The 140,693-nt window shown below is 39.1% G+C and overlaps 2 protein-coding genes across 4 annotated transcripts in view; one reads left to right on the forward strand and one right to left on the reverse strand.

Moving 5' to 3' along the window:
* LOC117373300 (uncharacterized) overlaps window positions 1-3,476 on the forward strand; it is a 10,582-nt gene extending 7,106 nt beyond the window's left edge. For 2 of the 3 annotated variants that reach the window (XM_033969254.2, XM_055223224.1), the window contains exon 6: window positions 768-3,475. In XM_033969254.2, the coding sequence (XP_033825145.1) occupies window positions 768-1,105 (338 nt within the window). In that variant the 3' untranslated portion in view covers window positions 1,106-3,475. Of the gene's footprint in view, window positions 1-767 lie in introns of all 3 variants that reach the window. The other variant, XM_055223225.1, reaches the window with a different exon arrangement.
* Window positions 3,477-11,230: 7,754 nt separating this feature from the next.
* Window positions 11,231-112,229, reverse strand: celsr3 (cadherin, EGF LAG seven-pass G-type receptor 3). Its single transcript, XM_055223352.1, has 41 exons — window positions 112,148-112,229; window positions 111,900-112,028; window positions 111,252-111,425; window positions 107,508-110,672; window positions 85,053-85,402; window positions 81,865-82,153; window positions 67,711-67,933; window positions 64,534-64,649; window positions 64,314-64,402; window positions 63,666-63,680; window positions 62,218-62,375; window positions 59,530-59,693; window positions 59,127-59,252; window positions 57,945-58,114; window positions 57,322-57,507; window positions 56,952-57,062; window positions 56,102-56,270; window positions 49,789-49,930; window positions 48,298-48,418; window positions 46,747-46,930; window positions 46,156-46,257; window positions 45,662-45,756; window positions 45,098-45,301; window positions 44,036-44,234; window positions 33,596-33,784; window positions 33,004-33,193; window positions 32,609-32,776; window positions 31,799-31,925; window positions 28,503-28,706; window positions 26,296-26,470; window positions 24,941-25,053; window positions 24,358-24,437; window positions 23,540-23,666; window positions 22,888-23,007; window positions 21,504-21,601; window positions 20,594-20,685; window positions 19,682-19,855; window positions 17,942-18,112; window positions 14,535-15,221; window positions 12,611-12,707; window positions 11,231-11,634 (listed from the first exon to the last, which is right to left on the reverse strand). The coding sequence occupies exons 1-41, from the start codon at window positions 112,227-112,229 to the stop codon at window positions 11,607-11,609; spliced, it is 9,603 nt and encodes a 3,200-aa protein (XP_055079327.1). The 3' UTR covers window positions 11,231-11,606.
* Window positions 112,230-140,693: the final 28,464 nt, after the last annotated feature.

The raw sequence follows: 140,693 nt of genomic DNA on the forward strand, positions 1-140,693 counted from the left end.
GCTGCTCATCCAACCCGCTTTTTCAGTTCTGGTCAGATTGCTAATGGACACTGCTTTATACCTGTCTGAAGGAATCTGTGGATTCAGTTCTGTTTTCTTTACATTTAGGCCGGCCTTGTTCACATACACCATGCATCATTCATTGTTAATTGCTGAAATTGGCCGTATGATTATAATTCAAATATGATTTTGATTTTATTTATTAAGAAAACCTTTGTAATGTTTGGGTGATGTTCATATCTCATGTAGTAGATCCTTGCTCCTGGACCCTGAGCCATGCTCAGGGCATGGAAACCCAACTCAGAGCAGGTCTGTTTGGTGCAACTCTCTCCAGCCAAAGCGGCCCCAAGCAAACTGTACCAGTGGAAACAAGGCTATATAAGGCCGTGTCCACCGGCAATCTGACCAGAACTGAAGTTAAGCACAAAACGTCTTCACTTAAAAAATGTTTTTGCCCAGTTGATAGAATTTAGTTTTTCTTCTACTATTCAAACAAATACTTCATGCTGGTCAGTCAAAAGCGAGAAATCATTTTTCCCATCCACAAATGCACAAAGCGCTTCTCCCTGCTTTTCAAACACAAAAGTAGCCCATATTTCTACAATAATAGAACATCTATGTGGTTTTGCCCAATCCACAATGCTGCCCTGTGTTTGGTCAGTCTATGCACCACTGGTCGTTTGGGCCCTGTCACTAGTGATCATTTCAGCATAAAAACAAAGTAAATATGGCATTTAACTTGAAATCCACTCCCTCCTCTTCATCAGGCTGTCCCACAAAGCGGCCCTGTCGGCGTGGACGTCCCCCCTCTAAGCCTGAGCCTTCAGACGTGGGCATGGCCGCTGGCCTGAGCCCTCTGGAGCAGCAGAGGAACATGGCTCTGCTGGAGTGGGAGGGCCGCATGAGGAGCCTGTCCCAGGAGCATGAGCTTTTGGCAGAGAAGCGACGAGCCACCCGACAGAAGGAGCGTGCCTACAGACTCAAGAAGAGGTACTACAGAGCCAAGCTGAGGAGGCTGGGAGAGGAGGTGCCCTCCTCCTCCGACAGTGAGGGGGATGAGGAGCAGAGGCTGGGCATCACCACGGCACATAGGGGTCTTTTATAGGAGAAAGACAATTTTAAAATGTAAATAATTTTTTTTTTTTTTTTATATTTGCACAAATGTTCATCCATCCATTTTCATCTGCTTTATCTGGAACCGGGTCATGGAGGCTGTAGTCTCAGCAGGGACTCCCAGATTTTACACACAATTCATCCAGCTCTTCTGAGGGAAATGTCATTAACGGAAAAACATTCCTCCACAACATTTTCAAATAGGTCATGTCAGTTCAGTATTTGTTTGTTCAATATATGGTGTAACCATACAATCAACAATTAAACTATGAAGCAGGATCTCCTTCTGTAAAGCTTAAAACAACTGATCAAACATCTCCTGAAAGAAAGATCGTTTTATGTGGACTCACAAGCCATTGTTTGGCCTAAAAGAAAAAATAGGAGGTTGTTTAGTACCAGAAAGTATCAGATTAATCTGGAAAAACTTGTTTACAAAGCAGTTTACTCAACGCTCACTTTTGCACACAAAATCATGTAATTATTAAAACCAACAAGAAGCACCATTCGTGGTGAATATGGTATAGGAAAAGTATTCTCTGTTGTCTTTTCTGCATAAATCACATTTGGAAAAAAATACCATCTTAACTCTTGTGCCTTGTTAAGGGAAATTTGTGTATGTGAATGTATATTTATTGTGGTAACTTTGGCTGTGGTTGTTCAATTGCCATGAAAGAAGTTTTGTAGACAGCATTCTGTGTCTATTCACATCAGCAGTGGTATATCAGTCTAAAACAGCATATTTGTAAACAAGGCAATACAAACAATTATTTTGGGTTCCTTGAGAAAGACAGAAAAAATAAAAAAAATCCTGAGGATAAGCATTAATTTTAAAGCTAAAGGTTCACATTGTATCTTTTAACCCACATTATGGTGAATTTCATAGTTGTAGATGTAGTGCAATAGAGGGAAGCAAATATGCCTTGTCAAAAGATAGGAAAAAAAAGAGAACTCTCATTATTCATAATTTAAAAAAAATAAAGATTTCAAGCCACAATGACAAGAAATATAAGAAACAAGGTGAAATGCAAAAACAAAAAATGCACCAAAGTCTTACCACTAATTTTCCAGACTGATTTGTCATTCACACTGATCATGATGGTAGTTAAAAAAAAATCCTATTATTTGTTTGGTATGTGACAAAAAACTTGCATCTAAGGGGTTACTAAATTATAATGATTTATGATCCCAGTATGTCATTTTAAAGAGAACCCCTTCATGAAAAAAAAAGTTGATGTTGAAAATTTGATGTTGAAATACACAATTTGTATGAAACACTCCCAGTGTATGCACTTTTTCAACAAGGCACAAGGGTTAAATAAAATAAGAAGTGCTTGAATGAGTATTGTTTATTGTGATTTGATTATATGTTCACTGTGTTAACAAAAAAGAAATAGTTGCAAAATGTATTTTATTTGTACAGTGCAGTTGCCTGGCAAATCCAGAATGATATATCTCTGTATTTTTCTCTCTGGTCCCCACACCCTCAGTTGCCTCTCAAGCCCCATCAAACAGGATCGTGTAATCAGATTTGTTTGTTTTTTTTCTGTGACACATGTGAAACAAAGGAGCTCATTGGTCATGTATGATTTATAAATCAAATTCACCTCAGATTAACAGAGTTCAGTGCTTCGACCATAGATTCTGCAGAAGTCTGAGATATTTTTTTCCTTTATTTTTCCGATACAGTGGAGCATGCACGTCCCTATTGGCTAATCCACTTGTCAATCACACCCATTTAAAAAGAGGAGATTCACTGTAGATCACACTATCATCTTCATAAAGTATTGAAGAAATGTGTATTCTGGATCCCAGGCAAGCTGTGCAGTATTCATTTCATTCATTTATTTGACACAACAATGTCACATAATGCTAGTACAGGCACATAATGGAAGAGGTATCAGATTGTAGTACCAGCATATTTATCCAACAAATATATACCAACATATTTTTAACTGCTAATTAACGTACGCAAGCAGAGTAGAGCAGAGACAACACTAAGTTAATTTCAAACTATTATGTATTGGAAACTCTTTGAAGTGATTCTGTCTAAGCAATTTTAAATGACCTTTATCACCTTTAATGACGTTTAATAGAAAATGAACTAAGGCAACAACTGACAGAAAGTGTAATAAAAGTTGCCTGAAGGACATGTGGGTGAAGGTGCATCCTAGAGGTCTGTGGGGTAAGGTCCTCTGGGTGGAGATCGGAGGTGGAGGCAGAATTATGCTTCAATTTGCATAATGGAAATGTTTTTGTTTTGTTTTTTTGTGCTCTTCTCATTTCTTAAGTGGTACTTCTCTGATGAAGTTTGAATGTATGAAAGTGGACCAGAAGATTAAATTTTAAAGTATTGGTGAATATGTAAATGATTTGAACATCATTATTGAGTCTTAAGAAATAAGCCTAGCATCTGTTTTATTAAGGGTGATTACATGATATGACCACAGCCAAGATAAGTGGGCACATGGATCAATACATTTGCACAGCACAGAAGGGCATCAGCAAGGATACTAACTCCTGGTAGATCGAACAGTTGCTTGTCACTGCAGAATTCGTCAGACCAACCTGTGCACTGCTTGGATTGATTACAAGAGAGCCTATGACTCAATGCCACACACGAATCACTGAATATCTGGAGCTGTACAGCATCAACTGGACTCTAAGAGCCTTCATTGCAAACTCGATGAGGTTGTGGAAAACCACCCTTGTGGCCAATGGCAATCCACTTACAAGTGACCATCAAATGTGGCATATACAAAGAAGACACTCCCCATTGCTGTTCTGCATAGGCCTGAACCTCCACAGCCAAATTAACAAGAACACTGATAGTTACTCGGAATGGGGCCAGCATTAGTCACCCCCTTTACATAAATTACATCAATGAAATACACTCCAAAGAAAAGCAAAACTGGATGCACTGGTGACACAATTGCAATTTAATAATCTCATAACAAGCTTTTATACACACACGCACCTGTACCTGTTTTCAATGTTTTTTATGGACTATGGCACCTATGAAAAATAGAGCCCAAGTGCTCTCATTGGGTTCTCTGTATAAATAAAGATAAATATCGACTCACTGATCCACACCACCGGGATCTACAGCACAGACACTGGAATGTCATTCAAGCTTCAAGTGTAGTCGGGTGGTGACAGAGAGGGAAAGTAGTCCGCACAGAAGGGGTCTCACTCCCAGACAGAACAATAGCAGTCATTGAGGATGGTTACAAGTACCTTGGTATCCCACAAGCAAATGTAAAGCGGCTACTGCCAAATACCTTTAACGGGTAATGCAAGTTCTAAAAAGGGAGACCACAAGATCAAGGTGGAAATACCTCCAAAGGAGAATGACGGAACCAAGATCCTGTGGGACTTCCAGAAACAGACTGACAGAATGGTAATGGGCCAACCGGACATTGTGGTGGACATTCCATTACCAAGTGACGGGAACATCAGGAAAAAGGAACACAAGAAACTAGAGAAATACCAGGGGCTCAAAGAAGAGATGCCTGTGGTCATCGGAGCACTCGAGGCTGTGACCCCCAAACTGGAAGAGTGGCAACAGCAGATCCCCGTTGATGTCCAGTCTGGCCCTACTGAGGAGTTTGTATTTATTATTTTTATAGTGTGTATCAGAGCGTGTGTGTGAAGGAGGACCTCCTGGTCAGCAGAGCATTAGCGTCACAAGCTCCCATGTACCACAGGGCCACAGTTTCTCACTACAAGAAACTATAAATGACACCGACCCTTTCTCCAAAATATCAGATTACTTTATCAATTGGTATAATTCCTTAATTCTCCCTCTACAAAGCAATATTGGAGATGTGACAGCCCATAAACTCCCTATCCCTGTTTGCACAAACCACATCACGTACTTGGGGGTTCACTTTTCCTCCAGGCTGTCAGAGTTAATTAACCTCAACCTCAACTTCACTCCTTTACTTAAAACAGTAATTTACAACCTTCTTTATTTGATCAATTTACCTGTCACACTCACTGCCAGAATAAACGCAGTCAAAAATGATGATTCTTCTGAAAAAAAACTCTCACTTTATGATTCCAGTTCACCCAACTACTTCTTGGTTCAACAAACTAGACTCAGTAGTTACCAAATTCTATTGGAAGAACAAAACACCAGGCATCAGACTCTGTACTAAATCATCAGACAACATTTGGCTGGACATAGAGCAGTTTTTATGTAACAACACCTCAGTCTCAGACCTGCCTTTTATCAGTGAATCATCAAAATTGCAACCCTGCTTCAAATGATTTAACAATGTCTTCTACTCTGACAGTCTGGTGGAAAATTTCTTAAATCACTAACTCTAATCTTGCACCATCTGGTTTCACCCCACTTTGGAATAACCTGGACTTCACTAGCAATAAAAAGACTGATTCCTTTTCTGTCCATGTGTTGAAACGTATACACATTTACAGCGTATTTTCTACAGTAACAAACTGATCTCATTTCCAACTCTAGTCCATGAGCAAGGCATTGGGAACAAACAATTTCTAGAGTACCTCCAAAATCAGCAATTGCACATTTCCGCCCACGAGAGTATTCCTGCCAGCCTGCAGCTAACTCTGGTGGTATTAGAATTAATCAATATAGTTTCAACAAAAAGACTTTTCTTAACAATCTACAGATTTATTTCACTGTCCGACAAATCAGTTTCAATCCCATAAAGCAAATGGTAGCAAGATCTATCATCTGCTCCCAATGCCAACGTCTGGACTTTTCTCATTTATCTTTATACGGGGCGAGCGCAATGAGAGTGTAAGAGTCTGTTTTTCATGAGTGCCTTGTTAAAATATGGTATAATACAAACAAAATCAAATAACATAAAACAAACAAAACAGAAAGGTTTATTATCAGGTTATTACAGTGCATTAGTGGGACCAGTGTATTCAGTTTTTCATGTCCTTGAAATATATTCCATTTTTCGGAACCAAAAATTAATAACCAAAAGCTTTTTTTAGACATAGACGATAAGGAGATCTTGTATTAAAAGTTCCCGTGTCAGTTTTTCACAAACAAGTGAGATATTCAGGCAGTCTGTCAAGTATTCCCTTACAAATACATTTTATACAGTGTTGTTCTCTTCTGACAGATAGAGATGGCCAGATTACTTTTTCTGTTCTTTAGTTCTGCCATCCTTGCCTCCAAAAGTAGACTTTATAGGTTGCATGAAAAAATGGGAGTCATAAAACATTTGCATTTGCTCACGCTGAAATCCCACACTCTTGTACGCATTGTACTGTGTTTATTATATTGTCCTGTCCTAATATCTGTATGCCTGTTGAATGTTGAAAACTAAATTAAAAAGAAAAAAAAAAGTCTAAATTCTACATACTCTTTCATACCCCAGGTCATTTCAAGCCATTTTTTTGTTTTGGTTGTTTGTGTGTCAATGGAGTGAACCACTTCTAAAACTGACGAGCCAAAGAGTGTCCTTTTGTTTCTAATCTGCAGACCAAAATATCAAGTCCTTCATCCATCTGTTCACAAATATGAATATGAGTCTTTCTACAGGATGAACCAAGCTCATTTCCTAAACAGGTCTGCTTTACAGGTGAAGGGACAGTGGAGGTATTCCTTCAAAGTCGCTTAACAAATTTAGACTTCTCTTGAAATCTTAGGCTGAAAACTAGGTCCATCTCCAGCTTAAGGCTCAGGTCATTCCATGAAAGAAATAAGCCTGTGTCTGACCAGCGCAGACAGAAGACACCTGCATGGGTGTGGTCCACAATTTTTTATTTCTTTTTTTCCCCATCAATTATCAAAGTGCAATGTGCAAATGGAGGTTAGAGGAGCAGCATCTCCTCCAGCAGCAGAACATGGTTTGATGGTTGCAGGCGCCTTTTATCCTGTTCCACTAACTGGATTCAACTACTGTTAATTACTAGGGGTGTTTAAAAAATAGCATTAGCTCGTTAAACTCCATAAAACCAAATAAACCCATAAACCAAACCAAACTTTATACATAATAAAACACATTAACCCTAAAACCAAACACCAAATATACTAAAAACCCATAAACCATTTAAAAATTCCCATCCTGCCTCCCCTACACATTCCCTGCCTTGGTCTGGCCCTGGAACCTTTTTAAGGGAGCTCGTTTCCTCGGGGACCTCTTTGACACCTGGACATAAGGACAAGGAGGTGGTAAGTTAAAACATTTTTAAAACACTTTCACTAAAAACACTACAAATTACAGAACACACACAAACACTTAAAATTTTGTCCTCTTTCCCCTCCAGGACACGCAGCTTCAATTAAAGTGTCACTGTGCCTCCAGATCTAAAACTGGGTAAAAGCAGACAAGTTAAACATTTTAAAATCCTTTTGTGCAATTCTTTTTTTAAAGTACAAATGTTTAAAGTGCTGTGTGCTATTAAAGTGTACGTGCAATTTAAAGTGCATATAGTGAAAGGTGCTGTAAATTTGGTAACAAACTTGGTTGTTTGTTACATGTCTTTTTCTGTATGTGCATTGTAAATACAAACACAAACTAAGACTTGACAAACATTAGTAACCATTACATTTGAACACAAAATGTAAAGTGATGTACACCTTACTTGGAATGTTTGATTTACCTTTTCCCGAAATGGTTTAGTAACCTTAAAGTGTACCACTTAGTTATTTACACTATCACTATCACTAGACACCATCTCATTCAATGTTTTTTAGGCCTGAGCCCCTACTGGGCATAAGGCCTATTGTTTTCACAACAACGAGTGCATGGGCATCTTCACCGTCGCCCCTCACCATTAAAAGCAGTATCCGTATTATCTGCAGTATTACTTGCTAACAAGTAATAGTCAACAATAGGTCAATGAGCGAAAAACATAATATGCAGTTTATATATAACAGATATATTGTTTTTAATATTTATTTGACTTATTCTTTTTTCTTTTGCTATTTGAGCGCTAATTTGACCCCCTAAACACCAAAACTCAGGCCTGCAAGAACAAAAAAAACCCCCGTGGGAACAAAAATAAAACGCCTGACAGTGCCACCTCGAAAAGTGAAGATACATCTTCCAGACGTAAAGTTTGTCACAGCAACAACAAAATTCGGTACATGCGTTCTTCATGTGAATAAATATTATGGCCACGCCACCTGACAAAACAGATGTTGGACATCTTGGATTGAAAATTCTGAAATGCTGAGTCAGCACTTTGTCGTATTTGAATCATCTCTTTTGAGAGTATTTCACCAACAGGGCTGAAAATCACTGTACATCTGTTCATCTAGATCAGGGGTCGGCAACCCAGTGTGGCTTCGCATGGCTTGGGAAAATATAAGTATTTAAAAAGTGTATTTTAGCTGTGCTAGTTCTTTTTTACCTTTTCTTTGTCATTATACAGTGATTTTAAAGTGGTGAAGACTGGAGGGCAACCTTTACTGAAGTTCATTCTCAGATATCTGTCCAAGCACTCCCTGAACCGATCCCCAGATAGAAAATTAAGAGGCAGCCTTCGTGGGACAAGCCCTTTAGGAAACTTCTTCCATGCATCCTTATAAATCTTAGGTCGTTCTTCTACACTGCTTGGTTGGAGGGACTTTTCTAAACCGTGGTAATAGGACCAATTCTCCGGGTTCCTCTCCTGCAGGCGCCGGTAAACAGTTGTTGCTTCTTCATAATGCTCCAATTTCAAAAGCAGCTCCCCTCTCGTCTCCTCCACTGCCAGCTTGTCACAGATCTGTTTTTCATAGGTGGACAGGTGCTTGAGGACCTCTCTGTACAGACCGGCTTCTCTCAGCACCTGGTTCTGGTACAGCAACAACTCACTGTATTCATAATCCACTTTGTCTGGCGACATCTGTTGTGTTTTTCTAAACTCTTCAATGATCTTGGTTGCCATCTTGTAGTCTTCGAGCAGATGATAGGCGATGGCATAACCAATCCAGGAGGCCCTCTGTGCTGGTCTCAACTGCAGGAGCTGGTACCTCGTCTCCCTGTAGCCCTCCAGGTCCCTCATCTGGATTTGCAGGAGCGACAGGTCCCGGATCTGCAAGTTGTCCTTGTCCCATTTCAGAGCGTTTCGATAACATTTGATGGCCTCATCATATTTCTTATCGGAGCACTGCAGGAGGCCATACACGTGCCAGCAGACATGGCTCCTGAGGTCATTACGAAGACCCCTCCTCACAAGATCGTAGGCTTCTTCCTTCTTCCCCAAACCATTTAAAGTGAGACGCTTCATAGCCAGAGTTTCGCCGTGCTCTGCAAACTTGGGTTTGGACAGGATTTGCTTGCAAAACTTGAGGCCATTTCTGTATTGTTTGTGTTCGTAACCCCCCAAACAATGTACTAACATAGGTTATGTTAATAAGTGCTAATGAAACAACTGCACATCACCTCTGGTTTGTGAAGTCGTAGTGTATTGTTTTGTATCATGCTTTGTATATTTAAGGATAATTGCTGTGCAGGAGCATGGATGGCACAGGCTTGTGGGCTGAGCATTGGATAGGATTATATTAACTGTAAGGAGGGTTTGAATAGGACCTGGGAGAGATCACTAGATTACTGAAACATGCATGGATAATGTATTATAAAGCCTCTTCAGGTATGTTTTTGTTGAGGGAAAATGTTATAACATTGATTTAAAAACATTTTTTAAATGTCAACTTTGACAAAATTGTATCTGTTTTCACTCTTTTATTCTTGTACTACCACTTTATTCTAACAAAATAACATTATTTTAATGTGAGCCTTATACTCCATCATAGTTCCAACTCTCAAGAATTACAGATTATAAAGAAGGGTGTATTATGATTAGACAAATTTTAGGGGTGAAGATAATACCTCTCTGAAAAAATGACAGTGGTTCTGATTTTGTTCTTTAACTGTGCAGACTCCTTTCAGCTCTCACCCTGAAGAACACTTTGACGAGCCGGCCCTGACGCACATAATACAGGAGTTTCAGGCTGAACTGTCTTATCTGGAGGAAGCCATCACAGAGAGGAACAAAGGGCTCCCAGTGCTGTGCACCTATCTGCTCCCCTCCAATGTAGAGAACAGCACTGCGATCTAGCGATGTCAACTATTTATGAATAAAACACACTTTAATCAACATTTCACTCCTGATTAAACAAACCTGTTTTGGCTAATCAATCAATGTAATAAAAAACTGACAAATGAGTAGCCTAAACCTTAGGGCTTTTCGTAGAAGCCATTTTCTGTAGTAGACTGAAAGGAAACAGGCCACTTGTTTACTTATATTTTATTTTGAGGCATAATTAGAATGTCATCTTTCATTCTCACTTAATTTGATAGCGCTTATTTTGACATTTTCCTTATACTGTTTTGAGTATATTATTCAAACTTTTTATACATGTTAGAAAAGCATTTCTGTTTTTTATCCCAAATCATAATTTCCATGACACAACACAGGATTCTGTGGGAACATTTTAATCTCTGTTTTTGAGGCATCAGGGAACAGCACCATCCCATAATCATTTCTCCCAAAGTCAAAGTACCATAACAAGTACAAAAAAAAACAAAAAAACTTCTACAAATAGGCAATAAATAAATAAATAAATAAATAAATAACAATCTAAATAATCTTTACTCTGTACATGATAGGAATATGAAAAAAATATGCACATGCACGCTGTAAGTAAATAAGTGTCCATTTATGAAAGTGAAAAGTATAACACTGGATCAGAACCTTTTTAATAACTTTTTAGAGTAGATTTTTAATGACATTATGGAAGTGTCTCTTATACTAATAAGTGTTAAAATTCTTCAGAAGTTGGTAGAATATGAGGTGCATTGTTCATAAAGGCCATAAATGTGGGTTGGTCGGTTGAATTAAATTAAGTGACATTTCGGGGTACATTAAATTTGAATAATTTTCATAACAATTCTGGAAAAAATAAATTCTATGTTTTTTGACATTTAGATGAGATAAAATTAAAATATGCAAAACGCAAAGCAAGAAAACTTTGCAAATGCAAAATTTGTCTTTGCACATTCAAGTTGATAATTATTGACTAGTGAAGTTGGTATTTACAATCACATCGTTGATGTTTCCGTTCTAAATCTCCGTTGGCTGTTCCCTTGCGCTGCAACAGATTTCTTAAAGGGCAGAGGACATTTTCAATCATCATTTTGAATTTTCTTTTTTTTTTTTTTGTATTTAAACAAGAGACAAAATGGTCTCTCCTGAAATTGACTAACACTTCACTCGCTGCCACCAAAATGTCTCAAATGAAAAATAAATCACAGGAGATTTTTGACGCAAATCTCCAATGAAAAAGTTAAAAAACGTATAAAAATGTTATTTACAACATTGTTGTAATCCGGGTCTGATCAAGTTTGTAGGTAGTAACAGGTTGGTTTGTCCCATATAGTTATTGTCTGTAGTCTTCTGGTTAAGGATTCGGTTTCCCAGAATGCACCAGTGTGTCAGGATAGTCAAGTGACATTCCTCTAAAGTCCAATCCATTTTTGTTCCAAAAGGTACAGGGAAAAGGCAAGAAATTAGGACTGTCCATCACTTCTGTGGGCTCTGAAAGAGAAAAAAGTAAATTATAACATATTTGGTTGCTACCTGGAAAGTACAAAATACTGGAAAATAGGATAATTTTAATCAAGCCTCATTAAGCTATGTTATAATCAGCTTGATTTTTACCAACTGTAGAACTGTGCATTGAAATTTTAAGCAAAAGTGGAGAAAAGTATTAACTAATGAAAGAAAACTGCTGTAAAGCCTATCTTACATTACAGAAAATTGACTTGTGAGCTTTAAGCCATGTTAGAATGTTCTTACCTCATCAAAAACAGACCTGGAGCTGTGTTTTGTTTCATTCAGACATGTTTGAATATTAGTCTGTCTACATCTCCAAAGCTCAAAATTCTCTGTTCCATCTTGTGATGTCATGCAGTAGTACTTAAGTTAACAGCTACCCTTTACTTTTCATTGAACAGAGATTGGCTAAAATCATCCAAATGATTCTAGTGAAGGTTTGTGAAATTTAAAAACACAGTGGAGCACTTCCTGTATTAACACATGACATCATAAGGTGGAACAGTATGTTTTCCGTTTGAGAGAAGAACTCAGCCTCAGTATGCGAGATTTGTGTGTTATGTATGTGGGAATGAAACAAAACTTGTATGTTTTTGATGGAGAAAACAACATAATAAAATGGATCATTAGAAAATAGCGTAATATTGGCCCTTAAAAAGGTACAGTATGTATGTTTCTGAAGGCAGCACGTCACCTGCAATGACTCCACGGAAATAGAAAGTTAAAACCATGAAACTTAAGAGACACTTTTTAGAATACATTTTTTATAGTACTGAATTCCAAGAAAAAGGCATGCAAGACTGGAGAAGTAACTATAAACTACTGCTATTTAGGAAACTAGCTAGAATAGCACTGAAAAGAGGTAAGTAGAAAAAGAAAGAAAACAGTGTCTAGAAAAGGACTACAGGACAGGACAGGAGGGACAGGAGCGGCTTAGTGCTGGGGACACTGGACTTACTCCGAGTGGGGACAGAGCTCAGAGATACTGTTGGTCTCAGGGAGGACATTGGAGCCAAATGAGGCCAAGATGGAGGAGAGGATATCCAGAGGGGGGCCTGGGAGGTAACAAGGTGGTTTATGGGTTACATGGCAATGACTTTCTACTAGTATCTTAAAGGGGTGGATGTGGAGGGAGCAAGCTATAAATCATGCAAATAAAAATATTAAACAATTAGTTTGGGTAAAATGCGAAATAATTATTTTGTATGTACTTAAAGGTCTTATATTATGCAAAATTGACTACTGTGAGTTTTAAGCCATGTGAGAATGTTGTTACCTCATCAAAAAACATACCTGGAATTGTGTCATTCACACGTTTCAATAACCCTTTTTTATTAGTCGGTCTAGATCTCCAAATCTTAAAATGTTTTGTCCCACCTTGTGATGTCATGTAGTAGTAGCTTTCAAGTTAACAGCTAACCTTTTACCTTTAGTTCTGTAGAGATTGGCAATTCCAGGGCTGAAATTATCCAAATGATTCTAGAGAAGAGGTATGGAGTTTAAAAATACACTGGAGCATTTCCTGCATCACCACATGACATCACAAGGTGGAGTCTTTTCTGTTTGAGAGAAGATTTGTGTCTTAAACATGTGTGAATGAAACAAAATATAACTCTGGGTATGCGTTTGATGAGGGAGCAACATGATAACATGAATCAGAAAATAGTGTAATATGGGCCCTTTAAGCTAAGATATGTGAAAAAAAAAAAATCCATTCATGTATACTTAGCATCTTTATTTTGTTTATAAGAGGAAATTAAGTTTATGTTCTTCTTCTGAGAGTTCACACTTCACTGTGATTGGTTAAATAACCCTGTCACTCTCACTTGTAACAGTCTGACCAATAGGAGGAAAGGGTAGGGTAGTTACAGCTGCATTAAACAGAAAAGCACTAACTTATGATATGACAATACTTCAAATTTGCATTTTTTTTTTTTTTATCATTTATGATTTTTTACAAAAAGAGAAGATTGTTAGCATTTGTACATACATTTAAAAGCAACACTAAGTTTTTCCCTTTTATGAAGTTTGTCTTTACAGTTTACCTTATTTTTAGTTTGAGGATACAGTCCAAACATTGCTTTATAATTTAAAGGTGCACTGCGTAACTTTTCTGATGGTAGGGTTTGCCTACTGCCAACTATGTATGGAGATGCTTTTGCTTTATTCAGTAAGTCAATTTATTAAACAGTGTTTTAATTGCTAAAAATACAATGAAAATCATGCATTCTCACTGTGAGTGGCTTGTCTCCATGAAGACAGAGGTTTAATGCCGTTTTGTGGAACATTTCAATCAAAGCAATAACATCTCCAGATGGCAAACCCCCCACCGGCAAAGTTACATAGAGCACCTTTAAGGAAGATGTAAATTAAAGAGTGTACCAAATTTTGTCCATGTATTTGAGCAAAATGTGCATTTCTGTAGTAGAGATATATTATTTTAAATTTGATGTAAAAATAAGACCACTGTGTTCTGTCTGCATCTAATTAAAAAGTGTTTTATTGTCAGAGAGCCAGGCAGTGCGCTGCGAGCATTGCTCTGATCTTTGAAAGTTGTGAAACATGCTTATAAACTCATTACAATTAATCAGGATGCTTGGAATGCTCAAGTTAAGCAAGGAATAATTTGCCACAGCAAACTGTTTAAAATGAACTACTTTTTCACGTTTTTAAGACAGTAAAAATCAGGTACAGCGCCTTTAATAGGGTTGTATCGAAAACGGATATTACAAGTAGTATCAAAACTAGATAATCGTTTGAGCAGGTGTCGATACTAAAAAAGTCACATTCACATGATAGAAATTTGAGTTTGAAATCTCAATATCATGACAACACTGGCCTTTAATACTTAATCATTTTTTTGTTATATCCCCTGTACTCACATGGTGGTGGAGGCTGGTCCTGCTCCTCTGTGATGGGAGGAGGGGGTGACGCAGAGAGGGGTGGCTCGGGGTGGGGCGTCTGTCTCGGGGGGAGTGTTCTCAGCCACTCCCTGCTCTGGTCCAGTCCTTCCCTGGACCTACTGCTCGTCACAGTACCCCCTAGATGCTCCCGGGATGCCGTGTGTCTCCTACTCAATCCGCCCAGGTACCCATCCACCCCCAAGTCCTCTCTGGAGGCGTGGTGGTTGTCCAGTCTCTCGCGGGATGCTGACAAATTCTCCCTGGAGGATCGCTCCAACCCTATACTTCCCAAAGTGTTGTGGCCCAAGTTGAGGTCACGTCTTCGGGGTAGCAGATCCAAATTGTCCCTGGATCCCCGGGAGTCCAGCCTGTCCCGGGATCCGCCCACAGTCTGACGTCCCAAAGGGTCCCGGGATAGCTGTCTCCGAGCCAGGGAGTCCAAGTGCTCCCTGGAAGAGTAGCGAGAGGCCGGTTGGGAGAGAGAGCCGGTGTTAGCAGAGTTAGCAGCATTAGCCGTAGCAGAGTACATGCGGCCATAGGAAGCTGCCGGGACGCCACGGTGGCCCAAAGTGGAGGTGCGGTACCAGTTCAGCTCGCTCGGAACGCGGCCCATCGACGACAGGCCCTGGAGAGTGGGAGGGCAGCCCAGGCGGTTCTTTAAGATCCCTGAAAAGAGTAAAAACTGCAGTAAAGGTACTGTATGCACTCCTAGTTTTTAAAAAGGTATTACAATCACAACCTGCATTCAGTATATGGACAGTATATACTGCAGGAAGCCTAGCATTGATTAATGATTGGCTGCAGGTGCTAAGATTTAGATAGTGAGGATTCAGCTCAGAGAGAGTCCTGGAGAGAACCAAGGATTTCAGCATTGAAACTGGCAACTCAAATGAAAGACTGAGTCGCATTGCAACTTATACCAATAAGAGCAATTTGAACACGGTTTGAACACATCTACCTTGTATCTGAGGACCATGTTTCATGTTTATGGAATTTAACATAAAAATCTTGCATAGGTTCCTTTAAGTAGGGCTGAAAAATATCTAAAATTGATTTTTCAGGTCGTTTTCACACTGGCAGCAGTTAAGTTGACGTAAAAGAGCATTCACTCCGAGAGTGCTGCACTAGGACCAGTGTGAAACCAACAGCTGCACTCTGGACCGTAAATGGCTGGTCCAAGGGCACTTGAAACAGGAAGTCTCAGAGTGGCTCGTGCACTCTAAAGCAAGGTACGTGCGGTGTGAACGCTGCTGACCTTGGACCGACCTACGCAGTACATTGTTATAGTAAAAGAGCATAGAATTGAGCAAAAAGTGTCTATGTCTTTGAATATGCCCTGCAGAGCTGCTGTTGGACATATTTAATCCAGTTTGGATCAACTTAATATCAGTCTCCAGAAGGAAAATAGTCTCCTCCTGCCTTTGTCTGTGCCACCATGCCTCCTCTGTGTACAGTTCTCACAGTGTATTTAGCCACAGGTAAAAGAAAAGTCCACCATGTATAGGGGAAGCGAGTATGTGCGAGAGTGTCCAGAGTGTGAGTGGAGCTGCTCCAAGACCTCCTGTTTGAAGCACGCTCGAGGCGGTTCTGCGGCCCAGAATGTGACTGTTGGGTTCACACTAGCCCAAACGCACCGCTCTTGCAACAAATGCTCTTTTACGTCAACCAAGTAGTGGCAGTGTGCCAAAAAACAACCTTAAAAAACGTCCAGTGTACTTTTAAAAAAAGGACTGAATCTGACAAACTGATACAAAAATTACATTTCAAAACACATAAACATCTAAACTACAGGACTGGTAGTTTTTATGCAGAAAAACACTGGATATACAAACACCGGATTTTGTTGTTTGTCATTTTTAGAGCCTACCATAATTTCCTCCACAGCCTTTGTGATTTGCCAATTCTATTCCAAAAAGTAAGCCTGTCACAATAAATACTACATGCATCGACTTATCAATGAATAAGTTATGGATGGTACAATAATTTTTGGGGGTCAGTATTTATCGTGGGTAATTTTTCTTTGTACTACTTTATTTTTCTATACTATGATAAGATTTAAGCTGTAGAGATATGAATAAATAACTTCATTCTGCTATTTATTTAAAGTAGCTTTTTTTTTTTTTTTTTTTTTTTTTTTTTTTACAATAATGTACATTTAGAATAGGGTTATTGTGGCAGTGGCATAATTTAGTTTCTGTATTATTATTTATATTTTCTTCAGTAATATATCGCATTTCAAATTTTGCTATCATGACAGGTTTACTTGGAAGATGCTATATACATAAGTCCAAGGCATTATCTATATGTACATAAAGCTTGTATAGTATAAGCTTTATGTACATTTTCAGAGAGTGAAATCAAACTGTGTAGATACAAGATCTGTTGATGATATTTTTCGTGAAGTAGAGGTATTGGAGCAGACGTATATTAGCTATGTCCCGCTTTATGTTTGTCCAGAGTATTGGGGTTTTCTAGTGAAACGTGGTGATTAAAAGCTGCCCTTCAGTCATGTCTTCAGGGAAATAAACCAGCTCTGTATCTGAGGTTATTGTTCAGACCAATGGGAGCAGCCTATGAAGAGACAAAGCAAATGGTATACACAGCAAGATACAAGAAAAAATGTAACTGAACCAAGAAAAGAAAAATAGCTGAAAGTAAAAACATTCCAAAACAAACTATAGTAAACCTAGTTTAGACTTGGGTTAAAAAAAAGGTTTAGTCCTGGTTTAGCCGGGTCATATATTGTATATATACAGTATATACAGTATGGGTGGTACTCCGATTCCTCTGCAATTGTATTCAGTTTGTGTCCTGGTTGTCAATGTAAATTAGGCCCATGATTTAGTCCTGGTTTAGACCAATTTTAGTCCTGTGTTGCCTTATAGTCTTATAGCACTGAAAGCCAAATATTTCAGGAATGTTTACTTCTGTAAAAACGTTTAACACGCCGGCCTAGTGGTTGCTCGTACTTGTTGTGGTTGCACCTCCTGGCCAAACACACCGTTGAATTTTCCCTATCCTCTCCCCCCATTTCATGCTACAGCTTTCCAGTCCAATAAAGCCTTTGAGCCAGAAAGTGTTACTATACTACACATTTTTGTATTGTTATTGGCCTTAAAAGATCCAGTGCTTCATTGACTTAAAAACAGTGCGGGATTCCCACCAATGACGTAATAATAAGGGGAAAATTTAACCAAAGTGATTTCTAAGGCTCAGAGCAAAACACACGTGAATCAACCAAACTACAACTCCAGATATGTTTCTGCAGATGGAAAATCATTTCAAAGCTAATTTTCAGTTGCTTCTGATGGTAAAGGATATAAAAATTGAAAAAAAAAAAAAAAAAAAGTTTCTCCCGTTTTTGGAAAGTCTTGACAGGTCCAGACCTTTTCGATGCCTGTGTCCCTGCGTTGCGCTCTCGTCTCCACTTGTTAAAGCTGCCTCCATGTTGTTGTTTGCCGCGTCGGACCCCAGGGGGCGCTCGGAGCCCCACTTCTGCACTGAGTCAGTCTGCTCCAGCGCTGGCCAATAGGAAAGCAGGTCGTTCCCATCCAGGTCTATAACAAAACCAGGACTTAGGACTTGGCTGGACCTCATGAGGATGATGATGACTGGATGATGTGAAAAGGCTGAGGACTAAACCAGGACCAGACCAAATGTGAACCAGGACAAAGGACAGACATGGACCACGTGAAACCAGTACTAAACCTGGTCAAAAAGAAGACTAAAGTCACTTTGCTGACCCCTTGTAGATGGAGTTCGAACATCAACCTTTAAGTTTTATTGCTAAATGACAAGAATGACACCATAAGTTAATAATACAAAATCATGACTTACACAAAGCATAGGATGGATAAATGTGGCCATACCCGTCTATGAATGCCTGATCTCATCAGATTTCAGAAGCTAAGCAGGGCCTGGTTAGATGGAAGCCTAGTATGAATGTGGTGTGTGTGTGTGTGTGGGGGTGTGTGTGTGTGAGCGGTGGTGGTGGTCAGAGGAATAATGCATTGTAAAGTGTGTGAGTGTCCAAAAACGTGTTATATAAATCAAATGTATTATTATTATTTATTATAAAAGCGGGTTATAAATTGGGAAATGCACAAATTAGAACCAGGATGACATCAGTATCAACCCAGAGCTCAATTAGGTTTAAACAAGGACTTGCCCAGAACTAGATGAGCATAATCAGGACTGAACCAAGACCAGACCAGATCAAACCAATACTAAATCAATAAGGCCATATTAGATTTCCCTGCATTGTCCTTTTAATGTAATCTGTCTCAGTCAGCTGTCAAATCAAAACAGATGCTCATTGACTTGAACTGACCATCTACCTTTAGTATAATCACCACAATATCAGGTCAATATCAGGTCTGTGAGGTCATGTGACACAGCTGCAGCGTGAACCCAGTGTTGATCATTATATGCATTTATGGATATCGACTGACATCTTTGTTTGTCAAAACAGGTCATATTCATCAAATTTTCTATTTTTAAACATTTTATCATTTAGACTTTTCCAAAATACGTGTCACAATGTCTAATATGTATAATCACATTATTTAATTAGTTCTACAATGTACTTGAAACACCACTAGGGGTCAGTACAGACATTGAGAATCTACATCCATTTGAACCACCTTGAAATTTGAAATTATGTTAAGAAATAAAATGTTTCTTAAAACAAATAATACAAATCTTGAGAAGGAATATTGAGGCAGTTTGTTTCTTCTCAGACATTTCACAATTTTAGTAACTTTTTAAAGAAATTATACTTTTCAGAGTACATTTCTTGCAACACATTTTTACTCCTCCTTGAGTAATATTTTTATTGAAATAAAAGTATTCTTGAGTAAAAGTGTCGGTTACTCTTCCCACTATGAGTAGTTTACAATCGACAAAAGCTTTATGTTGAAAGTATTAATGATGAAATTATGATTTGTACATGTGTTACATGTGTTTCTTGCACCACTGAATAATATTATTTTGAAGTAACGTTGCTTTTACTTGACTGCAATGGCTACTCTACCCACCTCTGTACAAGAGTTACTGATTGCACATACTCTGGATGGTTTAGCTGTGACGAATCCACGTAAAAACTCCATACTCCAACATTTATTTACCTTTGGTGCCATTGTGGGCGGGCTCAGTGAGCAGTCTCTCTCCCTGATTGGTCCGTTTGAATCGCCTCTGGATCCGCCCCCTCAGTCGCACGTTGTCGTCACTCTCTGAGGACGGGATCGACAGGCTGTGGTCTTCGTCCATCGAGAGGTCTGAGTCCGAGTCGGAATCCTCACCTAAAAACACACATTTGTGACATGTACCAAGACACAGCTCTCTTACTACTGATATAATAACTTCTAGGGTTATTGCTGCCACAGCTTCAAGTACCACTATTAGTACTAAGACAGTTTGCATTGTACTTATATTATGTATTCATGAACCGTTAATACTAAGGTTAAGGAAGGTACACTATCACTGTAGGGAAACGTCGTATGCATTTGACCCATTCTTCAGTGTCACAGGGGCAACTCGTCAGGAGCAGCCCAGGGACCCATCTCCAGATCCTTGAGTCAGGACTACCTTAGGTGGAGGATTTTACCTATGACAGGTGCTTTGGGTTGACGGGGAAAACCAGAGTGCCCAGAGGAAATGCACCCACACATGGGGAGTACAAGCAAATGGAAACAGAAAGCACCAGGCAACCTGGGAGTCAAATATGGACCCTTCTTGCTGGTAGGCATGAGTGCTAGTCACTCAGACACTGTGCCATCTACTTTTTTGCTACAGCTACTACTTGTTATTGTACTTATTTCTAGCAATAGTGCTGCTACTGCTTTTACAGCTACTGCTTAAACTATTTACACATAACAATGTCCAGAGAATCCACTATGTATTCTCTGCTCGTTCTCTTAGAAACCGATAACCTTCATATCCTCTTTCCCATATTTTCTTTATCCTTCCTCTGTACAAGTCCAAAACAATCAAACAAAAACACACTAACTAACCTCTGCTTTTAGTATTTTGAACATTACCTCCATCTCGGTGAAACATGGCCACATCCAGATCTGTGGCTCCAGTGTGGCCAATGGTTTGGTCCAAGGTTTGTCGTGCCAGAAGATTTTCTCTGCAGAACAGAATCAAATATATACATTTGATAACCTATGTTTTCGCAGGCAGTGGGCCATACATTTGTCTCTAGGGACATTAGTGTTGCTCTGAATACATCCAACAGTGTTACTTCAAACCATTTCTAGCTGCAGCTCCCTGTCCCTATGAACTTTGAGTGCATTCAAGAGTAAAAGAATAAGAACCGCTGCCTCAAGCATTTTTAGCTTTTTATTACATATTTTACTTATACAATATACATTAAAGTGACAGTATAGCTTTAGATATTAAATTTCATAAACTTGACCTATGTGTCTATCCAGATATGAGGTAAACATGTTCAAATTAAATACAGCTTTTAATGATAAGACCTGTAATATTCATTTATTCTTCATTACAAAAACATTGGAGATGATGGACATGTAGTTTATGTTATAATTTTATGGATGGAACAAGTTTTGGTTCTCACTGATAATCTAGTCAGAAAGTCAGTGAGTCTCACATGAGTCTCTCATTTGGGTTGCTGGTTCGTACAACTAAAACTATTAATCAGTGTTAGTGCAGCCTCTGAATTCTGGAGACTCTGGGCTTTCATGTGAAGCATGAGAGTGAGAAAAACTTGTAGGTGCATATATGCAACTTAGACACTGGCAATACAGGATCAGTTGTGAATGTAGTACCTTTTTTAAAACTGTAAGAGCGCAGGTTACATACTGAATCTTTGAAAACAAAGGTATTTTTTTCCTCCACACCACTAATTCATTATTGGTAAGTCAGAAATTTTGATAGCTCATATAATTTTAGTACAACTTGAAATAACTACGAATGAAGATTTACCTGGCCGAGCTGACAGAGGAGACAGTGGAGGTCCCCAGGGTAATTCTGTGGAGCCCACTCTGCTCCAGGAGAGAGGCGTTGTGATAGGGGTTCTGAGTCTATGACAAAAGACAAGAGAAGTGGTTGAAATTTTAACATTTGTTGAATAAAGTCAAATTTCAATGATTTTCATCTAAAGAAAAAATGGTTATTCTCAAAAACATTTTTCGATGGGGTGATAAATTGTAGCGTCCCACTTATTAATGCAGAAATACATTAGAAATTACATTAGATTACAAAAGTACCAATTTAATCCCAGCCAGGACTTCATTTGAGATGTAATAAAACTGCATATGTCCCTATAGACTATACAGTTATTTTAATGACTATGCTCCTTTACTGTCAACTACCTCCACATGCATGTAGTCTCTGCCTCTTCTGCTTGTCCTCTTGTCCATTGTGTATCTCCATTTAGCCTTGAGGGTCTTCTCCATGACCTACATTTTAAAGCATGCCCACCTCTTTGCTTTAAAACTCATTCAAACGCATCTATTGGACCACTTCTTACTACTGAAAACTGCTCAGTTTTCCCGCAGGGCCAACGTTAACCCTTCACTGTACGTCTAGAAACCTACACTTTTAACCCCGCTTTCTCCCCAGATAGGCCCCATCCAGTATGAAATAAAGTAAAGATATTAATAGAGATCTAGGTCAGAAAAAGGTGAGGTCCCAAGTGACTAACTGAGTAAATTCCACATTCTTATATAAGTGTATTTTGAATTTGGCAATGCATCTTCAAAATTTTACACTAGTTTAATCTTCCTTACTTAACTTTTTGTTAAAAGCCCTGTACCCCAGTTTTTCCTCATGTATTTGAGCAAAATTTGTTTACCCCAGCACAGATATATTGTTTAAGCAGCTCTTGAGGCCAACATGTTTGCTGCAGGCAGTCTACATCGAATTATAAAGTGTTTTATTGTCCGATAATAAGGAAATGTGTGTTAGCATACTGCTTATTGTAAGCTTTACCATCACAGCAAAATCCACTCTAGTCTCTTTTTAAGCTTACATCACGGTGGACCACCACAAACCATTCAAGATTAACTACCAGTAGTTGTGTATTTCATGTTTTTAACAATAAAACAGTAAAAATCAGGTACAGCGCCATTAACAGAAAATTGTATCACAAAATACAGTTAATGTGGCAATCATTTTAACATCGCACCACTAATACTGAGCTTGATATTCCAATATATACTATTAAATTGGGGAGGAAGTGGCTCGGTGTTAACAAGGGCTACAGAAGCCACCATCAAGTCTGTGGAGTGGATGAATAAAATAAAGCCCTATATAAATGATAATAAATAAAATATCAATTATATAAAAATATGAAGCTGATTCTCACTGTGTTTTGTTGTGGTCGGGCTGGCTCCTCTCCTGGAGCCTTCTTCCCCAGACACATGGCTCTCCAGGCCTCCTGCACCTCTGCATTGAACACTGTGAAGAGCAGGAGGACACACACGCCCTGGAACAACAACAGACAACATGGTTAAACCTACAAACAGAACTAAACCAGGACTAAACAAGGACTATATAAGGACTAAACAAGAACTAAACCGGGACTAAACAAGGACTAAACCACAGTCTTAAGAGGGAATAAATCAGGACTAAAACAGGACTAACAGAGGACTAAATCAGGACTAAACCAGGACTAAACCAAGTCTAACCAAGGCCGAAAGGCCGACTAAACAAAGACTAATAAGGACTTAACTGCAGGTAAACAAGTGGACTCTTGGAGTGACTGAAGTCTCTACTTTTAATGTTAATGTTGAATTATATTTTTGTTATATTTGCTACTTTTTGTAAAACTGTTGTATTTCCAAGTCATTTCCTTTCCTCTTGATCAGGTCAAACCCCGATCTAGACTATGGCTAAACGTCTGTAAACTTTAGGTCTATAAAGTGGTACATAATTGGTATGAATCTCAGAGTGAACTGGAGTAAAAAACAGGTCTAAATCAGAACCATACCAAGAGTTGAGTTGAAGAGTGCAGTTACCTGTAGAAGGCAGAGCACATTGAAGATGTAGTAGAAAGCCAGGATACTGTTGTTCACCGCCATCAGCCCACAGAACCAGGAGGAGGAGGCCACGAGCAGCAGTAGGAATGAACTGCGGATTGTAGCTCTGAAAGGAGAAAATGTCCATCTTTAGATTAAAATATCAACTGCAGAATGTACAAGTCCTCTCTCCTATGACACAATTTAGCCTTCTAATGGCACAGTATAAGTAAAAAAAAAAAAAAAAGGTGCATGTGATTTTTCATTCTTTAATAAGTGATAAATAAATGCACAACAAACCCTAACTCTAAGTCCTGTTTTTACACTATAATATAATTCAACTAAAAGTGAAAGTATTCCAAGTATTCAGAATGCATAGTACTTTTTTAATATAAATTTTTTATTTAATCTTTATTTATCCAGGTAGGTTGGTTGAGAACCAAAAGGAAAAGTCGATTGAGAACCAAAGGACCTTGTAATGGAATGTGGTATGAATACTATTTGAATGAAGGTATTCACTTTTCTGTAACTAAATATGTTTTGAGATTATTCTTCCCAACACTGCCAGTTGGTAATGCACAATAGGAGACAAAGATCTGAGGCAAAAACCAGTCAGGTCTTGGGTTTGGTCCAGTTCAAAATGTCATTGTTTCTACAGCATGGCATAAACATATGGCAATGGCAGCTGGACGGACATCTAACAGAATCGTAATACACCTGCTTTATTTGAAAACACAATTAAAGTGGGCTATATTTTGTATGTATTCCTGAATTGCAGCCACATTATTCCTTCACAATTGTACAATTCTTGTACTCACATGACTGGTAGTTTCTTGGTCTCCTTCTGACTGGAATTGCAGGACATCTTGGCTACGATCATGAAGATGGCTCCATTCATCTGGAGAAGACATCAACATACAAACAATAAGAGAATATCAGACCAGACATGTTCTAAAGCTACTACAGAGGAGGTATTGGTGAAGAAGCACTTAAACCAAAAGGACAAAGACATTTATAGTATTCCTAAAATATTAAAGAGGACTTAGGACATAACTTTAACATAGTTTATTACAATCTGTTCATTATAAACAGCAATACTGACTCCGCCTTTTTATATAGTAGCATTTCACTGTAGAAAGCACTCATTTACATTTTTATTTGAGACATTTTAGAACCCTACATATTCATGTACTCATATTTCATCACAGTTAGGGGGCAGTGGGTGAATTTCCTGAGCACTGAGCAAATGCAGGACCAAACAAGATTAGTCAAACATGCATGAATCAATGAAAATACGACTCTAAAGTACACTAATGATGAGTGAACACTGTTAGAATATGGTTTAAAACTCCTCTAAGACTATGGGTGGTATGGTTGTAAATCACTATTGATTGTGTTTACCAGGATGACGATAGCGATGGGTCCAGCAAAACTCCAGATGAGTTTGTCATAGATGGAGACCCAACAGAAGTCTGGGTTCCCATAGCCCTCAGGATCCAACCCCACGGACAGACCTGCGGACACACGCACAGACACGGACCATTAGAGACAGGTTCACACAGGTCCACACTCCGCCCGAGAGCAGACAGGAGAAATGTGACATGGATCAATAAGGAACCAAAACATTGCATCTTCTGTTCTGTCTGAAAATGTAAAACCAACAATTGAAAGCTTGAAGATACATGCACTGTGACTTCCAACTGACAAAGCCCAATTTCACCATAAACAAGTGGTTAAAATCTACTATTCATGACTATTATTGTTATATTTAAACCCCTGCAGCTCCCTTATGAGGATACACTGTCAGGGAGCAAACAGAATAGACTATATCTATCAACCGAAAATATTTGAACAATTTTATAGTTACAGGTTTGGACTAGAATCCCTTTACCTATCAATCCAACCGCTGCTCAGGAGCTCAGATACTATATATATTTAATAAAGGGTGCAGCCCCAGTGTATCTGCGCCTGGAGATAAGACTCTAGGTTTAACTGACATTTAATATCAACCACTCTCACACAGGCAATTTATACCACTGACAGCAAGAAGGCACTGTCAACACAGAGAGAAGGGAAAGACCATATTACTATAGTGTAAAGCATAAAGTTATATTGCCTGTATAGTATTTATACAGACAAAGGAATGAGCTGTGTTGCCAAACTCACATATTTGTCTTCTCTTAGGGTATGGGTTTCTATACTCTTTCTTCACTAATTTACAGAGTTATTTGAACAATTCAGTCTATCACACATGTAACACAACAACTCGTGTTAAATGAGCCTTGGCTAATGTTCCACAATATGCCTTTAAACATATCTATGTCCACAGAGACAAACAAGCAGCACCATTAGACCATGTTACAGATCAGATCTGTGGAAAGGCAGTTCATGTTTATTTGTTGTTGTTATTTGAATACTGATCAAACTCAATACTACTTAAAGGACCTATATTACACAAAATGGACTCTTGTAGGCCCGTATCGGCCCTATGGAAACGAGGCTTATAAGGTGGACCCTACAACAGAAATGTTACGCAGTGCACCTTTAAATATGGAGCTGAATTTTGGGAGCACAACAATTCCACTTTTAAATAATATCAAATAAGACAATTAAACATTAAAACTGACTTCAACAAGTAACCATTTTTTCTAAGGTAAAATTTCTGTCAAAAAATATAATTATATAAAAATAGTGAATAATTGTACTAGTGAAAACATCCCCTACTTCACTCAAACAAATTACAATTTGTTATTTACCTGTTATTATAGCAGGCACTCCCCAGCCAATGGCGTAGTAGAACCTCATGGCTCCGTAGTTGATGTTTCGTTGTTCAGTTTGCATTCTGTAGATGTGCAGGCCTTCCACAAACATCCAGGCAAATGTCGACATGAAGAAGTAATGCAGCAAGATGGCCACCACTGTGCACAAGAACTGGAGACAAGAAGAGACAGATAAATAATACTATCACATTCATTATTATATGACAGTGTAAAGTTCTGAGGTTGTGTACTATTCCCAATGAAACCTGACAAAACAAAAAAATCTCGGTCTTATATACAGTTGAACCCAGACGTTTACATACACTATGCTTTTTTCCTCACTCAATGTCTCAAAACATTGACTTTGTTATCCTTAAAGCAGAACTAAGTAACATTTTTTATTTATTTAATGTCTCAAAGTCTCTCTGATGGTTGTAAAGATGATTTGGAGGTGTTTGGGTCTGCTGTCTCCCCAAGTTGTCTCTGAGCAGAAAAAACAGACAACTTGGTTGCCCCCGTAGTGCGGTCTCTGACCCGCAGTCAACTCTCGGAGTCTGTTGTTATATGGCACATATACACACAGGTAATGGAGCTAGTGACTCAGCCCTTACCACCGCTATTCACAGTTCACTACAAGAATAAATGTCCAGTGTTCATTTGTGAGGTGTCAGCTAAAAAACAGACGAAGAGTTTGTCTGAGGACGCAAGGAAAAGAAAACATGAGACAGACAGGGCCAGAGCTCATATGCTCACAAGCTCAATCTGGGGAAGGCGTTGGAGGAATGGAGAGCTCCAGGACAGAGAGCAACGCAGATGTGGCGATGTCATTATGTAAATTTTATATGCATTACTTGTGGGATCATTATTCTAGTTAAGTAATTGGAATAATTGTTTGCTTTAGTAGTTATCTTGCTGGTAAATACTATTATGAGCATAGTATATTTTCCAGTGTATTGAGCTACCTATGAAGCACTACTGTTAGACTAACAAAGGCTTGTATATGTCCCGTGATTTGTGACATCTGCATGCAGGATATGTGCAGCGAGTATCCCCAGCATCAAATGGGGTAACGCATTTGTGTGTGATTAAACCACTTGTCACGTTGGGGTTATGTCTGTAAATGACAAAGTAATGTTTCATCTGTATGCAGTCGTTATACACTGCCTGGTCAAAAAAAAAGTTGCCACCAAAAAAAAAGTTCACACACTCTAATATTTGGTTGGACCGCCTTTAACTTTGATTACGGCACACATTTGCTGCGGCATTGTTTCAATTTCGCTTCTGCAATGTCATAAGATTTATTTCCATCCAGTGTTGCATTAATTTTTCACCAAGATCTTGCATTGATGTTGGTAGAGTCTGACCGCTGCACAAAGCCTTCTCCAGCACATCCCAAAGATTCTCAATGGGGTTAAGGTCTGGACTGTGTGGTGGACAATCCATGTGTGAAAATGATGTCTCATGCTCCCTGAATCACTCTTTCACAATTTGAGCTCGATGAATCCTGGCATTGTCATCTTGGAATATGCCCGTGCCATCAGGGAAGAAAAAATCCATTGATGGAATAACCTGGTCATTCAGTATATTCAGGGGTCAGCTGACCTCTTTCTTTGAGCACAGACTGTTGTTGAACCTAGACCTGACCAACTGGAGGAGGCTCGTATTTATTTGCTTAGTTAAATCCAGGTGACGACCTTTTTTTTGGCCAGGCAGTGTATGTTTTAGCAATTGAATGTGGTCTTTGTTGGCAATCAGCATCGTCAGTCAGTCTGTGAACGTAGTAATGAGCAACGAGCATGACACCTTATGTATAAGATAAAGTAAAATAACATTACCCACCTGGGTAATGTTGGGTAATGACATTTTGTTGTGTATAGTGTTCACCGGCTTTATGAAAACAAATATGAGTGCTCAACAGTGCAGGCAGTGAAGGCTTTATAATATGTACAATAAAAAATTATTAGGCGATTAATTTGACTTAACAGCCCTGTTATGTTAAATTAAGATCCTAAATTGAAGCTTGACGTGACTACATCTGAAACCTTTTCTACCAACTATAGTGTTTATAGGTATTTAAGCTCTATTATTTTTTTACATTAAACTTTATGCCAGTTTTGCTTCATATGGATTGACCCAGTAATTACAGAGACACTGACCATAAACCAAGACATATTACACTAATATCACACTAATAATAGGCTGACCTGCTGCTCTGTCTGGTTAACTCCCAGCAGAAACACCAGCTCGGAGAGGAACATGGCTGCTGCCGTGTTGCAGTGGATGCTCCTGGTGTTGGACTTGAGGCGCAGACAGCATAGAGCCAGGACGGTCATCAGCAGACACAGCATGGACAGGCAAAGGGACGAGTATGAGACCAGAGCCAGGATCTCCAAATCTCCCTCCAGCTGCTGCTCAAGATAAAGGAAAATATGCATCAGTGGCTATATTTACATACACACCAGAAATCTGATCATTATCTGATATCTGAAGTTATCACATTAGTGAAATCCAGTTCCTTTACGATTGTTCACACCTGTGAACACCTATTTCACAATTTAATGCACACTCCATGCTCAAACACAGACACTTTTTCCCACCTTTCCATTTGATCTTACCCATAACCAAATCAAAACTGCAATTGGAAATAACTGAATTAGCAAATAGTCAAGGCTGCAATTTTTTGAAGCACCATAATTTCCTCCACAATAAACAAAATACCCCGTCCTTTTCTGCATAAAAACTGCTGGACCTCTAGTTTAGTGGACCTCTGTTTTGACAATACATTCTTGTGTTAGGTCATAGGCCTATTTTGGTGTGTCTGTTCTCTTGGACACGTTAAAATGTGAAAGTTGAAAAGAATCACATTTTACGGACCACAAACATAAATTGAAAATCACAGTAAACATTTTAGTCATCACTGATTACTTTTTATTTTCTTTTGAGATCATACAGTAAGTCATAGTATGTCATGTGTTTTGTGTCTTAAATTAAACTTGACAAGAACAAGACAGGTGACGTGGGGGAATAAAAACAAGGCTGGAAATACAGTCTTTCAAATGGAATTCACTTTAATCCCTACTACTACACCTATGGTTTCCTATCACTATTAATTTTGAATTTGCCCATTTAAAATTTGTATTTTAGCTAAAAATCTGAAGGTTAATAGTAAGCACAAACTCCCACCACCTTCTAACCAAAAATATGGTTGAGGGCAAAATGCTCAGTGCAGTCACTAACCCTATTGATACAGAATCTAATCTAAAACCAATATAGATTTCTGTATTAACCCGTGTGACTGCAGAGTAAGGCAGAACGATTAATCCAAACTGAAATCACAATGCCCTTTTTGAAGTAACAAAATATCTTCTTATTCTGCATGAAACTGCAAACCCTGTAGTTCAGATTTGTACAAACAACGTTATAAAATGTGATTCTCGCATTAGTTCATTATTTTATTATTACAATAATTGCAATTGAAATGCTTGTCAAAAATCATAATTTGATATTTTCCCCAAATCGCTCAGTCCTACTGCAGACCTGTTGCAAATGCAATGCAAGTAAAACTTCTTCTCACATAGTTATTTTAGGAGGATAAATCTGAGGAAGCCAAGTCCCAGAAAATGTGTTATGATGGTTTGAGCAGGCACAAAGCAGCATGAGATGAGAAAAGCCTCTAGTGGATGTCAGTACTGCCTGAATGACACTCTCAAGGTGATGAAATGTGGGAATGAGAAAGTTGGAGTAAAAAAAGTTCAGGAGCTAGGTCAAGAAAATCTCTTTATATGACATGTTGGAATGCCAAGATTATTAGGTTGATCAATAATAGTGATTTTTCATGTCTTAATATAATCTTAAACAGGATTATGCAAAATCAACTTTTCACAGCTCTTAACCGTGTTACAGTTGTTTTCTCTTCTCATTTACTTGGAGTGATTTATGCATGCTTAAGTAATCTTTAATAGCTTATTTAGGGGCGACAGTGGCTCAGTGGTTAGAGCAGTTTTAATTTTCTTAATCAGTGATATGTGTAGGATTTGGTATCATCATGTAGTCATTTTGGTACAAATGAAAAAAACTCCGCAGCACCATGATGTGTAGGAGGTGCTGACAGCTGCACGGCTCTTTGTTGCGATTTAAAATGTGTTTTGCTGTTTATGTCACCTCAGTTTCACTTCATCATTAAGAAAGTTCGATTTCGTGAAACAGGTCACATACTGTAACTTGTAGATATCTAATAATACCAATAATTGAAACTGTGGAGACAAAATTTTATATCGTAACATCCCTAAAGACATGTAACCCAGTGTTTATGTTAAAACTAAGCAAAAGTAAGGGTGGTACAATTTCAATTTAGGAGACCATTCATTGTAGTCTGGCCAGCTAAGACTATAATTATTGCCAGACAAATCACACCAATCAGAGAAACACATGGTCCATATGTGGTCAAAGAAACATGGCGGCTTACAAATATTGGCTGTCACGTACTCTCATGTTTAGCCATCAGCCACACAGAGCCAGAGTATCTTTAATTGACTACTTACTTCCCACTATCAAGTTTAAAATAAGTTGAGTGGTATTTCTGAGTATTTTTTTATTCCTTGTTAGTCTTCTGATTGGTTAGTCTTCCTCATAGACATATAATTAGTAGACTTGGTGTTTGCTGCTAACGCTATTGTCCACTTAGAATTCAGCTAATCTATGAATGATTGTATTAGCGTTTCCATTACCTTATTTTTTATGCGCATCTTGAAGTATCGTATAAGTAAGAGCGAGGTGGAAATGCACAAATATTGCATTTAATTCACATAAAAGTGTATTTGCTTGATTCAGGTGGATTTTGATTTATGGCATAACACTTAAAACACATTTTGGAAGGTGGAAACGAATTTAACCGTATAAACTCATGAAGCGACTATAAAACCCGTGTGATGGTTGGACACACCTGCACTGGACTAGAGTAGACACAGGTGATGGACAAAGCCAAATTAATTCCATCATCCTGGTTGATGTTGGCAGACAGACAAACATGGCTGCACTAGCACAAAAGATGTTGGCCAACTCATAACTTGCCCAGAGACAATCCATAATATCAATGTTAATTTATCTAGTTTAGATTCATTCAAAATAATTTACAGCAAAATATTTTTCAATATCACTCTAAAAAAGTCATTAGATTATGCAGAACAGTGGGATTATGAAACAAATTCTGACTTTTCAAGGGCTGTTTTCAAAATAACAAATATTTAGAAAGGGCTCAGAATATGTGTGTGTGTGTGTTTTAATCAGCTTCAATGGACAGGAAATATTTTTTCATATTTCCTGAAATGCTTGAAATGCAGTTGAAGAGTGGTGAGAGACATTCAGCAAACTGCTAGCGGGAATCAAATTTATTCACTGAGGCCAACATAGAGCCTAGTTCTGCAATCAAACCCTGAGGATATAATAAAGCATGTGTTAAGATTTTTTTGATAGTAAAAGCACTATGTGGAGAGTATCTGACCTCTCGGTGTGAGCTATCCATGAGTACTCCGAAAGTGCCCAGTCTGTGGCACTGGCAGCGCACATGAGAAGTGTTTCTGTAGACCACCATACAGTCCCTCACTGTCCAGCAGCCCCCCGTGTCCGACCTGAAGAGAGGAGGAGAATTACTCTTATTTAGTGGACGTAAAGTTATGTATGTATATATAAGTCACCTTTCGTAAAAAAATTAAAATAATAGCGAAAAAGGACGTGGAATGTCTTGTTTTGTCTTTGACCAAATACTGTTGAAAACACATATGTAAGACACATTGATGTCTATATAATATCCCAAATCATATCAGTGACAGACTCTCTTACATATACTGGCCTAATGCCAATATCATTTGCACATGTTCGATACATGTTAGATTTTCCTGCCTATTCAGTTTACCTCTTGAGAGTGGAAAATGTTTGCGCATTGTGCTTAACAGCTCCCCTGACACAATATTTTAGTAACCAATCAGAAATATGCTACAACCTGCCTCTAAATGTGTTGTGAATCTTGTGAACAGTCAATGGACTATAAAATAAGCATTGTTCACTTGTTTGAAAGATTACACTGGAAGTTTGTACTTTGGGCAACACACAATGCATAAAAAGTAAAGATTGATCAGATTTTTATTTTTAGCATATTTATCATATTTCTTGTAGCTTTTTATTTTATTTTCAATATTCAAATTTTAAACATGCTTTCACACAAATGCTTTATTGTAAGCCATACAACATAAAGGGCGGAGATGATGAAAAGTAGTAATGGAGTAATAACATATAGTTGCAGTGCTTCACTCACGATGCACTGTGGTTCCACTGCACACACAGGGGCTTGCTGCGATTTGCCGTCTCCAGCAGTCTGAACTCCAGTACCACAGGCTGCTCCAGATGCCCATTCACAAACGACTGGTTATTGAAGACCGACACACTGACCACAGGGGAGTTCATGACTGGGTGACGGGGTAATCTGAGGAGCACACGGAAAAATGTGAAAAATCAGATTCTGGACTATAGTCTCAAAGTCATAAGTCAAGCTAGGACCGATGATCAAACCAGGATAGTGTGTGGGTGTGTGTGTGTGGGGTGTGTGTGTGTGTGTGTGTATGTATGTATATGTATGTGTGTATATATAAAAATATCAATTTTGAATATTGTCCAAACAAAAGCAAAACCTAATTCTTTGTCACATCTCACCTGACCCCCCTCCTGTCTGTGTGGTACTTTGGGGGAAGAGCTGCCCCCAAACTCTTGTAGATGAGCAGAATGACAATGGTGAACGGAGGCTCAGACAGAGACACAGAGCGATGGGCGGCACTGCTGTACTCTTGCGTCTGATTGGTTGAGACTCTAGCCGGGGTGAGGCCTGGGTTTGGAGCTGACAAGACTGAGAAGGAGAAGAGTTAATACCAATAAGTTTAACTTGTAGAAATGAATTAATAAATGTGAGATAAAAAGATAAACAACACATATTCAGTTCTGACTAAATGCGAATGAGAAAGTTTTGAATTAGTTCTGTTACGACTATTTCTGGAATTTGCTGGAAATTGGTTATTGTTGTTCAGTGTAGATCTAAAATCTCTTGAGAACTACAACAACTACTACTAATATTATTACTTTAGTTTCTATTCTATTACTACAATATAAAATATAAATACAAACTACTGGTAATTCAGTTATGCCAACTGCCCACATTTTAACTACTATACACTATTCCCTCCTACTACTATTACTACTGACACCACAACTATTGTAACAATATTACTACTTCTACACTACTAAATCTCACCTTCTTTTTCTGCACGCTCCCTCTCCCTCCAACTGTGAGTGTGGAGGCGCTGTGGCACCAGAGCAGCAGGGGGCAGCACCACATGAGTGTAGGGATCCCACAACGTTTTGGCCCTGAACAGAGAAGTGTGGTATCGGGGAAAGCGACGCCGCACGTGTGTGTGGTTCTCTACCCGGTCCAGGTTCATCACTGAGAGAGAGAATGTGCATATAAATAAACTGCATGTGTTAAAGGATAAAATGTTTTCTCCTTGTATTTAGCATTAAACAATAACATACATAAAACATTATTTTATTATTTAGTTCATTTTAAACTGCAGTATCTAAAAATGGGCATTTTCTATCTATGGGGTATTAAATACTAACTAATAACATATTTAGATTACCATTTTACTGTTTATTGTTTTGAAAATGCTATAATCGCCATAAACAATGCATCAACATGTTTATAAGTTTGACTTTCGTTTTTGACACTTTTAAGTCTCCCCTCCCTTTCCTCCCTTCAGAGCGCTATCACAACACAATCAGCATCCCGCTAATGAAACTACTCCACACTATTTATGGAGAATTGTTGTGTGGGTGCATGAGTGACATAGGCTTGTGGCCTGAGCATTGGACAGCACTCATTACAGCCCAATATGGCCAAGAGAGAGAATACTCAAAATACTCAAACATGCATGGATGATATATAATACCTCTTCAGGCATGTTTCTAATCATGGAACAAGGTTATAACATGATAGAAAGCTCAAAAATATCAATTTAGTATAATACCCCCTGTTTAATCTAAAACATATTAATAATAGTAACACGTCCACTGTCAAAACTGATCAGCTCTTCATTAGGGGTGTGCAAAAATATAAAAATAACGATATATCGTAACATTTAATTTAATGATAGTGTCAATATCGTGGGCTGCTGTATCAATTTAAAAAACATATTTTACCAAATTATTCTGTCACAGCACTACAATTGTGTGGCTTGTTTAGAGGAAAGAAACTTGTTTATGCAATACATAGATTCACTGTTTTTCATTATTAAAATTGAAGCTTTGCATGGGCAGAGGTTTAACAAAAACTTTTAGTATCACAGTTGTGATTTAGATGTTGTAATCCTTTAGAGCAGTTAAACTGCACATGTCTCTGTGTACATGTAAATGTAGACAGAGTATAAACTGTGGATGGATACTATTGACCAATGGAACAATCTGATGTGTTCTTCTAGTTAGTCACATGCATTAAACAAAATGCACTTTATGTTCCCGTATTGTCAGTGAACGAGATAAATGAACCATTAATGTTTATTTTTGGTGAAAATGGGACTGATCATTAAGTCATGAAAGCCTATATTTTTCACTGAATTGTATCAAATCGATTTGAAATATATCGCATTGTATTGTATCAAATTGAAAAAGTACTGTATCGAGATGTGCATTGTATCGTGCCCTATGTATTGAAGTATGTATCTGCAAAATCTTAATGATACCCAGCCTCACACGTCATAGTGGGATTTGACTGTAGCAAAAAGCAGATTACATAGGGAGTTCTCAAATTTTTTACACCAGATGTTCTTCTTGACACAACGAGCCACATTAATAAGTGCTGCAAGTAAAGTACCATGCTCAGAGGCACAACAACAGTATATGCCTTAAGCATGAAATGTGGACTGACTGTGGATATTGATATTTGAGGAGCAGATTCTATTACAATACTTCCTGTCTAAACCACATTTCCCATAATTCCACACTCCCTCTCCTTCGTCTCTGTGTGTTTACGTAGTCTATGGGTTTCATATCGACTTCATTGACTTGGTTTGGTCAAACTTCATTTAAATTGAGGCCAGAGTGCTGTTGACTCAGAGATTTGACGTTAATAGACCTTGCCAATGGCTTATTAGCAATTCCTAGCAGGACAGTGCTAGGGGTATCCAAAAGTCGGGTATGTTTTTTGTGCACTATGCAACTTTTCTGGAATGTTCCACAGTATGCCAAATTATTTACTGTGAGTTTATTCAATCACGTCTTTTTATTGCTGCAAAAGAGCCTTGAAAAATTCTAACAGTGAGTGAGATTGCCTCTTCACAGATTTGACCTGTAACTTCGCCTGGTGCTGTCTGCCTGATCCAATGTAGATAAATAAGCTTAATGTCATACTGTAGAACATTCCAGGCAAAGCATAACTTTTTAGCCATTTAAAAAGCACGATTTTCATGTTGGATGGTTTACTTCACTGAAAAACATGCTTCCTTCCTCTTACAGGGCTTGCATTTCCACAAACCTGACTCTTATTTGGCCTAGAAAAAATCCTCCTAAAATTCCTCAGACACATGTACAGGCGTCTCTAAATGTCCACATACACATACACTGTACATATCCATACATTTTCATTAGCAGACTAGATTTCTGTCTCATATTCTTCGCATTGGCTTAAAATTCAATAAATCCTTTGAAAGCGTGATAAAGCAATCGTCTTCACAGTCCTTTCCCCTCACAAAGCCCCGAGCTCTCCTGTGAAATCTCCCATAATGACTCATTGTGAGGCAGAGATGAAGAGGCCTAATGCAAACACGCGGATTTCACACTCCCACTCAGAACACGGGATCAGATCTACAGCAGTGCAAAATGTCCCCAGAGCAAAAGAACGACAGCAGCCAAGAGACGAGCGGGAGAGAGGAGAGAGAAAGTGGGAAAAAGAGAGAGAGGAGGAAAGAAAGAAAGATGAGAGGAGGGAGGAGACAGAGTGAGGAGGAGAGAGGAGGGAGGAGAAAGAGAAAGATAAAGAGAGGAGGGAGGACAAAAAGAGAGACATACAGAGAGAGGAGAAAGTGGCACAGAACAGGCTGAGCAGAGGAGATAGGAGAAAGCAAGCATTTAATTAACACAAATATTAATTAATTCAATAGGTTATGTGTTCTTGAATATGAGGATGGAAGAATTTCAGACTAAGCTGAAAATAAAAGCAAGAAACTTTTTCAGCAATGATGTAAACGGAAATGCTCTGATTTGTTTTGGACACAGGGAAGAAGATTTTGACAGGCCCAGTAGCAAAAATATATTTATATCCTAGTTTTAGTTGTAATTTAGTCTTGGTTGAGACCTGGTATATACCTGGTTATAATGTATCTTTCAGTGGCGGGCCGTCAGGGCCAGCAAGGCCTTCTCTACTGGCTTAAACATGCTCAGAAAAGTGAATTAATTTTATTTTATTTTCATAAATATGTAAACAAAAATATTATCTGTTCTCTTTAATATGACATATATTATATCCACTTTGTTGAGTGGCTTCCAATGTTGTTTGTTGTGGTGGAGTTTTTATCCACTTATATTTCAGCTAACTTGTGTTGTCAGGCAAATTTCATTTTCCTGGGGCCTTTAGAGTAAAAAGAGCAGGCCCCGTCCACTTTAAGCAGACACAGACACAGTCAGTTTTAATAGCCAATCAGATCTCAATTCTGCATTTCTGGGTTAGCTAGAAGGTCCTACACAAACTGGACATGTACATGTCCTGTGATTGGATACACATTTGCATGCACATTGATACAGTGTGAAAGGCGGCAGTTTGAGGAATGTCAAACTAAACCCGGAGATCCAACAGCTATTGCTATATTTTTAACCCATAATGGCTGAAGGAGGAGAAGCGGTTGATCTGGTTGCAGATATACTTTCCATGTCATTTTCAAGACGTTTCACGAACAGCTGGATATTATGAGAAGAGGTCGGCCAACCCCTGAGCTACCTAACCTGTCCCAGCAAGGAAAAGGGTTTGTCTGTCATTTCCAGATGAGCAACTATGAACGGTACCCGTGGCTCAGAGCTTCTGAGAAATGCTGCAAATTGTTCTGCTGTTGTATGGCTGGGCACTTATAAGTTACGTTGCATTTAAAAACATTTGAAGACACTCAAGTGGACCTGCAGCTCAGCGAACAGGCACACAGGGAGACGGAGCTCCACAATGAAAAGTGAGTTTATAATGTTAATAATAATGTGACACATTGAAGTCACCTCAGTTAAAACAGCACTAAAGTTCATACAATCTCAGCTGTGCCACATTTTCAGTTATTTGCTGTTGTATAACCTATTGTCAAAAAATGCTAATTATTATATTTACTTTATTTTCAAAGAATAGTTTGTTTTATTATTGTCTGGTTGGTGTCTTATATGAAACAGTGACATTGAGCAGTTTATTGGACAGACTTGTTACTTGTTACTCACATAGCATAATTTTGGTGGCATTTTGTTTGGCATCTTTAAATTGCATTTATATTTTTAATTCTTGACTGTCGTAACGGTGCAGATAGGACCAAAGGATGCAGACCAGAGCAGTTTTACAGTGTTTATTTACAGCGGTGAAAATGCAGTCTTTAAACAGGTCACAAGAGCAGGTACAGGAACCGGGGAGCGGGAGACGGGTCAGGCGGGTGCGGTGCAGGTAGAGGCGGGCAGGACAGGACCAGGACGGGGATAGAAGCAGGTGCGGTACCAGGGCGGGCGGAGCAGACGAAGACCAGAGCGGGGAGCGGGTGACAAACCAGAGACCAGGACCGGACAGGAGACGAGACGAGCAGGAGACGAGACGAGCAGGAGACGAGACGAGCAGGAGACGAGACGAGCAGGAGACGAGACGAGCCGGAGACGAGACGAGCAGGAGACGATACCGGGACTGGAACGTGACGGCAGGAGCTGGGCGAGTGGAGGCAGGAATGTTTTACACGCGGACGGTCTGGCACCGAGTGTAGACTGCCAAGCCTTCTTGTACTCAGCAGCAGGTGGTGGTGATTAGGCTGATGCACCCCAGGTGTGCACGGGAGGAGTCAGGCACTCCACCCAGCTCCAGACACACAGGTAGGGGAGGGGGAGAGAGCACGGGAGGACAGGGAAACTGACATCATGACAGTACCCCCCCCCTAAGGTCCACCTCCTGGTGGACCCCCAGGCTTGTCAGGATGAGCGCGGTGGAAGTCTCTCACCATGTCGGGGTCCAGAATGCGTGCCCTGGGCACCCAGGATCGCTCCTCCGGACCGTAACCCTCCCAATCGACGAGGTACTGGAGGCCCCTACCACGGCGACGAACGTCAATCAGGCGGCGGACGGTGAACGCCGGGTGGCCGTCAATGACTCGGGCGGGCGGTGGGGGATCGGCCGGAGGGCACAGGTCGCTGGTCCGGACTGGTTTAACCTGGGAGACGTGAAAGGTCGGATGAATCCGGAGAGACGGGGGTAACTGGAGGCGCACCGCCGATGGATTTATGATCCTCATGATCTTAAACGGTCCCAGGAATCGGGGGGACAGCTTACGGGAGTCCGTCTTCAGCGGGACCGTCTTGGCGGAGAGCCAAACCATCTGGCCAGGTTGGTATACGGGCGCCGGGACACGGTGGCGATCGGCCGTCGCCTTAGTGCGCGCTCCAGCCCGAAGAAGGGCCGCCCTGGCCTTCTTCCAGATCCGGCGACAGCGCTGGAAATGGCGCTGAACAGACGGGACGGCGAGGTCCCTCTCCTCCGTGGGAAAGAGAGGGGGTTGATATCCCAGCGATGCCTCGAAGGGGGACATACCAGTGGCGGAACTCACGAGGGAGTTGTGAGCATACTCTATCCAGGGCAGGTGAGTACTCCAGGTCGCGGGGTTGGCGGAGGCTGTGCACCGTAGGGCCGACTCCAGGTCTTGGTTGGCCCGCTCCGTCTGCCCATTAGATTGTGGATGGAACCCGGACGTGAGGCTAACCGTGGCCCCCAAACCGTCGCAGAAAGACCGCCATACCTGAGAGGTGAATTGGGTCCCTCTGTCGGACACGATGTCCACCGGGATGCCGTGGAGTCGGAAGACATGACTGGTCAGCTGGTCGGCAGTTTCTTTGGCTGTGGGGAGCTTAGGCAGGGCAACGAAATGGGCGGCCTTGGAGAAGCGGTCCACAATGGTGAGAACCACCGTGTTCCCCTGGGAAGGGGGAAGGCCCGTCACGAAGTCCAAGGCGATGTGGGACCAAGGGCGACGAGGAACTGGGAGAGGATGCAAGAGACCAGAAGGGGGTGAGTGGGAGGCCTTGGCCCGAGCACATACCTGGCAGGCGGCGACATAAGCCCGGGTGTCTGTGTCCATCGTGGGCCACCAGAAGCGTCTCCTGAGGAGGGAGAGAGAGCGACCGGCACCAGGATGGCAGGCGAAACGGGAGGCATGGACCCACTGGAGCACCTGAGACCGGACAGAATCGGGAACAAACAGTTTACCTGGAGGGCCGTTACCTGGGTCGGGGTCGTTGGTCTGGGCCTCTCGGACGGTGTCCTCGATATCCCAATGGACCGCGGCCACCACACACGAGGAGGGAATAATTGTTTCTGCGGTGACCGGGCTATCCTCCAGGGCGAACTGGCGGGAGAGGGCATCGGGTTTGACGTTCCGAGATCCGGGGCGGTAGGTGAGGAGAAAGTTGAAGCGGCTGAAGAAGAGGGACCAACGAGCTTGACGGGGATTGAGGCGCCTGGCGGACTGGATGTACTCCAAGTTTTTATGGTCGGTCCAGACGATGAATGGTTGCTCCGCCCCTTCGAGCCAGTGGCGCCACTCCTCCAAGGCCAGCTTTACGGCAAGGAGCTCCCGATCCCCCACGTCATAATTGACCTCGGCCGAGGACAATCGCCGGGAAAAGAAGGCGCAGGGACAGAGGCGGTTGTGGGGGTCGAACCTCTGCGAAAGCACGGCCCCCACTCCCGAGTCGGAGGCGTCGACCTCCACGATGAATTGCCGTGAAGGGTCGGGCTGGTGCAGGATGGGAGCGGAGGTAAATAGTCTCTTAAGCTTCTCGAAGGCTGTCTGCGCCTCAGGAGACCAGGCAAACGGCAAAGCAGGAGAGGTGAGTTTAGTTAAGGGCGAGATAACCCTACTAAAATCCCGGATGAAACGTCTATAAAAATTGGCAAAGCCGATAAATCTCTGGAGCTGTCTCCGGCTGGTAGGAACGGGCCACTCAGTGACAGCCTGGATCTTTTCAGGGTCAGCTCTTACTTGGCCCCGCCCCACAATGAAGCCCAAAAAGCTGACCTCCTCTGCGTGAAACTCGCATTTCTCAGCTTTCACGAACAGTTTATTCTCGAGGAGGCGCTGGAGAACCTGGCGAACGTGCTGATGATGCTCCTGGGGGGACCGCGAGAAAATCAAGATGTCATCCAAGTAAACAAAGACGAATCGGTTAAGGAAATCACGGAGCACATCGTTGATGAGGGCTTGGAATACGGCAGGGGCGTTGGTGAGACCGAAGGGCATAACCAAGTATTCGAAATGTCCCAGGGGTGTCTTGAAGGCCGTCTTCCATTCGTCTCCCTCCCTGATGCGCACCAGGTGGTACGCATTCCGCAAATCCAACTTTGAGAAGATGGTCGCACCGTGGAGGGGCGTAAATGCCGAGTCCAGTAAGGGAAGCGGGTATTTATTCTTTACAGTTATATTGTTCAGACCCCGGTAATCAATGCAAGGCCGCAGGGATTTGTCCTTCTTAGCCACAAAGAAGAACCCCGCTCCCACGGGTGAAGTGGACGGGCGGATGATTCCGGCAGCCAGGGACCCACGGATATAGTCCTCCATTGACTCGCGTTCAGGTTTAGACAGGTTATATAGCCTGCTAGATGGTAGTGGGGCACCCGGCAGGAGGTCAATGGCGCAGTCATATGGACGGTGGGGCGGTAAAGAGAGGGCCTTGCTCTTGCTAAAAACCTCCCCCAGGTCGTGATATTCAGCAGGCACCGAGGACAGATTGGGGGTGTCTGGGGACGGATCAGCGACAGGAACGGACCTCCCGGCCGGAGGGAGGGCGGACCGAAGGCACTTGGCGTGGCAATCGGGACTCCAGCCCGAAACTCCGCCCCTGGCCCAATCGAAAACAGGGTTGTGGGCGCGTAGCCAGGGGTAACCAAGGACCAGAGGAGAAGCGGAGGAGGACAGGACATGAAACTGACGGTTCTCTTGGTGGTTGCCGGACAGAATCACGGTGACAGGTTCTGTGATGTGAGTGATGTGCCCCAGAAAACGTCCATTGAGCCCCTGGGCATTTAAGGGGCGTTCGAGGGGCTCCAGGTAGACCCCGAGCTGCTCCGCGACTTGGGCATCAATAAAGTCCCTCTCAGCCCCGGAGTCGATAAGGGCGGAAACGCATAAGGTCTCTGTGCGAACGCACAGGGTGGCGCTGAGCCGCAGTCTATTAGAAGAGTCCAGGATGTGTTGCTCGCCCACCAGTACTCCCAGTGCTACTGGTGGGCCCCCCCTTTTGGCCGAACTGGGCAAGTGACCACATAATGTCCGCGCTCACCGCAGTAGAGGCAAGCCCCGGCCAGACGACGCCTCCGTTGACGCTCCTCGGCCGACACAAGGGTCCTGTCGAGTAGCATGGGCTCATCCGGCGGGGGCGGGGCAGCGCGTGGCTCCGGCGGGACCGGTGACCGGCGTCTCTCTCGGCGACGAGCCCGTAGGCGGTTGTCTATACGGTGAGTGAGGGAGATGAGGGTCCGCAGGTCGGGGGGTTCGTCCCGGGAAACCAATTCATCTTTCAAAGTCTCGTTCAGGCCCCGCACAAACACAGCCCGCAGCGCGCTGTCCGTCCAGTCCAGCTCCGCCGCATGTGTCCAGAATTCAATGGAATAATCCGCTACCGTCCTGGAGCCCTGGCTGAGAGTCAATAACCGGGAGGCAGCATTGTCCTGGTAGTGCGGGTGGTCAAACACCAGCTTAAACGTGGACACAAATTCATTAAAATCCAGGCTATCCACAGACGTCTTCATTAGGCGCGCCTCTGCCCACTGGAGAGCTCTGCCCCGGAGTAATCCACATATATATCGGATCTTGGTGGCCCCCGAGCTGAAACGAGAAGGGCATTGCTGGAACATGAACTCGCACTGGAACAGGAATCCGCGACAGAGGTGAGGTTGTCCAGCATACGGCTCCGGATCCGTGCCTCTCGGCTCCGGGAGGCGTGGCGGCGCTCCGGCTGCAGCAGGCGGGGTGACGAGGAGCGCGGCCACCTGGTGGTTAAGCTGTGCCACCTGCTGGGACAATGTCTGATTTAGCTCCAATAGAGTCCGAATGGATTGTTCATGCTGACCCAGCACCGCCTCGGGGTGAGAGTGCGTGAGGCGGCGCGTCTGGTCCGGATCTGAGCCTGCTTGGTCCATAGTGGCCAGACCGTTCTGTCGTAACGGTGCAGATAGGACCAAAGGATGCAGACCAGAGCAGTTTTACAGTGTTTATTTACAGCGGTGAAAATGCAGTCTTTAAACAGGTCACAAGAGCAGGTACAGGAACCGGGGAGCGGGAGACGGGTCAGGCGGGTGCGGTGCAGGTAGAGGCGGGCAGGACAGGACCAGGACGGGGATAGAAGCAGGTGCGGTACCAGGGCGGGCGGAGCAGACGAAGACCAGAGCGGGGAGCGGGTGACAAACCAGAGACCAGGACCGGACAGGAGACGAGACGAGCAGGAGACGAGACGAGCAGGAGACGAGACGAGCAGGAGACGAGACGAGCAGGAGACGAGACGAGCCGGAGACGAGACGAGCAGGAGACGATACCGGGACTGGAACGTGACGGCAGGAGCTGGGCGAGTGGAGGCAGGAATGTTTTACACGCGGACGGTCTGGCACCGAGTGTAGACTGCCAAGCCTTCTTGTACTCAGCAGCAGGTGGTGGTGATTAGGCTGATGCACCCCAGGTGTGCACGGGAGGAGTCAGGCACTCCACCCAGCTCCAGACACACAGGTAGGGGAGGGGGAGAGAGCACGGGAGGACAGGGAAACTGACATCATGACACTTGACAGTATTTGTGAACTTAGTTTCCTACTCTTAATTATGAATGCAATGCATGCTTAGTGGTTTTAAATGCTCCTGAAATTAAGTGTCGCTTGACTAGCCTGTTAAGGTGATGCTGTAATGTGTAAATGGGACGTCACTGAAGGCCCAACGGTGAAATACACAGCCCGCCACTGGTATCTTTCAATATTAACATAATAATTGGCATTTTCAATTTCAAACATATTCCTTCAAAGTCTGAATTCTGCTTCAAACCACAAGTTTTTACTGTCTGTAGACCTTACAAAGACCCAAGCTAATTATTGACAATTAGAAATTACTGAATCTCAATCTTGATTAAAATTTGACTAATTGCATAGCCCTTTGATCATTTTTTTTTTTTTTTTTTTATAGATTAGACCTACTTTTGTTCTGGTAAATCCTAGTATTGTTCTATACATTTAAATAAACATGAAAACAACAGGCAGAACTGTGACAGTTTCAATAAATTTGTGTGGTCATAATTTAGTCCTTAATAAAACCTATGATGTTGTTCCTTGTCCTATTTTAATAATATAAGCCCTGCTTTTCATTTAATGAACCTAAAATACAACCAGAAAATCAAGTACTACATCTTGTTACAGCATTTTGTATATCGTATTTTGATAGCCACATACCAATATTTGGAGCGACGAGGGCCACAGGGCTGAGGTGAGTAAGCTTCATGTTCTGAGCTAACGTCTGCGCGTACTGCCCCATGAGGTCGGTGAGGTGAGCTGGACCCGAGCCCAAGGCGTGAGGCTGATTCTGGGCCAGAGAACGCCACAGTCCTGCTGCAGAGGGACCCAGGAGCACGCTGCAGCCACGAACTATGTTCTGGAAGAAAGTGATAAGGATAATTATTCATAGATTTAATTGAACGATTATGAAACAAATAGAGATGCAGAGACAATGGGTAAATTAGTATTTAACCAGGACTAAAGAAATAAAGTTGTTTTTTTTTTAATGCTCTGAGTTCACCCCCCTTTGCTCTCCACATTAATTCACTCCCCCTACAGAGAGCTCACAACACTATAGGCATGCATTTTGCTAATGAAGCTACTGCACATCACATCAGGTTTGTGAAGTTGTAGTATATTCTTTTGTATCATAATTTTTATGGAAAAATGTCCTGCAGGAACACGTGTGACATTGGACAGAATAATACTGCTAACCATCAGGAGTGTCCGAACAGGGCGTGGGAGAGATTGCTAGATTACTCAAACATGCACAGATGACATATAAAACCACGTCAGGCATATTTTTGATGTTATAACATGGTAGTAAGCTCCAAAAATTCAATTTTCCAATTCCAAAGTTATTTACAATTGTATAATTTTTTAAATAATGCAATTCTTTATTTTCACATTTTTTGTTTTGGTGGACAAGGATGTTATCAGAAAGCAGAACGAGCGCCTTACTTGGGTTGCCAGGTTCTACAGCTGAAATCACATTGTGCTCGTGTCTTCTGTATATCAGACAATTGAATCCCAGGTGAACTTCTGTTTGTAGTACATTTTAACTACCTACTTTTAAGAGCTGAAAAGTCTTTAGACAGAATAACTTATTAAAAATGTCCCTTTTTGAATCAGAATTTTGTGTTTTGCCATCAAATTATTGGAAGTTGCACATCTAAACTGAATCCAAAATTCTGAGTTTCACCAAATTTAAAAATATTCCCTGTATGTTTTAGGTAGTACCTCGCTGAAGTCTCCGTCTTGAGTAGCTGTTAGCCCAAATCCGCTTTGCTGCGTCTCAAAGGTCAGGAGGCGGGACAACAGTCGCTCTGCGATCATGAGGTCATTTCCATAGAGACGGGAGGTGGACTCAGTCACATCTCGGAGCTGATGGGCCAGCTCTACTATGTTATTCAGCTCTGTCTCATTTCGCTCCAAAAAATCCAACTGTAAAAAAAAAAAAAAAAAAAAAAAGATTTCAAAATTAAAAACCTTAATGTGGACTAAAGTAATTTTGGACTAAACCAAGATTAAGACAGACCTAAGATAGAAAAGACTAAACAAGAATTTATTGAAACAAAAACTGGACAAAGCAGAACTGCAGAAAGTGAAAATATAAACTGTAACTGCAACTTCACTTATTAAGACAAAGTTGACAAAAGTGCTATCATTAAACCAGACTTAATTGAGACTAAACCTGAATGGAAATATAACTAAACCTGGTCTCAACTCAAATTAAGCCTAACCTTAGATTAATCAGAACTAAATCAGGTAAATAATAGGACTCAACCAAAAATGTGAACTCACAGCAGTGTTGAGTTCCACAAATGGAGGAGAGGTGCAGTTGTAGAGATCTGGCTCAAGCCAGCCCCTCTCCACATCGCAGTGTCTGATGGCTGCTCCTGTGAGACAAGAAAAAACAGGAGGGTAAACAAACAAACTAAAAGAATCTAAAATAATCTGCATTCATTTATTATTGGCAAAGAAAATATATGAATCTCAAAAATGGAAGGGGAAGAAATAACTAAACCATGGGTGTCCAAACTTTATACTGAGGGACAAATCTTGAAACATTTGAAGCAGAGGGCCACAGACTGGTAGTCTATAATACAGTGGGTCATTTAGATTGGTACATTTTACAATTACTTAAATGATGAACTTTGTCTTTTGCAATCTATCTAAAACAAAACTAAACCATTAGTAGACTAATTTTAACCAGGTTTAAAACAGAGAAAGAACAGGATTAAACCAGGTCAACATCAGTTACTTTTGAATCAAATCCAGACTAAACCAGACCTTACCGACAGATCCTTTGGGGCAGGGGACAGCAGCTGGGAGATTGAACTTTGTTCGGAGCCACCAGATCCCAGAGGTGATGGTCTTGGGACAGCCATCATAGATCACTGTAGAGAAAACAAGATATTTTACAGATAAAAACAACAACAAAATGCCATAAGTACTAATTATCTTAGATACAGTAAACACAGACTACATAGAGACTAAGCATGGAGAAAATCTGATTAAACCCTAGCTAAACAAGCACAATTTAAGGTGAACTAAACTGAAATGAAAGCACTACTAAATCAAGACTAGCTATATCAGGACTAAACCAGATCTAAATGATGACTTATAGGACAAAACAAGAATAAAACTGAACAAGAACTAAACCAGGACTAAACTGCAAAATAAATCAGGACTAAACTCTAACTGACTTAGACTAAACAAGTCGTCAACAAAACCCAGACTAAACTACAACTGAATAAGACCAGAACTAAACCGGGACTAAACCGGGACTAAACCGGGACTAAACCGGGACTAAACCGGGACTAAACCGGGACTAAACCAGGACTAAACCAGGACTAAACCAGGACTAAACCAGGACTAAACCGGACCTTCACAGCCATTGTTCGTGACTTCGGCAAAGGGATTGTCACAGCTGTTGCACTGGCGACCGATCACTCCAGGTCTGCACTGGCATTGGCCGGTTTCTGGGTCACATGACCTGGAGAAGGAGCCAATGGGATAACAGTCGCAGGGTAGACAGGATTCAGAGCCACGGGGATGGTAGTGGAACTCCTATGGGTTGAAAAAAGGCACAAAAAATAAATAAAAACCATGGCTAGGAATAACAATGTATAGCAATGATAGAGGATATAATACAACACACAACACCAACATATGTTAACAATTTTCAAAAAATATGCTCATTTAAAAAATTCTAAACCAATTTAACTTTTTCAGTTCTGATAATGACATTTTGGCTTTAAGTATATGACAATCTCATATCAACCAATATCAGAGTAGAGATTGAAAACCACATTTCTTTCTAAATCTATGATTAGAACAATATATCACAGAAGATGAAGATCAATTAAGATTAAGAAGTTACATTTGGTCAAACCATGTTCACAGAAAGTACTGTAATTTATGCATTATCTTTTTATTTATACAGGGGGAACCCAATGACATTACATGGGCTCTCATTTTCATGGGCGCTCTGTTTAAAATGCATTACAAGCAGATAAAGAAACAAAACAAACAAGTCCATATAAAACATTAAAAACAGGTACAGGTGTGTGTATAAAAATTTGTTACCAGATTATTAAACTACAATTGTGTCACCAGCGCATTCAGTTTTTCCTTGATATATTCCATTTTTGTAAAGCAAAACAGATAAAATTCCTCTTTCCCATTTCAGTTTTGGTGTGGCTAGTCCTTAGTCATGTGATCTGGTATTAAATGTTCCAGTATCAGTGATTAACAAGCAGGTGATGCTTTCTGGCAGTTTTTGAAATAGTCCCTATAGATACATTTCATACAGCACTGTTCTCTTCTAATAGACAGTGATGGCCAACGTACTTTTTCATAGAGAACAGAGTGATGGGTTTTAATCCATCACCTGTAATAAAACGAAGGGCAGCAAAATAGTGGATCCAACGGTTTCCAAGCAGGGGCCGTGTGCACGTACACCACATCCCCATAATCCAGTACGGAGAGGAGGGTTGCTTGTACTGTTTCTTTTCATTTTTTGTAATTTATTGGGATAAAATGTTTGTTTCTGTAATAAAACAATAATTTAGATTTTAAACTGTTACATAATTCTGAGATATGTTTTTTAAAGCATAAGTTTTTGTCAAGCCAAAGCCCAAGATACGTATAAGTGCTCTTTGCATCGATGTACCATTTAGTGTATAAAGATTTGTAGCTTGCGCATCACTTAAATGTTTTTTAGATAAAAATACCTATACCTAGTTTTATTGCATTCAATGGCAGTGTAAGATTTATGAGGGAATGAGGGACTAAAGGTCTAAACCAACCAGGTCTAACCAGGGTCTAAATCAGGACTAAACCAAGACTAAACCATAACAAACTAAGACTAAGCCAGGACTAACACAAGAATAAACTACATCTAAACCAGGTCTAACCCAGGACTTCACATGTACCTTGCATTGACACTGCCCGCTGGTCTTGTTGCAGTCTGGGTCGAAGCCTTTGTCCACATCACAGTTACATGGACCACAGTTTGGAGACCCCCACCAACCTCTGGGACACTGCTGCTCAATCCTGGACAAGAGCAGAGCAAAATGTGAGGAAAAACAGGGTAAACTAGGACTAAACCAGAACTGTATAGCTCTTTACAAACAGCGCCCCCGAATGATCTCTGACATATAAAACCATGACATAACAATATCCTATTAGTCACAAACATGGCTTTTACAGTAACTCCTCTTCTCTCTGATCGTCCTGGGTCTTTCATATTCTGTCTTGTAACATCTTCGCATTTTTGGAAAGCTCTTAAAACGCCACAGTGAATTATTTCAAATGTAAATCCTCTTTTTCCCTCCTGAGACTGCACTTCTCTCACTGCTTTTACTCATGTTTGATCAAAGACTGACAGAGCTGTAGTGTTAAAGGGAGAGAGACCTGAAATCTTTATGTAGATTTGGTTGATTTTGTGGTGATGCTTATGTCTGCTTTTATCATTCAGGAGATTTATGCCACAGAAAGTGCAGTAGTAGAAACAGCAATACAAGGAGTAATATTAGTAGTGGGCTATTAGTGCCAACCTGGTTGTCTATAGTAGAAGTAGTGCTGAAGTTGTTGAAGTAGTACCTGTGTTGGCAGCACTGTCCGTAGTGGTTGTCTTCACTGTCACAGATGTAGTAGTAGTTATAGTAGTAGTGGCAGCAGTAATATTAGTAGCATTAGTTATAATAGTAGTAGTATCTGTCTTGACAGTACTGTCCGTAGTGGTTGTCTCCACAGTCATGGGGGTAGCAGTAGCAGTAGTACCTGTATTGGAAGTACTGTCTGTACTGGTTGTCGCCACAGTCACCATTGCAGTAGTAGTAGTAGTAGTAGTAGTAGTAGTAGTAGTAGTAGTAGTAGTAGTAGTAGTAGTAAGTAGTAAGTAGTAGTAGTAAGTAGTAGTAGTAGTAGTAGTAGTAGTAGTAGTAGTAAGTAGTAGTAGTAGTAGTAGTAAGTAGTAGTAGTAGTAGTAGTTAGTAGTAGTAGTTAGTAGTAGTAGTTAGTAGTAGTAGTAGTAGTAGTAGTAGTAGTAGTAGTAGTAGTAGTAGTAGTAGTAGTAGTAGTAGTAGTAGTAGTAGTAGTAGTAGTAGTAGTAAGTAGTAAGTAGTAGTAAGTAGTAGTAGTAGTAGTAAGTAGTAGTAGTAGTAGTAGTAGTAGTAGTAGTAGTAGTAGTAGTAGTAGTAGTAGTAGTAGTAGTAGTAGTAGTAGTAGTAGTAGTAGTAGTAGTAAGTAGTAAGTAGTAGTAAGTAGTAGTAGTAGTAGTAAGTAGTAGTAGTAGTAAGTAGTAGTAGTAGTAGTAGTAGTAGTAGTAGTAGTAGTAGTAGTAGTAGTAGTAGTAGTAGTAGTAGTAGTAGTAGTAGTAGTAGTAGTAGTAGTAGTAGCAGTAATATTATTATTAGTAGTACCTGTGTTGGCAGTACTGTCCATAGTGGTTGTTTCCACAGTCACAGATGTAGCCGTGGGAGGAGGTGGGTTTGCGGTGACACTTGGCTTCATTCTCACATGGGTTTAGGTGACAGGCGTCAGTGCAGCCTTTACCATAATATCCTGAAAAGAGACACAGAGAAAAATTACATTAAAAGATACTAAACAATTTTTACTGCACAAAAATCAAACTGGCACATCTTTCTTGAGTACATATTTACACTAATGTCAACAATTACAATCTTGTCCAGGCTTCCATTCAATAAACATTTTAATTTAAAGCAGGTCATTTTATAAATATATTTTAATTTAAAGCAGGGGTCTCAAAATAAATTGGAGCAGGGACCAAAGTTATAAAATCACTGTTGCGTGTATGCGTGGGGCGTGTATTACATTATACATATATTATACCATATAGGTATAATAGGCTACAATTGATTGTAATTATTATTATAATATGTTATAATCATAATATACTAGAATTCTGTATACATAATAAAAGACAGAGGCCCTCATATAATAATAGGCTCGTTCATGTGTACATGATTATTTTTTACACTTTTAACCAGTATTTCTAAATCCTGAAGTGTCTCTGTGTTGCTTTCAATTAGCCATATTTTCAACCAGAGCACCAGAGTAAATCTTTATTAACCTTTGATTAGATACATACGATGTAGAATGCAGTGAGATGGTAGACTACTTCTTTCCCCAGCCACCACTCCTTTAGCTCATTAGGCTGCTCCTCTGGCTTTCTGTCACTCCTACTGGTTTCTAAAGCTTCTGTTCTCACAATCCACGGTGAGCCACTACTAACAAAATTAAAAATTGTCCCAGGGGCCACATTTGGCCTGTGGGCTGCAAGTTTGTGACCCATGATTTAAAGCCACAAATATCTCAATAATTTCTGCTCTTTTTCCATAGAAACATGGAGTGATTTTTATCCAATTCTCAGCTATCTCTAAGCTGCATTTTATTCAGAAAGGAAGAACAGATTCTGTAAATATTTTGTCTCTGTATATCCTATACAACAACAAACCGCTTTGCATAAATACAAGTTGAAACTGACAAGGTAATTGCAGCAATTGAAAAGTCCATTCTTCTTTCAGTGTCATCTTCAAACAAAGACAAGGCACAAGGACATCCAGTCATGAAGGCTGGGTTGTGAGTTGTAACAATGGTTATGTAAAAATTGTGTACCTTTTTCTTCCCCTGAGGATTAAGAAAAGAGATAAACAAGAAAATGTAATTCTATAAGAAGAAATTAAACCAGGACTGAACTGGGTCAAACCGGACATACCAAAAAACAAAATGTCATCTTTAACAAAGGGCTTAACATTTAAAGAAAAAACAGGACTAAATCTGGACCACCTTATAAGGAAATCAGGACTAAAACGACGTTAATCAGGACTAAATCAGAATCCGAGACTAAATTAGGACTAACCCTGGACTAAGCAAGGACAAATCACGGACATATTCAGGACCAAACCATGCCTAGACCAGAACTAAACCAGTGTAAAAGTAGAAATAATTCTGCACTTAACGCTGCATTACCCAATTTTCAATCCACAACAAGTCAAAAACTAGTTCCTACAGCTCTCACAAAAACTTTGGCACCTTGCAGTTTTCATAAGCACATGTTGGCCATATGTACAACTTAAAACAGTAAGTTTTTTTTTTTTTTTTAATATGGCAAAGTTAAGTCAAACCTATTGTGGCTTATAACTGTTACTTCCAGGTTAGCAGCAATAAAGATGAGAATATGAGAGGCAGATAGTGCGCATCAATCTTATTTTCACAAAATTCTGCTTTTACAATATACTGGTTACAGTTTCCAACATTTTGAGGACTTTTAGCCATTTAGATGATATAATATTTAATTGTCAATTGCTATGGTAACAGTAGCGGTTAAATTAAGCTTCCAGGATCCTCTGCCCTCACCTATAGTTAACAGCTGCCTGTGCCATGTGTGTGTGAGTGCTGTGATTTCTCTTTAATTCCTGTTTTCGTTGCGTTGGGCGAAAACACTTCATCATTTTCGATCTTGTGCTATATCTCTTAGCCGTGGTCATGGAAACGCACAGCAGAGATGGCCTTGGCTTTTTCACAGCGAAGGGAAAGAAGCAGACGACACAAAAGATAAAACGGAGCGAGGTGGTTTGTCAGGCTCAAGGACCATCACATTCTAACTTTATGAGAAAATATGAGGAAAGTGGAATTTATCTGGCACTGTTCTGAGAAATGTGCATAGAGAAGGCATTACACAAGTGCTTGTATGTACTGTAGCAGAGCGGTTAGTCTGGTCCTCTAAATCTTACTCTGGAGGTTGTGGGTTAGACTCCTGATCTCTCTGCGTGGAGTGTGCAAGTCCTCCCTGTGTAGCTGTGGCAGAGTGGTTATCATGTCCCCTGAATCACTGCATTTGGAAATACTGGATTTAACTTATGAGCTCCTTTAATGAAGAGGTAAACTAAGAGCAGGATATTACAATATTATCAAAGTATCAAAATAATTGTGGGGACTGTTTAAATATATTCCATTGCTCCTGTGCTTGAATGTATATTTTTGCTGCGGCAAGCTGTAAAGAAATGAGTTATTTCACACTTTTGAAATATAAATTCTTGGGAATACCTAAGATTTTTTAAGTTGCATTTTACAATACTGTTCCCCACAATATCTTCCTTAACATAGCAGAGGTGAAATATTGTCATAATATTACTTTATTTTACTTGGTTTTGTTACATCTCTCTGCATTACTGTGGTAGAGTGATTATCCTGCCGTCTCCTGCCTCTTAGTAAGGATATTGTGAAATAATTCCATAAACTGTATAAAGAGGGGGACCAAGAGAGTGTGATGTAACCCATATCGCTCAGCTCCAGTCAAATAAATCTCATTGAGGTTAGCAGTTATGATGTGATTTTGGAGCTGGGGTCCATATTTAGAAGTCCGACTGCGAGCATCATAGCAACCGAAGAGCCAATGCGGAGTGAGGCTGTTGAAGGTAAGGCCCACCGCTGTTTTAGCAGGGAGCGGGCTCTTAGAAACGCTGTCAAATAAAACCTGTTGCTAACACTAGTGAGAGCGAGCTTCATTTACGGACACAATAGCAAAAATAAAAATGCCAGAATCATGTAGAGCGGGTTAATATGAACATTTTAGGACCATAATGAGGACCCTGACAGCAGCAGTCACAGAGAGAGGGGCGACTGTTTTTTTCAATATAAAGCAAATTGGACCCAAAGTTGACGGAGAAGGAAGCGAGCCCATATTCAGCTCCTACTAGGAACGCAGCGGCTAGCAGGTTAGCTATGTCCAGTTATATATACAGTCTATGGATAATTCCTGATCTTTGTGAGTGGAGTGTTTATATCCTCCCTTTGTTATTTTGAATTCCCACCTCTTACTCCCTCCATCAAGACGTGCAAGTACATGTGAAATGACTAATCAAAAACTCTCTTAGTGAATAAATAGACTGTTAAAGTGAATATGATGGGTTTTCATGCTTTTAATTATTAATCTGGTGGCATAGTACTCTTGTTAAATATGTGTCATAGTTGTATTAGTATTAGTCAAGTTTCAGTTTGTGGAAAAAGCTGAAAATAAAATAAATGATAGTTAGTGGTGAGTTCTGTACCTGTTTTGTACTCCGACTTTAATAAAACACGTTATTAGATGCAGACAATACACAGCTGACATATTTTGTAATACCTCGAGAGCTGCGTATACAATATCTGTACAGGGGCAAGACAAATTTTGCTCAAATACATGGAAAAAAATGGGTACAGGTCCTTTAACTGCGTGTTAGTGAAGTGAGTAGTATATGAATATAATGCAGAAGATAATATAGTTGAGATGCATGGGTGTACCAGCAGTGTTACAGTTGAACATATGGTTTCACATGTGTTGCTTTGAGTCACTCAGGCGTATGCAAAACATAGTTACTGTAATTGTCATCTTATTAAGTCATAGAATGAGCCCCAAGCAACTGTCACATACTCAAGCATATGTTTACTGCAATGACACATTAGCATATGAATAAAATAAAGCACTATAAAGGTAAAGAAAGTATGGAGGGACATATGAAGGAATTGCTGGTGATGAGATAAGAGAGAATAACAAAATGGAACTTATGGGTATTGTATTAGATTGGACCAGTTCATATTTAAGTTTTAATGAGTCTGTATTTACAAAGTATGAGTAATAGTACCTCAGGCTTTACTTTGATCTCAACTTTGCTTCCTCCTCTTCTCTCAAATAATTTCATGTCTTATTTCATTACATCCATAAATCTCCTCTTTGGCCTGATATTCTACTTCTTTTACTTCTATATTCTACTGATATGTTGAAAAAAATCTTGACAATTGGGATTTGGTTTGTAGTAATAATAATTTGCTTCCTATGTTTGACGGCATGATTGATAGGTGCTAGGGTGATTGTGGAGGGAACAAATAATGCACCAAATAGTGAATGTTGAGATGGATCAAATTTAGAACAATTTTATGCAAGATGCCCTTCCTGTTGCATTTGTTCAGGTGGACTGTGAACCATTTAACATCTGGTTCACAGACAGATGTTTAGCTTGCTAAAGTCCACTGCTTTTTTTCCACCTTTTTCTCCATTTGAGATATTCACGTTAGATGTCTTTCCTGTTGCACCATAGACAGGGATGGAATTTCGACTGAACAGACCACCCTCTTGTTCATGGGCGACAACTTCACACACTATGCCACCATTATAATATTCATGTTTCCGCACAGATTTCAGATGATACTATGGTAACATATGATGCTCATTTGAACACTTTTATTCAGTGCATTTCTTTTTATCTTAATATTTTTGCTAAAGAACACATATTGTGCTTGTGTCTGCACTAGAGTTAACATCTAAGAAGGATAGCTGCACATCACGCTAAGAAGTAGCAGATTTTTTTTCATTTGTACCAAAATGACTATGCAATACTGCCGAATCCTACACCTACCACAGATTAAGAAAATAAAATTGGAGAACGAAGTAAGTACAGAGCGGTGGGCATGTACTGGAGGCGGTGAAAACCTGGGTAGATCGAAGCTATGAATGCAGAAGAATAAAGATTACCCAAAACATGCATGAATCACGTTAAAAACAACTTCAAGAAGGTAAATGATAAGGAGAAACAATTATAACATCGCTAAAAGGTCTAAAAAGACGATTTTGCATAACAGACCTGCTTTAATATGCAATAGCAAAAGACATATATTTTAATACGGTTATTTACTTTTAAGACAAAATTAAACTATGAATGAATCTACTGAACGAGTCTTATTTAGTCTTTGCAAATTTCTTCTCCTGTTTACCTCCACTCCCCCTGTCCCATCTCGTCCATCACTGGTTGCACCGGTGACTCTGTTCTTTCACATTAAGTCGTGCTCATTATTCTAGTTCATTCCCTGCTGCTGATTTCCTGCTGCTGCTCCCATGCTGCTCATTATACGCAGGCAAATATCTGTTTAACCCAGATACAGCAGCCAGGCTACACAAATCAACCCCAGTGAACTTACCAAGTACCTCCAAAGAAAAGAATTAGAACTGCAGTCATAGCTTTAAATGAGCGTTACTAAAGATAAAGAGTAAAGACAGGGCAGAGAAAGACTGAACTAAGGTTAATTCAAAAGTAAAAAGAGTTAAAATAGTAAAATAAGACTTAAGTAGCACATTAAACAAGCAAGTCAGATTGGAACCAGGTAAACAGTTAATCTGGAGCAGTGTTGTCATGATTACTGATTAAGATACCCCAATCAAGGTAAAAAGAACGAAACTAAAAGTAGGCCTGGATGAATCTAGATTGAACAAGTTCTGATCTGTGAATAAACAGAATGCTACAAAATTGTAAGACTAGTTTATGTACAAAAAAACTGCTTAATATCATGTCTTCCCTTCTGATACTCTACTCTGTAACAATATGGCAGTTTTCGGCTTTAGTAGCATATAATGAACGTCTAGATGTTAGTTTTATCCAAACTCTAGTAACATTGCCAAAAGCAAGGCAGGGATTAAACCAGAGCTAAACCAGGATTAAATCAACTATATTGACGGATGAAACTAAGATTCTGGTAGCACACAAAGGTGATCTACAGCAACACTGGACCTTGAGGAACAAATTTGGTTCTAATATGTTGTTTTTCATATATTAAAATGACAAATTAAAAACCTCGATCTTAACTAATTCCAATGTGTTTATTGATATGTTGCTGCAAATGCAAACCTGCAACATTTATTATCGTTGAGAGGAAAAAGTCCGTGAGATAAAACAAACATACCTGGATCGCAGTCACAGGTGAATTTCTCCCATTGGTCGCTGCAGCGTGAGTGGGTGGGGCATGGGGAGGAGACACAGGGGTTTCCCACAGTGCAGCCTGATTCCACCTTCACCGAGCGGGACGGTTTAGGTAGGGGAGGGGGGTCTGGGCGTACTCCCAACCGGACACCCTGGGAGAAGAGAGAGAGGAAAGGGTTCAAATCTGATTCTTTATAAAGTTATACACCGCAGAACATCCACATTTGTAAATAGGTTGTGTTCACGGTCTAGAATTTGATGATAATCATAATCTCAGACCTGTCCATGGGTTTTAGAAGGATTAAAAATGAGTTGCTACAGCGATTAGTGTTTCAAACCAAATGTTATATCCTCAAAATGTTGGTTGAAATGAAGTTGAAACCCATGAATATATCTCTATGGGAAATTCACTGTTTTTGAAAAAAACATCCAAATAAAAAATCCATAAATGTCAATATTTGTTAAGGGCTGGGTACACACACTTGCCATATTAATTCCATGGCTTTCAGTCATTTCAGCAACATCTTAGAAGTTGAATAATGCCACTACTTTCTAAAACTACTGTGACAAAATGATTTCACTATTGTTTATTGATACTGACAGAGAAGAAGTTGAACTTTGTGCCAGTTTTGGTTTTGATGTGGATCGGCCCAGTAAGTATGTTGATAAATCTGCAATCTGACAGTTAAACAGCAAATTCCACCATAGAATTCTGACCTGTCCAGCTCAATTTTAAACTATAGGGACTCTACAATGTTGTGATGTGATGAACCCAACCTATTACTTAAATTCAAATGTGCATAGTTTTGATGTAATTATGATGATCTACTGACCTGGATACATCCTTTGATCCCATGGGTTACTTCACCAGACCCCAAGACTCCACCCACATGAAGGTGCTTTACTTTCAGACCGTGGATATCATTCCCAACTATCACTGTACCCTAGGAAAAAAAAATATGCATATTATTATTTGCAGAAAAGAATCAAGTTAAAATTGGATTAAAGCGCAAATAAACAAAGAAAGTAATTCCATTATAGTAGAACCAAAAAGTAACCATAAAGGTATATAGGTATTTAGTGATTTTTATACTCATACAACAGACATTAGGAACTAAACCAGGATGACAGAAACAAAGTAACTAAAACCAGGACTAGACTGAACCAAACCAATTCAAGATGAAACCGGTAACAAACACAGACCTGGTATAGTCCAAAGTCGAGCCTGACTGTGGCCACATATCTGGCCTCTCGGCCGCTGTGCACCTCCCTGAGCTCCAGCTGGAGGTCGTGCCACTTCCCATCGGACACCAAGACCTGGTCCAAGCGTAACCGCACGGGACGGGTGGATCCACGGGTCACCGAGAACACCAACTGACCATTCACCACCTTGAAGATATGCGTTTATAACAATTAAAGAAGAAAGATTTTTAAATACATGTCAACTTTGTGCTGTTGTTTTTTTTGTTGTTTTTTTTTTCATGTTTTATAACTTAAGTCTGAATTCATGTGTGTGTCTGGAGTCTGGTAAAGGTGTATGGACTTTAAAAACATGGAGGAAACTTTCTGGACTACCTGATGATGTCACAAAGTGGAACCGAGTATTTTAAGTGTTCAGGAGGATACTAAATAAACAATGATGACACAATAGTAAGGCTATGCACAGCCATGTGACTAGTGTATTGAAAGTGAAAAAGTGCATTGGCATTAAAAAAACTGTACTAGAAACCCCAAGTCAATGACATAAAACAGAGAAATAATAAGAAAAAGTTATTGAAAATTGGATTACAGAAAAGTCAAACTAACTTAAAGAAACAATGTTGTACCTGAAAGAGCAGACTTGTGTACTGTCCAGCCTGAGCCTGCAGCAGAGTGCCCTCCCTGGCCCTCGTCCTGAATACCAGCCCCAGGTACCAGGGCATGGAGATGGTCACATCGTTCTTCAGGTCCCACCAGAGGGCGCTGTGGCCTAGAAACCGGTGAGGGTGGGGCATCACTACATTGGGTGAAGACAAAGTAAAGTCACTGTTAGTTACTGAGAACATAGCATATATTCTTATATAACTCATGTGTTAAAGCTACAGTATACTGTACATTTGTGTTTCTTACATTACCAGTACAACCCCACCACTTGTACTTGTACTTATTGTTGTATTTGAGCAAAATTTGTCTTGCCCCTGTACAGATATATCTATATAAGCAGCTCTTGAGGTGAAAATAAGACCATTGTGTCCTGTCTGCATTTAATTATAAAGTTTTTTATCCATAATCAGGAAATGTGCTGTTAGCATGCTAGCTGTTGTTAGCATTACTGTCACAGTAAAACTCCGAAAGTAGTGAAAAGGATCTTTAACATCCAATGAATCATTAGGTAAACAAATAAAGGAATATATAAGGTATAAGAGGAATAACATTGGATCACTGCAAACTGTTTAAAATGATCTAGTTCTGTTTGTCACATTGTTAACACCGTAAAAATAAGGTACAGCGCCTTTAACAGACTAACCTTTATCTAATTTAGTAAAACTGATTTGATTTCAATTTTGCTTGAATGAGGAGAAGAACTAATACAGATAAAACTTACAATGCAAATATTTATGTGGGTAATACATATTTGAACAGGAGGATTTTGAAGCTTACAAACTGACATTTTCTCATTTATACCACGACAGGTTAAGCCCTAATCCATGACAGGTTTTTATTGGGTTCCTGCTGTAATTTAATCCAAATGGTGAAATTGAACACCTAAAATTCAGCATTTCTGGGATTAAAATCAAGGGGTGATCTTGACATTTGGCATAAATATTTATATCTTTCAGTCTGTTCCTTTCATTTTGGGGTTGCCACAGAAAGCAGCTGCATGATAATCTGACAGAGCATTTGCTACCCCATTTGGAATAATAGTTCCAAAATATATAAGTTAAAGCTTTAGTTTGCTCTCTACATATACACATTCATAAATACAAAAGCCTTATGATTTTGCTTCCAATAATAAGGTGCTTGTTTACCATGACTGCAGTCCTTCCCTCCATACCCCAGGGGGCAGTCACAGGAAAAGGTCTCCCAGCTCACGCGGCAAGTTCCTCCATTCTGGCACGGGTTGGATTTACAGAAAGATGTCTTAGCATTGCAACCTGAAAAATATAAAAAAAAACAAAACAATTTTTTTTATTTATGAATACATTTAATTAATAATAATACATTTATTAAAACATTTACCACAATGTCGTCTGATTTTGTTATTACAATGTCTACAATGGCAATTACTTTAATTCCTACTGCTGTTGTTACTAATACTACAGACGCTACTACTAAATCTGTTATAATTTGTAATGTTGCGGCTAATGATGTTACAGTTATCCTATTACACCCTTTACAAATCAGATCCAAAAATCCTTATATTTTACTGACCAGCAATTGTGTCATTGTTAGCGATGAAGTTAGCCATGTCCAGGGGTTTGCTGTCGATGTGCAGGTCTTTCATGCATCCGATGAACTCCCGGGATCCGAACGGGAAATTGTCGGGAACATTGGGAACACCGCCGAGAAATAAGGGTCCTGTCAGGTCTAAAGATCTGAGGAGTGAAGACAAAGTACTTGGTTAGTTTTGATGCGACAGGGATACAAGTACGCCTTCATACATTTTGAATAATACAATAACCACCAGCTAAAAGGGTTAATGAGATTTCTGTGTCAAAATCAGATTACTGTGTGTATTCTGTAACTAAATATTTGATAAATCTCAAACTAAGTAGACAAAGCCAAATGTTTGGTGGGCTAATTGTGCATTGGCAAACCACCTAAACTGCAACTGAAATGAATGCATGTCCATATGAATCTGATAAAGCTAGGAACTACTTTGACAGAATTGAATACCTACTTGATTCTTTCCAGTCCAAAAATGAGATGATGTTAGGGTAAGTTTGGGTAATTGGTAACCCAAAGTAACCCTAAAACTAAACCCTGCCTGCCTCACAAATAAACCAGATATAAATGTTTAACACTGCAGACAGGAAATGCTATTCTAGTCGTCATCATTTGTCCAACTCACACAAATACTTGCTCTTTTCCTGCTTCCACATCTACTTAAAGGTGCACTATGTAATTTTTCTAGTGGTGGTTCTACTAATTGCTTGTCTCCATGGAAATGTTATTGCTTTGCCTTGAATGTTCCACAGTATGATATTAAACCTATTTTTCATTAGGCAATGACCTTGAAAAACCTGGACCCTTTCTCTCCAGATCTGACCTTTGATTTGGCCTGATTGCATCACGGGCTTGTCTCCATAGAGATAGATAGAGAGGTATAATGCCATACTGTGGGATATTCCAGGCAATAGTCTTCGTGGAGACAGTCTGGCAGAACCTCTACCATTAAACTTACGTAGCACACATTTGATAAAGTAATGCTAAATAATACACCCAACACTAGGAAAACTGTGAATATTGTTGTGGACTTGCTGGACTTTATCAACAAACTTGTCTCTATAGAACATTTTAGGATTAAAAACGCACAAAGACGATGAATTGGTGCAGGAGAGAAAGCAGAAATAGTGTCCTTGGTGTTGACGTTTTGTTTTGAGCAGCCAATGTCTTTGATTATAGCGTGTACACACTCAACTGCCTGTCTCGCTACAACCGAAAGAAATACGACTAATTTAACTTTCGCAATGCCACAACGTTATACTGACAAGGACAAACAAGACAAGAGTTACAGGCATCAGTGCATGACTTTGATATGAAGTGATTTTATAGCGAAGAGCTTACAATTTCTAGTAGAACAAATGCTGCTTTTATTGTTGCCAACTGAAAAAGTATAAACAATTTTCAAAAAATTTTTACATTAAGTAGCACACGAGAAAATATTTGGTGTTATGTATTCAGCAAACAAGACTGAAATCTTTGCATATCCTCATTTTAAACTAGGGCTATTAGGGTCATAAGTATAGAAAATCAGATGCTAATCGATACTAAAACTAGTACTGAAACTAGATACTTATTTGAACAAGTATCAACAAGTTGTGTCCAGTTGCGCCTAACTGGATGACTGAGGGATTACACAGATATAAGGCCATATGGTAATATAAAAGAAAGTGCTTTGTATTTATCATTGTGTTAATGGAATTGATATTCAGTAGAGTCGATTCCTTAGTATCTTAATTAAGTTTAAAAAAAAATTTGTAGTATCTAAACAACACTAAGGGTTATATAGAAACACATAACAGAAATCTGCTCCAAATCCAGGACGAAGCCATTAAATTGTATTAAACAAGTTTAATCAGGTCTAAACTAGGACTAAAGAGGTCTGAACTAGGTCTAATATCAAAACTAACCCAAGACTTAAAACATACAGTGTTCATATGACTTTCAATAGAAATGGCTCCTAAACTAATTGCACGTCTTTAATGCTACACTGTGGAACATGCAAGCAACACAATAATATCTCCATGAAGACAAGCAGATGGTGTACCCTCCACCAAAAAAAACTCAAAATCACATGTTCTCCACTGAGTTGTGCTGTTTGTGGTTGGTGCTAATTATCGAGTGAAATGTGCCAGCTCTGATTTGATGTCGAGCAGGATTTTAGAAGATTAGATTCATAATTCCTCATTAAAATATGTCTTACACCAGAATAGTGTCAACAACTGATCAGAATTCAGAAAAAAAGACTAATTAGGGTTGCTAAAATGCTCAATCAAAGCTGTTCAGTTGTTAAGTAGCATTCAAAGTTCTGGAAGTCAAAAGCCATAATAAATTTTAACTCATCAGAGTCAATATAAACCACAGGAGTTTACTGACCCAAATTGGCTGTGTTGACAAATGAGGGGAAAAAAAGGCATTAGAGGGAGGGATCAAAATTACTTATTAACTTTACTTGGCTCTGATACAAGTGGTGGACTTCAGTACTGTACTGATGGCCAAGGTGTTTCTGTTATAATTTGGTGTTGTAGTTCTCAAGACCTGGTGTTCAGACCTCTCACATGAGGCATAATACTGATATGTAATACCTTTTTAAAAGCCGTAAGAGCGCAAGCTACATACAGTTCCTTTAAGCTACTCAATGCAGATGAATAAAATAAATGTATGGTTCATACTCACTTCTTGCTGCTGGTCTGCTTGCCCTGTGCTGCACAGCTGTAGTTCCCCAGCTGAGCTCCGAATCTCAAGGACAGGGATGTATCGCAGTCGTCTACACTCACCACGGCCATTTTCTCATCGGAGGGACCCTGAGCTTCCCCGATGGCACTGCGACGGGGCTGGACACACGCAGGGACAAATAAGAACGTCAGTTGTTACAAAAAAAAGTATGCGCTGATGTGGAAAGGGCAGTAACAGACAAGAAGGTGGGGTTTCGGCACATCAGGCTAGAGAAAGATGAAGTTCAATCGCCTGGATTAAGCACAAGGCTTGTAGTTAAATGTATTTTATAATGCTGACTGCTGCTGAATTGCACTATTTGGTTCACCACTTTTGACACTGACCACTGCCCACTGCATGCCAGAAAGACATCATAAAAGCAGCACTAAACCAGGACTAAAGCAGGACTAACACAGGTCTAACCCGGGACTAAACCAGGTCTAATCCGGAAGTAAATCAGGTCTAACCCTGAAATAAACCAGGTCAAAACCTGGACTAAACCAGGATAAAACCAGGCCTAAAGCAGGACTAAACCAGGACTAATCCAGGACTAATCCAGGACTAATCCAGGACTAATCCAGGACTAATCCAGGACTAAACCATTGCACCCAACGAGAACTGCAGTTTTTGAAAATGTTTTGAAATGTTCCTTATTCTTTTTACTGGTTGTTGATTGTGACAAGAGGAGGAAAATAACTTAAAACCAGCTAGAAAAGTTATTTAAAAATACAATAATAAATTACAGAAATTGAATCAAATAGTAAAAATTATAACATTTTCTTTTCTGGTAAATAATCAGGAATTTGGTTTTAAAAAATGCAAATAAAGTAGCTCTGTAAACATAAATCTCAACTAGTCAAACTACTCAAATAATAATTAATATTAATAAATATATAATTAACATATAATCTTCCAGTTATGGCTGAATAGTAAAAAATACATAATACATAAATTGATAGTTATTTCATTAGCATGCCACTGTATGTTGAAGACAGCTTTGATTTGCGCGAGAGAAATTGTCTATTTTCCTTTGACACACAACGCCACATCAATAAAATAATGAATTAAACTAACTATGCCTCTAAACATCGTTCCTGGAAGCTTGTGTTGACATTTCCGTACCACTTGGGAAGAGGAGGGAGATATTTCTGTCATGTTCTCATCCCATATTTTGAATTATTAATACAAGAAACAGTTTGGAACCAAAATAATCCCCCCAAAACACAAGACATCGACATGCAAACTGGAGTGGGGCTAGAGGCTACGTACATCACAGTGAGGTAAAAAAGTACTACAAATACTGTGTACTACTACTGAGATTAGGAAGCACTAAGGAAAGGTATTTGTACACAGAAAGGAGAGGGATACTACTGAAGTGTACTAGGATTACATGAGCTGCAAATACTCACAGAACGGAAAGCCGGCTGAGGACAAAACAGCATAAGGTAAATAAAATATGAAGTATATGAGTGTATGTCAATTTGTTATATAAGGGAGAGGTGGTGGTGCAGTAGGTTTAGCATGTGCCCACCAACCAAAGAGTCAGTGGTTCAAAATTTGCCTCCTCAGAGCAAACGATTGTTGTGTCCTGGGGCAAGACACTGAATAGTCGCATACTGAATACATGTGGTAATAAGAAGGACATATCTAAAAATGTGTTAAATCATCCTCAAAATACAATAAAAACCAATGACTTTTAAGAGTTTAGCTGTTGGTATTTGTGTGTGTTGTGGTGGCAGTGGCTCAATGGTAGAGCCTAGGCCCACAAAAGTGTTATTGGTGATGGTTAGAGAAGCTGTAGGCGTAATTTGGTAGCAACACCTCCATCAGTCTGCCCCAGAGTAAACCGTGGATACAGAGGTTCCTTTTCACCAAGTGTGTGGAGAGAATTGAGTAAATAAAATGTGTCACAAAAGTGGCAATGTAAAACAAATCCTTTATTATTTTAACAAGGCAATAACGGTAGGTCCCCTGTGTTCTTTAGAAACAACAACTAAAATAATAATGTAATGTTTGTTGTTTTTACAGTAAGTTGAATTTTTTTAAGTTACACTGACCTTGTTGTAGTATCGGATGTGGACCGTGTGCCAGTCTCCGTCGCTCACTCCCCCAGGAACAAAGGGGCTCACCTGGGTTGAAAGTTCACCTACGGAGGGAGACAGAGGGTGGGTATGAAATGAAATGTTATAAGTGGCAACAAATAATTTTTATAATGCTGTGAAAAGGTATTTAAAACATGCAGAAAATGCAAAGAAACTTCTATAAAAAGATGTTTACCAGTAGAGTATTTGAAGACCACTTGTCCATCTTGAATCTCCAGAGCGATAAAGTCATGCTTCTCATTGAAGCGTCCATTGTAGAAGAGGAGACCTGTGTTCTCCAAAGTCGCAAACCTGAAAACAAAGGGGATCAAATGAGAATTTATTTCATTTGGCATAAAATAAAATTGCAACCTCTATGTAGCTGCTTAATAAACTGTATAATATTACATTAGAAATAGCATTTTACAGAGAGGATAGTTTTGCTTTAAAGGGCACATATAATGCATTATTTGTATTTTTGTTGGCCTTTAAACATGCTCTGAGTACGTTTGGCATTTGGCAAATCTGGTGTAGGGCTTGATCTACTGGCAGCAGAGGGACTCAATCATACTTTTTACTGTGTATTACTGAAAACAGCGTAGATGAAACAAAATGTTACTGTAGGAATGGTTTTGATGAGGGAACAATATAACAACATGGTTAAAAGCTCGAAAAAGTCAATTTTGCATAATTTGTGTAATTTAAAAATGTATTATTTTAAGCCCATTTATGCTGGTTGGATGGCACATTTCTATGCTTTTAAAAGAAGCCTAACAGAATAATACTGGTGGATTATATGCAATTATACTTTAACTCTGAATGACCGAATCTATAATTTCACTGTCGCTAAAAAGTTCATAGAAAGTGGAATGATTTTGTCTTCCATATATGTCAGGGGTTTTTTTTTGTTTTTTTTTTCTCTCGACTCCATGGCCTTTTGTTTTGGACTTTTTCCACTTTATTCTGCTGCTGTTCTTTGTCGCATGAAAAATGTATGCCACAACCCTGCACTTTACAGCCTCAGATGAATATTTCACAACAGATACACAGCAAGGACAGACTATTCAAGAGTGAATTCAAAAATGTGATGAGTGGATAAAAATATAAACGAAATTTGAATTTTTGGAAATGATTATTAATTTAGGCGGGGATTTACATGACATCACAAAATTATATTAGCATAGAGAAAGAGTCTGGTCCTCTAATTGGGCTCTCCCTGTATAAAATAAGATAAAAAAAAAAGCTTACAATTTCACACAAAAACTCCAGTAACATGAGCTAATGATGAATGATTCAGTCCAACATAGAATTTAAAGACGCAGTGTAGAACTTTTCTGGTGAAGGATCCACCATCTACCATCTTATTGCTTTACCTAAAATGCTCCACAGTATGAAATAAAAAAAAAAAAATCTTGCATTGTAAATTACAGATGTTTATATGGCAAATAAATATCACAATTAAACATTTTACTGTGAATGAGTTGACCTTTCCACAGATCTAACCAGGAACTTGACCTGGTGGAGGCACCTGCTTGTTTCTATGAAGATATACAAGTTTAATGAAGATATACAAGTGTGGAACATTCCGGACAAAGCAATATATCCATAGAGCATCTCCATAGAGCAGCAAGCATTTCCATAGAGACAAGCAGGTGGCGGACCCCTGTCAAGAAAGTTACAGAGTACACCTTTAATGGAACATAGTATTTAACATGGGAAGTCATCAAATGGGCATGTTGCTTTTTTAGTAGCTTTATCAATACCGTTACAGAGAAAATTCATTACAATTCAAAAGGGCAGTATTTACAAATGATTAAATGAATACATAGTAACTGGTAACTAACATTCAAGCAGTCATTCAGTGGACAGAAGAGGGATAGGAGGGTTGCTAAGGGCGACAGGTCAGCAGCTGTTGCCACGGTGACAGACATGATTCTGCCAAATGAGCATCAGAGCAGAGGATATAGCCATACGTACATTGATTTGTGAAGGCAGAGAATTGTCACATTGAAAAAAAAAAAAAATCACGTTTTTGTTCCATTTGTGATATGATGTTGAAGAGTCAATTTTAAATGTAGGATTTGTCTGTGTCAGGGTATTGTGGGGCAAGAACAGAGTGTGAGACAACAGTAAGTGACAGATAAAAGGATGGGATTGAGTTGTAGTAGATTAAAGGCAAAAGGAGACTTGAGGGGCAGTGAATCAAAGTACTAGAACTAGTAGGCGTGAATGAGTGCATCTTTATTCATGGGAAAAGCTAAGATAGAGGGGGATGCCTGCACTGTTCAGTAGTGAGAAAGTCGAGGATAGCAGCATTAGCAGTAGATGATGAAGTAGCATGTATATTTTGCAGCATGAACAGGCCTATTTTTGTAGAATTTACAAAATATAGTACTAGCAGCAGCAGGAGAAGTAGCATTTTTGTCTATAGAAGTGAAAATTAGGACACTGTATTTTATTGATTTTAAAATTGAAAACAGTATAGTATTTATTCATTTATATATATATCTATTTATATATGTATATATGTATTTATATTATGACCAGCTAGGTACATGCCACGCTACAATTTGGGATTGGACAAAATATCTAGATCTGTTTCAATGATAATGATAATGATAATGATAATATAAATTTTGGGGGAAAAATAGAATAAAAAAAGTAAAAATTGCTAAATTGCCAAATCGGTACTAATACAAAATGAAATACCAACAAAAACTAAGCCAGAATTTAACTATGACTAAACCATAACTAAACCAGAACTAACCTAGAATTAAAGCCAAGCACGACGATAAAGGCCCTCGCCACCCCTTTCGACTGCGGGATACGTGCCACCGTAAAGATCCTGCCTCTTGTCTCCACATCCCAACCGCCTGGATCGACCCCTACATCGCGACCCCTGCATCATGACCCCTGCATCACGACCACCTTCATTGTGGTTTTTGTTCAGGATAATGTGTGGAATATGTGTCAAATTTCTACAATTTTTTTCATCACAGTTAACCAAAACCTAAATCTATTTCTTTGACAAATGTTGGATGTTACCATGGCAACATGGTTGCAAATATGTGTGTCCTCATTGGCTTTTTTGTTCAGTACGGCAAGAGGGATGTCTGTGTCATATTTCAATTATCTACAACAAACTACATGTATGTTTTGCAGGTTTGCCACACCCACATTTTAGACTTCATTAAAAAATAGGAATGTAGGGAGGTGGTACCTCTGCCTCAGCCTGGCTAGTAATAATATTTTCAAGTTCTGTATATTTTTTATTTCAGACTATATATGCTAGTAGTAGTAGTAGTGTTAGAAGTCGTATTAATACTAGTAGTAGAGGTAGAGAGTGCAGCAGTTTAATAACTGCAGTACTTACGATAGAGATATAGACAGGTGGAACCTCTGCCTCAGCCCTCTGAACATGACAAAGGACTTGGGGGGGAAGGAGCGTGCGGTGACGGTGCAGTAGGGCTTCTCATACTCTCCAGCTGGACACTCACACCTGAAGCCTCCTCCAGACAGCTCTCTGCATGTGCCCCCATTTCTGCACACGCCCGGGACACAGCGGCCCTGACGACGGTCCAGCTCACAGCGCTCACCTGAGGGAAGGGAGAGAGGTCAATAGGTTTTATATTCACAGAAAAACAGGATGATTTTCAAAGTAGGGTTGTCAAAAGTATCAAAAAGCATATACTAATCAATACTAACACTAGTATCAAAAGCAGATCATTTGAGCAGGTATCGATACTAAAAAAAAGTCAGTCACAGGACAGATATTTCCTGAATAGCTTTAAAATTATCTAGAGCTCAAGCCAGGTATAAGATGTCTGTGTAGTCCCTCAGTTGTCCAAGTATGATCAATAGCAAAAGAAAAATTAAATTCTGTCAGTTGGACAAAAAAGACATTTTGCTGCTGATCCAAACGGCTTCTTCAGTTCTGGTCATACTGCTTATAATAAAAAGCCTTTTGGATATTTCTAATGTCAAAATTGTGATGCTCTTGAAATATAATTCACGTCACATACATTTTTTTTTCTTTCATTTTATCCCATTATTTAATTTGGAACACAAAAGTACAAAAATGTTGCTGCATACCTTAAGCTTACACAGCAGGTTATGTTGTAACCATTTTGACATCATCGATACTTAAAAATATTGACCATATCTACCACCCATAAATCCTATGGAATATGGTAAGGACACATGGGTAACGTGTCTTGCCCAAGTATGGCCTTAAAATTGAACTCCAATGATCATAGCAAGACCATTAACAACTCAACAACAACTCTTCTTCTTTTTTTTTCTCATTTAGCAATTTGTGCAAGGGGAGAAATCACTACAAACCATCTACCAATCTACATTTCCTGTACCCATGCTGGACAAGTCTGTTTACATAACACATTTAAATCATAAATTCAACATTACATTTGTTGGCAGGTGTTAAATCAGTATTGACTACTTCGCTGATTAGTTTAGATTAATGCCATAAACGCCATCGCTATAAAATATTCTCCTAATCATCTGTCAGCACTCTGTTACACTATGGGGATTTGAATGGACTCTAGCCAATTATAAATCTACTATTGCTTTAGCTCTGCTCCTTTAGAAAACACTCAGAACATTACATTCATATTCTGCGCAAATACTGTAGTTTACTCTTGAATACTAATGATTTATGAAATACTCTAATTTTATAAAAGTAAAATTGACTTAGCTGGACAGAAATCACTCTTACCATGAATCATTTATGGTCATACAAGTTTAATTTTCTCATCGACTTGGAAGGTAAGTGGTACAAATAAATATGCCTTTGATGCACTATCTTCAGTGCAGCAGACTGGAGAGGACAGAATGACTTGCTTGCAAAATGTGATTGGAAAACTGGTAGGTTTGGAAGTCAATTATAATTTTGCACATAAAGAAATTGTGTACAGAGATAGATTTTACATATTTCTACCCAGGTTACCAGAGAACATGTTAAAGAAGATTATTTAGTTATAATCTTTGACACCCGTGGATCATTATAGTGGCAGAGTGGTTAGTACTCAATCTTTCTGGAAAAGATTAGCTAGGGAATTTACAGTAAAGGTGAATGACAGTGAGAGAGAAGGTAAAACCATAAGATATAGAGTGGGAGGTTATCTTAGGCTGTTCCGATTACCTGTAGCACTAAAAACATAGATTGACACATAATGGGCTCAGAACATCTGATCAAAACTATTTTGTATTTTTATTTTAATTTTGTTTTCTACTTCAGATGCCCTTTTGATGTGAACATTGTATCTTACAGGTACACAACAAGAAAGGCAAGGCATGGTCAGAGGGCAAACACATACCAACTATGGCAATAAATTCAAAAATCATATATGGACGCATTCTTTGTTTTGAAATTTTCTCTTTGCCAATATACAAGAGCATCTGTTGCACTGGGTGACGATTTTCTGTCAGTGCATAACAACACTGGTTTTCATTAGTCCAATCCCAAAATAACCTCATTATTGCAGATGCAGTGTACTCAGCCACGTCACTCCAGACTTCACTGAAAGGTCACACGCGCCAATCTACAGCTTCCTGCTTAAAATCTCACTTTTACAGGGATTTTTTTTCAAAAGGCAGATTACAAATGTTGCTTTATTCACAGCAAAACACCTGGAAGGCCCGGAGTTTTCATATGCAAATTAGGCTTGGACTGGACCAATGAACAAATGCTGTGTGAATGAAAAGCTACCAAATATGGTCAGAACAATTCTATGCATACAAGGTGAGGAAATGTGTTTGGTAAGATTAAAAGGTTGTTCACAAAATGTATCACTAAATGGTTTTAAATGCATATTTGTTTGTAGAAATATATGAATGAAGATGCGTTCTCAATGCATCTGCAGTGGCTCACAAAATGTCCACACCAAAATGTAATATATTTTAGCTTTTAAGTACCACCAGAACTGAACCTAGAGTGGTATTATGCAAAATCGACATTTGGGAGCTTTCTACCATGTTCTAATATTGTTCCCTCATCCAAAAACATCTCTGAAGAGGTTTTAGATGTCATCTATGCATGTTTCAGTAATTTAGCGATCTCTCCCGGACACAATTCAAACCCTCCTTATGGTTAGCTGTAAGATTCTGTTCAATACTCAGCCCACAAACCTGCGTCACCCATTCTCCCACATGACAATTCTCCATAAATATACAAAAGCATGACACAAAATTGTACACAACAACTTAATGAGCAATAGCGCTCTGAAAGGAGAGTGAGTTAGCGCAGAGAGCAAAGGTAGAGGGGACTCAGAGCATCCGAAACAAAAGTAAATATGGCATTTTCAAAACAATAAAAAGGTACCATGGTGATCTAAGTATGTGTTAGCAGTTAATAGTCCATAGAAGTAAAATACCACCTCTTTAAATGAACGCCATGTTTTGTATGTTGTCTTAAAATCTGCAAAGTCTACCATTCAAAATCCATTCCCTCTGCTGTGTCTGTCCGGACTGGACCGTTGCCATAGTCCTGAGGCTGTAGTGCTTATCTTTGCTCAGTTTCTGTCGATGCAGTTACAGGAGCCAAGGCCCAAAGCTGTACATATTTTTATTTTTCATTTTAGACTAACAGATGCAGACATGACGTAATGCCCTGTAAGTTCACCTCTGAGGTTTTATCAGACAGAGATGGAACGGATCAGACAAGCGCTCGATGAGCAAAGACAGAGGCTTAGGGCGGTGATCAGAAGTCAGAGCAAGAAAGAAGAAGGGAGAGGACATGGTCAATTACTAGGATTGATACAGGGAGGGGCGTTGGGTATTATGCCAAAAGATTTATACCAAGTTTTTTTATACTTACACTTGGTTACTTAGATCAGGTTTGCAATTTCATCACGGTTCATCGATACACTTCACTGTGATTGGTTAAAGGAGACATATTGCAAAATTGACCTTTAATTGACTTTATTTATTTACCCACTACGTCGTATTTAGTGATTCATGCATGTTTGACTTATCTTTATTCTAATGCATTCAGTGGAGCTCAGCAGTGACCACCAAACCCCTGGGTCCAAAGTAAATCTCCCATTCATTTTTTCCATTGACTTTCCAAAAAAAAAAAAAAAAAAAAAAAAAAAAAAACAACCCTAAAAATGTATATTATTATGGATATTACCACATAGCTAACCTTTCTGTGTGGAGTTTACATGTTTCTCCCTGTGTCTGGGTGGGTTTCTTCCAACTGCCCCAATTAATCCCATTAACTCAAAATGCGCAGGTAAAATAAAAATAATTTTGTGAGATAATTAATAATACAAGTACACCATATCCCACCATAAATCAATGAATTACTGAATTAACACATTGAGCCGTCTTCATCTTTGTGGATAAATGACAATATAAAACATAATTTGACATAACACAACACATACACATTTACAAATCCATACCATTACACCGTACTGTAAACTCTTTGTGGTGAAACTCAAAGGGAGTGGTCACATACAGTCATGCTGCTTAATGCTTTCCTCCCTGTAAAACTATTAGATTGTGTTCCATATAGCACACAACACAGTTTCCAAACCACACCATCATTTAGAGGCCATTAACTGTGCTTCAAGTTACATTACCAGGAAAAGCCACGCAAGCTATTAGTCCACTTTTTCAGCATGTCTTCAATTTGAACAAGAAATATTGCACTTCTAACCCCTTACGGAACATTTCCTAGCTAAACAATTTAAAGACACTGTACATGATTTTGTTATTCCTCACTTACCTTATGCATTCCGAACATTCCTAATTATTTACCATGATGAGTTTACAAGCACTTTGGAGCAGAGTGGAGTTTTGCCGTGGCGGTAAAGCTGACAACACTTAGCATGGTAGCAATTTCTAAGTAAATGCAGCAGACTTATTTTGACCTCAGGAGCTGCCTTGACAATACATCTGTAATGGGGCAATATAAATTTAGCTTAAATATATGGGAAATATTGGTTAGAGGGCCTTTAAGATGGCACATTTGCTATTTTACTTTGAATAATGCTAAAAATTATCATGTATGCTTATTTTTCACAAAGATTTGCTAGAATTTTACTATACCGCACCTCCTTTGTTGCATTTAAGTACCGTCTGTTGACTTGTTTCCCGCATAATAAGAATCTGGAATTATTCATGAGATTTAAACCCTATTTATTTATTTTAATATTAATGAGGAGCTGTTTGTCTGAGTGGATCAGACAAAGAAGGAGAACTGTAATTGGTTCCTGTGGTGTTTGTTTAATGGGAGAGGAGGGGGACAATAAACAAGGACGGACACACGCTATAGCTAGGAGGAGGAGTAATGTTATGTACAATTAGCCGTCTCAATACAGTATTAAAACATAAGTGGGCTACATTTTACAGTTACTGATTCTGATCTGTGGAATGGGTTAATGTATTGTTTACTTGTTGACCAGCTTTGTAAGCAAACAAATAGAAGGAAAAAGTTATTTAAAATAGGCTTGTAATTAGCTGAAATGTATATTGCTAAATTATTTTTTTACAGTTACAAAATGAAGTAAATATTTACAAGACCCTGCAACATTGAGATGTTATTGCCTTGCCTGGAATGCTCCACGATATAGCATTAAATCTTTCCATCTCCATGGAGACAAGCAGGTGATAACACCAGACCAAGTTACAGGACAGATGTGTGGAGAAGTGACCACGCTCACTATAAGAATGCATGTTTTTGAAGGTGTTTTGGCAATAAACATTACTGTACGCAACACGCAACATAGAAAGGTTTAATACCATAGAGCTCTTGCACTTGCACACAATCCTGGTATACACCTACAATTCCCATAGAAACTAACGGCGTCAGTCATAATGAACAAACTTTATCACTGTTTCAGAGATTGTATTTTTGCACACCAAGGATGCACACATTGTCCAGGGCTGAAGAAAATCTGAGCCTTATATCACATTTACAAAGCTCCAGATTGACTTAGAAGTGGATTTCTGCAGCTAAACGGGTTAGCAGCTAATCATGCCATACTGTAATTAAACTATAAATGTATTTTTACATCAATATTGTTTTTGTTTTTTTTATTTGATTGTATTTGTATGATACAACTATTGTTTCATAATGATTCAAAACTGTGCACTTGTGTATTATTGATTAACATCATAGTGTATTAATTAGGCAGAGAGAGAGAAGTTTGAAGAGGAGCAAACCTAACTGCTTTTTTCTAAACACATTTATTTGCTTAATAAAATAATATCAATTGTAGAAAATTTAATCACAAACTAATTTTAAATCAACGTTTTTTGTGTACTTATTACATTGACATGGGGTGATTTAGCCTTGACTGATTTATCAATTTTACATAATTTAAACTGTGAATATCAGTAAACATTACAGGTCCAAGGCTTTATAATAAAGTATATTTTTCCCAAATTTGTCCAGAGACCTTTTTGATGATATAAGAAGGTGAAACGTAAACCAGATGTCCACATAGTTAAGGCAAAATCTGATTAGTTTTAAGATAAATCATAATCTACATTTTGTGATAAAAAACCCTCCAAAAGCTCTATAGTGCAGAATATTTCAGGCAGAGCAATAACTCCTTGGGGACAACTGGGTAGCAGATTCTGCACCAAAAAAGATATACTGTGCACCTTTATAAAAAAAAAAGTGACAATTCTGAAACATAGCAGTAAAACAGTATTTGATGGACAAACTGGTTTTGATTGACAGCTGCCATGGCGACCAACCTTCAGGGCTGAGTGTAGAGATTGTGTTATTTTTAGTGTGAATTCAGCACCTGCGTATATCTGCTGACATATGCCACCACCAGCCAAGAGCACCAATGTGCATGTGAATTTAACTCAAAATGCCAGTCAGCAGGCTCCAATCACAGCTGCAACAAAAGCAAAGAAAGGCATTCTGAGGAACGTTTGGTGGACACTGGTTTTATTCTGTACTTACTCTTGAGAAAATTTGAAATAGAGAAGTAAATTGCTTTGTTATTACTTATTTTAAGCTACCAACTTTGCAGTGGATGGATGATTCTGTGATTGGAAAAGTTTTTATGCAATTTATGGTTTAATATTAATACCACCTACCCATTCTGCCTGATTTCCCCCAAAACTAAGACCACACCAAAGTTAAGCTGTTTTTGAACTATTTAGAGTTTACCCCTGCAGTGAGGTTTACTCCATGTGTAACTGAGGATAGCCAGATGTTTGCCTCCTAGATTTTTTGGGGGGTAAAAATAAGGAGGGGCTGCAGCTGTGAGGCGTGGACTGAAACGCAGTACAATGAGCATTTCTTGAAAATTCCTATATTAAAGTTAAAAGCATGATTAGTTATTAGTAAGTTAAATAATGAAAAGTCCAAAATAGTCCAAAATAGGCCAATAGCTCAAGTTATACACACTTATTCAAGTTGCTTCAAGGTTCAGGTTCAATTATGGAACTTGAAACCAACCTTTTTATACAGTGTTATTGATTACAAGAAAATGGCTCATTAAAGGTGATGTACCAGATTTTTACTGTCTAAAAACATGAAAAACAGAACTAATTCATTTTAAGCGGTTTGGGTCTAAACTTATTCCTCACCTACCTTACGCATTTCGAGCATCATCATTATTCATTGCAATGAGTTATAAGCGCTTTTCACAGCTTTCAGAGATCAGAATGAAGTTGAGTTCCTGATTTAATGGAAAATAATTAGGTGTAGACAGTACACAGCTGACTTATTTTGACCTAAAGAGCTGCTTATACAACATATCTGTACTGTATAATGTATCTGAACTTTTTGCTCAAAATTTGCTTTAAAAAAAGAAATAATGTGCCCTTTAAATAAAATGTACCAATTTATATTTTAAGTGGACCAGCACCAGAGAGAACTAATACAACACAAATATTTCTCCCAAAAAATACCATTCACTACTTTTCTTCTGCCGATTCAAGTACTTTATAACTCTCATTTCAAAACTCTCCATTCTCAACTCCAGAACTCCTGACTCATGTGAAAACCTACAACTTAATAATTCTATTGTTCAGATCCAGGCGCGTCCCACTTCTCTCTCGTTCCTTCCTGTGCTCTGTCTCTAAATATAACCCACTCCTCTCAGACTTAATGCATTCACACAATGTTTTATTCATCAAAGCTGGATCGGTGTGGCCCCCCAGCGTTCCTATCCTCTCCCATTCAAACAAGCATGTGGTCCCGTGGGTCCGAAACACCTCCATAGCCTCCTCTCTCCTCTACCCTGTGCCGGTTGTGGTGGAGAGTAGTGGGCTAAATAGCTGTAGGCCTGCTGTTGCATGTTGACTTGAGATGTAGTGCATGAGAGGTAGAGAGGAGTTGTCTCTTATGGTTTGATTTCATGGTTGGGTTTGACAGATGCCACCTTTTCTCACCTACGGGGAAAGAAAATATGGATTCAAAAAAATTTTTCTGGCTGCAGTAAAATTTCTAAAATGGTTTAAAATGTGTTAATGTTACATGTAAAATAAAAAAAATAAAAAGGTTTAAAGAAGGGTATTTGACTTCTATGGGGTATTAATTGCTAATACATAACATATTTAGATCACCATGTTACCTTTTATTGTTTTGAAAATGGTAAATTCACAGAACGCAATGTATTAACATGTTTTATAAGTTCCACTTTTGTTTATGATGCTCTGAGTCACTAAGTCACTCCTCCTTCAAACCGAAATCACAACACAGCTGGCGTGCATCCCACTAATGAAACTACTGCACATCACATCAGGTTTGTCAAGTTGTTGTGTAATGTTTTGTATCATGCTTTGGTATATTTATGGAGAATTGTCATGTAGAATGGATGACATAGGCTTTTGGGCTGAGCATTGCACAGAATCTTGCAGCTAACAACAGGAGGAGGGTTTGAATAGGGCCCAGGAGAGATCGCTAAAATACTCAAACATGCATGGATGACAGCTAAAACCTCTTCAGGCATGGTTTTGATAAGGGAGTGTTATTACATGATACAAAGATAAAAAGAAATGAAATAAAAATTCTATTTTGCATAATATCCCACTTTAAGAAAAGTTTTTGGTTTTTTTTTTATTACAAATCTGTAATGTAGTAGTTAGTAGTGTGATTATAAACAAGAACAAGTATACCGTATCTCCAATATTGTTTAATCAAGTTAAGGTTTTATATAAGTGTCTTTTTGAGATTTATGTCACCCTCTACAGGCAACACTAAAGAATGGAGCATCTCGAAATGAAGAATTAGCAGTACTGCTATCATAAACAGCAAAGGCAGTTTAACTTAGGCAGTTTAACTTATTTAACTTATTTAAGTTATTTGAGGTAAGCTTGGTGTATAGGGTTTAATATTTATGATCAAATTTCAAGAAAAAAATGAATAATATGGTACTATTTGGCATTTGTATATTTGCAGCAAGCCTGGACTGGGACACAGACTATTAGTGGTTTATTTATTTTTTCTTACAGTTAAGTGTGTAACATTAGATTATCGTCTGAATCTGAAGTTTGTATAAAATGTGGGAGTAAGCGTCAGGTGTGGAGAAAGAGCAGAGAGAAATGCTCTTATTTAGTCCATAATGAACTCCTGATTAACACACAGTCACTAATGAGCCTTTAACTCACTAATGTGGTTGTAAAGAGCAGAATAAAGAATGAGATTTGGAAAAGCAGACAGGGGAAATAACTCTGTTATATCACAGATGGGGCAAGTTCCATATAAGAAATTTAAGTTTTTATTTGCCCCATATTATATATATTTTAATTAATCTATTTACTTTGACAACACATGATTTCATCACCTACAAGACTACAAATTAATAGTAACATTTTATAAACCAAAATAATAAAACAGCAGACAGTGTAAGTTAAGCCCAAAATTATAAATACCCCAAGCAAATGTAGTAATTTTTTCCTTAGTAGGTTTTGGTCTAAAAAAAAAAAAAAAAAAAGGTAAACAACAAACTAACTATGCAGTATTTATTGAGAAAAATCTAAAATCTCATGACACATGATCTCACGAGTAAATAAAAATGGTGAAGCCAAAATAGTTCATTGAAAACACAATTTATGTCTCAAAATCTCAGAGTATCTCATTGTCGTGGGCCAAATCTTGTGTCTTATCTTGTCTTACGTAAATTTTGCCTTGCCTTTTTATGATGGCAGATTCATTTTTGGACATTTGGCTTAACTGTGCAAGTCCAAATGAATACAACAACAGTTCTATCCAAAGACAAAGGCACATTGTTTATTGTCTGAACAGTACATGTATAAAATCATTGGGGAGTCATTATTTTTAGAGTAAAATCAATGCTTCTATTTCCCCATTTTTCCCTCCAGTCTAGACCAGCCCACCCGCCCACATAAGCCCCTAAAACGGCTCCAAAATCCCCCAGTACATCTCCAGTCTGTGATCACTCCTCTGACCTTCACCACTGCAGCGCCCCCCAGAGGATGCTGCTCCAATTCTGCCCCAAAGCTGGATCTGTCTGCTTGGTTCAACCACAGTATCGACAAAGCCAGATGTTATCAAAGGCTTGCTCTATTCCTACCACTTTCTTGGATGATTTGGCTGGTTTCCTGAAGCTCAGGTTGGTAAAAGGAGATACATTTTATGTTATTTTGTTTTAAAAAAATACCATACAGCTTTATTATTTAATATTTAACACTTACTGATGAATATGGAAAAGTATTCTGACGGAATTTTTTGGCTTACAGTTCACATGTATTGTATGTGTGCAGAGTGTCTTACATAATATTGTCATGTTTTGGGTTGATGTTAAAAGATGACTTTACCTGTTTTTTCCTATGTATTTGAGCAGAATTTGTCTTGCTCCATAACAAAAATATTGTATCTGCAGCTCTTGAGGTCAAAATAAGTCTGTTGCACACTGTCTGCATCTAATTATAAGTGTTTTATTGTCCTGAATAATTAGGAGGCTCGGAATAAACGAGAACGTTAGGAATACCTTTGGACTACTGCAAACCATTTAAAATGAACTAGTTTTGTTTTTCACGTTTTTTTTTTTTTTTTGGACTGTAAAAATCAGCTACAGCGCTTTTAAGTTCTGAATGATAAAAGAATTATATCACTGCAGGCACACTTTCTAATTTCAATTGCTTTATCTTCTTGATGCTTAATTATTGGGATAAGTTATTGACAAAAATTTGCAGCAACTATGATCTTAGAGTGGGGCACATCCAGACAGAGTTCCAGTCCATAGACATGGAGACATACATTTGCAGACAACCACTCACTCTCACAGTCATTCTATGGGATATTTAGATTGATTGGTTAACTTGACGTTGAAAGAATGGCTGTGTTTGCGTGCACATCAAAAATCGAATCATTACACATTTAAATTCTATAATTTGTCAGTTTTAATTGGCACCTTGCCACAACCCAATATTCAATTGGATTTATGGTAGCCTAAATCTGATTATATCTATCTGATTTTTGTTGGCCTTGTAAATGTACCCAGTAAGGTATGGGACATATTCACTCCACTCTGAAAGATCAGGAGTTCAACCCACAACCTCCTTACTGAGAGACAGCAGACAGGAGAACCACTCTGCCACAATAACCCAAGGAGGACATCTACATTAACACCTGACTATTCCTTTAATACATAGTTCTTATTTTTGTTTGTCCAATCCTATTCTTCTGTCTGTCAGCTGGCTCAGTGGGAGTTCAGTCTGTTTTTCATTCATTGTTTTGTTCTTTCTGTATTCTTCAGCTGCTGTGTGCTACTCAATAAAAGTGAAGACTCCCCAGACACTCTCCTCACTGTCTGTTATAACTCTACTATGGCGTTTAGAGCAAAATACAAGTGCGCAGGCAGTATACAATGTAACAGTCGACAATTGGGACACGACTTTCGGGTATAGTGACACATGTACTGGTATTGATCTGGGCTGGATTGAGTAATAACTGTTTCTACCCATCTTGTTTTTTCACTGGCTTTACTGAACCCGGTCTTAAAGGGCCTGTACCTGATTTTTTCACATAAATTTGAGCAATCTTTCTTGCCCCAGTACAGATATATTGTATAAGCAGTTCTTACAGAGGTTAAAGCAATGTGCTGTCTGCATCTAAGTATAAAGTGTCTCATTGTTTGGGAATCATTGTTAGCATTACGGGAAGAGTAATCTCAACTCTGGCCTCTGAAAGTTGTAAAAAAACACTTATAATCTCATTGCAGTGAATAATTTGGATGCTCAGATGCATATGGTAAGTGAGGAATAACCACTGCTTTTGTCATCTCTTAAGACAATAAAAGGTACAGAACCTTTAACCAGATCTGAACCAGAACCAAGCCAAGACAAAACCAGGTCTAGGCAAGATCTAAAATAGAGTCAGAATAAGATGGAGGATTCGGTTTTGAATTGATAGTCTCAGTTTGTTTACAGATTGTTGAGATGGGGAAAAAAGGTTTCTCAGATGTTGAAAAGGGCACCCTAACATGGCACAGTGTCTTGCTCAATGGCTCAACAACAATATGCATTATCAAACTGCCAACCCATCACGGTAGTTTGCATCTTAACATCTCTATCTATTGAACTAAAAAGGAGCGTCAAATGACCATATTCCTCCTTCGTGCGTCAGAGTTGTCAAAATATTTTTCGTGACACAAACATCATTATGATCCACATTTGCTGGTATTCCCCGTCTCGCTCTCTCGCTCTCTCTCTCAACTCGCGTCTCTTTGCAATCTCTTTGAGTGAGTGTGTTGAAGTAAACGGAGGTGGAGACTCTTCCCAGGAGGCAGCAGTCTACGCGTTTTCATGTCTTTTTTTTTTAGACCAAAGAACAACGTCGATGTGGGACACCCTGACATAAACAGGCTTCTACAAACGGTTAGACTTACGCAGGGAGATAGAAAGAAGGGAAAATACACCTGTTGATGTATGAGAAGCAAGGATCTAACTCAACAAAATGAATAATAATGTCTATATCAATAACCAAGCAGATGAAATTTGATGTTGAAATCTAACACTAGCTTTGCGATCGCTATATCATCTAATGGAAAAGCATTAGAAGAGAGCAGGCAAATGGAATTACAATGAGTCACAGTACATCTCATGGTGGTCCGTATTCAGCATTTTGTCAGTTGGCACACCATTATGACCATCAGGCTTATTTTCAACCCCATACTCAATATATAATAGTGCATTTTTCATCGTCTCTATCAGCGATATTGAGTAACTTAGTGATTTTCTATTGGTTTAGAGAGCATGGGTGGGGCTGCCTACAATCCCCACATGCGTCAACTGTTATGGGTTTACAAACAACTTTTATACTAAAAAGCACCATGTAACTTTTGTCGTGTAGGGTGTGAAAGCATGAGTTTTTTCTTTACTCTTAAATCTTGAGTTGATTACTTTGTGTCTTAAGCATGAAGGTGAACTCGTTTCTCTGTAAGAATGTGAAACAAACTTATTTTAAGATGTCTTCACTAGAACCAGTTGCTTCGGTCACATGATACTGGTATTCCTTTGCAGGTTGCCAAGGGGTCTAGTAATCCATCTTTTAGTGACTGCAGGCATCTCTTAGTGACGTATTCTATCTCTCTGTAAACAGCTAACCATACATCTCTTTGTGACCTTGTACGGACAGTATGTAAAATGAGTTAAGTCCTTATAAGACCTGCCTTCTATAGATAGTACCTTGAAGGGGCTTTAAGTACTGGAAACCTCCTCCGAAACGTAATGCATGTGCCTGCTGTCTGTAACTTCATTCATCTGATCAGATAAACTTCTTTCAACTCTCTACCTGGTCTGCAATCTCTTCCTTCATGATTACAGGGTGCAACACAGGTCTCTATGGAGATGTTATTGCTTTGCCTGCATGTTCCAAAGTATGGCAACAAGCTTTTCTGTCTTGCATTTGTACAATTAAAAGTGTCTTATTGGTCAAAATAAAACTTGGAAAACAATGTATTAACGTGTTTTATAAGTTTCACTTTCATTTTTGATGCTCTGAGTCTCCCCTCCCTTTGCATGCTCCACTCCGTTATGAACCATTTTGTATCATGCTTTTGTATATTTATGGAGAATTGTCGTGCGAGCATGGGTGACGTAGGCTTGTGGGCTGAACACTGGACAGAATCTGACAGCTAACCGTAAGAAAGGAGATCACAAAATTACTCAAACATGCATGGGTGACATCTAAAACCTCTTCAAGCTTGTTTTTGATGAGGGAACAAAGATAGAACATGGTAGAAAGATCCAAAAAGTCTACTACAACAAAATAATTTCCTGAAAAGGATTAATAAAGTACATCTAATCTAATTTGAAAAACTACAGAAGTCCTTGTCTGCTTCTCTGTCTTCTAAAATTTTACACCAGATCTGAGTCCGGTCAGGAGTAGGAGGAGGAAGAAGAAGAAGAATTTGCCTACTTTGCATGTTTTATGATGATGGGGGATACGGGAGTACACAAAAATAACAAAAAACACTTTGTCACTTTCACAAAAACCCTATTATCGCTATATTGCAAGCAGCTTTAACAATAACTTAAACCAAATAACTAACCAGTCTTAAACCATGCATCTCACCTGTGTAGTTCTCTCTACAGATGCAGGTGTAGCCGCCCTCCCTGCGGGCACACACTCCTCCGTTCAGACAGGGGTTGGAATAGCACAGGTTGATCTCCGTCTCACAGTAGTCTCCAGTGAACCCTAGGGGGCAGCGGCAGCGCAGACCAGCGATGGGGTGAATGGGTCTGAACAGGATGGTGCTGGACGAGATGAACGGAGCGGAGGAGTTGAACTTTAGCACGGAGATGCACTTCATGTAGTTCTGACAGGGCTCCCGCAGGCACACATTATCATCAAACGGGAGGACCTACAAGCAAACATACAAGACAAATAATTCTCTTCTCCCCATTTTGGCTGTTTCTGATTGGTAGAGCACCCCCTACATGAAGTAAAGCAATATCTGCCTCACAAGTCCACTTTAGTATGATTTTCTATGACCGAGTATAAGGGTCACTTAAATAAAAAAAATTACAAGAATTTAAGTCGTAATATTACGAGAATAAAGTCATATTTTTATGAGGGTATAGGCTGCTGTGCGTGAATAAGTGACCAGTGCGTTGTGCGTTATGGAGAATTTGGAGCATTTTGTTCAGATAAACTTTAAACTGGGGTTTATGCACGATGAAATAGTGTGTCTTTTAGCCCACCATCACCACACTATAATCAGTATACGTACTTTGAAGGGACACTGCCAGCATTTGAGTTTGTTTAGTCAGAGGAACCAGACAGATTTGGAATAAATTGCTATATCTGAACAAAATGCTCCAAATTCTGCATAACGCACTGGTCACTCATTCACACACAGCAGCCTATATTCTCATAAAAATATGACTTTATTCTCGTAATATTATGACTTTTTCTGGCTTCGACTTTATTCTTGTAAAATTACAACTTTAATGTCGAAATGCTATGACTTTATTCTTGTAGCGCCCACATAATTTAAAAAGTGACCCTTACACTCTGTCGTAATTTTCTACTCAAGTTTCTTTTTTTCATTTGGCCACTCTGCCTAAGTTTATTGGTACTTGAAAGGTATTACGTTTTGTAATTTTTCATGCATTAATCACTGTAGAATGTCAAAAAAGAATTATAATTTTCATAAATACCATCAAATATATATATATATATATATATATATATATATATATATATATATATATATATATATATATATATATATATATATATATATATATATATATATATACACACACACAGTTTATTTAAAAAAAAACCCCAACATAGTTTACATCAGAAACAAGCTCCTTCAGGAAGTACATGAACAGTATTCAGTCCTTCTTTGGATAACGTCTTGTTTAGAACTACACTGGAAATGATGTAGCCCACTTTTAGACCTGCTTTAGCCCAAGATTAGACCTGGAATAGTCCTGTTATATATCTGATTTAGATTTGGTGGTACTCAGAAAACCATTTCTTTAGTGGTACTTGGTGTGAAAGTTTGAGATCTGCTGGTTTACATCATTGATCTTCCAGTTGTATTTTGACCTTACTGTAACCAGCCGTAGATGTGCATATGAATGGTCCAAATTTGGGCCAGTTTAAACTAAACTTTAAAAAATGATGATAATCCTTATAAATTACCCTACAAATGCAACAACAAATGCCCATTACCAGCACCGCTTCACCCACTTTACACCAGCAGTGGCCTACTTCTTGCTACAATGTTCATTTGTCTTGTTCATGGTAAATGTCAAGCCACAACAAATGCTCTCCTTATGTTCCATGTTCTGCAAATCGGTGCTTATAATAGACAACTTTTTCAATAACAATTAATCTGCATTTAATCATTTTATTTATTTAGTCTATTTATGTATCTTCAATAACCAGTCCAAACCTGGTATATCCGACATGTTTCCAGGTTTTCCGGTCTTGGTTTGAACGGAGCATGTGTTATATTTTGCCTGTATCTGAACTCTGACAGACTCCAGCTGTGTGTTTCCTGATGCAGTAAATCCACATTATGTCATTATAAACTACTGCAGTGGAAAGTCTGCAGCTGCTCAGAGGGAACTAGCCCACAATCCTTAACATTAGTCTTCATAAAGAAATGCGTCTCTAGATTTTTGTTGAAATCGAGGGTTTGGGGATATGTTGTAACGCTACACTTGGCAGATCTTGAGCTACGAACATGTTTAGAAGTACCTAGCAGGAGGATTAGTCTGTTGTGCATGTTTAAGATAATGGGAGAAACTGGAGTGCCCATCCAGACACTTAGACATAAATACTAAGAACCAAAGTATATTGTTCGACATTTCATTTAAATAAATTCATAAATTAATATATAGGAATTGTCGTGAATGGCCTATGTGGAAATTAACCCCATGACTTTCTGGATGTAAGGTAAGAGAGCAAGCCTCCAAGTTGATATTATATGTTCATCCGTATTATTGAGCAAACGTGCAATGGTACTCACTCAAAAAAAAAACCTTTATTCTAGCAATCTAAATTACTAAAAGTTGAATGAAATATATACATATGTTTGCATGACAGCTCCAAATGAAGCATGCTTTCCAATATGCACGACGATATAATATGATCTGATCCCTTGGCAGTCTAACCACTTTGTAAAAAATCATTATATTATGATTCAATACTTTCGTGTCAATAAAGCTCAAACAATCCACTTTCATTGGTCATCTTCCTTCATTCATTGAGTGAATCATGTAGATTCAAATATCACACTAAGTATGAACATAAAAGAAGTTATATTATTACTGTACACTGAACTCATTTAAACATCTAAAACACAACTTTTTCTTTTTCTGTTTGTTCGTTTGATGAAGGTCAGTAGGCTGAAAAATGTCGGGGCTCAGGTCTATTAAGACATGCCACAATAAATAAAGGCATTTTAACTTATAATAGAGTGCCTTGGCTTTCTGTATTTTTACATCTAACATCAACTGTTTGCAAGGATTTTCTCATTCCTAATTCTATTCATACTCACCACAATGGAGAACCAAATCTTTAGGTACCTCAAGCTTTGACTCCTCAATATCCCAAAATAGCACAACATGACTGCCAGCATCATACACTCTGCCTTTCATTTTTACGGAAACAACAGACTCAAAACATCTCTCTACCTGTTCCAAACCTCTTTTACTTGTCTCTAATATGGACATATACAACATTGCGGAGAATCCCTTATTTACTTTCAGTCTTAATTTGAACAAAAACCTTTTACAAACCTCCATCTGTGTCAGAGCAGTGAGCCTGGGCCTGTTCAGATAGAGCTTTTCCTCCAGTGCCTCGGAGGGGAAGAAGCTACCATCAGGGAGTGCTGCTGAGAAGGACACGTTGAGGATGGCCTTGCCCTGTGGGGAGGTGTCGTGGTCGGGCTGGATGTTGAAGATAAAGACGTCCTCCACGGGAACAGACAGCACCGCGGACACACCCTCCAGGAAGTGGGACAGGAGAGGGGACAGGAAGTGGTCCTGGGACATGTTATGGAGACGGACCGTGATGCTGCTGCCCAACATGTCTTCTGTGATGAGGATGACGCGCAGGATGCACTGGGCCGAGACGCTGTGTGCTCCATCTGCAGAGAGGAGAAAGGCAGGAGGATTAGAGGGTAAATACATAAAGCCACAGTTCTGAAATTATATTTCACATTGTTTAATCTTAACTGTCACCACTGAAAGAAAGCTGTGAAGTTAGCTACATTGAAACTTAAAACAACTAGGTGTTTTGAGTTTCTGTGTAGCTAGCTTCTGTAGCTTCTTCAGATAGATATAAGACAGTGTTCACCAGTAATCGGACCAGAACTGAAGAAGCGGCTTGGATGAGCAGCGAAACCTCTTCACTCCTACAGCGATTTGTCCAGTTGACAGATGTTATTTTTCTTTAGCTATGGATCAGACCTGGACGACTGAGGGATTACACAAATAGTATCTCTAACTGCTACATGTTTCTTGTATTTAATATTTTTGTATTGTTCAGTGCAGTTATAAGGTGCAACAGTCACACACAAAACACACATCTGGTACAAAGTACTGATGCAATAAATAAATAAATAAATGAATGAATAAAAAAAAACAAAAACGCAAAAAACAATATTTTACAGTTGTCTTTATTGACCACCATTTGTGCCTGCCACATACCTGTTGCTCTGAAGCAATTCACATACATATATATTATCATCACCCTGCAAATTCAGACATCTTCATCACAGGTGCAGAACCATCACAATCCTCAACCTCTCCAACTCTCCCTCTTACGACCGCCACCAATGTGTTGCTTCAAAATCAAACTAATGAATAAACTATGTAATGTAATTTTATCTATTTTTATGTTACCCAGTTTTACCAACCTCATCTATCCATTGTTCAATTTTAATGTATTGTCTCAAACTGCAGTGTTTTCAGAGGGTATCTCAACATTCTAAAAACCTGTTATAGTTAATGGAGAACCTTTTTATTTCTATGGTTATTATGCTGCTTTTTGAGGTGGTCACTAAAGAAATCATTGAGTGAACATTTATGGATTTTCCTTTTGTATATTTGAAGACATTTAAAATTTAGATGCTCTGTAAATAGTATAGCATTTGCACCCGAGCTGGGAGTATATGATACATGACGTTTTAGAATCTGTTCTCATTTACAAGGACAACTTTTCTAGACACATAACAAAAAACCAAAGCCATAAAAGTTGTATATCCATCACATCACATAAAGCTACTGTATTTCTGCAAAATGCTGCACTGACCAGACACAAGCCCACATAGATACACTGTACAGGCTCGGGCTCAGAAGGTCAGATCTGAAGGAGACACATAGTCGAAATGACAAAGACAAATGCACCAGCGCGATGGAGAGAAGCCCATAGAGTAACACAGAGGTCACTGCGAATCAGATATGTCCCTGTGAGCTACAGTAAACCACTGCACGCTCAAGAATATGACATATCTATAACAGGCAAATCATTATCAGAGATCATGTTTCAGATTAGACAGAAGAGGCTAAGTTACTTCCACACAACACCATAAAGCATCAAGCAGGAAGTAAACAGCAGTTCCAGAAAAAATATATTTTTCAGTTGTCTGCCAGAATGTGCTACAAGGAAAAAAATATGAGAGGAGAGGGGAGACATGTTTTCTATATAACAGATCATTAACAATAAAACAAAAACATTAGAATTGTGCCATACCCCGTTGACAGTTTCAACAATAGAAAAGTTATGCTTTTTATATGGTTATGCCATTTCTCTTGCTGTGAGACAGAAGGGTTGTCCATTATGTCGGCGCTATAACACCCAAAATTGGGTCCCTAAAATGAGCATGATAAAACATTCACTATGATAAACCCACTATACACAGAACATAACATGCAACTTTTTTAACCATGTTAAAGCGATCCCTCCTCAATAACATACATGGAGTTGCTTTTGTAAGCCCGCAGAAAGTACTTTGTGGAGATTTGAAAAGTCCATAAACCATCACCAAACCTGTTATGCACATTTGTGCAGTAAATTGGCCTTCACTACAAAAACATTCTTTTTGCTCTATTGCTACATGGCTGCTAAAATGCTTTTTGTCATGGTACATACCTATTGCTGTCAGCAGAGGGAGCTCAATGCTAATATATTTACTTGGAGAGAGAGATGTTTTGCAAACTTATATAGTATAGGCATTATATATTTTTTACTTTTTGAAATAAAAGAAAGAAAGTGACAAAAAATCAAGTATAAAAGCCAAAAAAAAATCAAGTATAAAAGCCTATTAAGGCCAAAATAATGCATGATATGTCCACTTTAAAGTTAATCAGCTGTGAGCTGTCTGCATCTCATTATGAAGCATTTTATTCTGAGAGAATCAGGAACTCAACTGCTAGCAGGGTTGCGGTTGTAATCATTACACTGTGACGGCTAAAATGTACTTTTATAGCATCTAAACATTCTGAATTCTTAAGCACTTAGGGTACAACATTGTGGCAAATGCTTGGAACATTTTCCTTCACTTTACTTGTTTCGACTGATGACTGTGGTGCATGTGGAGATATGATTAGGATTGTGTTGCAACGCAAAAACAGTATCCAAGGTAAATCAGGTTCAGAAGGAGAAAATCTTAAAGCTATGTCAAATCATTCCCAGTAATCCCTCTCCTCTGTTTCTTCTTATTACTCACACATTCAGGACACAAAGCCTTTCTGTAGGGAACAAAATGAATCTTAGCAGGTTGCAACCTCCTCATACGCTACAATCATAACAAAAACATGACAAAAATAAGCAGTGCAACATAAACCGCTTCACTGCAGCCATGAGAGATGTTTCCCGAGAAGCAATTTACAGCAACACAATTCCTAATCGCCTTCAAATGCAACGGAGCTACTGGGGTGAGAAGAGAGAGAGGCTCTAAGGAAAGGAAGCTAGGAAAGGTTACAAGGAGAGAGAGTGAGAGCAAAGGTTATTAAAAAAGGGTGGAAGGATGGAGCAGTATTTTGGTGCAGGCTGATTCTGGGGAGCCTGGAGTAGGTTTCTGTGCAGTTTGGATGTATTTGGCATGATAACTAAGAACTGGAGTTGCCCAAAGTATAAAAATTAGATAAAAACTAGATACTCATTTGAGCAGGTATAAATACTAAAAAAGTCACATTCATAGGACAGAAATGAACTTTTCCTGGACAGCTTTAAAATTGTCTTGAGCTGTAAAAGAACAAGAATAAGGCCACATAGATGAGTATACACCCGTGGACCACTATGGAACCTACCTGGACGACTGAGGGATTACACATGGTAATATAAAATAAAGTACTATGATTTAATATCGAAACATTCTATTGTCCAAAAAAAGAGTGTTTTTATTATCATCAGTATCGGAATCAGTATTGAGCATCGAGTCTATTCCTTTGTATCGGAATTGAGTTTGAGATATTTTATTTTTACCATCATAATATCAAATCATACATTATTATCGTTATCGAGATAAGAAAACAACTGGCTGCTTGTTGACCAAAAATCAGATATTTATCAAGATCGCTATTTTTGAGTCTTTAATATTCACTAAACCTATGTGAACGTACCTCTTTTACTTTTTTTAATATTAAGTTCTCAGGTGAAGGTTGTCATTATATCTACATTGTTATTTCATGTTATTTTCCCATTAGATCAGTGACCCTCTCTGGAGAACTTCAGAGTTGTCCAAACTTCTTGTACAACCTAGACTGCATTGTCCAAGTTTAGGGCTACGTCAGCTGAGTTACCAAAACATGAGAACAACACTCCTTATAAAAGCATTGTTTTCTGGGAGGGCATCAGAGGCTAAAATAACCTCCATTTGTGGACTCTGAAGAAGTGTATCAATGTTTTATTGTTGAGTGAAGCTGGAGTGGCAGAGCAGAGACATGCATAAATGATAAGAGCTTTAAGGTTTGATGGACACTCAGCTACAATCTATATATGTGTTTACAACTAAATGGGATGGACAAGATCTGTGTTGTGAAGGTTAGAGTTCTGTAGCCGTCTATTACGGTCAAATCAAGGTCTTTGCGACAATAATGTGACCTCTAAAAACAATATACAGTCAATATACAGTATTTCAGTAAGTGTGCGAATTAACTTCTAGACATTTTTGAGGCATGCTTTTCAATTTTTAAATCAATAATGTGAAAAATAAACTATAACATTCCAGTACAAATTCAAAACTCTATGCATTCCCTGAACCAGTGAACATATCTTTTTTATCATTCATCCATAGACCAACATAATGCATAAGCGTATACCTCGTAATACTTTGTACTTTGTTATTACTTATTATTCAATTACTATATAATCATTTTCTTTACCTAAAGTCACTTACTGAAAATGTATTCTTCAATAGTGGACAGACAGCATGATTAACAAGATTCAAGCTAGATTTATTTGATCAAACTGCCTAAAATTATTACAGTAATAGTTCCTCCCAAATGAAATGTCTTTAGTTCCATGCATGCAGAAAATTCCAAAGTATCAAATCTTTAACCCTCCATGTGGCCTTAATAGAAGTCCCCAAATCTTCTCCCATATCTAAAATTACCCACTAAGTCTTGAGAGGAGGCCACGCAGTTCCTCATGTTCCCTGTCTTAAAGCTTTTAGTCCTCTTTCTCCAGCCCTTAGCACTGGGCCTACATGGTGAGATGTATTCACTCTATTTCTGTGATTTTGCACAGAGCAGTGACAGGAGCAGAGCAGAGAAGAGCCATTAGTCAGAAGCACCTGCAGACGACAGATAGCACTCCACTCCCAAACTTTCACAAGAATAAAAATAACTTTGGCAGGAAATATTGAGATGTGCAAGAGAAAAGCCCAAAGTCAGAAAAATATGTCAAGAACGACTTGCAAAGCTGGTGAAACGAAAACCATCTATAGCCAACATACAGTAGCCTAGAATTAATAGAAGATTTAGCCAAATGTTAATAGTCTTAAGTGATTTCAGTGACTATGCAATTTGTCATTAAACTGAGTTTCAAATTAAATTAAATTAAATTAGCAAACTTGAAGGTTTGGACTCTGAAGTGTTCGTTATAATTCCCTAGTTGATGCGGCTTTCGGATCAATTTCTTTTGGTTCTCAGACTTCATAGCGAAACATTAAAATTATAGTAAAAAAGCTCAAAAATCCTTCACCGTCATAGCTCAATAACCCAAATTTTGGTGTGAAACAGACCTGGCATGACACCTGAGTGTGAGATCTGATAAATGCACCCATTTGAATGATTCAGTCTATTGAATGATTCAGTCTATTGAATTCTCAGCGAGTTTCTGGCCCTTTGCTTTGCCAATATTTCAATAACCAGCCCTCGATGAAAAAACTTTCATCGGAAACGTGTGTTAATGCATAAATAGTGTAAACAATTAGAAATGCTTCATGGAATCTTTGTCCATTAAAGCGAAAGAAAGAACTGCCAATAGATCGGTTGTGGGTCATATTTACTGTGCTATTGGATTGTGTCATGTCAAAATGATGAAAAGTAGCCCAGTGGAACTAAAGGCTTATTCCAGTGGCCCATATGTAAACTAGCACCACCACAGTGCATGGCAAAGGCATTAAATTTGCACTTGAGTAATCTCCCAATTCTGGATTAACACTGCAGCCCTGAGGGACGATCTCTCACACAGCCAAATCTTAAAGGACCAGCATCAAAAACTGGATTTAAATGAACAAAAGACGTTTAGAGCGTACAGTGAAGGGAGAGACAGACTACGGTCACGCTCCTCCGTTACATTAGCACTAAATTAGCCTAACGTTAGCTTGTGGCGCTGCGTGTAAACAACATGGGGTTGAATCCTGTTTCACACCAGCCTCTGTCTGGCCCTGTGCCTCCTCAGCAGATAAGTGTAATGGCAAAAAGGAAGGATTTAAACAAGGACACAAGGAACATTTGGGTGATTTTCAAAGTCTGTTTGATCGGAAATGTAGCATAGAATTACAGAGTCCTGGTGACCTTGGTTGTTGTTCAGTAGGCCTAATTATAGGCTTATTTATTTAGCTTGGAATCCAGAATACACACTTCTCCAGTACTTAACAAAGATGTGAGTCTGGTCACCAATGAATTCAGAGTTCAGGTGGGTGTGGCTGAAAGGTTCATTAGCCAATCAGAGACACGCATGGTTTGTCCATATCAAAACAAATACGTCTGCTTACAAGGAAAAAAGAAAGGGAAAAAAAATCACAAGGGCCTGAAAAAAATCGTGGATGTCTGTAGAATCAATGAGTGAAGCACCAAACCCAGTTAATCTGAGGTGAGAGAAATCAGATTTTGGTCAAAATGACTGATAACCATGTCATTAACCACGTGTCACTGATGAAAAAAAAAAAAATCGTATTTTAAAAAAAATTAATCTGATTGCACAGTTGTGTTTCATCCTATTTTGTGGCGTGACGGAGGGAGTTGTGACCAGACAGATATTCCTGTATAAAAAATACAAAGAGATATCATTTTTGGAGATATCACAATTGGATGCCTTTTCCTGTTTTGGATGCTTTATTAAGAGTATCCTAGTTTTCAGACAGATTCATTCCATAAGACAACAGACATGTAGTAGACATAATGGGGATTTAATGTTATGAGCAATGCCCTCTCACATCACGGACAACATGGCTAATGTTCAGCAGTCAGTTTTCAAATGACATACACTCCCAGTCAAAAGTTTGGACACACCCTCTCATTCAATGTTTTTTTCTTCATGTTTGCTACGTCCTACATTTTATATACATATGGAAAACATCAAACATATGGACCAAGATATATGGAATTATGTAGCAAAAATTAAATATGTATTTTACATTGAAAATTCCTCAAATTTACCACTTTGCTTTTCCGACTGCGCTAGAAACACCTGGCCTTCTCTCAGTGAGCTTCTTGATGATGTCTCCTGAAATGGTTTTCACTTCACAGCTGTGATTTGTTAAGGTCAAGAAAGGAGGTCAAGTATAAAGCAAGACTCGCAAAAGGCAGTTAATTTTTAAAAATATAAAATCTAAATCTAAAATAAGTTTATTTCTTGTTTGCTACATTCTATGTGTGTCATTTATACTTTTGACGTCTTCAATGAAAACCAACAATGTAAACTGCAAATGAAAAAGTGTGTCCAAACTTTTGACTGGTAGTGTATATACAACATTTTGAAGCCTTTTTCTATTCAAAATATATAATACTTTGTGTTCATTATTAATCACTATGACAGACCCCTGAATAGGTTATATTCAAGAGCCTATACAGTACTAATCTTTCAAACTCGTCACTCTTAATATTTTAATTTAGTAGTCAAGCTGGACTGTGCTATCCTTTTTCAATTCCCAAATAGATTTTCAGCACAGCACATATAATATATCATATATTAATGCCATTTAAATGTGCTTTGGGCTGTTAGCTGGCAGCCTGGTCTAATTTAAGTGAATAATAACACAATTCACATGGTTATAAATGTCAGGGGCACTGTGAACCATACCAATTTAAACTGCTGAATTGTTGACTGAGAATCTCACCTCTACTGTGTTTGGTGTCTCAGTTTAAGCCACACTCTTGTCCCCTGTGGGCCACCGTAGGGGATTGTCTGGAGGCTGTTAGTCTGATAGACAGATGGTTAGCAACATTTTTTTTTTTTCAAAGAACTGAATTATCCAAGAGAGGAAGACTTTCACTGTAGCTTTGCAGCTCATGGGAGAAATAGCATTACCAACTTCTTCATCATGCGCAACTCTGAAATAACATGACCACAACCTAATCAGACGAGTGCAGAAGCCAGTATTCTTTGAGCAAAATGAATCTTGCTTCAAAACATAAATATTGTATAGGCAGCTCTTAAGGTCAAAATACATCTGCTGGCTGCTGTCTGTATCTAATTATAGAACGTCTCATTTCGTCTCAGATAAGCAGGAAGAACACATTGTTGAGTTTTGTCTCTGAAAGCACTTGTAAAGTCATCACGGTGAATAATTCATAAATATTAAAATAGAAAATGCAAAATGGTGAACCTTGTCATTTCTATACAATGTCCATTACTTATTCAGTTAGATAGACTCATGCATACATAAATAAAATTGTGAAAAAATACTAGCAATAGTAATCGGGTTCAGTCCAGTTCAAATGCAGCAGAAGGAACAAAGCCCATACAAGTTGGACTTAACCATAGCTAAACAAGTCTAACCCAGGAATAAACCAGATCGAAAGCACATCTTATTTTAAATAGTCCCTAGGGAATAAATAAAGTTACATGATTGATTTGACAGTGACCACTATGGACCCAAAACACTCCACAATAATACATAGGCAACAGGTTGTTATGTTGTAGCAAATCCAAAATGGCTCCTCTCTGAATCTCATATCCTGGTTTCCTTGTGGCACTGTATTATCATTGTAATTACAAATGTAGATTTTACACATGATTAATGCTGGGCTAAAGGCTAGGAGTCGACAGCAGCAGAGGTCAGAGGCTAACGAGGACAGCGTTATATAGTTTTATTGGAAAGATTACACACAATAAGATGTTTATATTGGTGGTCACTGTTTTACCTTACTGGGCAAAATAGCCATACATTGCAAGATACGAAGGGCAACTCCAAAATAGGTTAAGGCATTTTGTAATTAAAAGGGCTATACTAAATTTTATTTAAAAGTAATAAAGGAAAATTTTGCCAGATATATTATAAAAGCAGCTCTTGGTGTTAAATTGAGACCACAATGAAGAAATGGCCTGAGTGGGGTTGTTCAAATTCCATGATTTATTTACGATTCTCTGTCCAGTATGTTTTAGTCTGAGAAAGGCAGCTTGATTGTGACCGATGCTGAACCTGGATGTTTTAATCAGGCTGAGAAAACATGACTTTTTTAGCTTTTGTGGTGAACCTCCTCCCTCGTGAATTCCCTTTTCCAAAACTTTCAGAAGCAAAATTCAAATGTACCATAAAACAAATGTTAGCATGGTTACCAGTTGTACTAAGATTTGAATGTGTTGCCTCCACAGAGTTTGCAAACATGAAAGAATGATATCCAGAGCACTTTGCTGTAGGTGCGGGTAAGATAACCAATATTACAGTTGATGTTTAGTGATTTTGTGCAGTACCATTCTGCAAACAGTATCAGTTAACATAAAAAGTGTGAACCAATAAAATCCCTGTATCACTTTCAGAAAAGGCAGCACTTCATAGAACAACCAAAACCCTGGCTGCAGATGAACAAAGTGAACCAACTCAAACTATTTTAACAGGTCTATTTTTTACAACATATCCTTTGTGGGAGTAGGAGGACTTTGTACCCGATGCCCTACCTGTAACTGAATGCCTATTGAGAAAAAAAAGTAGGAAAGAAAGTTCACAGATACTGTCAAAAATGAAAAATAAAAATGCGATTTAAAGGTGCCAAATAAAATGCCACCAAAATGACGCCTATGTGAGCTTAAGTCTGTCCAATAAACTGCACAATGTCGCTGTTTCATATAAGACACCAATCAGACAATAACAAAACAAACTATCAACCCCTTCTAATAATATTCAGCTTTTCGTGAAAGGCCCGTCTTAAAATGGCATGGAAAGTTTATCTGCAACTAGATCAATCTCTTCTCCTCCTTCAGCCATTATGGGTTAAAAATACAGCATCTTCGGGTTTAGTTCGATTCTGCAGACTGCCGCCTTTGATCCCTGCATAACATCACAAAGACTTAATAAAGGTTAGAGGTTATTTACTATGTTCATTGCATATTAACATAACAATCTTGAGGGTTATGGCATAAAAATTTTAAAAAGTATCAAGTGTTTTAATTTACATCTAATTTAGCGATGATTTGGCCTGTGACACCATTTTGACTGCAAATGAGAATTATATCTCAGCATATACAAAAACATTTCATATATTGTAATTATAATGAAGCTCGACAATAAAATAAGAAAGTTTCATAAAAATTTCCCCCCATTCATGTAATTTTGATGAAATATTGGTGTAATTCTGGTGTAATATTGAGCAACAACATATTTATTTTTCGCTTGACCTCTCAATCAATCAATCAATCCTCCTATCCATCATCCCCCCCTTTTTTTTCCTTCCTTTCCTCGTCTCCTTCATAAATCGCTTTTCCCTGAGGCTGTTCTTTCTCAGTGCAGCATGTGTCTATTATCTGGTGTGAGTCATTTTGTGTGTAATTGTGGTGTTGTTGGACTATTGCTGTGAATGGGTGTGTATAGTTGGTGTGTAGAGACTGTTCGGCCCGTGGGAGGTCAGCACTGCTCATAATCCTGTCTCGAACCAGCTGCCACCAAAAAGCCACCAACCCCCATCACTCAAACCCATTTCCTACTTTTCAATTGTCATTTCTATATTACAGGCAGTTATTATAGTTTTTAATATACTGTTTTTTTTTAATATTGTGAATTATTGAGAGAACATTGCCAAAAATCAAGGTCATAATATTGCTTATTGGGTAATCTGTGAATCCTCTGCAGCTAACATAATCCATAGGTTCCAGAATGATGAAAAGTATGACCATTGCCATAGCGATTATCAATTTAAAACAAGATATATCTTTTGAAAGTCCATAAATTTAGCAAATACCAGGAAGCTGGTTTTGAGACAGGATTTCCCTCACTCTTCATAATTCAATGTCGCCTTTAAATTCAAATACAAATCTTGTTTTTTGTCTTATTCTAGACCTCCTGTTTACTCACAGCTCTACCTTCAGCATCCCTACCCATATATTGTCCAAACTAACTAATTTCAATAAGGACTGATTAGGGTTGTCAAAAGTATCGAAAATCAGATACTAGTCAATACTAACTGAACCTGAGCTTTAGAATGACCTTGAGCTGCATAAGAATAAGTATAAGATCACATAGTATACGCCCAAGGACCACTATGGAACCTCACTGGATCACTGAGGGATTACACAGATATAAGGCCACATGGTTATACAAAAGAAAGTACTATGATTTAATGTTAAAAATCACATTTTATTGTCTAAAGAAAGATTTTCTATTTATTTATTTTGTATTAATATTGTGGTATTGGAATCGGTATTGAGTATCTAGTCTATTCTTTAAATTTAAATTCTTTGATATTTTAGTATTGTGACAGCACTAGGACAGATCTAACTTTTCCTCCAAAATAAGTACCTTAAAGTGCCCAACTTGTATCTCGTAAAAGAGTAAATAATGTAGTATACAGCAAAAGCAACTTGACAAAATCAAACTGCTGCATGCTATTTGCTTGTAATTAATTGTAATTGTAATGATCGCAAACTCAGAATACATAGTAGCAAGCCTCTGTATTAGGGGTGGGACAAGATCTTATGTCACAAGATCTTGTGAGACAAAACTGCCACAAGATTTTTTCCATGAGGAAAATAATATGGCAAGATGTTTTCCCCCATGTGTTTACATTTGGATTGGACAAAAAGGTTGGTGAGTTACATCTCTTATAGTTCCAAAATGCAGTGCTAGAAAAACAAAAAGATTTGATAAAATAAATACAAAATTTGTGAGGCAAAAATTCAGAAATGACTTGCACTATTTAAATATTAGAAATTGTGTCAAATCTTGTCTCATCTCGTGGAAATTTTGTCTTGTCCATAGAAGAGATATAAATGAACATCGCTAACCTGCTAGCTGCCACGTTCTAAATAGCTTTCCATCCATTCCATTTCCATCTTTAGCTTTCCATCAACTCAGGCTGCAATTCACTTTCTATTGAAAAAATGTCAAACCCCTCTGTCCGTAACTGCCGCTGTCAGGCTTGTCATTTTGTTATTTGTATTAATCTGTGCTACATGAGCCTTGTGTTTTTATTTGGCTATTTTGTCTGTAAATCAAGATATGAACATTAATACCGGACCAGTGAGGCATCTTCTTTCACCGAGGTCACTCCCGCTGGCGTTTAAGCGGTGCGGGAAGAAAGAGGCATTATCTTCAACAGCCTCGCTCCGGACTGGCTCTGTGGTTGCTATGATACTTGCAGTCGCAATTACAAATGTGGAACTCAGCTCCAAGTTTGCCCCTATAGCTGCTAGCCTCAACGAGGTTCATGGAGCTGAACGCCATGGCTGATGTCAGACTCCCTTAGTCCACATCTTTATACAGTCTATGGACTCGTTCTACCCCTACATGTTATATTGTACATTTTGTGCTAGGGCATTCCATCTTGCTTCGCTTTGCTGTCTGACAAAACTGAACTGCTATAAACAACCACAATGTGCCAAAGGGTTTGTGACAGTTTAAACCATCTCCTCTTGAATTGACAGTCAGGTACCCCAGCTTTGATGTAAGCAGTTTTTACCACCTTAGAATTGGCCAGTAAAACTTTTGACAATTCTTGTCATTCTTTTCCTGACCTCTCCACACATGAACTTTGGCTCTGCTCTGAGAACTTCTAACTCTGCTCTTCCTCCTGAGCTAATGCTTTATAATGCATTTTGAATAAGAGACACTTATGTTGCATTATGCATTACACAGAAATGGCTCAGACAGAATTTAATTATGAAATCTATATCCACATTTAAAAGGGAGCTAGAGATAAGATGGAAACTTTTGAACAGCGAAAAATAAAGACATTTAGAGACGTTTCACCTGTACATGTGTGTGTGTGGACATTTACAACAACTTCACCAACACATACATGTGTGCAGATTTAGAGCTGTTTCACCTGTACATATGCATGTGCACATTTGGAGACACGTTACCTGTACATGTGTGCCTGGGGACATTTGGACATTTACAGACACATGCATATGCAACACTGCATATGCTTTGCAAATTCAATATTTTCTCTCCCTCCAGCTAAAGTTGGCACAGCTTCCTCTTTTCTGACAACAAAAAATTATTTTGCTGCCCACTGCGACAAAACCAATTCCAATTTTTTAGACAACATAATGCAACACAAATACTTTTCCAAATGTCAGATTGTGCACTGTATATTTTGATTAAAACAAAACAAAAATAATATTTGAAGGTGTATGCAAATGGTTAGAGCTGGGAGACACAGAAAATGCCAGTTAATGGTTTGTTTGCGTTCACTGGAGTCAGAAAATGAGAAAGTATGAATTCAACTGCACCTCAAGGGACGAAGGCGAGGAAGAGGAGAGGGAACACTGGTCTAAGTTTAGATTCATACATAAATAATGACTTTGGCATTAGCTCCGAGACATTCATATCATTACTGTCAACAAAACAAGATCACACAGAGGAGATGCTGCTGATTCTGGGACTAAGGAAAGATAGGTAACTTTCTATGTATGCAGGTAAATACAGTGGAAGAAAAAATGGAAGAGAGTTGTAAAAAATGACATACTAATTGATACCAAAACTAAAACAAAAACTCAAAACTCATTTGAACAATTATCATTACAAAAAGAACACTTTAACAGGACAAAAGTTGAGCTTAGACATTAGACATTTCATAGAACTGATATAAGACCATGTTTTATAATAAAGTATTATTATTTTGTGTTGGAAAAAGTTTGACAGAGCATTTTTGTAGTATCAAAATTGTAATATCCATATTGTGTTTGAAATGTTGGCACCATCCTAGGTTCTAAGGTTAAAGTATTAAAACAAATATTCCCCTAGCTGAGGAAATTAAAATGGTGGTATTAGTAGCAGCAGCAAAGAAAACAGTAGAAGCCTAGAGATCTTAACTGCAGTAAAAAATATGTATAATGTAATAGGAAAGGACATCATGGATCTCCTATTTATAATTCCAATCTCAGACCTAAATTAAAGAAAAACAAAAGTGATAGCCAGCATGCTAATAGGTGTGAGAGCACCCATTAGGGCCTTGAACAGTTACACAAAATATGACTCATAGTGTGTTTCAGTGTAGTTAGCTCCTCCCTACAGATACATATAAAGGCAATGTCCACCAGCAATCTGACTAGAACTGAGCAGCAAAACCATTTAACATAATTAAATTTTTTCTTTTGCTGTAATAGAAGTATTGTATTGCTCATCAAATAGATTTTTTTTTTAAATTTTCAACATCTTGGAAACTGTCAGACTACAAAGATGATAGACATGAGAAATTAGTTAATATTATGACAGTTCAGCTTCTACAAAACACAACAACCTCCTTACTAAGGGACAGGAGACAGGCAAACCACTCTGCCATAGCAGTACAGGAAGGACATGCAGACTCCACTCAGAGAGATCACCACAACCTCCTTACAGTGAGCCAAGATAACCACTTTGCCACTCTACACACATTTCTTCACTAAATACATTAGCTACTTACACCATTTCAGGACATTTTTATGAGCACAATTTTACGATCAACAATCTTTTAATGAAAATATTGGCTTTCCATTCAACTGAAAAAGACACAAACATTGCCGTATAAAATAATTTTGTAGCATGGAGTCGAATCTATATATCAGGACACTTACGAGGGAAACCGCTGAGCCACAGTGAACCACAACAAAAGTAAAGGGGTTAAGTTTGTTAAGATGGACCTGACCTACATGTACAGGACTATACAGGAGCCGGGCCATTAAAAACCATTAGACATCCTCCTCACCACACAATACACAGACCGCCCTGAGAGAGGAGCAGAGAGAAGAGAAAGAGAGAGGAGGTTTAAGGAGCAACTGGAGCGGATGGGAGAGGGTGGATGTCATATTTGTGTCAAAGAGATTAAAAAAAAGAGACCCTTTACAATATTGTTAAGAAATTCAATATTTAATTTCTCTGCTGTTTTCACTCATATTCCTAATCCTAATTTTAATTATGTTGACTCCAGTGTAAGGCTGCACAGCATTTTGTAATTTGAGGTGGTACAATTATCAAATTGCAATGGCTGCATTCCTATGTATTTCAGAAAATGTTTGTAGAGGTCTAAACTACAGGTGCAACAAGGTTTCTCTATTTAATGACAATCAGAAACCTGTAGTTTAGCCCTCTACAAATATGTTCTGAAATACATGGGATTCTTGAATTAGTTTATTAGTATTTCAGTCTTCTCTCAAAGGTTAATGTTTACAGAGTTGTTTACCATGTGCATTCTGAACAGTACCACAATTGCTATACCAAATACCAAAATTATGCACCCCAACTTGTAGTCCAGTTATCCCTAACAAGGTTTTTATATTTAACCATTGCATGAATCTGCAGCTTGTCCTAACATTATCTCAACCAACATCACTGGTTTCCCCAGTTCCCTGGGTGCCCGGGTTCCTGGCTTCCTGGGTGCTGCACTTCAGTCACACACTGCTCCTGTCAGCTGTCTCACTAGTGAAGAACAGGTCATAAGCAGAGCACACTTTTTATGGAACAATATACTATACAAAATACTGCACAAGCACTCTTTTTTTATCTCCTGCAGCAGTACTATCAGCCTCTTCAGCCTCACCATCTCACATCTTCACTATGGATGCACTGATGCATGCAGTCTCTGCCCTAGTACTGGTTGATATTGTGCATTAGCAGATACTTAAAATCAAAGTATCGCCATCATTATTGGAATAGAAAAAGCTGGATCAGTGCATCCCTATTCTTCACCACTACTATACTGTATACTGGAGACCAGGAATTTTTTTTCCCAAAAATTTTATCATACGCCTTCATTTGAGTCCCTGCTTGCCGCATTCTAAGCACCAGGTGTATATTGTATCACCACACTCTAATGCAGTGGTAACAGACTTGTGAAATAGAGATGTTGTTGTTGTGAAATGACTATGTGAAATAGAGATGTTGTGTGTCGATGCTCAGGGGTGGTGACCTGCTGGAGACGTATTATACTCTGAACTCCCATAATGCACTGGGGCTGCTCAGACTGACCTATATGTGAAGTAAGAGCACTGGCCTGTGGTTACCATTAGAAACCTAGTTGGATCACAGTGAATTGGCATTTTAACAGAGGGAATGATGGCTTTGTAAATATTGATACTTCAAATATGTGGCAGTCTATTTTACTGTAACACACAAATTGTAAACAGAAAAGCCATTGTATAACCTAAGTACTGGCTCATTTCTTTAACTCATTTCCACATCTTAAGACAATCAGATAACATATATTTCAATATTTAAGTAAATGCTTAGCTTATACAACCACCATTTGTCTATAATCTTCACAATTACTTAAATTGTAGCAGAGTGGTCTCTTATCTCTTGGTAGGTTGTGGTCTAGACTCTTGATCCCTCTTGATCCCTGAATGAATGTGTGTATGACCTCCCTGTGTTACAGTGGCAAAGTGGTTGGTTATTCCGTGCCCCATCTCTGAGGAGGTTCCCTGTGTTATTAGGAGTATAATGCTCCCTACAACCACTGCTCCTAACAGGTTGATCTGCTGACACTGAAGGATTAATCAAATGCAGAGGACAAGTTTCCCAACCGGGACAATAAAGTGTACCTTAACCTTACTGGCACTCCCTGCTTCCTGTCCATGAATACAAAATTAACTTACATAAATCAATGTTATTTCACAACAGGCTTATTTAATGCCACTAAGATAAATTCTGAATCTTTATATTGGCTCATGTTTGATCACTTCTTCTTTTTTTTAGGTAAGTGAGTCTAGACCAATGAAACCAGAGAAACCAGTGAAACCAGAGCAGCTCAAAGTCACCTTCACACAGTGCCAACGGGTTTATCCAGGTCCCTCCGGCCTCATTCACCAACACATGGATCAGGCACAGCAATATGTTTCATTCAACACAACCGTGAACTGTTCAACTTCACTATGCTTCACGGTGCAAAATCAGTGACATTCAAGAGAATTCTAGAGAAAAGCTGCTTATTCATGGAGGCAAGTTCATATAACATGAATGGTCTGTTTGGTTTGCAATAAAACTATGGAGGCAGCCATTTAATATTGATAACAGATCATTGTTCACAATGTTCTAAAGGCCCAGTGTGCAAGGAGGCTGAAGTGTCTTGTCTAAGTACTAACCAGGCTTAACCCTGTTTAGCTACTGAGTTCAGATGAGATTGTGCATACTTAAAGTGGTATGACTTCAAACTTTTCCATTTATATAGCAAAAACAATCAACACCAAAGCCAATACTGAATATACTAATGTAACTATATTAATAACCATGCCAATCAGTATGGCATTAATTATTGGGAGATGATCACAAATGTATATTTGTCACAGCCATACATGCTATGCACTATGTATATGCTATGAACAACATCTTTGAGCCACCAACTCATTTGCTTTGTGTTTGAACAGAGTAGGCTGGAGTTAATTGCTACATTTTGTATTTTGACTCAAGATTACCCAATCAACCAAAGGATGAAATGGGACATCATAAACATGAACAATATAAATACATTATAATATGGAATTAAACTAGTTGCCACAAACTAGCAGATCACAACACTTTGGATCAATGAAATATTAACTGTTAAAAGTCAGATTTAGTAGGAAGAGGGAAGCGAGCCTCAAAGGAAGGAAGTGTAGAAGAGGAACAAACGCTGATTAATCCCTCGAATAAATTTCAGTTCAAAGCCACTTTGGCCCCATGTTGTGCAGTGAATCTGGCACAACACAAGCAGCGGTTAATCTTTTCAAACGTCTGTAAAATCAATGTAAATGAGGCAGTAAGACAAAGAGGAGGAGCGGAGAGCTGGGAGTGTTCTGGTTTCTACGATATAATTCAAGTCGGGTCTCACAGCGAAGCCGAGAACCACACCAGAGTATCAACACAACAAACTGTCAGCGAGCAGCGATATCTGGGAGACTAGGGCTGAATGTATTGGGTGTGGAGGATTATATGGGGTTGCAGAGAGGAAAGGTGATGCATGGGGACAAAAATAACTAGGCAAACTAAAGCAAGGGTACAAAACCACAAAAACCTGGCGCAGCTTTTGAGGTATTGAGCTTTGTTATGCAGGTTGAAGCTGATGTCATGTATTAAAAAGGGGGGAAAAAAAAGATATTTTGGAGCAGGATGAGATAAATCTATAGAAGTTATCTGTTAGCAAACCAATCTAAATATGATCTCAACTTGGTGGTCTCGATTAGGATCAACTAGAAAGTTAATTAAAATGTGCAGTATGAGCTGATCTCTCCTACGCATGTTACCAAAAGTCAGTTAAAAAAAAAAAGATGAACAGTTTTGACAATTCACATAAAATCATATGGCTGCTTAATTAATAAAGGGGGTGACAGTGACAGTGTTTGCCCACTGATACAAGGCCAAAACGTCATTAGTTGAGCATTTTTATCCACTGACCGACAGGTTGCCGGTGCGATTTGTTTAATTATAATAATTAGTTAAAACCACGTAAAACTGAAGCGCACAAAAACATTACAACGATAGAGCATGTTTCCACACAGAGCCTGCACAGCATGCACTGCACAGTGACAGTGAAGAGCTGTGTATTTTAGATCCATGAGTGAGTTTAGGTCCACACTAGGAGCCATGCTCAAGCACAATTACATAGAGTTCTATGGCCTGCGATGACCTGCACAACCGAACCGGCATTGTTTGTTTACATATATGTCGCGCACCAGTGCTATCGCTTTAGTGGAGAAAATAAGACCAGAGGCATGAAATATCTCTTAAACAGCGAGGCAAATATGAGTCCTGCTGTGATACTCCTCTGTGAGTTTACAGATTAAACAATAGTGTGGAGGAGCGAGGACAACAGGAGACAAGGCTTCAAAATATCTGTCCGTTTAAAGTCCTTTTTGAAGGGGACTACGGATTCACCATGAGATTTGGAGCAGAGTTCATTCTTTTTCCTCTTCCTCTATCCTCTTCGCAAACAAGACCAGGGTCAGAAGCACAAATGGTGCATGTGTGCATACAGGAGCAACTGTGACATGCTTTGGTCCATCTCCTTCAACCAGGCTAAAGTCCCAAAAGAACCGCACTTTAGGGCTATCCATGCTTGGGCACGGCCTAATTGGGCTATTGTGAGCGCATCCTAATGTACATTTAAGGATATTTTATGAAGTAAAAAAAAATGTATAGATTACTTGATTCATCATAGTAGATCATCAATTGATTACATGATCACTAAAATAATCGATAGCAGCCTTATTGGCAACAGGGAATAAGATGTCCTTAGCAACTAAAAACAGTATTTTAACAAACAGAAAAATGCTAACCCAGTAGACCTGTATAAACATGTTCTGAAATGCATGAAATTCTACAATTGTTTAGTAGTTTCTGTCACATATAACTGTTATATATGTGCACTGTGAACTAAACTAAATGATTTCAAAAGAAATAGTTGCTCAACAAAATGCCAAACATTTTTAAGAGCCAAGGGGATTATTAAAAGTTATTACTCTGAATCAAATAATTACAAAATATAATAAGATACAACAAAGTAATAATAAACACTATGCCTGATTCTAAATAATGATAAAATAAAATACCTCACTAATTTTAATCCAATAAGTCCCATTTAGAAGAGCAGGAAGAGAAGGAGAAAATATGTCGTAGCAGATATAGATAAGACAGGAGCAGGCTCTGTGACAGCTCCAGGATCCATGTGTTTATGATAATCTCATCACTGTCATATTCTTGTGCCACAGCCAGATCTCAGTCGCAGACACAACAGGAAATGAATTCAAGTCTGATCCAGAAAGAGAGAGGACAGACACAAAGAGCAGATTTAACACTATGTAAAGTAATTTCAACCTATAACATAACCAGGAGAGAGAAGCAGAGAAGCAGACAATGGTAGGGGGCAGATGCCAGAAAAGCAGAGCCAGAGGAGCAGACAGCAGCAAAGCCAGAGGAGCAGACAGAAGCAGAGCCAGAGGAGCAGAGCCAGAGGAGCAGAGCCAGAGGAGCAGAGCCAGAGGAGCAGAGCCAGAGGAGCAGAGCCAGAGGAGCGGAGCCAGAGGAGCGGAGCCAGAGGAGCAGAGCCAGAGGAGCAGAGCCAGAGGAGCAGACAGGAGCAGAGCCAGAGGGGCAGACAGGACCACAGCTAGTGGAGCAGAACCAGAGGAGCAAACAGGAGTCAGCAGAGTAGAGAGGAGCAGAGCCAGAGGAGCAGGAGCAGTACATGCAAGTTGGCGTACAACTGCATGGACCCAACCAGCTCCATCACTGTGAACACTGTGGCTTGTACCAGACAAAAGACCAGCAGCCTTTTAAGTGACTCCGGAGTGCATATATTCTCCTGTGTTGTGAGCACAAAGCAGATAAATGGGCCAGCGGGTCACCCACTCCCCAGACGCTTCCATTAAACTCAGTCAGTGTGCACAAGCAGCACTCAAAGCCTTCAAAGAAACAACACCACATTCAAAATCCTGATTCTGTCGATGTTAGCTTTGATCAAAAAGACATACAAATCTCCCAATTGGAAACACACTGTAAACAAAGTAGAGCCATACAAAGTGCAAGGCTACTACAGTACAAGAAAGTCGGTGGTTTGGCTTTGCAACAAAGTGATGAATATAGTTATCTGGTTTTGGCAACATTTTAGACCCAGTTGCAAAATTACTCCAACTAATTGAACCAAATTGGTCAACCTGAAGTTCATAAACTATAGACTATATAAAAGCAAATGGACATTCAGAAGTTATTTTCTACCCGGTCTACTTGAAAAATTCTAGCTCCATACATTTTCCAGATGACTTTGAAACCTTTTCTATCATGGACCAGTGCCATTCATGAACATACTACTCACAGCTAGGATTAAAGCCAGAATTTAGTATTGAATTTGAACTTACTGAAACTTAAGTTTACAAGCGTCAAGGTGACCATTCAAATTATATTTGCTGGTAGAATCAATGCTGCATGTAAAATGAAATTACTCATCTCTAAATGCTTTGTTTGGCCTTTACCCAAACTCTATCTAAGTATTCTTCATCCTTGATTTACCACTAGTACTACAATCGACACAATTACCACCTTTAGTCATGTTACATTAGCTACATTTGACAAGTGTGAAAAAGACAGTGTTTTCTCTGTGGTTAAAGGGAGCAATACATGCAGTAGTTCTTTAGCCAATAACAGATTTTCATGTTTAATTAGATACAAATACTTTCTATTGAATACAGCAATTAAGAGGTGGTTGTTCACTTACAGCTTTAAATTAGATGCCTTTTGTCAATAGAAAAACATGTCTCACAAATCATAGGAATATCTTTATGTTGTCAGTGTAGGAACTCTATATGCATTTGACCAATCCTTCAATGCCAGTCATCAACACAAGAAAGGATCCTGGTGGTTAAGAGTACCTACCTGGGGGCTTAACACCTGTAACACAGCTTTCTCTTATTTATTGTGTGTAACACCATGTTAAATTGCCTCACACTCCATCAGAGACAAAGCAATTAGTCTATAATTACAGCTCAATTAGCACCTGTTACACACACACAAGTAATGGATGCCTGAACAACAAGCTGTTTTTTGTACATTACTTTTCTGTCTAAATTATTTATAAGTAATATCAACTTAACAATCTTGGCAACATCTGACTCAAGTCAGGGAATAATGTCAGAAGTAAGTAACAAACAGTTAAGAAATCCATTATCAGATTAAAGCAACAATAAAACAAAGATGAACTAATGTCAACCAAAAGAAACAAATTATGGCAAGAATTAGAGATAAATTATATTTAAGTAGAAGATATTTCTGAAAAAACTGTACTGTACTGATTCAAGTTAGACTAACTACAGATACAGTTAGTTATGCCATATAATCAACAAAAAAAATGTACAGGAGATCTACCCTAATGCATACTTCTATATATTTGAAATGCAAGACACCATAATCCTTTTACGATAATTACTTTATCAATTTATCGTTCCATAGATAATTGGTGGAACAATAATTTTGGGGGCCCAGGGTCAATATTTAATGGAGTACGTTTTCTCTGTACTAGTGGAGAACCTTTTGTTATTTTTCTGTACCACTAAGACTTGAGCTGTAGAGGGTTGAATAAATAGCTCTATAACTTTAGCACTATAACTTTACCAATAACTTTCTTAAGTTTTAACTCAGTCGTCTGAAGAATATTAAAAGCGTCCTAAAACAGCGTATCCCTGACTTGTAAAATGGACCTAAAATTAAGTGTAACAAGAACAATGTAATGTAACTTACAATATATATATAAATCTCAACAAAACAAAGCTAGAATCTTTCAGGGTAGAAGCATTCAGATCCGTTTCCTTTCCTTTCCCTGACATTACATCCTTACATTTCGCTGCATCTGTCACACTTCAACAAATCCTTCAGGCAAATGGAACACATCCATTCATCACCCATCCATCGTTCAAGCTCTTACCTGTCACTGTGATCATCATCGGTGCCACCAGCGCTCGTTTTTTGTACAGGTTCTGGTTCAATCGGATCTCCCCGCTCGTTTGGTTCAGCAGCAGCAGATGCAATTCGTTCCCAGTGACGATGGTAAAGAAAAGCCTGTCTGAAACATCTGGATCATGGGCTGGCACTCTTCCAATCACTCCACTTGGAAAACTATTGGGACGGTTCGAAACAAAGTTATTGAAAATAATCTGGAAGTTTTGCAAAGTTGGGTAGTTGTCATTTTGGTCGACTAGTTTGATGCGTACGGTGGCTCTGCTCACTAGAGGAGCAGAGGTGGCTTGGACAACAATGACATATTCATTTCTTGTCTCGTAATCCAAGTCGATAAGAGAGGTGAGCTCGCCTGAAAAAATATCCATTTGAAAGATTTCGGGGATGTTGCCTTCCACAATCTGGTACATAATTTGAGCATTTGCGCCCTCGTCTGGGTCAGTAGCAGTGATTTGTGCAACGACAGAACCAACAGCACTATTTTCTTTCACCAAAACTTCAAAATCATCAGCGGGAAAGACTGGAGCATTGTCATTAACATCTAGGACAGTTACTTGGATGTGAACAGGTGTGCGTTGAGGAGGGACCCCACGATCTACAGCATATGCAGTGAGTTCGTAAAATGGAACACTTTCTCTGTCCAAGCGTCGTACAGTTCGGACAATACCGGATGTAGGCTCAATTGTAAAGTCACCATCTCCGTCTTCTCCATTTTGGAAGGTGTACTGGACTCTACCATTAGCATGCGCATCTCGATCTGTAGCAGATATCTGCAACACACTTGTAAAAGGTGGGGCATCCTCGGTAACTGTTCCTTGATAACGTGGGCTTAAGAATTGAGGTGCGTTGTCGTTAACATCGTTGACATTGACTTCAACGTAAGTAGTGTCCGACTTTTGTGGAATTCCATTGTCTTTAGCAGTAATAGCTAATGTGTAAGTCATTTGATCTTCATAATCTAGTTCAGCTTGGAGAGTGATAGCACCTGTGGCGGGGTCTATTCGGAATTGAGGTATATTGTCATCAAGGTAATATGTAATTCTTGCGTTCTCACCAACATCATCGTCTGTAGCACTGATGACAACAACAGTACTACCAGGGGGCCGATCTTCATTTACACTAACAGAATAATGCGCGCTTTGGAAAACTGGTCTGTGAGTGTTAGCATCTGTAATGTTGATATGAACTTGGCAAGTGTCATGTAAAGTTCGATCTGAAGCAGTTACAGTCAAAACATAACGTCTTTCTTGTTTGTAGTCCAAAGGTAAAGCCAAAGAGAGCAATCCAGCACCACCTGCTGTGCTAATTGCAAAACGGTTTCTTGTGTTTCCACCTGTGATTTGATAAGTGACTGCACTGTTTACATCACGATCTACTGCTGTTACAGTTACAACGCTTGTTCCTACCACAGCGTCTTCATTTAATCGTGCATAGTATTCTTTTTGTAAAAATTCTGGTCTATTGTCATTAACGTCCATTACTGTAATTGTAACGCTAGCTGTAGCTGAAAGAGGAGGCATGCCATAATCTCTAGCTTCTACTCCAAAAAAATAATGCTCAACAGATTCACGATCGAGATTCTTTTTGACAGTTACCCAACCTGTCGCTGCGTTGATGACAAAAGGCGTGTCTGTGCTGGTTCCTGTTAGCCTATACTCTAGCCTAGCATTGTCTCCTGAATCTGTATCAATGGCTTGGATATGAAGAATTGAACTTCCGATTGGGGAACTTTCCAGCACAGACGCCTGGAACGGAGTCGACACAAATATGGGGGGATTGTCATTAACGTCTGTGACTTGAACGCTAACTATTCCAGTATTGTTTGAAAGGGGAGGACGTCCATTGTCTTGGGCACGGACTCTCAAAGTGTATTCCCTTTCAGACTCGTAATCTAAAGGCGCTACGACTTGGATTTCACCCGTAACACTATCAATGGAAAACTGTCCTCGGCTATTCCCGCTAATAATGTTATAGTGTACAGCTGCGTTGCTATCTTTGTCTCGATCTGTAGCACTGACTTTGAGAATTTCAGAATGTGGGCGGACATCTTCTTTGACTGCAACTACGTAACGCTTTTCACTAAATTGAGGTACGTTGTCATTCTCATCCAAAACGGAAATATAAACTTTAACTGTAGAGGTGTGTGGGCTGGGTTCCTTTCCTTGGTCGCTAGCTTCAACTTCAAGAGTATAATGTTCGCTTGTTTCTCTATCCACTGAACCTCGAGTTGTAATAAGTCCAGAGCGGGGATCAATTTCAAAAGCAGCTCTTGCCATTGCTGCCGACTCACCCACAAAGCGGTAGCGTATGTTAGCGTTAGCAGGCGAGTCCATATCTGTTGCTCTTAGCTGCAAAATTGGATATCCTTCCTCTACATTCTCTCGTATTGTCTCCTTGTATTCATTATGTTCAAAGATTGGATAGTGGTCGTTGCGGTCTGCTACAGTTATTGCTACCATAGTTGTTCCAGAGAGCCTTGGAATCCCAAAATCAGTTGCTGTGATTCGAAAATAGTGCGAATCCATGTGTTCTCTGTCTAAAGACTGTGTGGTCGTAATCAGTCCCGTTTCTGAATGGATGTTAAAGTAGTCAGATGATCGGCTGTTCATTAGAGGCGCCATGCTATAGGTAACTTTCCCTGCATCTCCTGGGTCTGGATCGGAAGCAGTCATAACCATAACTGACGTCCCGGGTCGTTGGTTTTCCGCCACTTGGACTTGGTAGTTATATTGTGCAAAATGTGGGTGTCTATTCGCAGCACGCCGTACCCTAACCCTATCATTAGAAACTCCATCATTTGATTCTACCATCAACCCTTCCACACTGCGCTCTCCCCTTGAACCGTGCCTCTTCTCCCTCTCCCCAGACGCTTCCTCCTCCCTCCCCGCTGCAATAAAGTCACCCCTATCCCGACCCGCGCCTCCTCTCGCTCGCTCTGCCTTTGTTATTCGTCTTTCCGCTTTTTGCTTGCAGCCCTCCCCCACCTGTAATTTCTCCACCCCAGCAGCCTCAGCACCAGCCGCGGACCCCTCGGTGCACTGTCCCTCCCTCCGCTGTGTAGCTTCCATCTGCTGCCTCTCTGGCTGCGTCTTACCCTCTACAGAATCCAATGGCACTGCTTGCTTGTCCAACTCTAATTGATCATTTACGTCATTGTTGTTATTAGTATTTGTATTGTATTGGTTCCATAAAAAGAAAACTGGTACGGAATTTTTTCCTAATTGGGAATTTTGACCATTTTGTTTTACACTGTGGCGTTTTTCTTTGATAGAATCCAGTGGAACTGCTGGGTTCTCTGCTTCAAAATGCATGCTTTTGTTTGTTAATTTCACTTTTTCCTTGTTATTATTACTATTAACATTATATTGGCTAAACATAAATATTGGTTGAACATCAGATTTGAATTTCATGTCTCCGAATTTTCCATTTTCTACAGTGTAATTACAACTAATACGGTTGCGTCGACTTGACATTAAAACATCTGAAACTTCAGGCTTTTTAAATTGCTCCAAGTAGGTATGCTCTTTTGTTTTCTCGTTCATTCTCAATCCAGTGGAAAATCTCACTGCTAGCGCTGACTTAACACTTCTCTCGACGCGCGAAGATGCCAGGAAAAGCTCTGAGTCACTGTCTGTTTTTTGCTCTGGAGTCGCCTCTTCCATAACTGATGAATTGGATCTCGAATCATCACTTTCACTTTGACTATTCATACCATTTGTGACACTGCGAGCTGGCTTCTCTTTGCCAAATTGGATGGGGATATCCCTCAGTGCAATGCCTCCCCTGGGGACCATAAACTCTGCTAAACATCCACCCCCCAATACTGTCCCCTCCGAGCAACAACTAGCCATCTCTGCTTTATCCTCACTGCTCTGCTCATGTTCAGCTTCCAAACCATTACCCAGATAATTAGATGAATTCAAATCCCAATTGACAAGTTGTACTCTTCCTTCTACCCTGTATCTTTCCACAATCCTGGCATTACAAGCTTTTTTCCAAGACCTAATCTCATCCTTTCTGCTGACCCCCCTTTCTCTCAGTGCCCACCCTCTTCTGCAAATGCCCCCCTTCAAAAAGCCATCAACACCCCCTGCCATGCTGCTAAAATCGATAGCATTGTGCGTGCCAAAATGCGAACAATTAAGAGCATTCCCCTCGCTGTCCACATGTCTTGGACCCCGTTTTGAAGAGAAAAAAATTGGGGTACAGCTTAAGAGTGGGGTCACGTTTAGACATTTGTAATCCGATTTTGAACCGTGGTTTATGGGGAAAAGCGAGGAGAATCCAAGGCAAAAGGAACAAGAGGAAGCGTTTGGAAAGGGGCCAAAAGGTGAGCCGGTGAATCCCGGGCAGAGTGCACCTTTTCGGGGAGGCCTGTTCACCTCACGAGCCCTCTGGTGCGCATCACTTCCGGGTGTCGTGCACGGTTCAGGGGCGCGCACCCAGCCTGTAGCGAGGTGTGGCCAGCGGTACGTCCTTTGTACTGTGTCTGGGGAAAGTAAAAGTGGCTCAAAATGGGGAAAAGCTGACACAACGCCCCTCTTAGATCCGCAGTAGTGGCTCCACGCCCCGGGGCATCCCTCTGTGTGTGTCCGCTCTGAGGTGCACCTGCTGGGGCGTAGCTTCTCGCATCCCCCCAGTGTTGCTCCCGGTCCCCCCTCATGTTGCCGGCTCCTTCCACCGGCGTCATCTCCCAATCTCCCCACAATTACATCCTTCCCCGCGAACAATGGCGTGATAAGGAGCAGGTGTAGAACTAGAAATGTTACCGGCAAAGGCGGGATGAAAGTCGGCAGCGGAGAAGCCATTTAGCCCCCCCTCCTTGCCGCTTCTCTGTCCGTCTTTAGCTCGTGTCTGTATCTCCCTTTTCAACCGATGCTAGGTGTCCACTCGCAGCACTACTACTTCCAACTCTTCCAGCTCCAGCGGCACCGCCCGACTCCTTCCCCCAGGCTCCCACGTCTCTGCGTCAGCCTGGAGAGTGCGCATCTACCCGCTGGGCTCCGCGGCGCTAGGAGCAGGGTCAGTGGTGGTCCTATCCAACATGGCTCGCTGGTTAGCACACGGCGCCGCTCCACCTCGCCTCTCCTGGCTGACTGAATGCCTCGCACAGCCGCTCCTCTACGAGGTGGCACACACAGCTACTATCAATCCGCGCACGCCCCTCCCCCCGGCTCCGTGCGCCATCCTCCGCCTCGTGTTAATGGATGCTGGCTCTCACGTCCAAAAGGGGGAAAGCCTCACACAATCGGAGCGTCATCAGCCAGGTCATCTTCAAGAAAAATCACACCCAGCTTTCAGACTGACAGCTTTAGAGATAGAAAAGTTAATTTAAACAGCTTGGAATCGCATTACGCAGTGATTTATCCAAAAGGAAAGCTCGCGTAATAGACTAATTTGATTGAGTAAGTGAAAGGAAAACGCGCATTTTTCTTCATAAAATTTAATCTAGGCAAGCTATAGAGTAAAACTATTCTTTGCATTATTGTGATTATTTTATATTTAAGGTGCATTGGTGAGAATTGACTGAATGGACACAGGTGGAGAGGCACTCAAAGTGACGTCATCCTCAGGATGACAGATGGAAAGATGTGAGAGAGGAAGAAGCAATCCCAGGGCCATCAGTGTCATCTTTGGGAAATGTCCTCCTGCTCTACAGGAAGGTATGTCTATGACATCCGATAATGAAACATGATGTAGTAGCTGCTGTGGAAAAAGCCTTAAAGAGTGAGAAAATAAAAGATGTTCGTCCAAACAGAAACGTTTCTATTCTCTTTTAATTTGAAGCTTCAAATTGTACAAATCAGGCAGGTTACCCAAGGCAGTCTGCAGGAGACTACAAGGAGGCAGGGTTTGTAATCTTATATAGCAGTTTTCGTATCCACTGGCCAAGGCTACAACTGTCTGAGTCTTAGGTGAGACGCTTACAGGGACGGCGTAGGTCATCAATGGTCACAAAAACAAAACAAAAAACTCTCTTAAACAGGGTGCTACCTGTAGTTTCGCAAGGCAGCAAGAAAAGAAACCAGACAGAGACAGAGAAAGACATTATCTGCAATGTGCACTTTATAATTTTCCATTACGTAGCCATAACATGAATGTATTACCAAGTCAGATCTAACATCCTGACTATAGAGAAGTGTCTAACCTGTAGACCTAAACCAGGACTAAATGAAATCAGTCCATAGATAAATATAGAGCAAACGAAATTGAATACATTTGATTTTATAGGCTACATGTTTTACTAGGCTGTTTATTTTTAATTAATTTCAGGTTTGTACTTTGTAATTTTCCAACCATTTGTGCAAACACTTGTAATTGAATGGGGGACTGTTTTTTAATTAATCAAAGTAAAAGTAAATGAATGATTGCAATTAGAAATCCCAAAGGCAGGTATTATTTTGGTAATATGCAATATAAGGTAATAGGTGTAAACACAATATCACATCTCCATGGGGTCTGATTAGTTTACCATTTACTTCAGTGGTGTTCCTGGACATGCTGCCTACATTGTGAATTGTGAAATTTGGTAGGAAAATTGTGTTAGACATTTTTTTTGGAATCCAAGTTTGTATGTAACGTGCAGGCTTAGGCTATGTGTTAGACAATAGCAGGGACATGATCTGAATGATAAACCCAGAGTCATATGTCAGCAGCAGGTCATCTCCGGTGTATATCCCCAAGCTTTACAGCACAAAGAGGCGCACCACACCACACAGAAAAAAAATCTACTATTGTACTGATGAAAATGATAAGATTCACATATTTGTTATGTTATGTAGCTGTAAATTAAAGGGAAGTGTAAAAAAAACAAACACACACATCTACTGCTATTGTTGACATTTTGAAGGCTGTTGCAAGCCAAGAATGATGACATTTATCCCAATATATAAACTCAGTGCAGTGAAGAGTGTAATGGAAAATTATAAAGTGCACATTTCTTTCCTCTGTCTGTCTGTCTGTCTGTCTGTCTTTTTGTTGAGTTTTTGTGCTTGCTGTCTTGCAAAACTACTCTCATCCCCTTCTGAGCACCTTGTTTATGAGAGTTGAAATGTTTTTTGACTGTTGATGACCTATGCTGCCATTGTCAGCATCTCACCTATGACCCCAGCTATATAAGATTATGAACCCTGTTTATTTCTTGAACTGTCCTGTAGACTGCCTTGTGTATTCTGTATGATTTGTACCATTTGAAAATTTAGAGACTAGAAACATTTCTGTTTGGACCAATGTCTTTATTTTCTCATCCTTTAAGTATTAAGAGATTTTTTTCCAAGAGAGATACAGTACATGTGCAATTTTAATTCATATAGTTCAGAGACAAGTAATGCACGCTAAACTAACTCATCTTATTTTTATACATAACCTCCATCAGTGCTGTGTGTTAAATGGTAACCTCATACTTGTGCAGGTCCAGTAAGTGACGTCATTTACTTTTCTGTCCCATGAGTCCAGCCCCCCCTCCCTCCTTCCTTTCTCATCTCCCCGTCTTCCTCTCACTCTCTCTCTCCTTCCATATGCCCAACCCTCTCCTTGTGTCTCTCCCTATTTCCCTCTCTCACACGCGCACTCCCACATGCACTCTCTCACAGTGCACATAGCGACTACCTCTCTCCATCTCTCTCTTCCTCCTTCCTTCCCTGCTTTACTTCCTTCCTCTCTCTTCCCCCTCTCTTTCTCTCTCGCTCTCTTTCCTCTATCACTCCCCCACACGTGCACACACTCTTACACGCACTCTCCGACAGCATACATAGCGACTACATAGAGGTTAACACTGCAGTGCCCTCACCATTTCATATATACTCTTATTATGAGTCATTTAATGAATAGGAAAAATACATGGTTTTTCCCTCCTTCCCCTTGCCTACTTTTCCAAGGCCAGCCTCTGCAGTAGGTAATAGTGGAAAATTAGCCCATAGGGATAGTTTGAGAGACTACACATTTTTAATTACATTGATTGTTTACAAGCACTTACTAATAATGTTTTAAATGGTCCTTTTAAAACACTTACTCAGACATTTTACTCTTAATTACCATTGTAGTTTAATGTGTTCTAATTTGTTTTGTTGTAGATTTTGTAAGGAGCTGTATTGGGGTGTACTATACTGGGCTACTACTACAACAACAACTACTACTATTACTACTACTAGTACAATACCATTACTTCCACTACTACCTTGTAAAGAACTTGCTCTGAGGTATTACTACTCCCAGGACTACCACCACTGCTACTAATACTATGCAAGAAACTGGGATATTATAACTACTGCTGCTGCGAGGTTACAACTACCACTAATACTAAGACCATATAAGAAACTTGGACTAGGGTAATAAAATAGTGTAATAATGTAGTATAGTGTAAAAATGTAATTTTTTTCCTTATTCAGAGCAATTCAGAGCAATTCTCGAACACCCATGTTATTTCCTCTGATTTCTCTAAACTGAAAAGGCTATCCATCTTTATTTGAACAGGACACAATCTGGTGTCTTAACAGCAAAGCGGGACATCTTCTGTTTTGGGACTATTGACATCTCAGATCTAATGTGTTCAGACAGGAGACAAGGTCAAGTTGGACAAGAACAAGATACATGATCAGAATGATAAAGAAGAGATACGAAGGAGGGATCTAACAGCAAGTGTCTGGGAACCATCAAGGGGTTGTAGCTGGGCAAATGCTAGTCTATGTGGTCTTATACTTGTTTTGATACAGCTCAAGTTCATTTTAAACCTCAGGAAAGGTTCATTTCTGTCCTGTGAATGTTACTTTTTTAGTATAGATACCTGCTCAAATGATTATCTAGTTTAATTGCTAATTTTAGTATCAAATAGTCTCTGATTTTTGATAGTTAACATATGGGTAGAAGTGCGCTGAGGTTAGAGCAACCTGGAAACAGTATACTGTACATCTAGAGAAAGACCAAAGAGGAGATACACTGTTTTCAGCTTTTTACAGTAAAAGATAAGAGTTGATAGATTGTACCTGTTCTAGGGCACAGCCTGCTTATGTCAGTGCTGGTGTGACTCAGATGAGCATCGACTGAATTATACATGATCAATACACAGTAAACTGTTTCATGAATACAGTATGGAGGTGACATCAGGAGGGCTCAGCATAGATATACTGGTTAAACAGAGTAGATTTACATAGTTTGTTCTGTGTGGCAACAGTGGCTCAGGGTGTGCACAGATTGGACCCAGGTGGTGCTTAAGAACCTGCTCATTCGACTTAAGTGCTGTCATGGTCAGTCAATTTTTTAGGTTTAATATCTGCCCCATGAAGACAGCAGATGCGTAACAGTTGTTTTAAACACTCAACATTAAAAGAATGTCAGTATTGCCCTCTCTCCTCCCTCTCGCTCATGTGTGTCTGCCCGTTGCAGCTTCAGACTCCATAAAGACGTTCTACACAATCTAAGCTTTTACCCACTTTTCAGACAATCATAACAGCTGATGCAATAATGCACCTGTAGATTCAATAGCACAAGTGTATCGCATCAATTCTCATAAAAACAACATAACACTTAAGTCTAAGTGTGTGGACAAAAGTTTTAAACTGGACTGTGACTGTTCTCTGGAGCGTTTGTCCACAGCCCAGTGTGACGCTGCTGCTCAGACAGTAGCTTCACTCAGTGTGCTGGAGCAGGGAGAACAGGGAGGAAGCAGAGGGAGGGAGCAGAAGGCTGGGGCTCCACAGAAAACTAAATGATCAGTCCTTTTAAAATGTTAATGACAAGTATGGCATAAAAGTAGGCCAGATGTTATAGTCTAATAAACAAAGCATGTTTTGGACAGAAGTAGGCTACAACAATGAGCCGTTGTTGTATTCTGAATCAGATTGCTAAAAAATAGGATTTCTTCACCTAAAACATCCCAAATTGCAGGAAATTACATTTATTTTTTTACCAAAAAGCTCCTCGGGGACCCTAGACCCCCATCACATGCTCTGTCTCTTTCATTTAAAAATATATTCTTGTTGGTCTCTCAGCCCATACACCTACGCACAAAGCTTTGCTGTTAAACCTCAGCAGGCACACACTTAAATGTCTAAAAAATGAAAATATTTTTGCTTACTTTTCAAACCTGTGGATAAATTCATTTTAAGGGATATTTGAAAGTATGTATGAAAGTATACATAAGTATACAACAGCCCTTTTTTCTTGGTTGAGCACCTGCTTAGTCATCTTTTATGCTGATTGTCCAAAGATTACAGAAGTCTCAAACTACTAACGTCTTTTGTGATAGCTTCTGCTGTTTTCTGTGTGCTTTTAGAGGTACTTAGCTTGAAAAAGCAATACCTATCCAAACATTATTATTATGCTACATGGTCCAGTATGTAGTATACACTTGCAGCACAATAGCATCATGATTAGTTCTTCAGCGTCACAGCCAGAAGGTTCTGGGTTTGACTCTTGAGCGCTGTGGGTTTTTTTATGTGTTGAGTTGGCATGTTCCTAGCCAGCCTCACATTGCCTACAATGAATGTGGTGTGTGCATGAGTGTTGGTGGTAGTCAGAGAGGCTGAGGGCGCAGATTAAGAGCCTTGCTTCTGTCAGTCCGCCCCAAGACAGACATTACATTAGTACCTTACCACCACTGAGATTGGAGTGAACGAACAATCCACTGTAAAGTGCTTGGGTGTCTTGAAAGCCGCTATATAAATCCAATGTATTATTTTAAGTATTACCATTAAAAGGATGTGGTCAGGACTCCCTATAAAATGACATTGTGAATCTCAGTGGGATTTCATGGTTAAACAAAAGGCATAAAATCTAGATAAAAGCCACTAAGAATCTAATGGTTAAATGGACAAAAACAATCATATAGTGCACCAAAGACTACATCATTTATATGGATTTTGTTTTTTTAAAGTCTTCCATTCTTATTTCAATAATACATCAGTGCCAAAAATATTCAGAAATATCCAAGCCCAAAGTTGAATAATCAAAGTTCTCTGTTAAAAATCTAAAGTAGTCAAAACAGCTTTAATAACATTTCTGCACTGTGTTAATTTACCCAGACTTTTTCATTTCATAAACAAACAGGCTAACATTTGATAAGCCACCACTTCCCACCACTTCCACCCTCCCAAGCAAAATAACAGTTTTCACACTATTCTTGCTTTTAGCCTCAAGAACTATGCAAATTACTTTAAAAGCATGTCCAATTATGATCACTTGCTACCTTAACATTTTAATAACCATTTAATAATTAATTCCAGCATTTGCCACAATATTAGATCACTGCTCAAAATAACTTAAATGTGCATGTAGAGAGATTGTAGCAGTTTATTGGCAGAGTATGTTATCTGCATATGATTCATAGTATTACCGCAGCTCAACCTTATGCCACGGGGTTGATTTTGTACCAATAATGTGCGCAGCTAAACGGGCAGATCCACTTCCTGATACTCAGATCTCATTATGGAAATGTCTGGGTACAGCGAGGCCGATGTAGGCCTGGAGACAGTGGTGCTTTGTGGGTGGTTTACGCTGGGTGGTGGGGTGGGTCTGGAGATGTTTTTTCCTGGGTGGAGGCTGCAAGAGAAGAAGGAAGGAGAGAGATTAAGGAAGTAGAGATCCATAACAGCACAAAAAATAAGCAGATTTATGTTAGAATATGGCTGCACAATCTTGGAAAACATCACATTTTCCTGATAAGTACTGTGATTAGCTTGGCAAATTATTATTTTTTAAAATCACATTTCAGTTCCTAGGTCACATATTTAAACATTAGACGTCCATGAGCAGTAATATATGAGAAAAGACTTAAATTTGAACTGCTAAAGTAATACAAGAATCCCACCCCCACCCACCTCAGAAATATTGAAAATGTTTACCCCCTCACCTCCTCACCTGTTTACCCCCTCACCTCACAGCAACAGGGTCTTTGGTTTGTATTTCTGTGTGGACTGTGTGCATGTTCTCACTATATCTGCATAAAAACCCATGAAATTAATTAAATTCAAGGTAGAGGTTGCACTTGTAAATCTTTACAGGCTTGTGAAGTCAAGCCTTGGAAAATGCTTGACTGTAGTCATTATTCATTCTCTCCACATGTGGCGTTGATAAGATACTATTGTAGCCACAGCTTCCTTGGGGTAGACTGACAGATGTGAGGCTGCCAATCTTTGCCATCGGCCCCTCCGACCAACACACACTCACACAAGCACACACACACACACCACATTCATTCAATGCAATGTGGGTGAAGTGTTTTGCCTAAGGACACAATAACAGCACTTGGTCAAAAAGGGAATTGATCCACTGAGCCACTGTCACTTCTCTTCCCTCTTCCCTAGGCTGCTCCTCTAGTTGTTACAGATTATCACAGATGAATGTAGGTTATGTGCTCAGAGCCGGAGCGGAGCTAACAGGATTTGGACCAAAACTGGACCAAGAGACTGGGATTACTCCACTCCAAACATGACACTGCAGATCAGACTGACACACAGGGAGAGAGAAGAGGCAGAGGAAGGGCACGGGGAATTAGACCAAGCATGTTGGAGGATTTGTGTCATTTAGATTTCCCACATTGAAATAAATGAATGTTCAGTCCTTGATTTGAACCGGAATATGTATTAGGGCTACCAAAAGTGTAATTGCATGCTGGTAAAATGAGGTACAGTAGTCATTTTGTGACTACAAGGCTGGTGGTTCAGTTCAGCTTGGATTGGTTCATACTGCCATTGTGTCCTTGGACAATATGGTGATGCTGTTGCAGCAAAACAATATAAGCCATTTGCACATGACAATATAAATAAATAAAACAGCTGTAGTCTTATGTTAACACTGCCATATTTTATTCAGATCAAAAGACCTTCAGATTTCCCTCTCTGCTCAGCTCCTCTGAACCCTCTCTCTGCTCCTGTCTGCTCCTGTCTGCTCCTCTGAACCCTCTCTCTGCTCCTATCTGCTCCTGTCTGCTCCTCTGAACCCTCTCTCTGCTCCTGTCTTTTACTCTTGTTGATTTACTTTTTAGTAAAAGTGACAAAAGCTTTTTTTTTGCACTCCTCCTTCAGATATCCTGTTGGGTTTATTTTTTCTCATTTTTGTGTCTATCCTTTCAAAAATACAAACTTTTTTTGTGCATTATTTAATGTTTTGTTCTTTAAATCACAGTTACTTAAATCAGATGTCACATCCCGCCCTACTTTTTACTCTTGCTTGAGTAGTAGTTTTCCCAAATACGTTTTTACTCTTATTACCGCAAAACTGCAAAATCTGTTAGTACTCAGAGGGACCAATCAGTTGCTTTGCTGTTTACATGTGATTTTAATATTTTTTTAACTCCAAAAATCTGATGTATGTACATGTAACCACAGCCAGTGACCTTGAATATGAGAAAGGATCAAACTCACTTTAGCTCCAGAATGTGTCCGAACAGACAAGTCACATGTCCCTATCGTCTTGTCAGGGTTAATTTTGCTTCTAATCACAGCTTTGACTGACAAAGTGGAAACTATTCACTAGTTAGACCTGTTTATCAGCATCAGAGCTCAATAATCCTAACCAAGAGTGACGGACAGGTGGGTAACATGGCCGCTGGGAAGGAGAGAACATTGCAAAGCATGATGGGAAATGAGTGAGAGGATCCTGGGCTGAAGGCCGTAGATAAGGAGGAGGAGGAGAAGAGTGTTCTGTCACATATGAGGGCTCAAAACTTCAAACTCGACGAAAAGCTGAGAAATTGACTGGAAATTTAGTCGACAGATTGTGAGAAGACAGATGGATTTGCAAACACTTTTTTTTTTTTTTTTTTTGGATAAATCAATTTGTTAGTAAAATGTAAGCAAATATCAGCTGCTGTGAAGAAGTAAAATAAAGTGTGATTTTTAAAGGGCCCATACACTATTTTGTGACCTATGTTATAATGTTGTTTCTTGTTTTGTTTCATTCACACACGTTTAACACACAAATCCTGCATATTTAGGCTGAATTCTTCTCTTAAACAGAAAACAATCTAATCCAACCTGTGATGTCATGTGGTAATACAGGAAGTTCTTTACTGGATACACCTTCACTACCCCTGGAATTGTCAATCTCTGCCAAACTAAAGGTAAATGGAGCTGTTAACTTGAAAACTACCCCTTCATGACGTCACAAGGTGTAACATGTGAATGAAACAAAACACATCTCCAGGTGTGCTTTTGAGGAGGTAACAGCATTACAACATGGCTTAAAGCTTGCAAGAGTCCATTTTGTGTAATATAGGACCTTTAAGTTGCTCAAGTGTAAAATATGTTAGTAATTGTTATAGGGCTATTCAGGAACGTTTGCTAATATGTTGAATTCATAACATCAGTAAAGCGGTTACCCTGCAGCTAGGAGGTAGGCAGTTCAAATCTCACTTCTCCCAGTTTGTTCCGTCATTGTGTCTTTTTGCTGGCCCAGGATTCAGACTCTTACAAACCTCATTGTTAATGCCTGATCTCAACTGATCTGTGAGGCTTAGCAGGGTTGGGCCTGGTTAGTACTTGGATGGGAGACTGCTGGGAATAGGTGCCATGGTGAGGCAGCAGTGACTCTAGTGAAAACTGTTGTTGTGTCCTAAGGCGAGACAGTTCATCCTGAAAAAGACTGTATTATTATTTTTTCTTGAATTGCACATTAAAAGCTATCTTGTAGGCTGCATTTGACTGGCATGTGATTTGACAAGTGATTAAAATTCTATAGCCCCTTAACCCCTCCGTGAGTTAATTTCCTGTCTTTGAAATATTATATCTTTGTTATTACATTAATATGAAACCTAAATCATTGTTCTATTTATACTCCTCCCACCTTCTTCTCACAACACATCATGATCAAATGTCAGTTATATTCATATGTATGTCCAAATAATAAGTGAACTATAATCCACCTACCACTGACCCCGTTCGTGGCCCTGATCCATCATTGTAAACCAGACCAAATCTTTTTACAATATTGTTTTATTCTCTGGCAGTGAATTTGAACAACAGCATGTGGATTTCTTTCTCCAGTCTCATAGTGAGGACGTAGTGGTTATAATGTCATGATAGGAGCCGAGGGGGAGGTGTTATGAGAGCTGTGGTATTTAGTGGCATTTACAGAAGAAAGAACAAGGCAGGTGTGTATGTGTGTCTGCACAGGTGAGAGGATATTGATCTAATTATTGATAATGCTTTTATTGTTTGGTCTACTCCTGGTTTGGTTTGAATACAAGAGTACCATTTCCTTTTGACTTTTCTATTTCTATCTACTATTCTTGTGGAAAATTGCTGTATCTATTGCTTGACGAATAATAATAGATCTGCGAGGCCTGGTGAGCTATGAAATACAAAAAAGCTTATTCTTTGTTACAGCAGATATGAACAGGATAGAGCCCAGGCCTTGGCCACAGACTGGTTGCCTTCCAACATCCAAAGCAAGTCTCTCTGAGTTTCTCCCTTAGAACATCTTTTCCCCAGAGCATATGAGCTCTGAGTATTTATGCCAGAATGACAAACACCATACATTGCAAAAGCAGGGTCATATCGGTTAACAGTCATATGTTAAGACAGGTAAAACTACAAAGGCTTTCCTGGAGGATGGGCCAGAGCCTTCACGCATGTTAATGTCTGCTCTGGGTCTTTGACAGACTGGCACAGATCAAATGCATTTACACAAAACATGAGACATATGATCTCCCATCGAAGTACTAACCAGGCCCAAACTTGCTTAGCTTCTGAGATTAGACAAGATCTGGCATTCTCAAGTCGATATGGCCATAAGCACAAAGACATATGATAAGAATATTTTCTTCAAAACATGAATACACATACATTTACATGACATTTTGTCCCTTTTGATTATTCATTAATCATGCTTCATAAACAATTATTGTCACAAAGTGAATATACATAGAAATGTAAATCGCTGTGGTTTCAAAACACAGCTCATGTAGATGAAGTCAGGTCCATTAGTTTGTTGATTGAGATGGAGGAAAATCCAACAGTTCACGTTTAAGGAACACTGTGTTGTTCAGTTCACTTTCTCCATGTCCAATATGATTGGTAGTCACAAGATGAATGCTGTTTTAACAAGATAGTGGTACTGTTCCATTCAACTTTTCCCATCACCTGTCCTCTGTCCCTTTGTCCTCCCACTGACCACATGGCAGTAGTCTCTGCACGCAGCTCGGCATCTCCAAGGCCACAGCTTGTCCCTGGAACCATCAGCCCATGTGTTGATCTTCAGGGCTGTGGTCGAGGACACGAGGAGCAGGTCGAGTTTTTTCATGAAATAGAAGTGAAAAGAAGTGAATGGCTGAACTTTCCTGAAGTTTTCCTCAAGTGACAGTTGTGAAAAAGAAGGGTGGTTGATGCATGTCTGGTTCTGCCCAGGAGAATACCATGTGTCCTCCTGCTCAAGAGAAAACCATGTGTATGCACAGAGAAACTACTGTCTACGGATAGCTAGAGGTCATGGTTTCCACATAGTTCTCATCCAAAAAAAATGAACTGGCAGCATAATTCAGTTTTATATTGTTGCTGCTTTTTCAACAATTTGTATGAAGTAAAAGATGTATTCCTGTGAGATCTATTCCTATCAGAAAAAATCTAAAAATCTAAATTCAGAAATTCTCGGTTGATTGATGAATTACTTGCAGATCAGGCTACCACCTCCCCACCGCTCCTCTGTTCCATATTTTATTAACAAGAGGAGCTTTGAAAAAACTGCTTTGAAGCCAGTAGCCGACCATCAGACACGCCCTTCATCATGACATTGACTCTTTTGAATCTTTATCAGTATGAACAATTAAAAACAATTTGTCATTATTTTGTGCAAGAACTGGGTGTTTTGTGGGTCTTCTGAAACAGAGGTCTTCAAAATGCAGAATACACTTAAAATGCTTTTGACAGGTTTTCATGTTTTCCTAATGGTTGGTTTGTTTGGTCAAATAACATCTGTAGTAGGCCAATATTTATTTCAATATTCATCAGTAAAGCTGCTGTTTGTGAAGAAAATTTGAAAAGAGTTATAAAAAAGAATCAACAAACAAATTTCCATCCAAAATGCTGGGACTATTCATGCACGAGGAAGATTTTCTGCCACCGTTAAACATGGTGGTGTAAATTTCACAAGCTTTAGCCCTTGTTTACTGGATGGTTGCTAAGTAATATTGATGGAATTATGTCATAACTGCTCCCATGTCCAACCAAACAGAAAATCACCAAAATTGCCAAACTCTTTCTTTCAAGCTCTTTCTTTGTGGTGGCACTTCCAAATTTAAGCAGGAATCCCATTCATTTCAATAGAGAATTTGTAAAATGTTTTGCAACTAAAATCTCACATAAAGTAATTCGATTTATGTAAAACGTTCTATGTTCATGTGCATCAACAAGTTGACACTGCACCGATTCTCTGGGAGGCTTTAAAAAGGTTCTGTAGTTCACATAGAAGTTATTTGCTCAAGATCGGCAACCCCATGCAAAATAATGCAACCTACCGCCTACCGCAACTTCTGAAATAAGATGAATAGATAAAAAAAGAATTGCTTTTGGAAAAATGTCTGATCTAACCCTATGCACTTAAAATGAGAAAATTGGGGTTAAAAATGGGGGGAGACTGGCTCAGGTCTACAGGGGTGTAAAGGGGTGCACTACAACCTCAGTAAAACATGTTTGCAGCTTCATTTCAGGCACCTAAAATAATGGAAGAATAATGTCTTTGTGCCCCTTTGAAAATCAAATGGGCCTGGGGAGAAATATTCATAAATTGCCAGAGCCTGTAAAAAAAACTTGGGCCACTACTGTGCAGCACCAACATGCAAAATCTCGTGACACGTGAATCAAACAAAACACAACATAAAGGTGACAACATAAAGCTGTATCTGCATATGACCTTTAAATTCGCCAAAACAAGACAACTGAAATTTCATAAACATTCTTTAAAAGCCCATTTGAGCTCGATAGCAGCAGACTCCTGACGGGAAATCCCTCTATATCTCGCTATCTTCATATATCAATCTGCCTGCAGCTTCTGTCGGTGGTTTCCATGACAACAGCCGTGTGCGTGTGTGTACCATGTTTTACCCCGTGTGTGTGTGTGTAAATGTCCGCCGTCCATGACTTTGTTCCTTCTGAGAGAGAGGTGAGGAGAGGTGGGCACTATTGAGGAAAGATCAGGGTCAAAAAAAGGAAATATTTAGAAACCAAACACGGAAATACAAAAAAAGAGTCTATTAAGAAAGGACATATGTGAGGAAAGTGGAAGGATTTTTATTGAAGAATCAAAGAATTATGTTTTTAAAATGACCATTTTTATAGTTTCATATTTGACATTTAATTTTTTTTATCCATACAAATTTTATGGCCCAAATAATAGTAAAATAATCAAATCTACAGTTATGGTTTTAAGCAGGATACAAACTAAAATCCAAACAGACTTTACATCAAACTTAATAAGACTTAGTATGCTGTATATTTCTATGTGTTAACACCTTAGTCAATATACTTTCTATCTATAAATGTCTTCACTTCACATTTTTTTGAGGGATTTATCACAAGAGGCAGGAGACAGGCTAACCACTCTGCCACAGTAGCACAGGAAGGACATGCACAGTCCATTCAGAGAGATCAGGAGTCTAACCCACAACTGTATCAACCCAAAAGTGTCAATATCGCTGTAACACCAAAGATATGAGGCTAATCATTCAGTTCAATAAAATGTATTTTTGTAAAGCCCAAAATCAACAGTCGCTTCTTAGGGCTTAACACGATCATTGATTTAACCAACAGAAGCAGTAAGCAGACATTAGCCAGTAACAGACAATCACACCTGTCCTTAGATGTTCAGTCATTGCAAGGAAAAAATCCAAAAAACACAGTGGGAAAAGAGAAACCTTGAGGAAAACCACAGTGAATGAGAGATCCACTCCTATGGACAAGCAGGCTGCAGATGTGTCCAGGAAAGGTCCACAGAACAGGGTCAAGGCATAGGAGGGGCATCTAGGGTCCAGTGACCACCGGGCGGGCATTCTGTCACAGTAACACAGGAAGGACATGCATACTTCACTCAGAGACATGAGGAGTCTAACCCACAACTGGGGCTGCACAGTATATCAAAAGTATGAATATTGTTTTAACAAAATAATAAGGACCAGCTATAATGTTTGTGTCAAAAAGTCTGTTAAAACATTGCAATAATACCAATATTGCAATACTTAGCAGCTGTATTGCATATCTCAATGTTACTACAAGTCTACCCATAATCCTCCCCGCCTTCCCCGCAATTTTAGTGAAAGATACGAGACAGGCTAACCACTCTGCCACAGTAACACAGGAAAAACACATATTCCACATAACCTGTCATTAAATATAAAAGCAGAATTTCAAGAAAGTGTAACTGTATGTATAAGAGGACCATTAACGCTGTGGCACGATGGAGCGGGTGTCACGTTTTATAGATGTGAAAATAGGAGCTGTCAGACTGACGCTAAGTGAACAATCTATTTACATAATGCATCCACGCTTTGTCAGATATAAAGTCACAATTACAGGTGTGGTGAATGAAAGTGGCACGTGAATGACTTTAAGAGAAGAAAAAAAATCATGCAAAAAAACGTTCTTAATTATCGAATATATTGAATTTTTTATGATATATTAATGGGTAAAAAAAAGGAAATATATCCAAGTGTGTTTAGAGTAGGAGAGAAGTTTGATTTCAGTCTGTGTTGCTAAACCCGGATAAAGGAACACTGTAGCTTTAATAAATAGTTGTGTGTGTGTTTAATTATTTTAATAGATTATTTTTTCAGACCAAGGTTTAGTTTGTGTTTGTAGCTGAGAATTTCGACTGCTCACTAGCGCTCTTTGCCAGAGTGGTCACGTGATGTGAAACTGTCAGGTATGAAAAGAAGCTAAACCTTGGCCTGTAAAAATAATCTATTATAAAATGAATTAATAGAAAACCAGATGAAGCTCATTCGACTAATTATTTATTTGTTATTTACTTTGATTTGTTTACTTTTTCCGTCTGTTTCCTCTAATGGAAAATAATAACAGCGATTCGAGACAATTTCCATGATGAGATAATTGATTAAAGGCGCGCTATATGCAGCCTTTCTGGTGAGATGTTTTTGCTAGGAGTGTTTCACAGTAAAGCATTAAACTTATCTATATGGCATTTATTTAAATACAGGTGTTTTTATTTCTCCATGAAATCACTTGGTTTTCTTGATGGAGATAAATAGGTTTAATACCACACCATAAAACATTCCAGGCAAAGCAATCATGTCTCCATGGACACAAGTATGTGGCAAATCCTCCACCATCAAAAAAGTTACGTAGTGCACCTTTACTGTTCAAAATGAAAATAATAAAAGATTAATTTGCTAGAACAAAAATAATGACATGTTATTGGTGGCCACAATTATTATCTTTATTTCAATAATAATTAAGTTTAAAAAAAAACTCATATTATGTATTCTAATAGCTATAATTCCATTTAAAATGTGCTTTTGGTCTTTTGGTTAGATAAGTATTTCACTTTTTCTAATTCAAAATACACTTGGAAAACACACTTTATAAACTACACCTACATTTCCTGTTAAGTATTCAGGTGTTAGAGCCCCCTCTGCTGACAACATTGGAAATGAACAATAGAGGAACAAGTCCATTTGATTAATGGACTCATGAACTGTGTAGGTCGACAGTAGCTCAGTTAGTAAAGTGTTTGTCCACTGATCTGAATGTTGGCGGTTTGAGTCCCGCTCTTGACATAAGCATCATTGGTTGAGTGGGCAGATCCATGCAGCAACAGGTTGGTGGTGCGATTCCAGCTCCCACAGATGAATGATGTTGTTGTGTCCTTGAGCAAGACACTTAACCTACCTCGCTCCCAGAAACTGCGTACACTGGTGTGTGAATGGGTCAGTGGTTTCTTGATGTAAAGTGAGTGCCTTGAAGGTGGAAAAGTGCTGTATAAAAATGTGACCATTTACCACAGGAGAACTCTGGATTTTTACCTGTGATACAACAATCTGGGCAAAGTGTGAACAGAGAATTTTTAAGTGCACAGAGAAGACAACTTTGTATTAATGGATTAACAAAATAAGAATGTATGAAGAAAATTATAATTACAGGTATGTTTGTGATAAGGGGACAACAATATAACATGGTTAAAAGCTCTGATAAGTAATTTTTGCAGAAAATGTGTCCTTTAAATGATAATCTTTGCCTTGAGTGTACAGTACCTTATTGGTGTGAGATGTTCTTTGTCCTGCATGCTCTGGTGGTGTTGCATGTCTCTGGCTGAGTGCCAAGGTCTAATTGGCTGCTGCCCCTGGCCTTTTGCCTCTGCCGATCCCTCTCATTGGGGTCCACAGACAGACAGGGGGTGGAGGGAGGTGGGGTTCAAATCAGGGGGATTGAAGAGGGGGGGGTGAGTATTTTCCAAGAGATGGGAGTAATGGCCCAATCCACTACCTGTTACTGTTTCATCGGGGTGATCTATAATAACAAAATGCATATCTTGATATTTTCAGATGATTCCAATGATTGTATTCTGACAGTATTATGCATCAGAAATGGACTAAAATATGCCTGTAAATGTCATTTGATATTTTAATTACAAAAATACCAATACAATATTTCAATCAGCATTTTTGTATTATTTTTAAATATTTTTATATACACAATTAATTTTTTACGTATATCTCTAAAGCAACAATGGCATTCGTTTTTATTTTCCATCTTCACTGTCTCATTCATAGATGGAGAAAATAGTCCAGTTTTTGGGGTGCCTTGGTCTAGTCTTGGTTTAGTCTTGATGTAGCCCTGGTTAATCTTGGTTTGGTTTTGGGTTAGTGTTGGTTTAGTCCTGGTTAAACTCTGGTCTAATCCTGGTAAGTCTTGGTCTAGTCTTGGTTTAGTGTTGGTTTAGTGTTGGTTTAATCCTGGTTAAGATCTGGTCTAATCCTGGTTAGTCTTGGTCTAGCCTTGGTTTGGTGTTGGTTTAATCCTATTTTAGTCTTGTTTTAGTCCTTATTTAGTTCTAGTCTAGTGCTGGTCCAGTCTTGGTTTAGTCCTGTTTCAGTCTCAGTTTTAAATCTATATTTGTCCCTGTTTAATCTTAATTTAATCCAGGTCTTTTCCCTTTTTAATCTTCCTTTAGTCTTGGTTTGGACCTGGTTTAGACTTGGCTTTTGTCTTTCTGTAGTCCTGGCTTGGCCCTGTTGTAATTTACACACATTTGTGGGTGGGCAGTGGGGACAGGTGGCTAGACTGTGGAGTAGGGGTGGGTGGGAGGGGATGTGGTGGGTGATGACGTGATGCATATTCAATAAGAGCCTGGGGGGGAGAGAGAGAAGAGGAGAGAGAGGGGGAGGAGGTAATGAGGAGGGGGCCGACCTGGTTGGGTTGAGTCCTGGTTTTAATAAAGTAAATTAACTATAGACATAAGCACTGGGTGATATGGTTTTATAATAGTGTTTTGTAAAATTTTAAAATATTTAGTTGGGAAAAGGTTAAGATGTTTGTTGTTATTTTAAAGCAGTTAATTTAGCCATTTTGGTACTTGTTTCTTTTATCGTTTTAGTCGTTTTGTCGTCACCAGTGTCATAGATATAGCAGAATGTTATTTTAGCATCTAAAACCAAACAAGATGGCTCTGCAAATTTTATTCTTTTTTGCATTTATTGCCATATAATTAATTCATAATTATACGGTTAAATGACTGACTAAATCTTTAACCTTCTTTAGAAATGATTTTTTAATAGGCAATTTACACAATATCTTTTTATGAACACTAAACTGAATTAAGAGATGTTCACAGTTAATCGTATAGATTTGTCATTTCAGCTAATGGATTTTTCCTCCATTTTCAGTTCACTGAGTTTAGCATTGAGCAGATTTAATATTTTCCCATTTTTATTCTTAGGAGATTGTCAAAGTGTCCCAATTTCCCAGGTGTATTTTTGTTCAGCCATTTTTCTGCAAAGTGCTCTGCCTGTTAAGCACCTGCTCCCAAAGAAAATACAGACTCAGCCAATAACACAATTCCTTAATCTTTGTTCAATCTTTGCATTGGTTCCCTATTACTCATATGAACTAACAGTGTTGCAGTATCAGATTTGAGATGTTAAGATAGGCTTCATGCATTATTATATATTTCACACAACGGAGTAAACATTGGCGCCTATAGAAATGCCAGTGATTGAGGAAACTGAGAAAGTTAAACAGTTTGTGGTCTGGTTTTGAAGAGGGTACGTGTTTAAGGTGGCTGATACCAGAGGAGGGGACTCGACTTGGACTTGTGTCAGACTTGAGTCACTATTTTGAGGACTTGATACTTGACTTGATACAATGGACCAAGGCTTGGGACTCGTCTTGAACTTGAAGGTCAGTGACTCTGGACTTAACTCGACCTGGAGCCCTGTGACTTGATATGACTTGATGTTTTTACTTTTTACACAGTGATACGTTCGGTGCTTAATTTTACAGGAACAAATGGGAACATGTCCCTTATCGCTCCTCTATTTGTTACTAGGGATGAAACAATAACTGAAATACTCTGATCAAATGTCTCACAATGATATTAGAGGCTGTCACAATAAATTGGATTACAAGCTCTCTCGCTTAAATGCATTGTTTTGATGCAGCAACAGCTAAAAAAAACAGAGGGAAATACATAAACCATCATCCTCTGCTCCATTTCAGTGCAGACCAAATGAAGAAATAAATGCTGTTAAGTAAACCTACTTTTAAAATAAATCACATTTTTAATATTATGACAGTAATGATTTGCGCATTTAAAAAGGAAAAAAGTAGCATGAGATTTGAATACTGTCTGGTACTATACTAAGCATATAAACTGCAAAAATACAAGCTGTATTTTCAAATGAAGCTCAAAGCAGAGGACATGGACTCAACATGGATTTGTGGGGCAATGACTCTTAACTAAAAACCTAAAAGGACTCTGAATTGCCACTATCTAAACTACAGCACCTGCAGTCAATAAGTAAATTGCGGTGTTCTGAGCTTTCACATGAAACATGGTCTGTCCATATACTGAAAGGAAATAAGAAAAATTTTATGCATCCTCAATCTGAAGGTTAAGGCAGTGGCAACCCAGATACAGTTGTGACTTTTTTTTTCTTCCAAGAGCGCAGGTTACATACAGTTCCTTTAAAATTCCAATAGAAATCTTTCTATCCTCCGCAATGAATAACAGAGGTTCTTCCGGGTGCCATCATATTAATCCGACCTAGCCTGAGTTGTTAGTCATTTATAATTATGTTTCTTATAAACCACATTTCCCCATTTTGCATAAACATTTTGCCTTTGCATACCACTTTCAAGCCTATAATTAACTGCATTATGTCAATCGTAGTCCTATTCTCTGCATCCTATAGAAACAGATGTCTTTTCAGAGAGACAGGTCAGTCCTGAATATGTTTTTGTCCCTATGGCCTCCCATACTTGAAATATAACAAGTAGAGGATATTTATAGCGACGTGATTCTAAACTCACGTCTCCAGCTGTCAACTCCTTTGCTTCCGCACTCTCTCTCCTTGTACCTTTGACCCTTCCTTATGCATCCATACAATTCTTTATACACTGTAAAAAGGGCTGTGTAATTACTCAGATTTTAATTAATTTCTCATTGCCAGTGGTAAGCTTAGGTCTTTTTAGTCAAGAGGTGTGGAGGCAATCAAAGTGTGTGGTTAGAAGAAAGAAATTTGTTTGTGTTCGGTGGCAAAAATTAAAAGTATGTATTGTTATGTTTTTATCTTATGAAATTAATACTGAAAAACATTTAATTTGTTTTAATAAGATAAAGTAAAATTGCAAATTAGATCATTCACTATAAGGGAAAAAATGTAATTTGTTTTGCATATTGCCCTAAAAGGTCTATTATTAAAAAATTCAGTACAGCACCGCCTCATAGTATTTCTATCTAGTTCTACATCTCCAGACCCTGTTGCACGTATGTGGCATTGTACGCTCTGTCCTCGGTCAATCAGAAATATTGTTACATCCAAATAAAAACACAAACTGCCTAAGTCATCTCCTTGAAAACTGAATTAGACAATTATGCTAGTTCTCTATTTGAATATAGATTGAATTAATTTACAGACCTAGACTTTCAAGCAGGTCTTATTTCAACTTCAAACATTTGACCCAACTGGCACAATATTCAGCTTAAGGGGGAAAAAAAATACTGGCCCCTACCTCCTTGTCTCCTTGCCTCCTTGCAGATGTAGGTTGCTGTGGTGTCCTACAAACCGTACTGTAGCCACGCCTCTCTCAGCTCTGTTTTTCTCACAGAGATTTAGACTATTTCTGTCCAACTCACTCAGAGATTAAGGGACTTCCTTCTACACCACATGAACAGGAAATAAATATGCATGAATGTTTGGGTAAATATAGTGAGGAATGTTGGCACAAGTTGAGTTTGTATTCATGAAGCAAAATTTATACATACACCACAGTCCATTTAACTTATCTGTCTTGAATTTCAAATTTCAAATAGCTGTATTTTTGATGAAAAATATCTTGAAAAACATGGATTCTTGCCCTGAGCGGGATCACCTCTCTGCAAATCTGCCTTGTAACTTGGCAGGGTAGTGTCTCCTGTATGTCTACATGGAAATATTTTAGTTTAATGCCATACTGTGGAGCATTTCAAATAAAGCAATAAAGCGATAACATCTCCATGGAGACAAGCAGATGTTGGACCCTTCACCTGGTTACAGTGTGCACCTTTAATATTGGATTATGTTAGAGGGAGTGGAAGGTTGGTATTTCAAATCCTGATCCTGACAGTTTATACACTATTATAATTATGTTGTTGGGGAAGACACTTCCGTCACGCTGTGAGAAGGTTGGAATTCTGTGAATGTGTCACTTGATGTCAACATATTATATGCATTGTATTGATAATAAAAGCAAAATGAGAAATCCTCTATATGAAAGAATAAAGCAATAAAGTACACAGGCTGCAGGCAGTTTCATTATGAACCAGAGCTGCTCAAGGACAACTCACACACAATAGAAACAGATGGATTTATTACATATCTGAGTCCAATGTGACTGCAGTTCATTTCATTTCTATTACTTTAGTTTAGTTTTATCAAATGGAAGATCATATGTTACAAAGAAAACTTGTCACCTGCAGAAATAATACAGCCTATGGAGAGTATAAGACAAAGTAAATAGCATTCAAAGGGAGCAATTATAAAAGGACTGTGACATAATCACAGATAATGCTCCATTCAACACCTAATAAATTACCTACCTCATTAGTACAGAATGCTGTAACAACTTTTTTATAACATATAACCCAAATGTAACACATGCGTAACACCCTGTAACCAGATGAAACCCATACCTAACACACTGTCTGTGTTCACATGCACACCAAAATCTGATTATAATCTGGTTTCTACACATTTAAGATTACTGAAATGACATGTAAACCACAAAATAAGATGTGAGTTATCCGAGGGACCATGATCATGATTTTGCTGCTTAGATGTCATTTTAATAGTCTCATAACTCACAAAATCTGATAATCTGATAATCAGATTTAGACTGTGCATGTAACTGTAGCCACTGTTTAATGCCATGTAAAAAACGCAAAAACCCGAGCTACAACCTGTAACAAGATGTAACCAAAACGTAATGCACATGTAACAAGATGTAACCAAAACGTAATGCACATGTAACAAGATGTAACCAAAACGTAATGCACATGTAACAAGATGTCACCTCACTGTGTAACCTATTATAACATGTAACCCACGTGTAACACATGTGTAACACCCTGTAACAAGATATAACCTGTATGTATCACGCAGCGTAACAACCTGTAACACAATGTAACACACACACATCTTAACAACCTGTAAACACGCATAACCAGAACCACCACCCGTAACAAGATGTAACCCAAATGTAGTGCACTTATGTAACAACCTGTAATCTGTAACACAGACAAAGAGCATGTGTAATATGTAACAGATAATGTGTTAACAGGCCAATAATGAAATAACTAATGGTGAGGCATTAACATCTTGCCAATAATGACTACATCATTGGCTGCAGTTATTACATTATCAAAGAAAATTGTCCTTGTCAGACCAAGGATATAATAACCAGCCGATAATGTAATAACTTTTTACTTGTTTACAATGTTCTTCAGTTTGTGAGTTTGCCTAATTTAAAGTTTTCATCCACTTTTCTATTCTCCTTTGGATAATTTCTTGTTTGGAACTACATTGGAAAGATGAGGTCTACTTTTAGACCTACAATATTCCTGTTATACCTGGTTTAGATCTGGGGGAAAAACAGATCTTTTTTTGGTGGTACTTGGAGTGAAAAGTTTGAGAGCCACTGACTTGTTACATTATTGGTAAGATGTTATCCCAATATTGGGTCACCATAGTTATTACATTATTGGCATATTATTACATTATTGACTTATTACATTATTTTGCTTATTTATTATATATTTTATTACATTATTGGCCGTTATTATGTTATGGGTTGCAGCACACCAGAATGCAACCCTAACATCCTGTCACAATACATGACCAGAGCCACAACCTGTAACAAGATGTAACCCAAATGTAAAGCGCTGTGTAACAAGACGTAACCCAAACATAACACTACCACACCTTTTAGCAACCAACGAAAACATTTAATCTGGATGTAATGTACCGTGTAACATCATCATGTAACAAGGTATAATGCACTGTATAATGGCCACAGAATATGAATTAATTTGTCATTTCAGTATAAAAAAACAAAACACTTTAATCAGCTCCAGGTTATCAGCATCATAAAAACAGTATATGAAATAGTTTAAAATACTGTCAACATGAAAATCCATGCAGTCTTTAAACAGCCCCCATCCACCCTCTTCTTGATTTCATAAAGTACTTTCTACATTAGTGCTTTTGGTAAGGCGCATTACTGTCAGAGCTACGTGACAGAGATGATCTGCCTAACGGTTTCATGGTATATAACAAAATGTAATCCAAACGTAATGCACTGTGTGACAACCTGTAAGAACATGTCATCTGAAGCCTCCCCCAAAGCAACCTGAATAATAAAAACTGTTAATTACACTGTACTTAATGAGATACTACATAAACGTGACCTGAATCTGGAAACAAATAATTAATAAATCAAAATACTTAAAAATTGCCATTCACCATCCCCTTCAATCATTCAAAACATCACACCCTCCAAAAACTCTTCAACAAATCCTCTCCTCCTGTTTTGGCCCTTCCTCCTCCTCTCTCAAGTCCCTCTGAGGCTCTCCACTTTTGGATCTGATTCAGACCGATCTGTTCCAGTCTGGCCCCACTCCAAACTCTGCTCCAGGATCTTGGCTGGCTCCAACCAAGTCCTAAACCTAGACTAAACCTGGATCCACGCACGGCATTAAGAACCAGATCGATCGAAGTGTCTGCAAGATATAAGCATTACTTGGGCTATAGGGTTACAGCACTCTGACAATTAGATTAAAGAGACAAAAGGAGGAAGTGTGTCCGTACAATGGGATTATAGGGGTTCAATGGAGATCGTGACTAAGCTTTTTAAAAACAGAATTGGGAATAAGGAATGAGTAACATTAGTGGGATTATGGGACGTGATCACTGTGTAGGATTACAGTATTTGAGTTGATATGATACAGTGAAATTAAACTACATAGATATTACAAGAGATTATTTTGTTCAGGCCATTTTATTTAGCATGGTAAAACTAATAAACTTAATGTAATGAATGCACAGGTTAGGAAAAAGCTGACCTGACTAATGCCTGACATTTGCAGCTCTCTGAATACTACACATCGATTTGATTTGGAACGGCTCTCTCTGAAAACATTCGGGAAAAGGCAGAACACCATGACGAATATTTGAGACCAATCAGTTGAAGCATCAAGAAACCAAACTTTAGTTAAATCCAGTTAAGAGAGAAGCACAGACATCTTTCCGTCCACAAATGTGCAAAGTGCTTGGTAAATGGTCATGGTCACATTTTTATATAGTGCTTTTCCATCATCAAGGCACTCAAAACTCTTTACACATTGATACACCACTATATGCAGACACTGGGGGCGAGATGGGTCAAGTGTCCTGCCCAAGGACACTGCAGTATTCATTCGTTTGAACTGGAATCGCACCGCCAACCTGTAGGTCAGTGGATCAGACCGCTCAACCAATGATGTTTATGTCGAGAGCGTGTGCTTCCCACTGCACGTCTTCACAAAAAACAAAATAGGCTACTGAAGTAAATTGACAGTAAACCGCCTTGACAAAGCACTAGAAAAATGTGTTTCAACTCCTAATTTTTCAAAGCACCAATCTTTTATTAAAATCTACAGTAATTTATTCAAGGCATATTCCCCAGAGACATTTCAGGAGTGGTTATTAGTGCCTGTTTCTCTTTGTTTCTAACCTCATAATTATTTCAGTGATCTGGTTCTTATTTGTGCTCCTAAACTTGTCATTATTGCTTCCAAAATCACATTCACATTGAGTCAGTCTGACGTTAAAAGTAAAGCTCTTTTCTTCTGTGATTACAAAGGGAGGCGCAGGCGTCCTGTCGCTGTCACCATGAGCGTGCACGTGTCTAAGTTTGCGTGCTTGTGCGTGTGAGCGTGCATGTGCGTCTGCGAGTGTGCACGTATGCTAATGCGCGTCTCACCTCAGAGGCCGATGTGACAGAGCAGTGGGGGGTAGAGGTTGTCTCAAATACAAAATGAAGTCTGGAGCTTTTAAAGTGACACTGAGGAAAGTCATGGTTCAAGTCATTTAAATGAATTGTGCCTAAAGCTAAACGGGACAATTCAGGATTCATGAAAAATATAATCAGAGCTAAACAAAGACCATATTTGTGTTAATATTTCACAATTGCAATATTAGAGCTCCGACTCGAGGAGTAATTCAGAGGTAAATGCTTTAGCTCTCAAGTCTCAGTAAGTAAAGTAAAACAGTTTCTCAATATTTTTGCAGTATCCCAACAATTAAAAAATAAAAACTATTCAGCAGTGCCTAAACACATCTTTAGAGGGGCAGTATGTAAAAAAAAAAAAGGAAAAAAAAGAGAAAGATTATTGTAACACACCAGTTTGTGTTCTACTTAGTTCAAATTAATTATGTCACATGAAGCACAAAAGTCAGATGCAGTGTGTGAGTACAGGTGTGTGATTGAATAAATGCAAGTTAAATATGTTTAATGCCATACTGTGGAATTTTTCAGGCAGAGTGTTATCTCATAAAAGACGAACAAGTGGAAAACTCTCCACCAGTACAGTTACACAGTGCACAAGTTTTTAAAAGGACTCAGTAAGGCAATTTTTATAATATGTTCACTTAACTGAAGCAGGGTCAGATGTACAGCCTGTTCTGTTTGGACTGGTTGACTGCCCGCTGAGTTCTCTTTCCCTCCGTCTCTTCTTTCTCTCTCTCTCTCTCTCTCTCTCTCACCCCCCCCCCCCCCCCCCACATACACACACACACACACTCACTCTCCTTCCTTCTCTCCCTTATTCTCTCTTTTCCTCTCCCCACTCTCTCTCTCTCTGGAGCTCTCCTTCCCCCTCTCTCTTCCTTACCCTCTCTTTTCCTCTTCTCCTCCTCTCTCTCTGTCACTCACTCTCCTTCCCTATCTCTCCCTTACTCTCTCTTTTCCTCTCTCCTATCTCTCTCTATCTTTTTCCCTCTCTCACTCTCTCTCTCTCTCGCTCTCCTTACCCCTCTTTCTCCCTTCCCCTCTCTTTTCTTCTTCTCCTCTCTCTCTCCTTCCCTCTCTTTCCCTTACTCTGTCTTTTCCTTTCTCCTCTCTCTCTATCTCTTTCCCTCTCTCTCACTCTCTTTCTCACTTTCCTTCCCCCTCTCTCTCTCCCTCTCTGCCTCTCTCCCTCTCTGTCTCTCTCTCCCCCCTCTCTCCCTCTATCTCTCTCCCTTCTCTCCTCCCTCTCATCTCTCCCTCTATCTCCCCCCCTCTGTCCCTCTCTCCCTCTACCCCCCCCCCCCCTCTCCCTCTATCTCTCTCCCTCCCCCCTCCCTCTCTCCCTCTCTCCTCCGTGGTCTTGTGTTGTTTAGTATTATTGAATGAGTGCTGCCTGCTTGTTTCTCTGTGGGACACGCTCCAGTACATCCAACACTACACAACTCTGAGCTTTCACACAGAGATGGACTTAACCCTTTATCTACCACCAACATTTGTAAGAAATGTCCAACAGTAATCTTTATAGGACAGGACAAATCGCAGACAGTGCAAAATGGGGAGAAGAGTAAAGAGAGAGATTCGACAAACAGCTACAAACAGTTTAGTGTATTATTGTGTCCTTGGGCAAGACACTTCACTTCCTGTCTGAATGCATAGTGTGACTGAATCAGTGATAGTGGTCGTAGTTTGCTGGTAATAAAATCCTTGCTTATCTTTGGATATTAAGGTTGAAGTTAGGCAACAAACTGTACTCCATTAGTATTCATCTGGGCGTAGTACCTGCATTTAATGAAATTCCATTGAAATAGAAAGTTAAAACCATACTTTGGAACATTCTCCTTGGCACTAAATAAGTTTTATGCCATATTGTAAACAATTATAGCCAAAAGTGCAACACTTCCATGGATACAGTCAGGAAGAGGTTCTCCTCCAAGCAAAATAAGAGTCAGGTTTGTGGAGATCCAAGCCCACTCAGAGTAAGGACACATGTTTCACAATTTTCTGGCTAAAACATTACATACTGTGGCTTTAATTAAGTCTTTAAAGGAATGTTACTTTCTGCAGGTGGCAAGTCACTTCATGATTCCATGGAAGTTGGAGACATACTTTGGAGCATTCTCCCTGGAGATAGACAAGATTTATGCCATACTGTGGAATATTATAGCCAAAAGAACAGTATTTTCATGAAACGTTTGTGGAGATTCAGACCCACTCAGAGGAAGGATGCATGTATTTAAGCTACAAAAATTTCATACTGTAGCTTTAAATCTAACTATGTAACATAAAGACTTGCACAGCTCTTACATCCCATAATAAAACAAGGACAAAATGCCTCCACTTTGCACACTATCTCTTTAAAGCAGCATCACTTACACACTATAATGCTCGCAATCTTTGTTCTGCTAAACGTAATGGGCCTTGAATTGGAAGGCGGTAGAATGTATAATGTGCTCCAAGCATGTTCCTCAAGGCTGTTTCCACACCGTACACAGAGACGCGGTGAAAAGCGGTTTGCAGTGACAGACAGGAGTCCATTATAGGAGGTGGTTTGCGCTGTTCTGAGACTGGAGTTATTACAAAGGAACAAAGGAGCTACTCAGCCTTATCTTATCTGTGAGACAAAGCACTACAGAGAAGTAATGCACGAATCCTCTTGTATCCTCTTCTGTCTGTTGAATAAAGTAAGATGATGAAAAATAATATGTTGTGATAATAATTTCCACAGTGCTTTAAATAACAGCACAGTAATAGCATAGTATGAACTTAACAGTGTAAACAATAGTGTTATAATGGCAACTACATTGTAATCAAAAGTATGATTAACCTGAACTCTTAGTGGGACAGGATAAAAGCCCTCTGATCACTCACAGCAGATTATGTGGTTTACATGCCAATGAAATAATCTAATCTCATAATCAGATTTTGGTGTGCATGTAAACATAGCCACTGTCTGTGATCCCTGGACTGCAGGACACCGGGGAGGGACACTTTGGTACTGAGGACAGTTGCTCACGCCAGACTGCCCTGACACTGGCTCTACTGACCTGGCCTGACCAGTACTCCTGTTAAGATGAACTGAGACCTTTGGCTGAGAATGTGTTCCCATTTGTCACGATTTGGTCCTTATTTGAGCCCAGTTCAGTCCTAATGTAGGCTTGGTCTGGTCCTGGTTTGGTTCCACATTTAGTTCTTGTATAGTCCCTGTTTTGATGTGAAGTGTGAACATGCCCTGAGACACAAAGGTGACTGGGAATCTTAATTGTCTTTTAGTGATATTTAACCTAAATCAGCCACAAATCATGATAAAATTACCATTAATTCGTTCATTTTACCATTGTAACTGACAAGACTTATCCTCGCTGTAGTTATAAATAAATATACGTGAGATCCTAAATCCTGTAGAAGCAGTTTTAGTGGTCCATTGACTGTTGTCGCTCTCTTTATCTGTCATTACTCCAGGATCGCACTAA

Source organism: Periophthalmus magnuspinnatus, chromosome 7 (genome assembly GCF_009829125.3).
Source record: "Periophthalmus magnuspinnatus isolate fPerMag1 chromosome 7, fPerMag1.2.pri, whole genome shotgun sequence".
Lineage (NCBI taxonomy): Eukaryota > Metazoa > Chordata > Actinopteri > Gobiiformes > Gobiidae > Periophthalmus > Periophthalmus magnuspinnatus.

What these genes read in the sequence shown, in the direction of transcription:
- celsr3 (XM_055223352.1), bottom strand. Translation starts at nt 112,229, where the DNA reads ATGACGCCGGTGGAAGGAGCCGGCAACATGAGGGGGGACCGGGAGCAA. An exon ending in CTGCTCTGACACAGATGGAG is followed by an intron (nt 82,154 to 85,052) that starts GTTTGTAAAAGG and finishes GTTTGCTTGTAG; the next exon opens with GTCCTCCCGTTTGATGATAA. An exon ending in GGGACACAGGCATCGAAAAG is followed by an intron (nt 15,222 to 17,941) that starts GTCTGGACCTGT and finishes TACTCTTTTCAG; the next exon opens with GGATCTTAAAGAACCGCCTG.